The sequence below is a fragment of the Myiozetetes cayanensis genome, unplaced genomic scaffold, assembly GCF_022539395.1.
Source record: "Myiozetetes cayanensis isolate MyiCay16 unplaced genomic scaffold, myiCay2020 scf4, whole genome shotgun sequence".
Lineage (NCBI taxonomy): Eukaryota > Metazoa > Chordata > Aves > Passeriformes > Tyrannidae > Myiozetetes > Myiozetetes cayanensis.
The window spans coordinates 4634113-4740572 of NW_026087631.1; the positions used below are offsets into that span (position 1 = coordinate 4634113).

General features: G+C 39.7%; 2 protein-coding genes across 2 annotated transcripts; both read right to left on the minus strand.

The window, feature by feature from the left end:
- Positions 1-1168: 1168 nt before the first annotated feature.
- Positions 1169-16537, minus strand: ISOC1 (isochorismatase domain containing 1). Its single transcript, XM_050329431.1, has 5 exons — positions 16214-16537; positions 6546-6665; positions 6171-6374; positions 5682-5798; positions 1169-2688 (listed from the first exon to the last, which is right to left on the minus strand). The coding sequence occupies exons 1-5, from the start codon at positions 16511-16513 to the stop codon at positions 2542-2544; spliced, it is 888 nt and encodes a 295-aa protein (XP_050185388.1). The 5' UTR covers positions 16514-16537; the 3' UTR covers positions 1169-2541.
- Positions 16538-35287: 18750 nt separating this feature from the next.
- On the minus strand, positions 35288-68291 carry SLC27A6 (solute carrier family 27 member 6). Its single transcript, XM_050329428.1, has 10 exons — positions 67778-68291; positions 60043-60249; positions 58357-58515; positions 57228-57352; positions 47008-47202; positions 41992-42082; positions 40140-40338; positions 39473-39570; positions 38358-38488; positions 35288-36285 (listed from the first exon to the last, which is right to left on the minus strand). Exons 1-10 carry the CDS (start codon positions 68289-68291, stop codon positions 36109-36111), a joined length of 1896 nt encoding a protein of 631 aa, XP_050185385.1. The 3' UTR covers positions 35288-36108.
- Positions 68292-106460: the final 38169 nt, after the last annotated feature.

Consider the following 106460-nt stretch of genomic DNA (forward strand, 5'->3'; position numbering starts at 1 on the left):
TACTTCATTGATTTATTTTCTATTCTTGCTGGGCAAAACAGTACTTACACTACACAACACAACAGCCTGCAGACCTCTTCTCAAACAACTCAGTTCTGCTGTTCTACTGCACGGGAAAACCACTTGCCAGAGAACAAAAATACAGATGAGTGAGAGCATGAAGAAACAAAGGAAATTATCTCCCACGAATAAACTTACTTTACACAGGAGAAGTATGGCAACATTTTTTTTCTATTCTTTTTTAATAAACACTCTTACAATTTCATCTGAGAGTGATCCAGGTGATGCTGATTAATGCATCCACTCAAAGAGCAATTCAATCACTATGTCCCCGAATTCACCTCTAAGAGCTCAGTTTTATAAGATAAAACCAGGTATTTTGGAATTCTTATATTTTAGGCTTAGGGGGAAAAAACCTACAAATTAAGGATATTGAAAAAAATCTAGTGTCCACAGAAGGCTACGCAAATACAAGTTAAAAAAAAAGCAGACCATCCCAGACAATATAATTGTATTTTATAGCTTCTTCTCTAGTGCCATCTTGCATCAAATGATTCCCCATATAGCAAAAAACTTAAAAAAACTGTGTGTAAAGAAAGATGTGACATCTGCCCTTCAAGTTATTTTTTGTATAAAAATGGTAAAATTTTAGAAAGCAATATAATTATTTCTTAAAAATCCATGTATTTGTTATTGAGGAAATTCATAGTCCCAAAAATAAACATGTAAAAAGAAAATGTTCCAGTTTTTCTTTCAATTACTCTCTCTTGGTACTATCAACACATAAAAGCAAGAAAGCAATGAAACCACCATTTCACATGAAATTTACAGTATTTTTGTGCACAGTTGTTGATTTATATAAGTGAACTTTATACTGCTAGACAATTCGATTAATGAAGGTGAAAAGTAGGTCAGCGATGTGGGAGAGTGGTTCTTAACTTGCATCCCTGCCTCCAACTTGAGGCATAATGTTCATTCCTCATACTCTGGAGCACTAAATAACACTGTAACTAGATGCAGAAGACAAGAATCATTCGACTTTATCCACCCTTGATCTTTACACAAAATTCCCATGACATCTATAGAACTTCCACAGCTGTACAAACCAGAGTAAGGTCCACGGCAAACACAGCTTTCAGGATTTGCTCTTCAATAAATATCACAAGTGTAAGAGAGACAGCAAATGTTAACTCTTTATTTGTTTTGAACATATAAAGGTTATATGAAACAATGGAAACAGTTTTTATTTATGAAACAATTCTTTCAGAGCCATCTTGTGGGGAAAATAAGCAATTTAAAACAACACATGTACTCTAATTGGTTTTCTACCAAAAAGATTAATGTTAAGTATGACATCATCTAGTACTCTTTTAAAAAAATAAATGTCTCAGGCAAACTGTAAACTTTATACAACGTTATTTAATCCCCTAGAACATGAAGGAAGTGCGTTTCTGAACAATCACATGTTAAAAGATTGGTTCTAGATAGAAAATATATGTATCATTAAGTTAAAGATGCTATTTTTATGAAGAATGCTTTCAGACCAGATTCTATTCAAACTCCACCCAACTACAGCCCACAAAAAAAGCGCAAAAACCTAGAGAAGCTGAGGTTTCTTTCAGAGCTCACTTGAGTAAATTGGATAGAATTATTCAATCTGACTAAAATGCCGTTAAAAAAAAAAAAAAAAAAGGGCAAAATAAACCGAAACGAAGTAGTAGATTTAGCATTCGAACCTGAAAAGTTTTCGTTGTTAAACATCCCCTTAGCACTGCCAATTTAAAATTTTGGTAGCATTTTCAAGTTCTGAAGGACTTTACACCAGTTGTTTATAAAGAACTCATTACATGACAGTTTTCTGTCTGTATACACTTAAGCAAAGCACAGCCTTGGGCGGTCAATTTCAGTATATTCAAAAGTCATGATGCAGGCTTCAGCTACCTAGGGCAATCAAACATCAACTGCTGCTTGATTTATCTGTCTTGTCTATGAAGCAAAGTGCTTAAATTTTATCCTAGAGAACAAAAGCGTACATGTAGTCCATACATCTTACTCAGTTTTAACTTATGCCCTATTAAAATACTTCATTTACATAGAACATTAAAGCGCATCACATCACATTTATCCAACACATAATTATCTTCTATTAGTACAAAAGTAAAACAGAGTATCACAGAACACTTCTACAAAGCGCACAATCAAGAGGTGTCACAGAATTATGCATTTTTTGGAGCTGTTACAATCAGTGTCTAGTATGGACCAGTAGGCACCTCTGTTATTTTTCTCGGTTTTTTAAATAAATACAGAAATTTGACAACAAAAGGGTCTTATGATACCCAAAACCTCTGACAGCTGTAACTAAACAGAACACACTGGTACTCAGATGTATAACCAGACAATTTTGCTAAGGCAAGCACGAGTATGTCAATTTTTATGTTTACACTTCTACCAAACTTTGAGCGACAGAAGGTGTACATGTGCGCTTACAACTTTGCTTCCTCTTTAAGGAGGACGGTGAGACCCGCTTCCTCCACACTGGCTTCAAACTTTGGAAAGGAGCCCTGACTCAGGGGCACTTGCCTTAATGAGATTTTGGATTTCTTTGAATTTTGGATGTTCTTTATCAGCTACGAGCTGCAGCAATATCGCTTCGCTAGTAGTAACTATAATTCCAGTACGAGCGAGGCGCTGGAAGAGAAAAAAGAGCAGAGAGGGAATAATGTGAAACATTTGCAAAGGTGAATGAGTATACAGACGACATTTTTAAAAACATCTCCTACTAATAAAAGTACTGCCAATTCCATTCCAGCAATTCTTAGTGCTATAATTTATAAAGCTATTGACTGCTTTGAGACTTTCCTGAGGCAAAAGGCTGCCCTGGATTACAAAGAAGGCTTCCTGCTTGGACTGTATTCTTTCCCCATGTCAGATTTAATAGGCAGCAGACCCACATCTCTTAATATTAACAACCCCTTGCATGGTCCAGAGCACAGGTTTCTTCACTCTTACGCAGATATGAAAGGCTTGTAGGAAAAATAAAATAGCTAGCTCCAAGCTAAAACAATTAAGCAAGAAATTGTAACAATTTCTCCCTCAGTCCTTGTTACATACTACTACTTTGGCTTCTGGACTACCTGATGCACTCTCAAAAATAATCTCTGGAGGCAGAAGGAAAATCTCTTCTACAGACATTATAAATCATACTGGCACAACAGCAGCTCTTTTTAACTGATGTTTCATTGCAAGCTCAGTAATTCCACAGTTAGTTCTCTCACGCTACAGAATAAAATGCATAGCTGCACAGAAAGCAAAACTAAGAGAGGTCTGCTAGATCTTTTAAGAATGTAACCGAACAGAGCAGTGTTTCACGTAGACCAAGCTACGGGACTTATTGTAAAGTTTTTGGACTTTCAAGACTGTGGTTGTTGCTTACAGAGCAAAGTTATGTTCAGCAAAGGCTGACTTCTTCCTGCCCATCATCTTCCCAGCAATCATAAAGGTGTTTTGGCACTAAACTCTTCATGGACCCAGCTTTCCTTCCATCATCCTCTACTCAGCTGCACGCTCTGATAAGCATTGGCTTATACTCTATTTCTAGGACTAAACACAATTTATATAGATTTCAGACTAGCAGAAATGAAGAGATGAATGTGCTAAGCTTACTGGATGATTTTCAAGGAAATTACAAGTTTTCTTAGCACACAGTCTTTGAGAAATAGAAAATTATCAAGGATATGTTGCATCCACACTGCAGAAACAAGAAGAACAGATAACAGGAAAGAAATCCAGCAGGAAAAGACTAAGCCTTCTCAATCTGAGACCAAGCAGTGACACAAGACATCTTCATCAGATGGGGAAGAGATTCCGAACAGCCACAACCTTCAACAGTTTGGCTGAATTATTTCACCACTGAAAATTTCAAGATTTTTTGGTTTCTGAGGATTTTTTTTTTTGTCTGCAAATTTTTGCCTGCTGTCGTTTTTAAGCACACAAGAGAAGCGGAGACACCCTGTCATCCAGGCAGACGTGAAATCTTTGGTTCTAAATTAACTCAAATTGCAATTCCTAGTACACTTGCTCAGATATTTGCATGTTTGCCACCAGCACTATCAAAACACATGTCTATGTGACGGGAAAGATGGAGAACTGAAGGAGCAAGGATGGGACTTATTTGAGGTTCCTGGAGAAGCTGGTCATTTTCACTGCAAGGTCACTCTTTATTATCCTTGAAAGGTCATTGTGCAAAGAGAAAGGCTGTGCTTCTGTGAAAAGACAAACTTTACACCCACCTTCCCCGAAAGGTAAGGAGAAGGATCCAAGAAGATTAATAAATCTCACCTCATCTCACCAGGTATGGTGCAAGTTTGCACACGAGACAATGTCAGACTCACTAATTAAAAGAATATGACTAGGAACTGTGATCTGAACGGTGAGACTAAAGCAGGATCACACAGTGCTTTGGGTGGGTTACCAACTTCCCTAAGAAACATATCACCACGGTCAATCAGGCTCAGGGACACGTTCAGTACACGTGTCCCTTTCTCCTGGTCTCCTTCTCCCAAGCATGCCCATCTCTTCCCTGCTCTAGCCCACGCCTCTCAGTGGCGTTTTTGAGAGAGGTTCTGTAACACACAGAGAGGACAATGTTGGCATGCACAGCCATGCACAGCAGAGAAGGAGTTACTGCCATAAAACTGGCTTGCTCAACACTGCAGGGCAGCAAGCGTTCCCTGAATCATATTGTAACGATGACACATAGGGGACCACAGCAAAACATTCTCTTTGTGCTCTCTCTATATTTGTCTCTTACTGCTGCTGCACCCCATTGATTTGGGAAGCCCATGATTTCAGCCCTTCCTGTCCTCTCTGTGTGTCACTATGCTCTACGTGACAGTCGACATTACCCTTCCACTTAACCAAAGTCACGGGTTTCATCAATCATTACATGCTGGGGATTTCTCTTTAGCCTTTAATTCTCTTATTTGTGAGGAACGGAAGAAATTACGTCTCCTCAAAAGCTATGAGAAAAGTGTAACATGCTTTAGTTATTATTAGTTTCAATTTCCAAATAATTGTTGGGACCTGAGGCAAAAAACTGCAGCACTTAATGTATCTATCAGTTTTTGATTTCCCACAGTGTGCCCGTAGGCAAGTTGAGAGTGCACCATCAAAAAATCATTTGCATGAATTCGCTACCACACAGTTGTACATGCTTTTAAATCTTCTTGTTACTTTTATCTCCACTTTCTCAACGTTTAGTTAGGCTAAGCTCCTCGAACCCAGGGGGAGGGGAACCTTTACTATAATCACAAGAGTCCTGAGATTAAGCTTTAATTTGCAATGATGAGGGAAAGCAGAGGGAGGGACAAACATACAAGAAGGAGCTTTGAACAGGATCACTTACTACACGTCACTGCGTTTCAAGGAATTTCAGCTGAATAAATACTGTTTGGAATAACAGAACCAAAAGCTTTGCAGCACTTTTCCTCCTGCTTTACAGGTAACATTCCATAAGAAAATACCGTAAAATGCTGACATTTATACAGAGTCAGAGCACTCACCTCTTCTCAAATCCATATTTGTCCACTGCTTTGTCTTTGGAAATTCCTTGTTATCTTACAATAGGCAGGGAACTTAAAATACAAACCCAAGGTGGAGGAAGCTTTGACTAAGAAACCTACCTCAAGAGCAAACATTCTGTCCATCATACTTCTCGATGAGGTGGCATCAGCTACAATATGAACCTCCAGACCTCTGCCAATTAACTCCAGTGCTGTTTGCTGGATGCAGACATGAGTCTACAGGGCAAAAATTATTATATATGTTATTATACAAAACGTAAGTAACGCAATGCCAAATTAGAGGACATAATTAATTAGAGTTCAAACACATATTTTTCTACCCCTAACGTTACTGGGCAATTCCACGTGCATTTTAAATACCAACTAAGATTGAGACAAGACTGTGTAGTTTACAAGTGTATGTCATTTCATATTTTATTATAAGATAGTATCAAAGACAACAGAAGAATAATTTATTCTGTAGAGGATATCTGAGCTCTAGGTAATATAAATTGAGTTGGGTTTTTTAATTACAGAAAGCAATGCTTAGTATTTTTGTGGGCCAAGAGACATTACCATAAACCAGTACAAGAATGGCAAGGCACATACTTCTACTCCAAACAGGACAACACTGCGGACTCCAGGGATCTCTGCTAATGCTGCTTCAACTTCTGGCAACACCATTGAAAATTTTGTCTTGGGAAGCACAAGTTTAGCTCCTGTTAAATCAATTTCTTGCACAGTGCTGCCAAGACCTTTGGGATACTGTTCAGTTACAATAACTGGAATTCCTAAGAGCCGTGCACCTTGGAGCTGCAAGGGGGCAAGGAGGAAAATATATTAAAAAAAAAATAAAATTATTAAAGAACAATAATAACAAAGATGTTGTTATTACCTGAAACTGGGTAATCGTTAAACTATCTGTGTATAAAAAAAATGGCTTATGGGTGTGATCAAAAACAAGAGAAAAAGAAGCAAACATACCAGTCGTTGGCCCACGCTGATGATATCACCAAAGTATTTGATGGCAGGCCGGAATCTCTCTTGCATATCACAGCAGAAAAAAACGGTGCTTGAGGGTGTCAGGTTGCCCAAAGTAGTAATCTGAAAAAAAAGAAATAAAGGCAACGTTTTCCACGGCAGTGGAGACCCTTTCATAAAAGCAGCAAAATGAGAAAGAGTCCACAATGCCTCTGCCAGGTAATTGATTCACGTTACTTTGAGTGAAAAAACAGGAGAAACGCTTTTCAAGTCTGATTTTTGGTATGTTCCTAAATTGAAACGAGGTGCTGATAATGAACAGTGTGGTACAGTCATCAATACGTAATCGAGATTTTATTAGGTGGGAGACACAAGTCAGTGTACATTTACACGGAAATTTCTCAATGCTGATGGGGCTGGAGGAGCACACTGCCTAAAGTACAGCAAAAAAAAAAAGTACCAACAGTGAAACTGTATTCTTCAAATTCATTTTTGAATCCACAACTCTTGGAGCCGACATAGATACAGGATAAATTAAAGTTTTAAAAAAAAAATCACACTTCTGCTCGCCATCAAACATTGTATGTACACGTATTTTCCACACTTCCACTGCGTAGTCAATTTGATTGTTTAAGACAACTTTTAGCACGAGTCTGATGAAAGTCCAAAGGCTAGAATGAAAGCAAATAAGCTTGTCAACATTACAGAAACTGAACTGAATATATTTTAATGACAAAAATAATCTCCTAGAGTTTCCCTGATACAGGCTGATACCCTGATACCAAGTGGGGTAGAAAGGAGGGGGTAAGAAAAATAAATCAAACCTTTAATTTTCTCACACTTTGAAAGAGTGTTTTGTATTTGTATGAAATTACTTGTTCTACCTGTAGAAGCAAGGGGTACAGCTTCAGGTGGAAACTACAGGGAAAGAAAACAGCTACATACTATCACTTAGTTGTCAGGCAACTCGAGAGAAATTATATCCATTCAGGAGCTTTTCTGCAGACTGATAAGTCAAACTGAATAAACAGCTTCTGGGAAGCAGCCACTAATTGTACACACTTCAATTACTGTAAACTGAGGTTGTGACGTTTTAAACCAAAACAAAATCACAAATCCTGCAAAACAATGCATTTCAGAAGAGTGCAGACGTACTGGGTTTATGTGGCAAGGTTCTGGTAGCGCAGGGAGCCTGCAGGGCTGGCTTTTGTGAGAAGATGCCAGGAACAGCTGTGTGTCAGACAATGCCTATGCCAGCTGAATCCAAGATGGATCTGCTGCGTCAGTGATGCTGGTGACACCTCTGTGGTAACAGATTTAAGAAAGGGTAAGAAAACCACTGTGCAACAGGTGCCAGAGCAGAGATTCCCCTGCAGCCCGTGGTGCAGCCCATGGTGAGACATCTCCTACGGGAGGGACCCCACGCTGGAAAAGGTGAAGAGTGTGAAAAGGAAGAGTGTCAGAAGGTGAAGGTTTATGAACTGACCACAACTTGGCTTTCCCCATCCCCCTGTGCTGCTTGAAGGGAGGAGGTAGAGAAGCTGGAAGCAAAGTAAACCTGTGAAGAAGGAAGGGAGGGGGCAAAAGTGCTTTTACATTTGTTCTTGCTTCATATTATTCTACTCTGTTATTGATTGGCAAAATATTAATTTCCCCAAGTCACGTCTGTTTTGTACATGATGGTAACTGGTGAGCGATCCCTCCCCATCTTCATGCACAAGCTTTTTGTTGTATTTTCTCCCCTCTGTCCTGTTGAGGAGGGGGAGTGGTGGAGCAGCTTCTTGGGTACCAGGTGGTCAGCCAAGGTCTACTTGATGCAAGGGAACTGGAAATCCATAAATACTAGCTCCAAAACTTCCACCGATTCACCACACCTCCTGAGTGAAACGCTTTTTATCTCAATTCCCAAGATTCCTGAAAACCTACAATAAATAAATCTACTCAACCATATGGAGTGTCCTGTTCAAACTGCTGGAAAAATTACTTGTGTGTTAATAATCACAAATGCTGAATTCCCACACCTCTGAGATTCAGTACACCACTACTGCCGAAACAGCAAACATTCACAACCACGGTTCCTCCAATCCTTGTGGGCCAAACAACAACACTACTAATACAAGCAGTTACAGAGGCAAACAGACACAAAGCAGATGTTATAATACCCACTGATGCCACAGGAAGAGAGCATCACAACAGGCATCAGGAGGTTTTCAGCACTCAGTAAAGCAGCAGCTGATTTGATCAAGGGGTTAGGGAAGGTAACTTCTAGATACCTCCCCCAGAAGACACTTCTGCAAGTCTACAGCATGTAATAAATGAGGCCTGGGACCAAGAGGGATTTGACATACAATTAGATACTAATAACTGCCTTGTTCTTGAACACCACCCATCTATGTGCAGAAACTAGTTGATAGGAAGCAGTGGGAGCACCCATGGTCATTCACTCCAACTTTGGCACTTACTACCACAACAGAAGTCAATTATGACATTTAACTGTCCTACCGTTGAGCAATTAAAATAGAATAATTGGAATAGATAATATTTATAAATGTGGCTCCTACTCAGAAAATGTGTCATTTTGTCTTGGCATTTACATGACAAGCAAAGACTACAATTTCCTTCCACAAATCATTCCATCACTTTAAAAGCTGCACCAGGGGAGGTTTAGGTTGGACATCAGGAAGAATTTCTTCACAGAAAGGGTGATTACCTATTGGAATGGGCTGCCTAGGGAGGTGGTGGAGTCACCATCCTTGAGGTGTTTTAGACTGAATGTGGCATACAGCGCTATGGATTATAGAGTAAAATACGTGGAGTTAATTTACTCCCTTGATATACACCTTCCTGTGCTAATGCAGCAGATGGTTCTACCATCCTCAGCAGAGGAATAAACATGAATAGATTAGGAAGGTCTTCAAAAAGCTGCATGGTCTGCCTTTACAGAAGGATCAAACAAATGCAAATATTCTTCACAGACAGATACTTGGTCTGACCTATCAGCAATAGAGCTACTATAAAACCCAACCCACAGCTCTGTTACCTTCACCTTTCAGTGTCTTCTCACCCTCACCTCCTTTGCTGCCATGTAAGAGTGTCATTTCCAGTTAAGTCCATGGTGAATTGGACATGCAAGAGCATTACTATCCTCCTTCACACGGATAACTATGCACGAAACCTATTACCAAACCTCAGGATTCAGACCAGGTCTCCCTTTAGTCCTTCCCCTTCCTTTCCTTATTCTAAAACATACCTAATTCATTTAATATTTCCTCTTACAACTCAAATAATTTTCATGCTCCTCGCTGGGGTAGTTTTCAAACGGCAGTCTACAGTGAGGCACTCATGCCTACTATCACAACAGTGTTCCTCTGACCATATTAGTTTCCTGAACTAGCAGAGCCTCAAAGAGAGTCATTATACAGTCCTTGAAGGCCCTGTTTATGTTGTACTTTCCAATACACTATTTACTCTTTTCATAATTCATAATTCAACTTACACTGTTGAGATGCACTTTAAACTTAAAATCATCCCTTGAACTCTCCCTCATCTTTTGTTTGTGTAGCTGACTATTTCTATACTTATTGCTTCCATTTTGAATTGCATCTTATTTTACCTTGTTCCACAGAATCACAGAATATGCCGAGTTGGAATGGACCTTCAAGAGTCATCAAGTCCAACTCCAGGCCCTGCACAGGACCATCCCCAAGAGTCACACCATGTGCCTGAGAGTATTGTCCAAACACTTTTTGAACTCTGTCAGGCTTGGTGCTGTGTCCACTCCCTGGGCAGCCTGTTCAGTGCCCAACCACCCTCGGGGTGAAGAACCCTTTTCTAATATTCAACCTAAACCTCTCATGGCAAAGTTCAGGCCATTCCCTGGGGTCCCATCACTGTTCATCCCAGAGCAGAGATCAGTGCCTGCCCCTCCTCTGCCCCTCACAAGGAAGTTGTAACTGCAGTGAGGTCTCCCCTCAGTCTCCTCTTCTCCAGCTGAACAGACCAAGTGCCCTCAGAGGCTCCTCATATTGCTCTGCCCTTCAAGGCCCTCCAACTTGCCCTGAAAAGCCTGAATTCTGCTCTTTCAGATGCTTGCCATTCCTCCGTCCTCCCTGTGGAGCCTTCTACAAAAACAGTATTTGTCCAAAATTTTGTCAAGGACAATGGAATAATCACAAACAGTGGATTTGGAACCAATCTTATAGAGCCAAATTCACTATTATTCTGATTTGAGAGTGAAATGCAGAAAACTGACTGCCTATCCAGCCAGAGAGCATCTTCATTATAGACTTCCACTGAATCAATAATCCCATATGTTTATGTCAAACATCATCGGGAGCTGCAGCAAAAGCATTGTATCTGCTTTTCTTTACTGTCATGTTGGTTTAATATGATTTCATCTATGCCTTCAGACTAATACCAGCAGCACTCTAAAATAAAGTTGTGTCAACTATATATTTGCTAAATAAATACTTTTACAAAATCTAACATAAATACTTCTTATATTCATTTTCATATTTATTTCTGATTAACTTGCAGTATGACTCACGGCAGAACACGAAGAAAACTGGAAAAAATACATGGTGAGATCAAAAAGTCGACACTTGCTGTTGTCACCTGGAAGAGCAGATACGGGAAGGACAGAGTGCAGCAGAAAGCAGTTTGAAATTAATTTTCATAAACAGTAGCTAACACAGCCTGTAAATAAATTAATGTATTTGCTATGTATAAAGGAAAGGTTCCATTTACTGGTTCTTCAATGTGCCACATAAATCCTGCTAGTCACTTGCTTTCAAAGCCATCCTCCCCGCCTATGGCAGCACTGCATCAGGGACATGGCTCACCCCCTCTTCACAATTCCCCTGAGAGTCAAAACCACTACCACCCACACCACACCAGTGCCACACCCTGCCAGCGAGCCAGGGAGAGAGCAAACCTGCCCATGAATATCAAACCCTGAGCTGGCACGCCAACACCTGTTTGATTTCTCTCAGTGGAGAGGCAGGCTGGGCAAGGATGGTGAGGCACTGAAACCACACAGTACTTGTCTGAATCCACCCTGAATATAACATTTACTCAACCACAGTTACCTTGAAAAACTTGAACTCAAAACAAAAAAAAAAGTAACAACAACAACAAAAAATCAACCAAAGAAAAAAAGCCAAGCCCACATCAGAACCCAACTCACCTGAAGTTCCCCCAACAGTATATAAGCATTTCCATTTGTTGCACTTCACCTCTCAGTCACCAGGACTTTCTGTCCTCCAGCTGGAGGTTATCCACAGCACAAGAATAGGTACATCAAATGGACATGTAACCTGATGCAGCTCTTTTACCCAACTAGAGAAGTCATCTCTAGGACCTTGTCCAGACCAGGATTTAAAGGTATGCTGTTACGTGTTACATACAGCTCTAAATCCTACTCTAGAAAAGGCCTAGGTGGGAAAGGAGAGGCGTTTTTTCACATCTATTTCATCTCTGCTGGTTATTATTAATCAGGCAAAACTTGATGGTGATGAAGAACTATAATTTCAGCTTTACAAAAATATCCACGTATACTGGCTCCTTATCTCTACTTTCCCTGTTCAAACTCCAGCAAGTCATTACACATAAAAAATGAAATTTCCTCACAGTATTCGTAACGAACAAGAAATTGGAAGCAAAGAAATAATCCTATCAGACATCACTAGTCACCTCATAAATCTCATGCAAAGGTTACCCACTTAAAGGGCAGAGCAGAAGATGTTGCAGCCTTGGTATTTCAAGGATGGGATAAAACAGACAACAACAAAAAGAAGCTATCATCTATTCTTCTGTATTTCTAAGAGGAAAATTTGTAAGATTCAGTTGTACTTTCCTGCCTATCTTTCAAAGGGGAAAAAAAAAAGAATAAATTCAGTTTAATGTATTTAAAGAGAAAAATAGGTTACAAGTGTTTCAATTTAGGAACATAAATATTTATTTTATGCGAAGCCAACATGCATCGTTTTATATGCAATTCGGCATTTAAAGAAGGACAGATTTAGTTGGATATGCATGTGATGCTCCCATAACTAAGGCAGTACAAAACTCTTCAACAAAATCCAAAATTACTGAAATGTGTGCTGCAGACCAAGATACAAAAGGAGTCTGGATTTGAGAAAAAAATATCCTCTTTCAGTATTTTCAGTCCTTTTTTCCCCTTCTTTAAGGTTCCACATGCTGTTTTTTTAAAAAATTATTTATTTAGAATTTACTAATGTATCAGAATCTATAACTGTACCCTAAAAAAACCATAAACAACTCCCCTGCAATTTATGCGTTGGCTTTTCCTCATCTTCAGAAAATGTACTTAGGTTCCTGAGTTAATGTTAGTTCTACTTCCAAAGCAACTGAACACAGGAATATTAGATATGTGCAACAGGAGTGAAAATCTGTGTATGAATAGTTCTATTTTATTTACATTATCATGCAGCAACAGTTGAGTATCATTCCATAAGCAGCTTTTCACAAGAAAGACGTGCCTGAGACATCAACGTGTCTCAAAAAAGAAGAAGTGCTTTATGCAACGATGTCAATAATTTTACCCTTTCAGCTTTAATTTCTTAAGGTTTAACAGTCTGTAAACAGAGAGCACAAGTACTGCTGCGGAGAAGTCACCTTGAAATTATGACAGTGACTGTGAAATAGCCTCTCTTGGGTATATATTTAAATGCTGCCCAAACTCCTCTACTGCACAGCTGTAATATGCATATAGCTGTGTTTTCTTTGGATATTTCCAAAGTGTTTTTCCTTACTGCTTCTCTCGTCCAAAGGCAGCTACAACATGACAGCAAAACACAGTAATTTCTGTGGCACTCTTTTACTGCATTTAGAGTTAGAAGAGATTAAAGCAGTCCTGTGTCGTCGTGTCCCCCTCCCCCCAAACTATATATATTATTCCCTTAAAACTTTTCAAACGCACAAAATCCATGAAAAGCAGATGTCTCCCTTCAGCTTGTCTCTCAAGTTTTGAGAGGCCAGAGGAAACGTCCCTCCTGGGTGCAAGGCTGTGGCTGGGGAGTTTCAAGAGCAGCAGCCAGGCCGAACATCACAGTGCACTGCACCCCATCAGGCTGCCAAATACAGGGGGCCACTACAAGTTCAAGTGGCTGTTTTGAGTCAGAGCAGCCAAACCAAACAAAATTACATAGATGAGGACAATACCAAGGCATAAAACTACCAGAAAGCAAGCATCCCTGCACAGATCAAGCCTTGAATTGAATTGCGTGGAGTGGCTTTCCAAGGGCAGCATATGGCAATTTCTCCATGAGATTACTACCCCTCTCAGCTGCAGGGACAGGAAATTGAAACAGCCCAGTCAAACATCACTTGATGCTGACATTTCTCGAGCTACCGTAACAAAAGGAATCCTTCTATGACAGGCCTGCACAGGAATCAAAACAGCTTTCCAGAGCTCATGGGTGCTACCTGCCCTAGGGGTTAATATGCCATCCCCAGCTAAGTGCATACGTGTACCTCATAAAACACACATATAAAAGTACTGAAATTATTGTGTAAGGATACAGATCCTAGTATCTGTGCTCCTAACTTTAAACCAAATATGTCTTTCCAAATATACAAGTTTAATCACATCCGTGAAAAAAAGTTGTCCCTCTTGAAAGATGCATCCAAAACAGTGATTCAGCTGTCTACGCCACACACCGAGCTGACAAACCAATGTTGTGTATAACTGCAGATCAAGTATCAGGGAGGGAGGGAGGGAGGTAAAAAGGGCAAGTAACAGTGGCAATGCATGAATGAACATATAGAAAGCAAGTATAATATTTTACCAACTGGTAAATCCTAAAGGTCTTAAAAAGCACAGCTGTGTCTGTATCATACCAAATGCTCCCCAAACAGGAGATCTCTGAGCACCTGCCTGTGGCTTAAGGCAAGCTGACTGATATCATTGTGATGTCTTCAGCTCATTCACAGCTGCTGAAGCACATCAAGAAGTAATACAAAAATATCATCTTTTCACATCAACAGTTGCTGTTGTCACAGAACTACAACAGTAGTGGTGTAAGTAGGCAATCAATGCATAAAATACCGGTTCATCCTGAATTCCTGCAGTCAGCTAAAGCTGCGCAGCACATCTGCACCCTGGGAGTGACATATCCTTCCCTGTCTCAAGACTGACCTTTTGCACCAAGACCTATGTCCTTTTTCGAATGCTTGGGCTGCATTTACAGTTTCAGTGCAGAAGGCATCTGCAAGAGTGTCTTTGCAGAGTACTGATGAGAAACAAAATTCTGACCTGCAACCCTACCGCATGCCCAGATTACAAAAATTCTGTTTTCAAAATCCTTGTTTGAATTAGCAGCCATACCAACTCCTTTTGCAAGTTGGAGAGACTGTCCCTTTCCAGATTCCCTGGTTGGGTCCCCATAAATTCTGCTCACAACACAGAAAAAAAGTTTTAAACCGAATATGATGAGTGTATAAGATGAGAGTGGCCCTTCCCGGTCAGGGCCACTCCCGGGCAGGTGGGGCTCGTTAGCCCTTAAAGGCAACCCACCTACGTCCTAAGGACCTCACTGCCACCGTCCAAGCTCGCTTGGCCCCGGCAGATGAACCTTAGGATTAAAGGGTGGGCTCAGTTCTGCGCACACTGTGTCTCACCTAAAAAATCCAATGCGCAGGCTGGAAGGTGTAAAGACCTTCCCCGGATCTTCGCTCGCGAAGACTGGCCATTATTATTATTATTATAAGATGAGAATTAATAATAAATGACAAAATAAGTTATTAAACTAGTTTGGTCTTCTTAACCACTCTTTCCACACATAAAGCTAAGAAAAGAACAAGAAACTCCAAAGACAGCCTTACTGTATGGCATAAACAAACAGGCCACCTCGAGAGTTTATGGGTTCAAGACACTACAGTTAAGCAAGGTTTGCAAACAGCATGAATTAGACCACTTCTAAAAACATATGGAGAAGACAAGCAATGTGTCGGGTTTCATTATACCACTTTTTCAACTACTTAGAAATATTGGCTCGACAAACTAAAACGTCTTAATTATCAATTTAAAAAGTATGCTCTGAAGAAAACCAGTAATGATGTGGGATTTATTGTTGTGGGGATTGTTTTTTGGGGTTTTTTTTTAAGCTTAATTCTTAGATACTGGGGAAAAGAAGAAGCAATGTGCTTCGAGTTGAACTATTACAGCACAACCTGCACCAACCTCCGGCGGGCATGAAGGGACCCGCACACGAAATACCTGAACTGCATCTGTCCGGTTTGTGGTCACAAAACTAGCGAGCTACAAACCTGCAAATCGGAAAGAGCCTTCTGAGGCAAACGGGGATACAGAAGTCCTGGCTATGTGCACGAAGCCAAGACACGGAGCTCTGGCAGAGCCCGTTTTACCGGCACCCTCCGAGCTTCCACCCAGCAGCACTCCCTCCGGCTGAGGCCGCCTGTTTTAATGGAGCACACCGATTGCTTCAGCCACCCGAGCGTTCTCCCATTCGCGGTGCCAAGTTGAGTTCTGGCTCGCTGAAGGCAGAGCCCGATCACCAAACGCGTGTGGCGCAGAGCGCACCTGCCCCTCCCGGCCCCAGGGAGAGAAACAAAAGTTTCCTCGGAGAAACCTGTTAACGCGGGGGTCTCTGCCGCGGCCCCCGCCGGCTCCGGGCTGCCCCGGCACTCACCTGGATCTGCAGCGGGACCAGGCGCACCTTGCAGCGCTCGTTGACCAGGAAGCCCTTCGGCAGGTCGATGTACTGGCTCCACTCCTCGGCGAAGAGCTGCACCACGAACTTGCGGTGCATGTCTATCTGGTCCCCGTACAGGCTGAGGAACTTCTGGATCAGCAGCTCGTAGCCGGCGCCGTAGGGCACGCTGGAGGGCCGCGCGAACACGGAGAAGCAGAAGAGGACGGGCACGGAGCCGCCGCCCGCCGGGGCGCAGCCCCCGCCGCCCGGAGCAGCGCCCGGCTCGGCCGCCGCCATCTTCAGGGACCGCCGCGCCGAGCCCCGCCAGCTCGCTGCGGTCCGCGCCGCTCCTCCTCCCGCCGCCTCCTCCTCCCCTCGGCCGGCCGGGCGGTGCCGGCGGCCCCCAATCCCAGCCGCGGCTGCTCCTGCTCCTCCTCCCCGCCATGGGGCCCGGCCCTACCCCGCAACAGCCCCACGGGGTGGAGGGCGCTGCCGGGGCGCCTCCGCCGGGCGGGCGCAGCCTCTCCCGCCGCCGCGCTTCCTGGGAGGGACGGTGCCTGCCCTGCTCGGGCGGCGAGAGGAGCGGTCCCACACGGAGAGGGGCAGGGACTGCGCCCGCTGGGGCGGCCCCGTCCCGGAGGGTTCCTCGCCGGGCAGAGCCGCTCCGGGACGCGGCGGGTCGGGATCCCTGAGGGGAGCGGCTGGGGCGGGCGCGGCCGCCTTGCCTGGAACCGGGCGGGGGAACCTGTTGGTAGAACCTGAAACGTGCCCGGCTCCTTCGGAGCGTGATGCGGTCCCGGTCTGGATGGGGGACAGCTGTTCGCCCTCCCGGTACCGAAACCGCCTGCTGAGTTTTCGCAGGAGGATTCCTTGGGAAATGTCAGGCTCTGGACAGCGGGAGGTGCCCGAGCCGCCGCAGCTCCGAGCCTGCAACTCCATCCACTGGTGAGGAGAAGTGAGCAGGATACAACACATCCCCCAGTTTTGTCCTTCCCAGCTTCTACCAATCTTTTTTTTTTTTCCTCCAAGAGAACTGGCAGCTGGACTTACAGACCATATTTTGGGGGAGAAGATCTAAGTAGTGTGCTGCACACATAAAAAGAAAATCTCTGTTAAAACCAGGCGGATGTTTTCATGCTCTATGCCAATGCAGTGGCACCACCATCAAGGTTAATGCATGTCTGCCTAGCTAAATACCAACCAGCTGAAGCACAAAGATAATAAGAGGGATGGAGCACCTCTGCTATGAGGAGAGACTAAGAGAATTGGGACTGTTCAGTCTGGAAAAGAGAAGGCTTCAGCATGATCCAACTGCAGCCTTTCAGTACCTGAATGGGGCCTACAAGAAAGATGTAAGAGAGACTTTTTTAGTATCGTGTAGTGAGAGGACAAGGGGGAGTGGCTTTAAACTGGAAGAGATTGGGTTTATATTAGATTTCAGGAAGAAAATCTTTATGGGGAGAGTGCTGAGGCAGCGGAACAGGTTGCCTCTGGAAAGGGTGGATGCTCCATCATTGGAAGTGTTTAAGGCCCAAGTTGAATGGAGCTGCGAGCTACCTGGTCCAGTGAGAGGTATCCCCGTCCAAAGCAGGGGGGTTGGAGCTAGATGATCATTGAGGTCCTTCCAACCCACGCCATTCTGTGATTCTCTGAACGTTGTTCTCAGGGTTTACTGATGTCAGAAGTGTGGAGCTGTCATGTTAACCCTTATTACTTACTTGGTTAGAGCATAGTGCTCATCATGCCAAGGCTGTGGGTTTGAACCCTGTAGGGGGGCCCCTCACTTATGAGCTGAACTTGATGATCCTTGTGGGTCCCTTCCAGCTCTGAACATTCTGTGATACTACATAAATGTCAATATTATGTTTTCACTAGTTTGTCGGTTTTGTTTTTTTTCCCCCAGAAAATACACTGCTGGTATGATTTGATTTAAAAATTGCAAGCATAAGTAGTCTTTTACAATTACTTATTTACTCACCCATATGTTCACTAGGCATTCACTGAAGCAGCACGAAGTGATTATTTCATACACTATCCAAGAAGCAAATGTGCAATGGTGCCTGCACATTACAGGAAAAACATGCAAGTTATATTGTGCCTGGGCAGAAATTACACATAATAAGGTTTTAAAAGGATTCGGTCACAAGTCTAAAATGCACGTGGATTCTGCCTTCTCTTACTGAGAGGGAATTCAATGTAGTCATACAGAGTTTCCACCTTTCTGAAGGAGGCAGAGTCAAACTGATTGCATTCACTCTAATGGAACACATCTTTGTGATTCAAGAGTCAAAACGCGGGAGATCCTGTCTATCTGGGTTCAGTTTAAACACTTAATCCCCTTCTGCGTGTGACAATATTGAGCTGGGGAAAAAAGAAATTTTCACCTCTAAAAATAAATACTTAAGAGTATTTGGTGATTTATATACAACTTTATTCTACCTGCCAGCTGTAAAAATACCCAGTAGCCAGGGTTCAGGGCTTATTTTAATTATTTGTCCATGCTTACTGTTCTGCTGATTTAATTTATTATTACAGACAGTCATTAATACTGCTACAGTAGAGGCATACAGAGTGAGAAATTTTATGGCCTGGTCATTAGCTGACTTGAATCTGTTTAGTTTTCCAAAAGAAATGGTGACAAGTAGAATACCCAGTGAATTCTATTTATTTTCTGTGACTTAACCTGGTTTCCATTTCTTAATTTGTACTTTATTTTAATTGAGTGCAGTTCTAAAATTCAATATACTTTGAAAACATAGCATGGATAGTGGTTTTGTTGATTAATGGTACCTTTTAAACAGGCTTCCTTTTTCCATTATAGCAGGAGAGATATATCTGTATTAACAAAATAGGCCACAGCGAGTTCTTACCATTCTACACTGCTGTCTACAGTGCATACATTTGAATACAAATTACCCAGTTATTATGCAGAATACATAACATATTTTAGTAAGTTGGCCAGATTCAGGTTTACTTAAAAAAACAGAAAAAGTTTTTGCGAGCAGGATGAGGCTTATGCAATGGCAAGGGATTGGTAAGGAGGTATTTACATTCATCCAAAATCTGGGGGAGGAGGGACTCTTCTACTTCTTCCGGCCATTACTGCCCCTGTTGCCCCTCAGGTCAAGGAACAAGCAGGGAGATGGATCCAGGCACGCAGAGCAGGGGCCTGTCCTCCCTCCCTCCCTGTACAAGGTCTCACAGGCAGAGGAACACAGTTGCCAGATCCCTGCACACACATGAAGGCAGAGGCCAATAACTGCTTTTTTACCACACAACTCATCTCTCCTTACCAAGTGACACCTAACCTTAGCCTGTATCTTTTGCCTTAACTCTGCCACCTTGAGTCTTTCCACATTTCAGTTTCTCTTCACCTGCAACTTCACAGTCTTTTCACAGGTAGGTTGTTTTTTTCTTCTGAAACCACTTAAGTCTCTGAGTAGCTGCCTGTTCATGGATAGTACTGTCCCATAGAGGAGGATGCTTCTGATGCAAGCAGATCTCAGTCTGTGAATTTATCCACCCCCTGTTCTGGTCATCTTCAGTTTTCTAGGTATCACCCTGAGACACAGACTTGGGAAGGGACACTTTCCAAGGATCACCGTCTGGATGTAATTGGATTCACCGGACTTTCATATGTCTCTTAAATCATACAGCTCATGTAGCAGTTGCAGTGGCTGACCAGGTTGCCTTTAATTAAGTTGCAGAGATATTGCACTATCACAAATATAAGAGTCTAACCCACCTACAAAATCCAGCATAGCACTTTTTGCTTCACGGAAAGAAAAGGGAGTATGGTGCACTGCACAGGGGAAATTTCTGATGATCCCTGTTACATTGACCTAAAACATTTTAACTCAGTGTGAATAACACAAGTGAGTAAGGGCATTTGTAACACATTTGTTTGGCATTTCACATTGTGAGTAATGTGTCTTTTACACAATGAGGAAAAATATTGCTTCTACTAGAAATTCAGTGTTAACTGATCTCCAACCATGTGTTTTTTTTAAGAAACTGCCAATCTCACACTTACAAGCTTAAGCATATGCTGAAGTTATGGAAAAGGGGATATAATCACAGCAGATATACGCCTCTTGGATGGTGAATGCAGGAAAATACTATAAAGAAATTGATGGAAAACTACTCAAGTATCGGAGATTTTAAGTGAAGGCCAAATTTCTTTAGCCCAGGTCTCAAGCATTTATGTATACACTGAAGTCTTGCTGCTAACAAGTCCATTGGCATTCTGCTCAGACACAAGGCCCTGCCAGCCACAACGGGACCTTCCATTCCTGCAGCAGAACTGAACAAGGTCATCTGAAATCAGCCTCTGGAAATCATTTGTTTGTTTGGTTTTGGCTGTAAAGGAGCACTTCCATCAAGAGCTGGGATCGATAAGGTGAGAGGGAGGGAAGCTTATGCAATTCCAACTGTAAGGATAGAGTCATTGTGAGTTTTCAGAGAAAAAGTTGAAATTCAGAATGTTAAAGTGTAAACTTCTTGTAAGAAAAAAACAGTTCAGTATTCTAACTTTCAGATAAGGATTTATCAGTTTATCAGTTCAAAGTTTCAGAAGGGTTTTTCTGCCTGATTTATTTTACTTGTTTATTTCAGTCTGTCTTAAAGCCTTTTTTATGGTCATCTTTGTAGAATGAAACACAATGTCAAACTTAATGTACTAAAATTATACACTCCCTAAAGTACTCTGTTGAAAATTTCAGTAATATCAGGTAGAGAGAAAGCTCTAGAGAAAATATTTACTCCTCTGGTGATGCCTTCTCAGTAAGCAAAATATGAATAGTGAGGCATGTCCTGCAGTAAAGAGATTTGTGTTTTGAAAGTCCAAAGTGGGCAGGTAGCTTTAAAATTAGAGAGAGCTGACAGATTTCCTGAAGTTGAAAATCTTCTTTGGCATCACCACTGCCTGAAATTTACACATCTCCAGTAAGAAGGAAGTCAAGGAAAAGGGAACAGCCATACTACTATGCTTCATAAACCCATATGCATAAAATATAAAACTGCCTTTCTGTGCAGATTCGTTGACTTTCTATTGTGTCTGTGTAACCCATTCCCCTGTGATATTTCAGAATTATTTTCGTCTCATGTCCAAACTACTGCTTTTATTCCCTATGAGGTGCATGTTGCAGATTTCAGTAGCATTGCCACAGAAACCTTTGTTAAAGCTTGCACCTTGTCCTGCAAACCTGCATTAAGCTTACCTTGTCGTAGAGGTGTACCCACATTATCAAGCAGTTCAGCTTAGTTTTGTAGTCCCAGCATTGCAGTTTTACCTGAACTCTCTGTTGACTTTAATATATCTACCTAGGTCTGCGCTGTATTTTAAAACTACCCTTGACTCTGGGCTTCCAGCCAGATTTACTTGCTGTCTGTGCTGCATACCTGAGGTGTTTGGTTTGCTTCTAATATCACCTGCCGTGTCGCACCTTTATATACAGTGGTACCTTGAAATAAAAAGCACATCACTGGGACAGATCTATGTCCATCCTCTGATTTTGGAGCTTGATAGGTGTTTTAAAGCTGCCCTGTTAATGATTCAATACCATGTCATTCAGGCTGTATTTTAACACCCTAAATTCCTTTCACATATAATAGCATTTACAACAGGATAATAAAATATGACAACAGAATCATAGAGTCATAGAATCGCTTAGGCTGAATAAACCTCTAGGATCATTGAGTCCAACTTTAATATTATTGTCATGAGGCAGAGCTAAAACATAGACAAGACCCTGCTTTTATGTTACTAGTATTAAAAATGTGAAAATTCATGTTCTTGTGGGAAAAAATAGCACTGTCAAGGCACTCTGCTAAATTTAAGCTCAATTTGCTAAGGCAAATATTATTAAAATAATGATGCCACAATGAGGAGCCTAATTTTCAAACTCAGCTGTTTTTTCCTATAGAAATGTAAAGGATTGAATTTGGAAACAGTTACACTTTTATGAGGCAGTTCAAGCTTTCTTGGGCAAGCCAGCCCAACTTTATATTGATAAAATATCTAGAGATAAAACACAAAGTGTAAAAAAGAAAAAAAAAAAAAAGAAAGAGCTTATTCAGTGAATAGTCATATGATTGTTTTCACAGTGATATGTGACAATAAAATGTCTTAGATCTATTTCCAGATAGATCTAAGATTAAATGTGTTGTGGTAATTTAGGTAAAACACATTCTTAATGATTATGTTTTACCTTTGTCTGAATCCCAAAGTACAACCGACAAATTGTCAACAGTTAGCAATTATTTCTTCAAGATCAAGTGTTGCCACCTTATGTTTTCAGGGCACAGAATTACTTGAAATTACACCAGCTGTTGGTCCAGAATTTTAATTAAATATCCTTTTGTTGACAGGTTGATAACCAAAAACGTTTCTACATTTTTAGTGGAAATGTATAAATATTCTTTGCCAGTCAGGCAGGATCTCACAAAATAGGAGATGGCTTTTTCATCCCTGGCCTCAAGCTGGCTTATGATTGTAGTGATGTTAAAATCCATTTTGTTGACTGAAAGTTGACAAAGCTGAAAACTTAGAGCATTTCTTTTGTGGTATAATTGATCTGCATCTCTTGCAGTCACTCTTCCATCATCTTTATATGCATTAGGTTTTGTGAGTTATTTGAAGTTTCTGCTTAATTTTTGCTTTGAATCAATAATGTTTGGTCACATGGGACACCAGTTTCCATAGTGAAGAGTGGTTTGAGTGTTGTCTGTACTGTGCCTGTTGCTTGCGCCACAATTTATTTTTATGTCTTTGATGACTTGCACATTTTTAGATCTAATAAGCATTAGTCACGAGCCACTCTTGAAAGAATTGTCTGTGCAAGTCCATCTTTGTATTATGTTGTTTCTCTCCAGTTCAGCATAGTGCTTCTAGTCCTGTAATCCTGTTATATGTTCAGAAGTCACTTAATTTGCTTTTTTTTTTTTTTTAATTTTGTATATAAGGCAGAAATGTTGCATTTGGGGTATTTGTAGAGTTTCCACAATCTCAACAAACATTTTGCATTCATACTTGGAAGAATTTGTATACTACCTAGCAGGCAGTATCTTTTCATCTAGTCACATCTTTGTAGTTATGTTTTCTTGTTTGTTTCCAGTTTTTCTAGTTGATTGGCCAAAGATTTATCAGGCTAGGTTCCCCAGGTAATCAGGTTTTTCACACTTTGAGCAGTTTTTCTCAGGCAAACAAGGTGTTTATTCACAAGTGAGTGGCTGCCAGGTCAGAATCCTTCCCAGCTTCGTTTCTGTCTCCACTGTTTTCATCGTGCTTTGGCATTCTGTTTCTGTCCCCAGCTGCCATGGCTTTTGCTTTAGTGAAGAACAGCTGTAAAAATTTATACGTATGTGACCATATTACTAATATCTAAGAGTACACAGTACACATCTGATGTAGTTTTATATATATACAGCCAATAATTGTAGCTATGGTAGGATGGGCAAGATTTTCTGAGCAGTTGCTTATATGGAGTGTGCGAGCCTTGATCGTGTGGAACTTCACCCGTGACTGGCAGGGGTGATAAAGTATCACCCAGGAGAAACGTCTTCCTTGGCAGGAGGAAGGAATGCAGAGGGAGAGAGAAAGCAGGTCACATTTAGGGGTGGAAGAGAAGAGTTGTGGTGACGTGGCTCTTTCTTTGCAGAATGACCAGAATCTCTCCATCAGTACACTGTGGCAGCCTTTTCCACACTGGAAGATGTACATTGGGCTCAAGGACATTTGGTAGAATGAGACTCTTCTTCCTCAAACAGGAGTAGTTCAATTTATTGAGTTCTACTGTCTTTGGAAGTGATGTGCACGGAATCACAAATGCTGTTCATTTTCTCAGACTATCACTGTTTTATTATATTAACACCTACTTTGCTTCTAATTCTAAACTGTATGACTTTTTTGTAATAACTGAAGCAATAGTTTACATATACTGATAAAAAAAGGAAAGCACTCGATGCATTTTAATAGTCAGAACAATGAAACTATTCTTCAGCTATCAAAGATGAGTTGAAATTATCCCTGTTGTCCCACTCTGAGAATAGAACCAAGCTTGCAATAACTGTCCTTTTCCCCTCTGGTTTTGCAAACTTCTAAGACAGCTCCTTGAGGACATAAATTAAGCCAAATGGCATTTAAACTAAAAGAAACCTCAAGGAACAGTAACTAATGGTGTATTTCCTACTACACCTGTCTTTATGGGCTGCAAAACCTTCTGAGCTGTTTTGGGATTCCAGAAATAACTGAATGTGTGTAAAGGGTTTGCAGTGTAAAAGCGGGCTATTCCACCAGGAAAATCCTGCTCAGGCACTGGGGATGGAAGCAAGCTGGTCCAAAGTGACCATCAGGGACACAGTGCTGCAGCAGACCAGAAAAGCAGAGCAGTTCAGGAACAGCCCAATCTCTAACAATGAGGCAGATCCAAGGTCAAGCCAAGAAAGCCAGGACAGCAGGTCAGGGTTAGATTCAAAGAATTGTAGAATGGCTTATGTTGGAAGGGCCCTTAAATATCGTTTAACTCCAGCCGCCCTGCCCTGGACATGGACACCTTTCCCTAGACCAGGTTGCTCCAAGCCCCATCCAAGCTGACCTTGAACACTGCCAAGGATGGGGCATCCACAGCTTCTCTGGCAACCTGCTCCAGTGCCTCACCACCCTCACAGTAAAGAATTTGTTCTTTATCTAATGCTATCTGATATCTGAGCTAATCCTACTCTTTCAGTTTAAAGCCATCACCCCTTGTCTTCTCACTACATGTCCTTGTAAAAAGTCCTTCTCCAGACTTCTTGTAGGCCCCCTTAAGATACTGGAAGGCCACAATTAGGTCACCCTGAGGCTCTCTCTGCTCCAGGCTGAACAATCACAATTCTCTCAGCCTTTTCTCATAGGAATGGTCCTCCATCCCTGTAATCATCTTTGGTAGCCCTCCTCTGGACTTGCTCCAACAGGTCAGTGTCCTTCCTATGCTGAGGCCCCCCGAGCTGGATGCAGTGTTCAAGGTGGGGTCTCACCAGAGAAGAGCAGGAGGACAGAATCAGTCCCCTCACCCTGGGAGAGTGGCCTCACCCTGGCCACCTTTATTTTCTGGTTAACATGCCTGTAGAAGCCCTTCCTGTTATTCTTTCCATCCTTTGTGTGGTTTAGTTCGAGCTTTGCCTTCGTCTTCCTCACCTTCCCTGCCTTCCTCACCCCATCCTACACAACCAAACTTCATGCCTATACTCTTTCCAGATTATCTGTCCTTATTTCTACTGCGTGTGCATTTACTTCTTTCCTTTAGTTTGACCACCACTTCCTGACTCAGCCGTGCCGTTCTCTTGCCTTCCTTGCCCGATTTCTTGCTTAGGATAATCAAGGTGTCTGTCAGGGCTCAGTGACACCTGCAGCATCACTCAAAGGCCCGAGGTTAGAAGCAGAAGTAGCACCCTGGCAAAGGCAGGAAGGGAGGGCCCTGCAAGGCAGCTTGCCTCTCCTCCCCTGCAGTTGGGTTCCAGACCCCTGTGGATGAAGCTTGAAGAGCCTGTTGGTGCACACAGAGTTTTGACAGGAGGTCCGTGACTGTGTAGCATGAGGCACGAAGCCTGGTTACATCACCAGGTGAACAAATTAGCCTTTAAAAATATGAATAGATTACTGTCATGGTTTCACCCCAGCTGGCAGCCAAGCCCCACACAGACGCTCAGTCTCTGCCACACCAGCAGGGTCAGGGGGACAATCGGAAGGGCAAAAGCCAGAAAACTCAGGGCTTGAGATAAAGACAGTTTAACAGGGAACGAAAAAGTTGCACACAAGCAAAGCAAACCAGGGAATTAATTCACTGCTTTCCATGGGCAGGCAGGTGTTCAGCCATCTCCAGGAGAGCGGGGACCCATTACATGTGATGGTGACTCGGGAAGACAAACACCATCACTCCAGCGTCCCTCCCTTCCTCCTTCTTCCCCTCAGTTTATATACTGAGCATATACTGAACATAAACTGATATGGTCTGGAATATCCCTTTGGCTGGTTTGGGTCACCTGTCCTGGCTGTGTCTCCTCCCAGCCTCCTACATACCCCCAAATCTCTCCCCAGCGTGGCAGTGTGAAAAGCAGAAAAGGCCTTGGCCCTGTGTAAGCCCTGCTCAGCAATAACAAAAACATCTCTGTATTATCATATCAACCCTGCATTCAGCACAAACCCAAAATGCATCCCCATACTCGACACTGTGAAGACAATTCTACCCCACCCAAATCCAGCACAATTACTTAGAGCTAAACTCCATAGTGTTAATTTAAATACAATCAAATCCTTACCCTCTCTGCTGCCTTCTCAGAGGGAATAGCTACCCAAATAAACAAGGTGCTTCTATCACATTTTGCCCTCACGTTTTCTCTTGACATGCTTTCCTCTTTTGTCAGGCTTTCACCTAGGTTAGAAAGTGTAGTTCCACTCTTATGAGGTATATCAGCCAGCTGTAAGACAGAGGAAAATGTTAGAGATTTTTAAGGAGAAAAGAAACATCTTCCACCTGCTCTTTTACTGTCGGCATTAATCTCCATTTTATCTATTTTTAAATCAGTCACCCCACTCCTCAGTGTCCCAGTTCTAAATATTTTATTTTGAGGATGTAATTTACTAACTCAAGAGCTCTTTCAAAAGCTTTTGAGCTTGATTACTGTCATTTGCAACATCTGCCTGACAAACTTATGCATTAGCAGAATGTGGTTTTCATGTCTCAGGAGATCCATAGGTTTATTTCCAGGAATCCTTAATCCATGAGTGATTTTGCATTAATAAAATAATTATCCTTTGCCTTGGATAGGTAAAAAGGAAACTTTTTTTTTCCTTTCATTTTTTTAATGGATTAATGGAACATAGAAGAGCAGGTCCAGAGCATAGCTAGCTATTTTTACCCTGCTTCTACTGTCAGGATCTTGAAGAGATCAGAATGAATAGCCTTATCTTCTCTCCAGGTCTGCCACCACCTGCACAATTAATAGATTATATTCATACCAGCAAAGCTGAGTACCAGTTGACCTGTTTTACAAACAGATACAAAAATGTATCTGAGACCTTTAGTAGTTACAAAACTGTTTCTGGAGTTTGACTTAATTGCTACAGCATGCAAGTAAAAGCAATGGATGACAAAAAGTGAAGGGAAAAAGAAGTGCTTTTTCTTTTCCTTAAAGATCTTAGTCTTTGGGGGGATTTCTACCATTAGGAATAGGGTTTCTATTACTGTATTCCATGATGGACTGCAAAATAAGTATTTGCTGAAAGTTAGGGATGAAAAAGATCATGAATTTGGACAGGATCTTATTAACAAAGAACAATGCAATGGAAAATGCAGGGATAATATTTTTTCCTCTGTGTGTTTCAGTGGGTTCAAGTGAATGGCATTCTCAGTGTCACGAAGAGTTTCAATAGCTGAAATCCTTTCCATTTTTCTGGGCAACCTTTGGGGGTTACTTCCAATGGCTACATGCTTTATTTGGGGCTTAGAAAAGGAAAGGGAAAGCAGAACTCCTCCAGGGCCAAATACAAGATTATCTCTTTGAGCTGTATTTTTTGCTAGGTGCAATGCCCTATCCTCTGCAAGTATTTGCAGTAAGAACCTCTGTGATGACCAGCAGCTGCCAGATGTGTGAACTAGCAGTTGTAGCACAAATGCTAGTCATTCAAAAAACTTGTAGTAGGATTTTAAAAAGCTGCAGTTTTGGAAACAACATAAATTTTTCAAACAACTTCTTCTGAGTGACTCCAATCTTAATGTCACAGCAAATACCTTATTCTCTTGCATCTGTGTAGAGTTATTTTTATAGCAGAAAGTCAACAAAGTGAGTGATACATTTTTGTTTTAATATTTTATTGAGTGCATCAGTGCTTTTATTAAGTGCAACAATGCTGTCTAGTGTATTGCTTGAGTTGATTTCACTGTGCAGTTCTAGGGTCCTGCTGTCTCCTGTACTGAGAATGTGTAACAACTTTATTTTTTAAACAGAAGCAGGATGGTGATGACAGAAACCGAGATACTGTGATTTATGGGATGCAGAAAGAATGATTTCCATTTAAATACTGAATAGGCTTAAATATACGGGTTCTGAACGTAGATGTGGGAATTACCTACAGTGCAGCTAACATGAGGGTAATTGCCATCCACTACCTGGCTGTGTAAATAAAAAGCTGTTGGTAGTTCCCTGACTGTCCTGAATTTTTTTTTTCTCTAGAAACAGGCTTTAAAAAGGCCTTTCCTGACACCGGTGTTCATATAACAAAGCAAGGAAGAGATTATCTTAACCAGGTCACATGTTGTTTAAGAAGAACTTTTTCGGAACATCACATAGAGAAGTTCAAGAAAAATACAGACTGTAGGATCAAAATTTTAGTTAGGGGGTGTTTAATGTTATGAGCTAGCTGAACAAAGTGAGTGACCTCAGAAATATTTGAAGAAAAGCGTTTTTGTATGCCACATTTCTCTAAGGAAATTTAGTTTTAATATAGCAAAAGAGGAAGCCAAAAGGTCTTTAAAAATAATCCGTGCATCTAGGGAATACTTACTACCTCCAGCTAGTTTAAAATATGCCTGAAAAATGGCACAGGCACTCCTTGTTGTACAGAGATATGCCAAAAACAGACTAAGACAATGATGTGTCATACTTAATATTGTTTTGATCTGCGAGTTTCCCAAAAAAACCAGTTTCTTAATGGCAGATTACAGGCATTTGGGTAGATGTAAGCTTCTTTTCGCAAAAATTGGATTTTTGTGGCCAGCAAAGTGGAAATGGAGTTACACTTTCTCTAGTCCAAAAGAGGTTTTCCTCATCTTATGACAGAATATGGCTTTGTTTCTGCAGTTATGTATAACTGATTACAGAGCTTTCACATGTCATCAATAAGTAATTTCCTCTCTTTAATTTATGGTTCTGATGAAATGCTTGGATAGAAACTGAGCTGAATGCATATGGCTACTTTTTCATGGCAGTCCGTAGAATTGTAACCATTTGCAAAAAAAAAAAATGGTTTTATGTAATTCTGGGTGAAAGCTCAAATATCTCTGTGCTCCCAGCAAATGAGAATTAGATGCCTACATGCTGGCAGGAGATGGATCTAAGACGTAATCCTCTTCTCACTGCTCCCTACTAGTCAGTTTAGGCAGTTCTTGCTCTTTGAGCTGGCTTTTGTGGCTCTTACTCTAAGGCATGTAACTCTTCCCCCTCACATTTTTTAAGACTCAGTCATCCAGCATGCTGTCTGTGAATTTCACTAAGCATTTGAGCTCTTGAGCCAGGCACTGAAACAGTGCCTGCAGCAACTGCGTTTCCTTCAGCTACTCAGCTGCAAAATGAGCAACATTGCTCCTGGAGCATGATGGCTTCAAATGAACCAGGAACTTGGATCTCTCCTGTGAGTTGGAAGGGACCTTAAAGACCATCTACTTCCAACCCCCTTTCCATTGGCACGTGCACCTTCCGCTATCCCAGATTGCTCAGAGCCCCAACCTGGCCTTGAACACTTCCAGGGATGGGGCAACCTGTTCCAGTGCCTCACCACTCTCAGAGTAAAGCATTTCTTCCCAATACCTGATTTAAATTTACCCTCCTCCAGTTTAAAGCCATTGTCCCTTGCCCTATCACCCCATGCCCTTGTAAACAGTCCCTCTCCAAATTTCTTGTAGCCCCATTCAGGTTGGCTTGTAGCCCCATTCAGCTGGAAGGCTTCTATAGGATCTGCACAGAGCCTTTTCTTCTCCAAACTGATATATATATATGTCTGAAGATATATATATATATGTGTGTGTGTGTGTGCTTAAAACAATAAAAAATGTGGAAAAGGTAGAAGCCATACCCTTGGAGTTTTAATCCAGACTTTTCCAAAATGACAGTCTCTTAGTCTCTTAGGCATTTACCACCAATTCGTGATTTCTTGGCAGCTTTATTTTTAAAAATTTAGGGAAAGCATCAAAACATTGCACCAAAAAAGTGCAACTGATGGAGGTATTTAAAAGGTGTCTTTTTCAGTCACACACACGATATTCATTTAATTAGAACCACAATGGAATTGTACTCTAAAAGTGTTGAATTTCACTGTCATTTTAGTGAAGTGGAAGACAAACTATGGCTCCTGCATGCTGCTTTTTAGAAGCTGACAAATAAATACCTTTTTTTTTGACATCTGTATGAATGACATCATAAGCTTCTCTGCACCCACTAGAGATGATAGCTGGTCATGGTTATTTCCTTGATAAAAACAGTGAAATGTCAGAAGACAGTTTTGAAGTTCACGTCAGTTTTGCTGTTTATGACTTTTTTTCTGCTGAGAAGTCTTATCGTTCAAATGTAACTAGAGCAAGATCTGAGAGCAGCATCCTATTCCTGCATACCTTTAGGACAGGGAGCTGTTAGAATGAGTTAATGCTCAGGCGTTGCTCCCCAGAGATCTACCTTCAAGTTCATGCTTTTCAATACCAATAAAAACGAATCCTCATACGTGGGGAATACAGCCCAGTCCACCCAGTGGAGATAATTATTAGTGTATAATAGAAGATACATGTGTTAATATGTGGTTAGAAAAGTACTGTGAGCTGCCTAGTAAAAATTAGTTATTTAAAAAAAAAAAAGAGGTTTGGAAATACCTAGGTACTAGGCAAGTATTTAATGATCTCATAGTCACCTACATTTTAGTAAATTCTGTTGGCATTTAATTTTTTTTTTTTTTTTATTACTGTAGCTATGTCTTGCATTTGCAGAAAAAAAATTAAGTAATTTGCCAGATTTTCAAAGGCAGCTACCTGGTAAAGCCTGCTTGCTAAACTTCTGTGCTTTCACTGACACCATGAACTTAACAAGTCCAGTGTTGTTTTAACCCCCGCTGAGCAAATTTTCACATATCAAGTATAAAACTTAAGTCAGTACTAATAATTGTTTCACCTGAGTTCCAGTGTGACAGGACTAGTTTCAGTATTAGCCAATTCCTAACTTAATATTACGAATTTTAAAAGAAATAGGGATGAAAGTATATTTTGTTATTAGCAATGAGAAAAGAATGAACTGGAAAGGCAGGACAAATAAAAAATTGAATGGAAATTGTGGTGATCACTACAACATGTTTCTTCTTGAATCACAGGTAACATTTGTCATTAATCACAAAGCTGTCATTTAGTTTCTCTGTCACCCATCATCCCCTACAGTCACCTGTTGCCACCTATTTTGGCCTCATATTGTTAACAATGATGCACAAATACCCTACAAAAACGGATGAGAAATTAATTCTATCAGACAAGTAACTGTATCCTGAAATGAGTTGTCTGGTTGTGGATCAAATCAGCTCTTTTAGATGGTATTTGAAAATCAAATATGTGCCCTTCCATACAATAAGCAATGTAAAAGACTGACAGTTCTGTTCATCTGTACTCAGTAGGTTGAACTGAATGAGCAAGACTTTTCATATTAGAAGTCTCATCAAGCCATTCACTTCTTTCTTGCACAATGTGCTTCGAATAATTAAATACTCATTACTCAATTTGCTATAATGTGGGGTTTAGGTTTGGGGTTTGTGGGTTTTTTTGGTTTTTTTTTAAATTTGTTTGGTTGGCTGGTTGGTTGGTTAATTTTTAAGTGAACTGAGCTATTTAGCTGACCTCTAAATCCAAAACTAACACAAAAAGCATCGTGCCAAACTTGGCAGGTCCCATACTAGTAACACCATACGTGCATACTTGTGAGAAACATTATTTTTGTCAGCACAGCAGTATCAGTGTCTGTTACCTGAAGGAGGCACAGTAATGAGTGGTTTTGTGCCAGTCTTAAGTGCCCTTTTTATTTATAAATAAGAATTAATCCTGTGTATGGTCCAGCTGACATAATGCGTAACCTCACGGTGCCAGAACATGCTCCAAATGGAAACAGTTCAGTGTATCTCCTTCTGCAAGGCAGCAACAAAGAGGGATTTGTTGTATTGCAAAAGCAGTTCCTGAGCTGTGCTTATTGCAGTCTTTAGAGAAACTCAATTAAGTCTGTTTTGGTAAAAGATTCTCAGACTTGGGGATTTGTTAGTGACACAGTAATTTAATTTCACTCTGATAATGATCTAATTTGCTTAGAACTAGCATTGCATGATCATATAATCTCTTTGTCTAATTAAGGGTAAATGTGTAAGGTATTATGCCCTGAATATCAGGACACAGGCAGATGATCTTCTGATGTTACCCATATGGCCAAACTAATGGCCAGATCATGCTGTCCGTTAGGGACAGTACTGCTAATAATACAGATCACACTAAAATTACTCCTAAAATTACTACTGTTCACACACAACTTGATTTGGCTGTCTGCTGAATCTTTGAATTTAATATTTGTGGCAGCAAATACTAAACAGAAGGACATTATTTGCTTGAGATTAGTCTTAAGGAATAAGTTTCATAAATACTGGTACATGTCTTATTATTCCTGCTGTAAAGATGCACATCAAATTACTTGTTGAACTGTTTTGGCTGGGGACAGGCTACTGGAAAATAAACCATCACTTTTTTATCTTTTTTTGTCTTTCCTCCCATAACCCTCTAGTATTTTTAGATTTTAAAAATGTAGGCAAAACTGCTCCTCCTCCCTTTAACTCTTTTTTCTCAAAAAAAAAAAAAAAAAAAAAGGAAAAAAAATGTGTAAAAAGCAATAGTAAAAGATGTTTTCTGCATGTCATCTGCAGGGAATTTGTAAGTCAATTGAAATACATTCTTTACAGTGGATGTTACAGGTATGGGAATTCTCTTGAAAAACCATATCTATCTGACTTGGGTGAGGAGAACAAAATGCAGGCTGTGATCTGCTTAGGAACTTCGTGGGGGGTTTTGGGTGATCCTGAAAAAGATTTATGAAAACTAATCCAGACCATAACTGTACTAACTGTATCAGATTCAGTGGGACAAGAGAGTGGACATGTGTTCACCCTCTCGGCATTTTACCTTCCTCCAGTCTCTCTTTTTTTTTTTTAAATATTTATTTCATCATTGACCCTCCTCAGATGCAGAGGAAAACTTCAAGATATATAGACTAAATAGCAAAAATAATTGCCTTATTTTAATCTTTCTTCTTTTTTTTTTTTAATACAGGAGTTTGGCAGTGCAGCTCTCCATCCACACCCCACCCACCCCTCATCTACTTCTTTACCCGTACTGCATGAAATTAAATTTCCCAGGTAACTACTGGGGCATAATTTTGCAGCCACACTAAGGCTCTCAGACCTCAGCCGTCCAGATGTTGATCTGGGTGTGAGGGTAGGAAACAAACAGGTTAGTCTAAATATTTTCTCTTTCTGAAAGGAAGACCCTTTGCGGTGTTTGACATGAACGTCGTTATTTTTCAGCCTAACTACACTGCTGGTTCAACACTTTACATATCCATGGGAAATAAGACAATTTTGCCTGCAACATGCTTCAGTGCATCTGCTGGCACTTAACCTGCTGGCTGAAAGAAATAAAACTACTGGATTGAACATAATACACAGTTTTCCCCTTAGGAAATACAGAGCCTATGGTTCCGCAGATTTTCCCTTTATTATTTTCTTGACATCGTAAGTGTCCATTTAATGTGGGTGGGACAAAAATCATTTTACTAGCCTTTGATAACAGGTTGCCCAGGCTGTCTTGGCTACACTAAGGAAAAGAGGGGAGCAGCTGGAATTCTGTATTTCACTAGTGGTCCCAGCTGGGAGACAAACCTGTAGGCTGCCCAAGAGAGCTAAGCTAGCAGAGTCCCATTGCTACTGAAAATGTACCCCAGAGCTCAGAAACACCAACTGACCCAGGACTGGACAGAGCATGAAACTTAGCACACATAAGCTGGTCTTTCTTTGCTGTTTCTCACAGAAACAATCTTAGATACTTTACAAAACAAGTGACCAAATAGTGATATTCATGAACAGGCTTTTGTTTCCTTTTTAATTTTCCTTTCCTTTATGGAAGAGTGTTTTCTTCTTTTTCTTTCTTTTTTTTTTTTTTCCATGTTTTTTTCCTCCTCCCACTTCTGTTGCAGTTAAGTGGCAGAACCTTTTCAGTGGTCACATATAATACCAAATATTGCAGAGGAAAATTAATTTTAGAAGTGCTAAACATGACAAAAACGCTAAGCATTTGATTTAATTACATTCTTTTATATTCTATTACAAGATTAAATGTGCCACTGTGAATCTCAAGGTACCATTTTTGGGGGGCAAATATTTAAAAAAACATAACAATTATTTTCCATAGAAAGGATGTAAAGTTTACTGTTGCAATAAAAATATCCTGAATTATATTCAGCACACGCTTATGTAAGATACAGAAAAGATTTGATTTCAACAATCAACCCTTTGCTAAAGATTGCAGCCTAACTTGCAAAGTTGGGTTTAACTTAAATTTGCAGCTCTTGACTAGGAAAGTGCATCTGCAGAACAGAGCAACAGTACTTCCATCTGTTTGAACAAGCACACCCCACCCCAGCTTTCTGCCTTAGCCACTTGGACACTGCCCAAAGAAACAGAAAAAGTTCATATAAGGGCTGTAAGGTCTCACTGCTTTGTAAGTTGACAAATTGTAAACTGGCAGTCCCATGAAGAACATGGTATTCAAAAATGTAAGCAAGCTTATCTGTTATTTTTTACTGCAACCTTGGTTTGGGTTTTTAAGGAGAATCGATGAAAGTGATAATCAGAGATTCAAGAGTTAACACAGGTTCTAGTGTCTTGTTAGGTGTAAAAATTAGGAAGACACAAGAAAATATAGTTATTTTTAAAATGCGTTACATCCTGCTCTTCTATGAGAACCTGATTTCACACACTCTTATGGCAGAAGACAGACAGTATGATGCCAAATGTTGAAGAGAGTCACCCTTTCAGTATTCTCTGATATTCCTTCTGGCTGATTCCACGATCCATTAGAAGATGACACCAAGCGTGCAGTGTATCAAGAGAGGCTAGAAAACAGACTTTATGCAATCAGACTTAAATCAAACTGAGACCGTAGGGCATTTGGTTTAAATAATCTTATGTTTTATTTTAAAACTTATAAAAAGCAATTATTAGGACATACAATTTAGAATTTTAAATTTTCTGCTGTATTTTATACTTATAAAATAATGATCTATAGCAGTCCTTAATAAGAGTAAGCTATTTCTTAGTCAGTATGCATGACAAAGTGCTGCAATAATTCTTTTTATGCTATATAAACAATTTTCCCCATTAAGTATGCAGATTTTCTCTGCCTGTTGTTCATCTGCTGATAAACATTTTACAAAAGTTTGCTATGCCTTCAGAATTTGACAGTCCGAACAGCTGGTTTAACAAATGAAAGATCGTGGATCATGACCAAAACAAAAAAAAATCTCAGCAGTGATGTTAGTATTTCTTCTGCTTCAGTTTCTTTCATCTTATGTTCCATCAGAAAAGTCCTATGCAGAAGAGTTGTTTTCTCGTTCCAGCCACTGTCAAATCTTTACTTCTTGAAATAGATATTCAAAAGTATATATAAAATGTAAACTGCATAAAAAAAGATGTTACTCGCATATTTTCTCTCTTTAGACACAATGTGTGACACAATATCTTTATATACTGAGTATTTTTTTACCATGTTTCATACCACATATCATTCATGTTTATGTAGTACTAAGAAAAAGTATCAGAAATTTATATTCCAAAGTTCAGATAGAATAGATTTCAGTCATGTTTTACACGTTATTTACTTAAAAATTTTTCTCAAAAGGTAAAAAGTGATTAATAAAAATAATGATAAAGTGAGTAAAGATATAAGACATATCTGAATGTAAATATCAAATATATAAAACATTATTCTGGATTACTACATATAAATACTGGTAATTTTATTGTTTTCTCATATAATAACTCACATAGGCTGACCCTTAAGAGCCTATTATTCGGTTAATTAAAGCTTCATTTTCCCTGATAAGATCATCTCATGTACTTCTTTGGTTAACAAGACATATGCTTTCTTAGAATTATCTAAAAAATAAAGAGGATCAGTAATTGTAGATGGATTAAAACCTTCATCCACAAGGCGAAATTTCTGCTGTTTGAATGTTCCAGTCATTTCCATTTTTTCCTGTAGAAGTGAGAAAGATACATCATTCAGAAGGGAAGCTTCTCCTCTTTTGCTCACATTCACATGTGCTTTTCAAAATCTTACTTGGTATAAGGTCAGTACTGTTTATTCTCATCGCGCTGGAAATCTAGAACTTGTGTTCTGCTACAGACCAGCACCAGGAGGTGTGGTGGACAAGAGCTAGAGCTCATTTCTTTCTGCGTCCCTGTGCAGTGTCTCATTAGTGTCACATGTGGTACAGCCCCAGCTTGCCCGAGACAATCGATCTCCTTCACTGTGCTCGTTATAAAATGTGTTAAACTGCACAGCTTAAGGAACGTGTGAGTAAAAACCATCACTATCAAAAGATCTTTAATGATAAAACTCAGGAAATTCCCTATATCATTAATTGTCACCTTAAAAGAGGGGTTGAAAGAGTCACATACTAAATTAGCCTCACTTATATTCAGCAAGTCCAAAGGAAGACAGACAGTGTACCTTGGAAAATAGTAGTGGGAGGCATCTCTAGTGGGACTCTCCTCTATTCTTCCTACCTCTACTCAGTCCAATTTTATGACCTTTCTCCTTTCTCCATCCTCTTCTCTTCTGTCTTTATATTTATATATATTTATATAATGTATACATAAAAATACATGAAAGCAATCACTGAAAATGAAAAATTAAGTGTGGCGTCCAACGAAATTGTCAAAGAGCCACTGCATCTGCTCCAGGTGTACCTCCAGACTGTATGTACCTGCTCTGATTGGTCTAAGAAACATTCTGACATCCTCTACAGCATGATTATGTGTCAGATCAAGCTTTGTACATTTTTAATTTCATCCCTTGAAGTTCCACCCACTACCTTTTTTCTTGGTTAATAACAGCTTTACCAACAGCAATTCATCTGTAACGTAGGCATTTAAATTTTAGTTGAAATTCCAGATACTTGATATCAATGCTACATCCAAGATTCAGATTCCTTCTGTCTAGCATAAAGGGTTTTTTTGTAAATCTCTACAGGAGTAAATCTAGACTAGGTTATCATAATTTCATAAACTGACTGCTGCAACATTCTCAAGTCTAATTTTGCTTGTCCATATCAGAACACTGCTGCAAAAGATGTCTGCCTGGACTTATAAGATAGATAAAATACACATATTTCGATTTCAAGATCTTTCACAGTCTTCTCCTTTTCCCTCTTTATTCTGAATCAGTATTCCATCTCTGGTTGGCCTAGGGAACCAACTTCCATAACTTATCTTCTCTCTTTAAATGATGATTATTTTTTTCATCTGCTCCTCAGACTTAGGAGACCCCTTCATAAGCATCTTCAAAAATGTTTCTCTGTTCATCTTTATCATGATGTTTTCAAAACACTAACCAGAACTGAAGATGCTCATCAGACATCAATTATCATGATTATAAGTATTGCATGTTTTCTGTGCTCTCCATTTTTTTCCTAGCCCTATGAAATCCACTGTATTATAATTCAAATTTTTAACTCTTTGGGGGAGGGACTGTATTTTTCCCCAAACTTGACAGTTACTAGAGGGAAGTAGTACACAAGTAAGGATGACTGATGATTACCATGGTGGCAACAGTAATGTACATTTTTAATTCACCTCTTCAATTTACCTACTATCTTTTAACATTTGTCATTAGATTACACAGAAAATAGCATTTGTTTTATTGTGCATGATCGATGTATCCTGCTTTAGCTGTACTTCTTCATTCTCTCATCCGTATTGAATAAAATGGATTTTAGATTATTTTCTCCTGATGCAATTGTTCACATTTTTTAATCTGAATCTCTTTGTTTTACAATGCTCATGATCCTAATCTCCCTAAATCCTTTTGTATGATCTCTGTCCTTCCTCGTTTGTACCATTTCTCCTGTTTAAACATAATCTGCAAAATTATTGACTTTTTGTGTAATCCCTTTCCCAGAACCCCATTAATGAAGACAGAGAATAGGAATGGGTCTAAAACTGGGTCAAGTGATACATGAACAAGCATTTTCTGTTATTCACTCAGCCATCTCTGTGTTTAGATGATGTGGATGTTTGTATGCACAGTGCAATAATGCAGCTTACCTGGACTCTTAAGAAAAGGGGACAAGCATAACTCGGTAGATAAGTCACTACTTGCTTGTACATTTGCTCCAAGTCTAATGATCTATTCTGCTTTAAAATAAGAGATGCCATTCCTGCTTTTCCTTCGTGGTCTGGGGAAAAAGAAGTGAGATGAGAATTTTGAAACATGAATGAAGTTTGACATTTTAGGGATGAACCTTACAAAAAATACTGTAGTGCATTAACAAAATGATAGTCCCGTTATCATCTTCTGAGTTTCAATAAAGATGCAAGATTGCATTCATATTTTATGTAGTATTACACATATTTGGAGATCATTCAGATGATCAATTAAGCAATAATGCTGTCAATAAGTGTGGTGGATAAGAGTAAATGGAGTCCCATTCTTGATATCAATCAATAAAGGGGCATAAACATCAACACCATTTCTCTCAGAAACAAGAGTGATGAGCCTCTTTCCTGGATTAGCCAGTTATGTCTTTGCTTCAGTTTCAGTCTCTCTTTCTCTTGCCAGTATCTTTTCCCAAAACTGTGGATCTGCAGATTGTTAACAGAGAGAGAGAGAGATCAAAAGTTCTTACTTGTTTGTCTGGAAAGAGAGAGCCCTTTGTATCTTTGGGAAAGAAAAAGTGGGTAAAATATAAAAGCTATGAACTTCAGCAGTCAAAAATAACTGCACACTTTAACCATTAGCTGGTAGTAACAGCAGAGATGTTCTGCCTTATCTTTGTTTTGGTTTGGATTTTTGATAATACTACAAATTATTATTATTATTATTATTACTTATTCTTACCTTATTGACATTTTATTTGGACACAGGGGATGTCTGGATTTTCCATAGATGTGAATTTAATAAATCTGAAATCTAGGTTATGTAGCTATCACAAATTCATGCAAGATTAACTTTTCAAAAATACAAGTAACTACATGCAAATAAAAATGCATGGCTCATTCACAATCTGGTGGTATTTCATTATATGTATTTACATTTTAACTAGGTATTAAACAGATGAGTCAATCAGAAGTGATTCATAGTTTTAAAATATGAAGTAAAAATAATTATGAGCGTTAACAACTAACCTAGGGGAAGAAACACATACAACTAAAGCTTTTACCTGGCACAGACACACCATACACATTTGCTTCTTGTATGAAGTCCAGCATTACAATGACATCAGAAACTTCTGTAGTTGCAACGTTCTCCCCTTTCCACCTAAAATGTGAAAAAAATGATCCCATGAAAACATATGGACACCTCCTCTTTAAAAAGCACTAATTTTAGTAGAAGCTCCATTCATTTCAGACTAACACCACCTTAGATTTTTCACACTTGTCTCATGGAGATATTGATCTGACCACCAGATCATGTTGCACTTCAAATGTTACTGGGTATTAGAATCCCTATACCAGACATCCAAAGCTTAAAGCAATTGTTTCCAAAATTTTTACATGTATTTAAATGTATCATCTCTAGTATTTGATAAATTTTTTTTCCACATCAGTATCCAAATTGCTTGGTCACAGCAAAATCCTCACTAGTTACATGCTTAAGGAAAGGAGTGTCCAAAGAGCTGGAACTCCTACAAAACATTCTGAAAATGAGCTATCCAACTACAGAGGAATATTTGTGACAAAATTAAGCCCCTATCATCCACTTCAGGATCATTATAAACTGCATCACAACATAACAAAACTGAACACTTCTGGTCAAAACCAAATATAACAGTATTATTCTATTCTGCATATTCTTAATGAAATGTGAAAATAAAACAATAATTATACCTGAAGGTATCTCCAATCCTGTCCCAAAAATATAGAAAATTGTCATGATCTTGAACCATTAGATCTCCAGTATTAAAATAAAGATCTCCCTTCTTAAATACATCACAGAGTAATTTCTTTTCTGTGTGTCTCTTATTGCCAGCGTAACCAAAGAAGGGGTTCTTCGCATTGACTTTGGAAATGAGAAGACCAGCCTCACCTATACAGAGAAGTTAAAAGAATATAAACCTAAGGTATCACTGGACATTTTCTGTATCTTACATGAATATTACTTACAATATTGTCCACTGAAATTCTGAGTCATTTTTACTTCTTCCTATTGACTCATCAGTTTTCTCCCAGAACTGTCACCTATCAATTGTAAGCTCTCTAGTAGGTTTATTGTCCTCCCAAAGTTACAATTAACAATTCAAGTTAATATTATGTCCCACTCCCCACATCTTACTGAGTTTCCAGTGATGAGTCTCAGCTTCATTGGCTTCCTACTGAAAAACTAGTGTTAATAAAAAGTGGGTGCTTAACCCAGGCATTAAATCCCTATTTAGTGTCCTTTCAGAAGTTCTCAGAACACTTCTTGAGAATATTCATTGAAGTGATATAGCATCATCATTTGACTTTTTGGAGTAAAATATGAAAGTTTAAATACAATTTTTTTTCCCTCAAAAAATAAGGAGAGATGGGGAAAGGAATATCCTGTTAGGTGTGTAGCGTATCAAGGAGTTAGTTTGCTGAAAGTGGAATAATGTAACCTTTTGGGAGCAAGTTGTGAAGAGTAAAGCTTGAGGGTTACATTACTTTGCATCAGAGACAAGAATTATAAACATGAAAATATTAAAAAATGCTTCCAAAAATATGCATAACTTCCTCCTCATAAAATACCTGTGCCTTTTTTTTCCCATAAATTAGTAGTGTTTAAAGTGGAAGTATTAAGTTCACTGGCAGTCTCACAGCAGACATGGTGCTCTGAAGATACAGGGCATGGGTAAGACAAAGACTATAGACAGAGATAATACTTTTTATTATTCTGAGTGGTATAGCTGGAAAAAAAATAGACCAGGTATCTAATTCGAGCATCTGCTCCCTTCACAGACCAGTCTGACATCCCTAGAGATAAATTCTTATAAAATTTCCTGTTTCAGGGACTTATTTTCTTTGAAGTGCCCACTTCTGTTTAACAGCTGTTAGAGAATCTCTTAACTCCTCTGAAAAATCTGCTTCGGCTCCCTGTTAAAACTGTCTGCCTGACCTTTAATATGACTTCTTGCTTCAGTTTCAGCTGCTACCTTCCTGGAGTTCAAGAGATGCTTCAGTATCTAACAAACACTTTGAAAAACGGTATAATCATGACATACCAGATAATTGATAAGCATTTTGAAGACATTTATAATCAAATAATTTTGTTGATATTTTGGTTGTCGGTTTGTTTAATTATTAAGCTGAATCACATCACTTAGTCAGAAACACTTAATCTCTCATCAAAAAGCTTTTGCTGTAATCCACCAGTGTTTCCTGTAGATCTCTTAGGCAACCATCTCCCTATGCTAAACTCCTTTAAAGAACACAGATGTCACTATCTATGTGTTCAAAGATAATATCATATCATCACTTTTGAGCATCACTCTTCTGTGAATGCATCCAAAGACCTCCTGGGTTCTTCTGGTATCAGCACTGGTATGTTTAATGAAGTTTTGTCTTAGATCAAAAATCATGTTGCTTTTTTTTTTCAGAGCAAACAGTAATAGCTGTTGTTGGCATATTTCATTAACACAACAGAAAGGCTCCTTAAAAAATTATCTGGAGTATTTACATTAAAATCAATAGGTCATAATATCCTATTAATATAAATACTTACCTTTCTTAACTTTTTCACACCAACCATGCTCATTTCTAATTGGTTCATCTTTTTGGAAATCATACTTGATTAAATCAAATGGGAAAAAAAGCTAAAAAATGGGAAAAAGTCATCAGTTATTTGTCTACACAGTGACATCTGGTGGCAGCAAATATAAGCTAGGAAACCTCTACTCCAGTCTTCCTCTTTTAAAAGGTGAACTCGGATTCATTTAAAACTAAAAATACTCTGTATGTAAACTTATGCCATTTCCTGGAGGTAAGCAAAATCAAAACATTTTTATAAGTCTGAATAAATAGCAACTTGAATCAAACATCAATCCCACAATTTCAATCTGGACAAAATTCTTTCTCTTGAGTCTTTTTAATGTGTTTTCCTTCTACCCTAAGCCTGGATCTAAAAGGTATTTTTAACAGTTGATCAAAGGAAAAAGGTCATAGCTTGCAAAGTAAAGTAATGATTCAAGAATGGGAAACAATTTCAATGAGGTGAATGGTAATTTTTTTTAATTAACCTCAGACTATAGGCATTTACCAAAGTCAAGAATCTGAGAGCCAGAAAGTTTGCCTCAATTAGAAAATATACAGAGGAACAGAATAATTTTTTTCTTATGATATTTTCTTATGGATGCCTACATTTAAATGCTGCTCTTTTTTGCTTTCTTTTTTTTTTTACATTGATATTTATTACTTTAATACATTTCATATGACAGGCCAAACTCAATGAATAGTATAAACAATAAAAATGAAATTGTATAAAATTATATGGTTTTGTGTTTTATTAGAATAGCTTAAAATAATGCATCATACAGAATAGTATGTTGACAAGATACAGCAATTGACCTCTGAAGGAATAAAGAACTATTTTAAGTTGTTATAAACACTTACAAACTGTAATTTAGTGTCTAAGGTCATCTAAAACCTGTTGAGACTTTTACTATATGTGACTGTGCTATGTTGATGTATACACCTTTTAGTGCCTGCATCTAGGCCTATTCCAGTTTTCAAAATAATAGTCATGCAAATACATAATTGAAAGAAAATACCATGTATTGTATTAGATATGCATAATGAGATCATGCAGACTCTGTGCAAACAACTGTGTCTCTGCAAAGGTCTTTTCCAAGCTAAATCATTCTATGATTCTAAACAGCTTGCTTTTCATATTAAATATTAGAAAATGAAAGCTCCACTGCAAAGTATTTAGTCTGGGCACAGACTTATATTTGGTTCACCTCATTATTTAAAATTTAATAGGGAAGAGGACCTGAGCTGTTGAAGCATTACCATGCTATTTTCACAGAGTACTGCATGCAATATTCATCGTTTTAATCTACATTTTACTCCCTGAAGCACCACATAGATGTAGCAAACAAAAAGCATAATTTAGCTAGCTGAAATTTAAAATGAGTTAATCTGTAACATTATTATCTATTACTATGCAGCTTGGATGTTATCTAATAACAGCTTTCTCCCCCTCCTTTTTTTTTTTTATTGACTGAAAATATGTGAGTTTAAATAATTTAAATTTAAATTTTGAAAATAGTTTTGAAATTCCTAAAGCTTCATTTTCCAGTGAAAGCTCACAAAACCATTATCAGAAAACAAAGATCACAAGCTATTGCTTTTTTATTACTTGTTTTAGAGATTAAATATTGTTGAGTTCTCTGGAAGAATATCTGTTTATAAAACAAGCATTACATGTACTATATTTAGTTTCAAGCATCTTTGAAAACTGACATTTAAGAAATTCTGGAGCATAGTATCATTATATCTTAGAGATGTTTCTTAAAATATACTTGTAATGCCTTCTGTATGCTGTAGAAGAGTATATTTATAGGTCCTCCACACAGTTTTTGTTAGCTAAAGTAAACAAAAGCAAGGAAAAAACCCTTTTAAGTTATGATTGATATTAACTGAATCGCCACATATAATACGTATTGTAATACACTTGTAGTATTTTAGCACACAACTAGTCAAAAGAGCAGAAAAAACATTAATTTTCATTCACCTCCAGTGCTTCAATTTGCATCTGCCAGTATTCTTGCTGTGAATCCAGTTTTCCAGGTACTTTGTTTAAAGCTAACTTTGTTTGCATTTCAACTTAACAGTGAACATTTAAACTGAAAAGCATCTCTTCTGCCACTTCTATAACTGCATGAAAAAATTGCATAATGCTAATTCTGCATTGCTGTGTGAAAGACATTTTATAAGTTGAAGTTATTTAGGATTTTTTATAACATTTAAATGTTTCTCAGCTCAAAGGTGATTTTGATCTATAGAGTTTTGACTAAGAGATTAAGATTGCTGTGATAGTTTGAATATGCTTAAGTTAATGAAAAATTACATTTACAAATGAAGTTTGTGCTACTTTTTTTTTTTTTCCACATGCTGATATTCAGGTGTACTTGGCACGGGTTATTTTTAGCTCCTCATGTAAGCTTCCTTGGATCTCGTTAATCCCACGCTCCCTTATTGTCTGCCATCACTCAGAATTTATTTCAGTATAAGACAGAGATTTATATATATATTTGATGGACATGACTGAAGCTCTTAAGAGATTTTTCCCATATCACATTTATAAAATTACACACATAATGTATGTCATATACAACAAAATTGATTAATATTAAATAAATATGTCAGATGTAAAGATTAAGCAGTAAGGTATTATATTACTATCTTCTTTGCAAAACATTTTAAGTTTTACCAGATAAAAAGCTATTCAGAGGCTCCTACTTTTCTCTTCACTGATTCTATAAAAACATTTTTATTGCAAGATTCATTCATATACCACAGGGAGGCTTTCAAGCACATGAACCAGTCCCTCTTATATAAAGAACAAAGAGTGAAAACAAACAAGTGTAAACAAGAGCACTACTTCTAGTTAACATCTTAAATATAGTGACTTCTTGGATGTCTGGCAACTGCTATAACATTCATCTGTTTCTTCCTATTAACTGTGTCTCTCAATTCTTTTATGAAAATAAAAGTGTTCTGTAGAACCTTAATTTTATCACCTTAATTATTGGAAAGAAATAGAACAGCTACGCTTCAGAATGCATTGTTTAATAATCTGCTACACATGAAGTGTATTTAAAAAAAAAAAAAACCAAATCCCTCAAATAAGTAAAAACTAACTTATCTATAGCATTAAAATACATATTTAGTTTGTGTCACATGAAAAACCAACATACTACTCGATTAAAGATACAGATAATTAAATAAATATATAGGTAGTTTCAAGTCTAATCCTTTATCTGCTGCAACCTTTACATGGTATTTCCAAAAGGTTAATGACTCACGACAAAACTCTGCCAAAAGTTCTGCAGTACCCCAAGCAAGTTTACTCAGGTATGGAACGTAAAAAACTTCATAAGGTTGTAAGGCATGTGGTTTAGAAAACTCTGAAACGAAAATTATCGTCAACTCTAAGGTTCCTGGTTCACCTACTACTCCCTGATTTCCAGATTCCTGGTTTTCTGTAGTGGATCTGAACCCCTCTAGAGACATCCATCAGCATCAGATGGCCACCATGCATGCTGCAGAGCATCAGACATGTGGGACAGAGAATCAGTGGAGTCATCTGCTTAAATTCCTGAGCTCCCAGCAGTTTCTGAAAAATACACTGACTCCTGTGATGTTTTCTGACTCTTTCCATGTTCCTCACTGTAGTCTGAGTTCCCAGACCAGAAGTGAAGAATTCCTCTGGCCCCAACTTGTAAAGCAGGTGATTGTCATGTGGTGATGCTGTAGGGAAGCTGTGGACCCTGGAACATCTCCTGCCTGGGAACCTATCTGTGTGCCCTGAGATACCTCTGATGTATTTACAAACAATGGTTTTACAACATTCCCTAAAAGCAATGTTGTCAGGACATTTTGATATCAGTTCTCCTCAGAATATGTATATACAGTCTGCAGGACTTGCATATATGGATAGGTATCTCAGTCAATTTAAAATTCTAGGCAATGCATGTAGTACTGTTCATTTCAAGAAGAGTAAAAACTGGCATAAACAACAACAAAACCCTAAATATGTAGTCTCCTTGCAAAAGGCTTTGCTAAATAATCTTTCATATTATCAGCTAAAACTTGGGACCCGTGTTACTTAAGGACTTCTCAAACCATTTGAAAGATTGTACTAATAGGACCAAAAAGAAAAAGTCCATCTGTGAACTTCATGCTGAAATAATTTCTGCATTTATTCAGAAGGATGAAGGAAAAGTTAACATGTGTAATAGAAATAATACGCAATCCTTCTCTCCAAGACATATGACTGCTATTTTCAAGGCTAATGAAATACAGAAGGGCTTTTTTTCTAATTTTAGTAACCTAGAACACACCAAACACATATAGCACATAGTAAATGAAGGGGCACAGCATTTTAAAATGTATAATCTTGGCAACTATTCTCTGTCACAATTACTCAATAATGTATGTATTGTGTTATCTTTGACATTTCTGTATAATGATACAGAATAGATGTAGTTCGAGTTACTTGTTTTTAATGGCACCTAGGTATAAAATATCTGTTTAATTTATATCTATATGCTACTGTATTTTAATTACTATTATTCAAATTATGACAAATATTTACATAGCAATATGCAATATAATTATTCTATCTGAAAACATCTTTCAATATAATCTGTAGAACAAGTCAGAATAGGACATTTGTATGCTTATTTTACATGTGATGACTTCTTAGGCACTAAAACAAATTCAGCTTTCTCTTTTGTCCTGTAAAGTAGTAGAGATTTCAAATTACACTTGGAACCTACTCAGAACTGTCAGAAGAAAGCCAAGGCCTTTTGGACCCTTTTGAACTCTAAGAAAAAAGTGTTACTCCTAAAAATACAACTGGAGTAGGGGTCCAGATTTTACAGTCAACTAAACTTGCAATAACTGTCTTTAAAAATTTACCTTGGACTTATGACTGTAATCCCCATGGCCCAGCATCAGAGACACAATTTTTCAGTGCTACCATTAACTAAGTAAAATGTAAATAAAGAGTCACCTTATAAAAGAAATTGGTGCGCCCAACAGATCCAATTTTTCCGGTGTGGTTCATGAAACAAATGTTTCCTTCAGTAGCACCGTAAAACTCACAGATCTTAACAGCACCAAATCTGTCTAAAAATTCCCTCCATACGTCATTTCTTACTCCATTTCCAACTGCTAGTCTCACTTTGTGATTTTTTTCTCCTTCCTTCTGTAAAAAGAAAAAAAAAGAAAAAGAAAGAACATTAAAATGTAGTATACTTATAACTGCATCTAATTGTTGCATGTATTGTGGGGAAAATGTACGTTCTTTAAAATACATCAATTATAAAGAACAAAAAGAAAACAACAACCAAGAAGTTAAATAAAGCAGGCGTAGCTACAGCGTAGCAAACTGCAATAAAAACCCTATTACCTCGTTGAGCAAACAAATTATTTCCTGAATAATGGCTACAATGATTTATATAAATGCTTCCATATTTTCAAAATTGTATTGTCTCAGTCTACTGCTACCCAGGGGAACTAAAAAACTGGGAAGAACAGAGGAAGGCAGGAATTATTTCTGTCATGGGATTAAAGTCAGAAAAGATGAATAGTTACTTTCTTCTGTCTTCAGACTGATTATGAGAAACAATCAGATTTCACACACTTGTAATATCTGTTCCTTCCCACACATTGTGTATGAGTCATCTTCTGTATTTTTTTCAGTATTAAGACTTTCAAGATTTTGTTCAATGTTACTGGGAATACATTAGTTCTTAGTGATCTTGAGACTTTTTTTCAGTTCCCATGTTTATCACAACAAACATAATATATCCAATTCAGCTAGATGCTCTAATTTCATTAATACATTCCCAAACATTCAGCTTGCATGGACCGCCTTTAAAATATTTATATATTAAATATAAAAGATTTACACTGAAGTAACAGAAGGCAAAAGATCTAAAGTGTTGCTTCGGTTAGTTTAGGGATTTTTATTTACACCTATTTTAAAATAAGTCTCCCTTTGTAATCATTGCAAGTGGCAATACAGAGTGCTCTAGAAGTGAGATGGCACAAAATAAATATAGGTATTTATATAAAATAAAATATAGTTTGTTACCACACAGCTTTAGAACTGCATAGCATTCTAGTATTTCATCACTGTCTGTATATGGCTCTATCTAGGTACACTTATATGTGTATGCAAACACCTCTCTGTATACAAATCCACACATATGTTCACATTTTTTATACATATGTTTGTATAGATATATAAATATAGATATGTACATGTTCACACATATATATATCACAGAAAAGAGTATTTTCTATTCTTCTATTTCAAGTTCCCCCTCCCAATCTAATCCAGTATGAATTAGTTATGTCTCTGTAGTAAAAATCCACTTTAGCATCTTTAATCTCACGTAGAAACACAGCTAATTGTTTCTGTGAAGAGATCTGGTCAGCTGAGTGAAACAGGAATCTTTTAAATATTTTGGCTGTTAAAAGCAGTAAAGCTTCTACTGAGTATATAGACAATCCTCAGAGGATCATGTCTTGGACAAATCAAATTTTTCATGAGAATGTGAATTCTGACTTCTGTAACAAAAACTACAAGCACAAAGACTGACAGCAAAAATCACAAAGACCAACTAAGCTTTTTTCTTTCCTCTTCAAAACCAGTAACTCATAGAAAGAGAGACAATTTTTTTATTGAACTTCAGAATCTTCCTTCTGCAAATTAAGTCATCTTCCTGGAATTCAGCAAAGAATGCACCTTTTTCACTAGGTAGAGATAGCTGTTGGCACATTAAAATCTGAGACATTATCCTGCAATTTTACCTCAAAACTACATCACTCACCAGCCTCCCTCGATCATTAACCATTCTGTTTTTACAATAACTCATTTCTTTCCTTTTCCCTTCTCCTATCTTATTTTAGACGTGAAAGTAATTTCTAAACACAGAAGCACAGAGCTCACTGACTTCCTGCTAAATCGTTATTACCAAGTGCTGCACTACATAGCAAAATGAATCTGACATGGACGTAGCCTGGAACAAAGTGGTTTGTTTGTTTGGGTTTTTTTTATCTTCAGATACAACATCACAATGCAACAGTGTAGCTTTTCATATTCTTGAAATAATGTCTGTTGTATTACACATTCAAGGTCGTTATACTGTCATTGAAAAACAAAACTATTCTTATTTTTTAAGAGAAAGTGTTTCAGAGTTACCTTTAACTTAATGAGGAAAGCTTTTAACTCTTTTTTTTTTTTTTCCCCTAGAAAATTGTCCACCATTTTTAGGATATTTCTGTCAGCTCAACTGAAAATGTTTCAATTTTCCTTACGGTTTCAGTGCTAAACTGAAACGAACATGTCTGTAGCTTAACAGCAGTTATCCCTTGCTGATCCCACTACATTATTCAAATGTACTGCATCTGCTAAGATATAAAAAATAGCTCGAGATACTTCCAAGGAAATTCTTTGTTCTACAATGAAAAGACAAATACTGTGCTTATACATACACACAGTAGTTAAGTGAGACTTTCACCGTGCTAGGAACATTCAAAGCCTCCAGAGACGAAGTTAATAAAAAGGTGATTTTGCTTCTGTTATTTATACTTTTAGAAAAATAAAAGACAGCTGTTTTCTGAAAAACAAATTAGGGTGAACTAAAAATTTGTTTTTCTCCCCAAAAGAACAAATGCCTCATTATTTATAAGTGCAGTAATTTCAATTCTTCACATTACTTGGTCTGGTTTATATTAATACAGTACAAAGTTTTTTCTCTAATGGAAAACATGCAGAGTAGACCTGGCAGGACTGCATCCTGCTTTGCTCGCAATGTTAACACACCTATCAACAACATCAACAGTACAGTGTATGATGACCACCTCACTTCAGAAAGGGATGCTCATTCCTTTTGCAAAAATACAAAGAAGGTGTATGATGTCACTGAGAACCTGATCACAGAAGGCAAGTTTTCCTAAAAGGGAGGGCGGTAATTCCCTTTTCCTCAACTACAGTAAGTTTTCTGTTAGACTGCATTGCTGCAAACGCCCTATTTGTGACTTGGTCAGCTTCTCACAGTTGTACCTACCTGCTGATCTAAGACCCCCTGAAGAGTACTGCAGGGCTTTCTGGAGAAGACATTAAAACTGTCATTCATTTAGCAGTCTTTCAACTGTAAGAATGGAAATTATATGTAATTTAACCTCCTAGCAGGTTTAATAAGTATGAAGAATATTATTACAATGAGGGAAACTTCAGGCAGTGAGTTTTACTCACATTCGTTTTACATGTAAGTAAATCAGTACCGCTATGTTTTACCTATTTTTATCTAAAATTTTTCACAACTAATATGTGACAATAATTCATGTTAGCTTTACATATAACTAACTTTCAGTGGAAAGTGAGCTGCAGTAAATAAAACAGCATTAGCCATTTTAACATCTGTCATCTCTTTTTAACATCAAACACCTTCACATGTATTATTGTACAGATTACTGTCAGACAGGGTGGGCATGTTGGTATCCATGGGCACTGTGGCTGAATAGCTATGCAGTAAATAAAATGCTACAAGTAAGATAAGGGAAGGAAAAGGGATGATAATTCCAACAAACTGTAGATAATTCCAACAAACCCTTCCAACATGGTTGTGTGATGCACGTTTAGGCTGTCCTAATGGAAAAAGAAATAAAATAACTATGCAGGAACTTATGCTTTAAACTGACTAGACCAAATAGGTTTGAATTTCTGCCACGTTCAGATGGCATTTCATCACCTAGTTCTTTGAACTATGTGCCGAACATCTGCATACATCATAAATCATTTCTGGCACACCATACCTCCGTTTTGCGTGCTTGTTTCTTTTGTACATTAATTAATTGACAAGTCGGGATCTGCCTTATCACATTAAATACCACATACTTGGGATTTTTCATCTGCCAGTCTTTCCTCCTTAAGTGTTCTTCGTAAACTATTTGGACTATCTATGTGATTAAGTTGTTGACAAATGCCTTTTAGAGTGCTATCAACTGGTGCAGGAAGGATTCATGACTGCAGCTGTATAAAAAAGTGCTTAGCAGCTGCTTTAAAATAATACAGGAAGACAGGTTCATTGTCCTGTTTTTGCCAAAGGGAAAGCCAAATGGAGAGAAGCAAAGACAATTCAAGAAAAGGAGGCATGAAATGTCTGCACCATGGCCTTGATGAAACTAAAAGCAATCTTGGGGCCTGAGAAATACTAAAGTCTGTAATGATAAAATATGATAAGACAGATGACACAGGATTTGCATTCATGTATTTACAAAAAATGGATGTAACAACATGTTCACTATGGATGATGGACTTGATCTCAGAGGTCCTTTCCAATCCATCTGATTCTGTGATTCTATTGATACATCAGCCCAGAAAAAGGTGCACTAGGTAATTTATTAGATATCCTACTGTTACAGGTGTAATAAATTCTTCAAGATGCATATCTATCCTCACTTTTCAGAAATGCCTAATTATAAACTGCAACCAGATTTCTTGAGCAAAACATATACCCAAATGTAAAAACACAAATAAAGGAAAACTGGAAGTGTAGAGAAGAGATGCACCATAAGAAAGGAACAGGAATTGTAGGAAAAGGACACATCCTTCTAGTTCTGAAACTTGTTGCTTGCTACTTAGCACAGCTCACTCTCACCACATTTTTATTAATAAATCTCCCGATAATCCAATGGGATTAGACTCTACAAGAAGCTTTCTTCCTTGAGCTCTTCTCATAGAAAGGTTTTATTTAGCTGTACCTCCATCTCCTCAGAAAATATCTACCAACAACAAAAAAAGTCACCTTTGTCTGTGTTCCACCCATTAATACGAAGTAGATTTTTGTACTTTTGCTTACTGCCCCTGGAGCACACTAGTCAAAACAAATTACACAAAACTTCTCAAAGGTCAATTCAGAGAACTAAAGCATGCACAGATTATTTCTTTTGCGTCATATTGCACACAGTATTCTGTGAGCAATACGAAACTTCCCTTTGTGAAAGCATGATTGTCATCTCCAGGCTTCATTACCAGGACATTTTCTGCATGACTCCACTAGTTTAACCCAAAAGATGAGTATCTAGGAAGAACTGGAAGCTGGAAGTAAGGAAATTGGTCAAAGTTTTGTGACCAGTGAGTCTTAAAGACTCAGAAAAGTCTTGAGCCACCATGCTACAACCAGTAGTTGACATTGCAACTAGCCTTCAGGGGTGTTGTGGATAGGAAAAACTAATGCTTCCTAAGGCCAAAGAAACTCTACAGACATTACAGAAGACTTTTTCACAAGAAACATCTGAAAACCTTTACCGTTATTAGCAAGGAGAATGAGAAAACAGCCGCAGGATCATCATGTGGATGGAGTCCAAGAGAAGTATGCCAGTACATTTAAGTATCACCAGGGAGTAGTCAAACTAGACAGGTTTATAATCTCTTCCTAAAGCCACTTTTAAAAAACAATGCTGCTGTTGTAATTAAGGGAGCTGAAAGCACAGACAAAGTTTGTTGTTTTTATAAGATCAATTGATCAGCTGATATAGCCTGGAAGGAAGTAAATACAAGTTTCTAAACCTCAGGTCCATTTCCAAGCTTCAATTTTGGATGCGCTGAATGTGCTCTTAATTTAAAAGTTCTGTTCTCTCTAACAGTGTGTACAATTCTCATTTGAGGCACTGTTAATACTGTAATAACTTGGATTAAGAATGATGTCTGCTTATGATATATGCAAGTGGTTGCTAATTTTTTTTAAGGGTCAGGTTATTAGATGAATAAATAAATTGCAAAATTCCCCCCAGTAAATAAAATTGCAATGACATGTAGAGATTGTTAATGGAAGATAACAGATGTGGTTGTCTGTAAATGTGTAACATTACTGGTTTGGGGTACTCAATAGAATGTTTATGCTGAAAACCTGCAAGAGGCTTGACAAATTTCCACTCTACATTTTAAGGATATCAGAAAGAACAATTTCCAGTATTGAACATAAATTGAGCTAAACTTTAATGGGGAGTAAAATGTGATTTCAAGTCAAACCTCCATGGTAGAGAAGTGCCTGCTAACTACTTTTTCCTTGTCTGTGTGACTATCAAATATTCTCTCTTCAAAGAAGTCTGTTTCTAAGTGAGAGACAGTGTATCCAACATATATAAACCCCATTCTTATGCTCCCTTCCCACAACACTTGAGTCAAGTGCAGGGAAACAAATGTTCATTCTGTTTCCTTATCCTGGCAGCGCTGCGTTCCTTGTAGTGTAATTCCTTTGGAGTTACTATTGTTCTAACACAGAAGAGTTCCAGCAAAATAAATCCTTAAGCGTCTTTTCTAAAGTCACTTCAGAGAGCTTAATCCCATCCAAAGAACCCTTGGCCAAACTGCATCTACTGGAAAGACCGGCTTGCTTCAGCTTATCAAAACTTAGTCCGAAAGCTGATATACACGGTCTTACACACTCGAGGTTACCCCGAGGGAATAGAAAATGTTACTGATGACAAAGGATAATGCTGGCTCAGTTCCAAGTGGACGTAAAGCAGGAAAGATGCTGAAATTCTGAGCAATGATATAATTATTTGTGAAACAGACTTCGTATACAAGGAGAAGCACACTCCGGTTTTAAATAGAGAGTTTACATAGTTCATGCAATGTCTCATAAATCTTACAAATACAATCATACTGTATGAGAACTTATGAAAGAAGAAGACAGGTCATAATGATCAAGAAAACTGATTTCTACCCTCTTCCTGTAACACATTTCTGGATCCAGGTCTTCTTTACAAAAAAGAAGGAAAGGGATGCTGAATTACCATTTCTATCTTTTCAAAAGCTTCAGGATGTAATGCATTATTTAAATAGATCATTACATAAAATTTGAAATATATCTGCAAAGTGCCTTTAGAAGATTTTGTTTACACTTTAAATGTTAGATTTTAAATTAGTTGCGAGCCTCTAAGGAAAATATATCCACAGATCAGTAGAGAAGTATTTCCAAGGTTTTTGCTGAGAGAGGATCTAGGGAGCTCTGCTATGCCATACTTCTGTAATCTTTAAAATCATTTTTAATAGAGACTTTGAGCAATGTCATCCAGCAAGACCAAGTTATTCATTTTCTGAATATTCTTTTTCACTGGAGTAGTCACGCTAGTATCTTAGAGCAGGACACATTTTGTAGCTACTTATGGCTATTAGCCATCAGTGCTGGTTCTTGTACTTTCACTGTAATCAAAATGCTGCAGAAGAACAGTTTGGAAGAGGACAAGCATGAGGATTAATCACTTAGGAGCCCAGCAAAATCTAGAAAGGCCACATAATGCAATGTCTTTGTACTTGTACTTAAGGAAGAAAGACAACTTCCTTTTCTAACAAATGTTCTTTCCAGACATCAGATTACTAAACCAAACTGCATGCAGAACAGCTTCAGAAAAATTCTCCTGCAAGAGTGTTCAAGAGCTGTTGCAGATGTGAGTGGGAGGCAGAATGATCAAACAAGACAAAACCAATAACAAAGCTCAGCCTGGAGTCTATATGCTACTACACGGACTTGCCCAAAGTTTAATTCAAAATTTATGAAATAAGAATCCACAGTCTGAACTCCAACTGTAAGAAATATACTATTTTTTTCAAGTTTAGCGTTAAAAAAGACAAATTAAGAACATAGGGTAATTGCTACGGGTTTAATCTATGTTGATTAGAAGGGTTTTATAGTGCTCTGATCATGAGAACACTGCCCACATATTATTTTCACAGAACTTTAGAACTTGTCATATCTTTCTCATGCTGGTAGCCTATACAGTACTTCTACGTTAATGAGACTTAAAGAGTGAATCCGATCTAGCAAATTATTTTACCCACTTGCAAACTAAGAACGGGTTGCATAACGTATTTTAAAACCTTTTACTTATTTGTGTGAATATGTTTCTCTTCCAGTTTTAACATGACAAATACTTACTATTTTTCTTCAAGTACCTAGCTGTCAAACTGATCAATTTTATAATTTTAATTTTTCTTGAGAAGGTTTAGCAAGCTAGCAAAACAAAAAAAAACCACACCAAAACCCTCTAGTGTCACAGAAGAGTTTAGACATGCCAGCTCCTAGAAAGTACGCACATAAAATAACAAATAGAATTGTTATATAGTTAATAGATAGTTAATGACTGTATAACCACCATATGTAGTATATCAATAGTTATTGATGGTATAAACAACTTTATTGGAAAAACTTAAAACTGCTTTAACTTCATGATGGTTTGGTAAGGATTTAAAATGAGAGAGTTTGTTTCAGAAATGAAATATATTAATCTATCATTCTTGCTTTAAGATACTGAACGGGATGATAAATAGGGGTGGGAAAAAAAGCCATGCCTCTCATATGTCTTGATTTTCCTTATGGCATTCAACTTGATTGTTTGTTATACTGTAATTTTTCATTTGTTTTGCTATAAACTTAAAAACAAAACAAAAATTTAAAATTAAATAATTAAATAATAATAACAATAATAATAATAAAACGTCACCACGGAAAAAAACCCAAACCAAAACATAACAAAACCAAACCAAAACAGAAAAACAGAGAGAAAAGTATTACTGTCCTGTTTTTCCATGGCAGTCAGTGCTGGTCACTGGGACATTAGCCACGCTCTCTTTAATTCAAGAACTTCCACTTTACTGAGGCGTGCGTGGACAGTGCAGTAGGGTCTATGAGCCACCCCTACATTGCTTAAACATTCTTCTGAAAAATTTCCAGAGGGGAAAGAAATCCAATGACCTTTTCCATTCTTTGGTCAGCAGCTTGAAATATTAATGCAAATTATTATTCTACTGGAAAACAAGACTGATTTGCATTCTCTTATTTTAGAATACTGCTTAAGGAGGATGTTATTCTGGAAAACCATAAAATAAGGACTTGAATTAGAAAATAATTTTTAGATTAAGTAATTTGAATTACTGGCACCTTTTCCCAAGAGATGAGTCACTTTAATAAAATTCATTGAAAAGGAAATAAACCACTGATTATTTTTTTGAAACAACAGAATGAAATTAGGGTAGAGGCAAAGGGAGGCTGTTAAATGAGATAATAGCTGTATTGCACCTAACTTCTATACATTTTCACAAATTGCTTTATGTTCTTCTAAATATTTGCTTAAATGAAGACAGGACATGGTTCTTTTTGCTTAATGTTGTACAGGCACTTGGAGGGTATAATTTATTTTTATTAAATATTCAAAATAAAACCTGCTTATAATAATAATTGAGTAAAGTAATTTATTAAAATGTTTAACTAGGTAGAATAATGTAGGAGGTAACATTTAGGATACATTACTAAAAAACAACAGGACAACCTACAGCTCATAAACGTTTTTTGCATACTCATTTTTACACATTTAGGATAGAAAGTCAGTTGGATTTGCTATGCAACAAGTTATATTCATTCCACCTATACTATTCTATATATCTTGAGTTAATTCCAACAAATTTTAGGCATTTAGTTTAGCCTGAACATCTTGGGCTCTCTCTGTCATCAACCAGTAGGTACAGAAATATACCAGAAAACAGCCAGATCAAAAGTTAATTCAGTTAATCTGAATCAGTTAGTATGGTATCATGTCAGCAAACCCTCACACCATCAACTGCCAAAGGAAAAGAAGTATTTCAGAGAGGAATGTCACTGTAACAAAAATGGAATTGTTGTCTAGAATAGCTTTCTCACTGGAACAAAAGGCAAACATTTTTGTATTGGAACCAAAAGCTGATAACCTAGAGCAAGCCCCTTCCAAATTTTAAAATATGGTTTAGGTGGTCTCAAAGAATGCACATTCCAAAAGGCTCTCCACAGTGCCAACACATGAACTACAAAATGTGAGACCTCTCATACACCCAGGTGCCAAGAAACAAAGTTTTGAAAATTCAGAAACGACACTGAAGAGTAATCCTGGATTTCTGAACTCACCTTGTGAAACTCTGTAAAATAATATTGTTTCACCAAATGATACTGAATCAGTTTTTAATCTCAAAATCTTTCCTTTTGTAAATGCTTCCAGTACATCCTCATGATTCAAGCCATTATTTTTATTAAGCACTGACAGATCCCCAAGTTTTTGAAGAACATCACATAAATAGGGAGGGACATTTCCAATAAAGTTTTGTTCCCCTTTTACCATACCCATGTGAAGAACAGTAGATGTACATATCACTTACAGACAAATAGCCATCACTTTGATTCCACTTACCACTGGCTGATTGCAAAGGTAACGGCAGAGTTCTCCAATGTACTGGATGACAGTCACATTGTACTTTTTGCAGTCACTCCAAAACTGACTGGCTGAGAACTTCTTCTTTAACACACAGGTTGCACCTTTATGGAAACAGCAGGAAAGGAAATTAAGCAATTTCTCCATGTGGCAGCTATGTTCACTGCTTCTACAAAACAGAACATTGGGGGAACCAAGAACAGCCTTGTTTAGAGAACCAGGTGGTATTTAAGCTGTTTTACTTGAAACCTGGTAGACAAAAAGGAAACCAACCTCCTGGCTAAGACAATAAAGCAAAAGATAAGAGTTTGAAAACAAGAAGACAGCTTCTCACTGATGGTATTGTAAAATTATTCAAAGGACTTTAACTGAAAATACCCAGGAAATTCAGCCTGATTAACAAATCATTTGGGTATCACTGAAACCTCATTTTTGAAGAAAGTATTCATCAATGTAGATTCAAACAGAATTAATCCATATTACAATAGTCTTTCCCTTGCTCTGACTTGCCCTTGATGCATAAGAAAACAAGAAGTATTTGCCATGAAGTTCCAAAGAAATCTCTTCCAAAGAGAGTCATCAAAGACAGACACCTACATTTTCTCAGTACAGCATGTATTTTATTGTCTATGTTAAAACAGTACACAAACTAAATGGAAAAAAAAAGTTATATTTCATCTAATGATATACAAAAAAGCTGAATGTTTACTCAAAATGTATTTGTCAGGGTTTTAAGTTCACAAAAAGACATTTCAGTTCTATTCCACTGTACAGTGTTTAGTCTGTACAGATACCAATGCACTGTACGCACTGTCAAAATATTGCAAATGTTCTTAACTTCATTTTTACCAAAGTATAAAAGAAAGTAAAAGCATTTATGACACAAATTACTCTAATTCTTCTCAATGAAGAGAGCTTCTTGTAGACATCCTTTGTTATTACAACACTCTCCCTCTCCCCCAAAATACAGCTATTCTGAAGAAAAGACTACTCATTTAATTTCAGCAAAGCATCAGTTTTCCTAGTGGCAATGAACCTAACTGGTTTTATACACTTTTCTATTAATTAATTCTATTTTAACAACACAATTAAATGAAACAAGCTGTACCCAGTTCAATGCATCCACCGATGCCGAGAAGAGATGCTGCACTGTGATAAAGAGGAAGAGTAATATAAATTATGTCTTCTGCAGTAGCACCAAAAGCCCACAGTCCAGCAGCTCCTTTAAGAACCTGCATGTGACTGATGACTGCAGCCTTTGGAAGACCTGTAATAAAAACACAAAACAATGCACAAAGTTAGTCTTAAAGAGAACTCAGTTGTTTTTTTCCCCTGTGTCAAAGTCTCTAAAATCATAAAAGAATCAATTCTTTCTTCTGTAACCAAATTTTCAGCCATCTGTTTAGATGGCCATAAATAGACAACTGCCTGTTTAATACAGTGTTGCTTGCATGTTTGTTCTCTACACATAAAGATAAACCAGTTTGTAACCCCATCTGTTTGCTATTTAGTCAGATGTCAAGTCAGTTCAAATAGGTGGGAACATAAACTCCATGATTTGTGTGCTATCAAATTATATAGAGCCAACAAAGCAGGAAAATCATTTCCTCTACGTATGGGCTTCCTTCAACATGAAGAGGCATCACACCAGATCTCGTTCAGGCAAGAGTCATTGTGATTGTAAGGTTAAGTTGGAAAGATATGGATCTCCATGAAGTAGTGGGTGCTTCTCTAAGAATCATGCATCCACGTCTTCCTATTTGTTTTAGAAATCTATGAAGACTATGTAGCAGAGGTATTGTTTAGTTACATGGTACATAATAGAAATTCAATGTAAATTAATGTGATGTATACAAAGATTCAAAAATATATTAAATCCTACATAACTGAAATTTGAAACTTCACACAGATATTCTGAATGCAGTTATAAGAACAAAAACATCCTACCTGGATAAATCTGTATTATTTTTTAGCTAATTTTAACTCCTTACTTTTGACCAGCAAGCTCAACCATATTTATATTAGTGGCATTACAAACATAACCTTACCTCTTGAGAATATTTATAACTTCTTAATTTTTTTTTTATTCTAGACTGATGTACCTATTTACTAATTTTTTCCTGAGAACCTGAAGCAAATAAACTGAATTATTATTTGTATGAAGGAACCAAGTTATAAACCAGGTATTCATTTAAAATCTTCCTGTTACTAAAACTGTTGTGTTCAGCTGAACAGGAAAGTCTATCTGCTCAACTTAACAACATCCTCTACTTTTCATGTCAGTGATCAGGTTTTTTTAAATCTTTTCTTCTTAGCTGCTGGAGCACTGGTAACAAATTCAGACATCTGTTCCTAAACTAAAAGGCTATAACTTAATCCTATTTTCTGTCTCTATCGTGAATTGCATAAGACATGACTTAATGAATGAGAAACAAATGCCTATTTGCTTGTTTCAAGATTGTTTTTTAAAGTTCTAGGTAGAACATTAGGTATTTTAGCTAGGCAGGGGAATGTGATCACAAAAATAATATTTCTTATGATTGTATACCGACAAAAAAAAGGCAATGCTTTATAAACACCTTAACTGTGAAGTAATAAGAGTAAAAAAAAAAAAAGAGAAACCCATAAACCACTGAATAGAAAGAGTTACTGACAAGAAACATGCTTGTTTTTTATAATAAAGCTTCTAGATGAGAAATATGGCATTCTGCTATTAAAAGATTACAGTCTGAGGAAGATCAAGTTTCTAGATGAAAGCTGAAGGAAAACATAGACCTTTTCAGCAGACATGTACCTGTTGTTCCAGAAGTAAATATATATAAAACAGCTGACTTGAGGTTGTTGGCAGAGCATCGATTAACTGGAACGGGGTCTTCAGATGCAGCTTCTATCTTGTCTAAAAGGGTGTGAACACTTGGAAAAGTGGACTCTTTGGTCATTATCCAAACACTAATGTCTTTTTGAAGGTTAGGAAGAATTTCTTCCAGTGTCCCAAGCAAATCTTAAAAATTAACATGAAATAATGTTACTTACATTATGTCTTCACAAAACCAGGAAAAAGAAAATATTTTTCCTCTTAGAGTTTGCAATAAAATAATTACAAACTAGAAAGAAAACACACTGAAAACAGGGTGTAATGTGCTATAAATACTGCTGACCTCACACAGTCTATTTGTCAACTAGCCCTGGAGGCAAAATTGCGAGCCTTGATTACTAACTCCTGCTTCCCACGTGGTATTAGATAACCCTTAGCCATTGCTAAGATCAGAATGAAGTGTGGTGGAGCTTCAACTTCAAATAAACCATGAAGAAATCCATTAAAGATGCAAGGCAAATATATTCAAACTGGTAATTACAGTGCAGGTTTCCTTGGATGCCATCAACAGCAATCTCCCATTAAGTATTTTTTTTCAAAAGAGCAGAATTGACTACTTTAAAAACAAACACACACACACAAACTAATTTACAAATTAGTTTACAAACATAATTTACTATATCATGCTTGAATTTCACAGAATAGAAATATGATACAGGCCCATGGTTTATTCAGACAGTGCTAAAGAGCCATGTGGCTATTTATGTAGTGCTTTGAGGGTTCTAAAAACCTTAATGAATTTGACTTTGGGCACATTAGGCAATTTTATTTTCTTAGAATCACATGTTAATTTATTGAATTACTTCTATTGGTCTTTATCTATGCATAAATACATACTTATTTTTATAAAATAAAACCAGCAATCTAACTAAGATTTATTTTGTTGGCTTATGAGGAAAGAAACGAGAGAGATTCCCAGATTAAATAAAAAGAGAAAATGTACAGAAAGACCAATCCTTGATACATCTGGTATTTATATTTTGAAGCATTTTTATAATGTCACTTTCTCAGAAAGCTGCACAGTCCTTAAAGTACTAATCTAGGAAACAGGGTAAGAGTAGGAGTAATACTGCTCTCAATAGAACTCATTTATACTTAACTGCATTGATACATCTCAGTCTACGTAATTAATCTTGGAAATATTCCTGTGAGATATGGATATGGATATTGTATATGGATACCAAATAATGGATAAATAAATCAATACCAAATATGGATAAATATGGATACCAAAAATGGAATGCATCTATTTTACACCAAAATAACTGATGATTTTTAATCTTTCAGAAAACTGCTTTCCTAATGACAGACTGCTGTATATATTTTAATTAATAACATAATAATCTGCATTACTTTTACAGAGGTATAGCCTACTATCATTAACTAAACATCTAACAAACCTAAAACCTACAGAATACAAGATTCTATGAACATTGAACAAATAGATCTGATAGAGTGCAACATAAAAATTTTTGTGTTCTAACTTCTTTGTACTGCAGAATGCTTTCAAGAAGGAATAACACAAATAATTTTAAAAGTCTAAAAGATAGATGATCTCCTGTTTGAATCATTGGAGTACGGTCCCCTTCCATTAGACAAGACAGTGAAATAAAACATGAATGAAAAATAACGCTAAGGACAATATTATTAACTGGAAGGAACTAGCAGAAGAAACATTGGTGTTAGAAGTGGCGTGACATGAAATCAAAAACTTTTCTAATGTTTTAGTACTAAGAAGTGCTAGATAACATGTGCACCAAGTTCTTTGTGCATTTGAGTAACATGAAGTGCAAGTCTGTCAAAAAGAAGAGAACTTATTCTTTGTCTTTTTTACTTCTTTTCTTGGAGGAGGAAGAAAGATGGTAACTATTAATTTTAACCCTACAGGTACCATCATTTAAGATTCAAGAATGACATGAGGACACAGCTCTCATTTAGTAGACTGAAACATATTTACCCAAAATAGTTAAGATCAATCTTCAAATTAAACATGCATACTGCTTATTGTTTCGCTAAATGTTCACTCTTAGAACCTAAGTTTTGGGGTTGGTTTTTTTTTTTACTACTATTGAACTATTAAATTATTACACAGCAGAATTTTTCTCTTCTGTGCTTATGAATCTAGTACATGGAACAATATGTGAACAGCTTGTAACTGAATGTTGTCTTGAAAAGAATGTCTTGGTAGATAGCAGAAAACAGAAGAAACAATAAATTATCTCCTGAATAAAAAAGGCAATTTAAAACAGCTATATTTGAAGTGCCAGAAGGTGAAAGTTACTTCTGGAACACAGAGGAAATGGGGTGTTTGAAGATAACTCTCAGCTGTGTTAACATATTTCCAAATAATAATTCTAATGATAGTCAACAAACATTTTGTTCCATGCGTGTTTTGTTCCACAAAAAAACTTCTGGGCCAGACATTGAGAAGTGTCTTTGCATCTAGCCTTTGCATATCATCCTGTTCACTTGTCAGGAAGAAAAACTATAACTTGATTATTTCTAGAGGTACCTGGTACCTTATCATATCATATTCACTTTATCATATTCAAAAGTAATTACAGTAAAGCAATTCAGCTATTTAAATTTGTGGTTTCTCTCCAGTACTTGTTTACTTTTTATACTATAAAAGTATATTCAGATTTTGGGTTACTTGAATTGGAAGAAATGACTGTTTATATGAAGTCTGTAAAGTTCTCTGCTGTGTTGTTTACATAGTTTGTATACAAATATTCGCCTTTTGCTAATCATTTGGCTCCTCTGGGACAAAAATATCTGGAATTGATCAAGATGGATATGCTTCTCCACTTTTTTTGCTTTTCTTTTCCTCTTGCTTTTAAAACATTTCATTATTCAACAGAAGTTTGTGAAACTGTTACATTATACTCACACGAATACATAACTCAGTTACATCTTTTGAGAAAGCAAGGAAAATACGTTTTCAACTGGCAACCTAGGCTTCAAGTTGCACAAAGGTTTTTTTATGTTTTTTTCCTAGCAAAGAAACAATGCAGGCTGTTGGCAAGGACACAGTCCCACACTGATGAAAGGAATACATCAGATTATGAGATCAACTTGTACTGAGAAAGTTACTCAGAAAGAAAACTGTATGAAATGGTTCTTACAGAGCTTTGATGTGTGCCCTGGCTGATATGCTCAGGAAGCTATGGCAGGTCCAAACTCTTCCCCACACTGTCTGGCCTTGGAAAATAATTTTTACTTGAACCTGATCCCCCCAGTGATTTGTTACACTCGGCACAGCTTCTCACAAAGTCGTAATACCAGGGAAGTCAGCAGTGGCTCAGGATCAGTGTTGGCATCTTGAAACGTCACTGAAGGCAGTAAAGACAATAAAACACCTTGTGAATCACAGTTTGCCCATTTTTCCACTCAAAGACCATCTGGGACAAGATACAAGCTAAGCTAGAACAAGTAATCAGAGAGATATGGTGTCTAACACAGGAGGTAAGCATGTCTCCCACAGGTCTTCTATAGTTCCCTTGTCCTAAATGTTTAGGTCCTAATAGCTTCTTATTCCACATAGATAAGAAAAGGTGGCTTTGATGAAATCCATTCTTTTTTCTCACTCAGTGACTAACATGAGAGGTGATACTTCTACTTGTATGTAACACTACATGACCTTAACTTACAAACACCAAAATCAAACAGCAGATTACAAATAGCAAAATCACAGGACAGCTGTGGACAGAAGGCACCTCTGGAGGTTGTCTTGGTCCAGTCCCCCCGCTCAAGCACACCCACATAGAGCAGGATGCCCACACATGTCCACGTGTGTGTACACTCCCTAAACAGCCTTTGTTAGCAGGACTGATATAAATCAGTCTCGTGGAGTTTAGAATGCAATCCTTTAACAGCTGAGTCCTTGCAAAGGAAGCCATGGTGGCAGTGTGGGGTTGTCCTTCTCTGAGCTGAACTCTTCTGAGTAGGAATACACTAGAAAAGTGTTAGTAAATAAATTCCACTTGGGCATTTCTGGTGGGTCACTAGGTTGTAAGTGTTGTTTCATAGTACTAGTTACACTGCAGTAGAGAAAATTATACAAAACATACAATGTAATTCTTTCTTCCAGCAAGACTTCAATCAATAGAAATAGTCCCCAGAGAGGACACAGAGCCTTAAGAAGTTGTCTTAATTTTAGGTAGTACCTTACTCCTCTGTTTGAGCAGCAGCTTTTAACAAATTAAGGGTGGCATGATCTGGTAACAACCGTACTAAGGACGAATACCTTTTGAACAGGTCAGATGGCTGTTACAGTAAGGTAATGCTGGCTGGCTGGTAAAGAGAGGAGTATCCAGCTTCTCTCTTTCTCTTTTACAAGTTCCTCATTTATTTACAACTTAGTTAACTACTATTTTGTTAAAAATGCTTTTTTGAAGTCCAACTTTTGAATCTCTTTCAAGAAACATTCCCCAGAATGGGAGTGGTGGTAGAGATTGTTTCTGGGAATGGAGTGTGACAATGTTTACTAATAAATTAAAGCAAGAGCTAAATGCTCTAGGAACACAGCAGGCAAACGAGAGTAGTTAAAGAAAAAAACTCTCTCTGACACAAAAGCAAACGGAAATACTGGAAAGGAGCAGAAAGACTAAATATTGGCAAATCACAGAATCTGTATTTGCTTTTTAGCCAGAGGCTGGATGAGAAGGAAAAAAAAAGTTTACTAGATAGTTCTAAATGAATTAAAAGAACATTGCTGTCATAAAAAAAAAAAATCAGCCTTTTAGAGATAGCCATATGATATAAGAAACAACAAGGCAGAGAAATTTTGAAGTTTTTATAATATATCTGAATGCTTAAGAATAAAGCATTCAGTTGCAGAGTTCATAGAATACATTAAATCAAAATCAAACCCACAAATACTACTGGAACACCTAAAGTTAGAAACAGCAATCAAGATGTCAGAAGATTATCAGACCAGAAGAAAGTCTGATTCCAAGTGCTGAAGCAAAGACAAGAGGATACTATTCGGATGGGGTTACCAAACTGCAATGTCTGAAAAATATGCAGGCACACAGCAAAAGTGAAGAGCTCAAATTTGGTTAAAGAGAATGAGCTTGCAAGGGGCAGCATGAAAAACGGTCCAAGGCAATGGAAGAAAATGCAACCATAAATAGTATACAGCCTATTTGTATAGAGGTATCACATTCGTAAAAACATAAAAGCATTTTTGAAAATTAGAAGAGATACTAAAAAAAAGTAGCTGCAAGATGCAATCATCTCACTCAAAGGGAGGCTACATCGCCATTCTGAGCAGGGAAGATTTAGCAGTGAACAATTATCTCTGGGAACTGTTTCAGGCAGTAGGCAAAGGTGGAAGGTTCCCTTCAGCACAAATGGAACCTGAATATTAAGTGGATTTGAATGCGCCATTACAGACAAGAATTTCTAGAGCAAATTTGATCCTGCTGAGCAGTTAGCAGACAAATTGTTAAGAGGATGATTTCTGCTTTGCTGCAGTCTGTCTATACGTAAGATCAAAGGTCATCTAAAATATTGAAAACATAGTTTTGTAACTATAACAAGAAATAGAATTGATATGTCAGGCCTACATTTGTCTGTGGAGAGTGAAAACCCTACATATTTTTTAAAATTAGAACTTCACTATCCAGAAACACTGCCATTACATACTAATATCTGATTAAAAAAACAATCTTAGTTGCCAAAATTGATGCCTGACTATGGCAATGACAGATATTAGACCACAGGTTGATTGGTTTTAGTGTAAATATTTTGTGCAAGCTATTCCTGTGAAAATGGTGCCACAGGGGCAAAACGCACACAAAAGTCATGCCTTTTGATCAGGAAGAATCCCTTGAAACACACACTAATGCTGGACACGTGAATAGACCTCTGAGAATTATGTAACTGATTGTGTAACCTCAATGCTGCTCTGCCATTTCTAAGAACATTGGGGGAAAATTTTTATCTGTAATAGTTAGGTACAATATGTTTCTTTCAAGAGTGATGTGAGTTCGTCCTCACAGTGCCTGGACAGTGTATAAACCTTCAGTTGCTACACCTGGGCTCCTCTGGAGAGGCTTCCATATGATGTGGACAATAACCAAGGACTCAACAACTTTAACTTCTTTCACAGATATGAATAAAAAAGTCTCGGAGCTCTGAAGAAGAATGCTGTGACGGCTCATGGGATGACAAACTTAGGGCAGAGACTAAAACCCTTTAATAAAGTAAGAAGACCAACATGTAAAATGCCAGCTGAGAGACTAATTTGTTGGTGTCTCTGCATTATTATCTGTCTGCATACAGATCTTCTTTTTGTGAGCAATGGAAGACTCCCAGATTAATCCAGTTCAACAGAGTTGCTCTTACTGTCTGCTGCTGGTAGCAAATAAAGAGCAAAGAAACACGGATCCTGATCCTGCTTTGCAAACGGTGTTTTGATTCACCAGTTAAGCTCTCATTTATTTAGAAACTTCTCTTAGATACAAGCTTTGATCCAAAATTTCTCCTTCACTACAGTCAAATGAGCAAGAAGTTCCCAAATATTAATTCCAGTCCTCAATCCACACACTCAAAAACACATATTCATGAGAGGTGGCTAAACAAGTTTGACTTTTTAAAATTAAGTAAGATGGCAAATAAAAACCTTTCATTTCAGAAGCCTTGTTATCATGTGTTGGGATTATATCTGAATTGGGTTTTGTTTCATCAGCTTGTTTTAATTGCCAAGCATCTTAAACCAGCCTACCATGTAGATTCAGAATAACAAGATTTATAATTAAAAAATATGCAAGGGAAAAATCTTAAAGAAATTTTTGAAAGCACGTATTTGCAGCAGCAGAGAACAGATGAAAGTGAATTCCACCACTTAGCTGTCATGGATGCAAAGTCCCATGACCCATGTAACAGGAGTAAGGGAAGAAGTTGAAAAACAGAGTAAGGCAAAGTAGACTTGAAACAGTAATTTTGGAGAGGCAGGACAGTAGTAATACAAAATATTTTGAAACATTTTCCTCCAACAAAATTTCAAGGCTCTGTGTGATCTTTCAGCATTGCAGGCTCACTTGCACTCGATCATAAATGCTGTGGCAAGTTTATGTTTTGGATCTAAGTTTATACTTCTCTATAACTGAAGCCAAATTTGAGCATACAATGCCCAGTATGCCTACACTGAGATTTGAAATTCCTCTAAAGCATTTAACAAAAATGTAATACTCTGAAAACTTACACAACACACACTGCTATCCCTATTCAAACACAGCAATTTCTTCTACAATCCAACACCAAGCTAGTTATTATGAATCAACCTTCTATGTGCTCTGCTCTCAAAACTTGAGTTCCTGGAAAACCATCTTAGCTCTGCACACAGTTGAACAGCAGAGTTTGTATAGTCTGAGCTTAGACCTTCTAGTTTTGCAGTGGTTTTGATCAGTAGAAAAATGGGGAGATGGTATAAGAGAATAAAGTACAGGACTTAACTAGGATTAAATTTGACTATTTGACTCTGCCTGAGAGGCTGAAGCTTTATAATCTCTTGAAGCTCCTTCCAGCCCTGGGTTTCTTTTACTCTGTGAACATCTGAAAATCAGGTTTTCAATAAAGGAGCTGGAGGGACAGATATGTAGATGTGGCATTAAAAGCTTTGGATGTAGGAATGAGTCATATACCCTACCTGCTCCCACAACCAGTATCTTGGGCTCACAGCTACTGACACAGTGCAGGAGAGATTTGAGGCGGACATTGAAGTTGAGGAATGCCACCACACAGCCCAGCTTGGCCAGTCCGAACCACACGTGGATGAAGTCCGGCTCGTTGCCCATCAGCAAGGCCACCGTGTCTCCCTTCTTCAGAGCCTCGTGCTGCAGGAAGACCTGTGCTATCCTGTTACTCCTCCGGTCCACATCCCGGTAGGAGTGAACCGTCCCTTCGTAGATGAGGAACGGCTTGTGGGGCTGCTTCTCCGCCAGCTTCACAAACTTGTCCAGGACGGTGACAACCCTCCCTTGCAGCCGGTACATCTCCACCCTCAGCCCATAGGTCACCACCTTGAGCAGGTATCGCAGGTCGGCCCAGAAGTAGGGGAAGAGGAGTTTCTGGAGGAAGTGCAAGGAGAGGATCCCGACGGCAGCCCCCGGCACCCAGGAGGGCGGCACTGGGAGCGGGTAAAGGTCGTCCCAGCCACGCATCTCCCCGCAGCCGGGCCGCCGGGCTCACGGCCGGCCGGGGCGCGCAGGGGAAGGCCGGCACGGGCGGGCTGAGGCTCTTCCCGCCCTTCTCCTCCCTCACGGCGGGCAACACCCGCTCAGGGCAGGGGGAGCCGAGTTCCGACGGCGACCGCCCGCCCTCCCTCAGCGCCGGCAGAGCGGGGCGCGGCACGGCCACCGCCCGGAGCCGCCCGCCCGCCTCAGCCCGCCGGCACCTGGGCACGGCCAGGGGGAGCGGCGCGGGCAGGCGGGGCGGGAGCTCCTGCGCTGCCCGGGCGCTGCCGCGGCCGGAGCCCTTCTCCCCCCTCCGCCCCGGCACTCACGGACAGCGCCGAGGAGCTGCTGCTGCCGCTGCTGCTGCTGCCGCTGCTGCCGGCGGGGCGGCGGCCGCTCCCTGAGCCGGTTGCATAAGGCGCGATCTCCCCCTCACCCCGCCCGGCGGCCGCAGCCCGGGGGTGGCTCCCGGGCGAGGCGGCGGCGGGAGCGCAGGAAGCCTCGCCCCGGGACGAGGCGGGCGGCGGCGGAGCGGGTGTGTGGGGGCCGCGGCCCAGGGAGGGCGGTGGGAGGCGTCGGGAAGGAGGGGGGCAGGTGCGTCCCGTTCGGCCCCGGGACGCGGTGCACACAGAGCTCCTCCGCCTGACGAGGAGCCCACCGGGGCACGGAGGGTTGGGCCGAGGCCGCGGGTCCGCGGACTGTGCGGGTTGATTTCTGTGTGCTGAAGGGATGCCGCTGGCAAGAGGCAGGCACACCTGGGCACGGTGCTGGTCCTGCTGCTGAGGCCCGTGAGCCCCTGTCAGCGCCCTGCCACGCCTCGCCCCTTGGTGAGACACGTAATGAATGAGGTGCTGAAGTGTTTTATTGCAGCCTGGAGTCTGGAGTTAACGTGGACCCCGACAAACTGAGGTTGTGAGGTTACGTTTTCTGCCCTTGTGTTGATCACAAGCAATTTGAGTTCATGACTCCAGTGCCTCATGAAAAAAAAAATAATAAAATCAGAAGATACTTAGTTTAAAACTGTAGCCCATGGTAAATGGGCTTGTTTAGGGTTTTTTATTTTTTACTGGATATATGGAGTGCACTTTTGGATAGTTAAGAATTTTCTAAAATTACAAGACTGTAAGTACTGGTAGTTTACAGCATGGACTCTGTGGTCTGCTTTTTGCCAGGATCTCGCTGGAATAGTCTAGCCTCTTGTTACGTTTCACATCCCATCCAATGGCATGTCTCGCATACTGAGATAGCACTCCAGGGTGTTACTGAAATATCTGCAAGGATGTACTACTTATTAATCCAATTGACAGTTGATATTCAAATCTTTTTGGTCCACAAGATAGCATGTCTTAACTGTGAGGTCTGAAAGCTGACAGTGTAGCCTTTGTTTCCGCTGTCTTCTTCAGACACCAAGCCAGCCCTCTGTGTCATTTGTGCCCTTTGTCAGTGAGGGATGTCTTCCTTCTTTGGACAAAGAAGACATTCATAATACCAGGGGATACTTCTTCCAGACTCATCTTGAATTTTGAATTTTGTGAATTTTGTGGAGAGAATCCCATTCTGTCAGGCAGGAAATGCTAACCTTCTTCTTGAGATTGTTTAGCACAAGGGTTTGCGGAACCCTGAACAGAACAGTAAAGCCTGAACAGTTAAAGCAACTCCTCAGTCAGTTCTTTCTGGAATCCTCCTTTACTACATCCAGACAGTGTCTCACAATTTCTGCTCTTCAGGTCTTCCAGACACTGCTTGTGCTTTCACCATCAGAATGGAACAGCCCTGACAGACCTTTGCTTCTTCCAGACAGCTATCTGATATTCTGTTCATCCAGTCTCCATCTAGCCTACTGCCCTTGTGTCCAGTTCTGCTAAACCCCCAGCCATTTGCCTTTGCTACCAGTCTATAGCTTCTTTTTCCTCTCCTTCTCCCTTTTCTTCTCCTTAGCTCAGTTGATTAGAGCATTGTGTTAATAACACCAGAGTCTCAGGGGCAATCCTCACTGGTACTCAATGATCCTTGTGGGTACCTTCCAACTCAGAATATTCTGTGAGTCTGTGATATGCTCTCCTGCCCTCCCCTTCATCTTTTTCTCTCCAGCTCTGTCAGTCACTCTTTCAGCCCATAAACCATCCTATACTATTTAGCTTTTCTTTCTAGGGCAGAGAGAGTTTGCATATGGCAATTTAAAAATTTAAATTATAGAAATAATGTGTCAGAGTATTCATACATTAAGCAAATATCCTAAATTTGTCCAGAGTCCTCCTTACAAAACATATGCCATTTTGTTTTGTATAAATTTAGTGGGTTTCTTAGCTAACAGATCACTTCAGCAAAAAACTCATGTCACCTTTTTCCCATCTTCCAAAGTCTTCTTCATCCTCATCTTCTAAGGGTCTCCTTAGACTCTTCTAGAGCCATGTGACAAAAGCAAGAAAACTGGTGTCGCTGAGATATGAATGGAACATTGATAGGTGAGGAAGCAACAGCTGCAAATGAGCTGGAAGGATGATCTGTACTGATCACGAAGAATGCGCAAAACGAACTAATGAAGATAGTGCAGAATGCACGCACTTTCCAGGCAATAGGATTGAGGAATGTTTTGTTTCTGGCAAGCCCAGGAGGCTCACACTCTGACACAGCAGAAATGACTAATAATGGGACAAATCTGCCCTCTCACCAGAGGGGGATGACAACAATGTTGCAGCATGTCATATGTGCCATTGCTCTCCCGTTACTCAATAGGCGACAGGAAAACAAGGACCTAATAAAAATTTCAAGAGATGTGATTCAGATGCTGCAAAAGGATTCCTCAAATTTCCATGTTATTACAAAGAGACTTTTCCCTCCACATCTGTTCCAGATGTTCCAGACTTCTGTTCCAGAAACTCAAAAACCTATAAATCATTTTAAATCACAGTGCACGTTGCCTTTCTCAATGTTTGAAAAAAATTACTGCGAAGGATAATAGCAGAAATCAAAGAATCTTCGATTTCTTAGGCTTCTTGGCATCTCTTTCCTGCAGGTGGATAGTTGGCAGTTTATTGCTAAGAGAAAGACTTGATTCAGCTAGAGCTTTTGAAGACAGATTTCCACCACAAAAAGAGGAAAAGCTCAGTTTATTCAGGTTTTTCTTTCTGCCATTGAGACTCAAGAACACTGCCTGCCCATGGGAAGTAGTGAATTAATTCCTTGTTTTGCTTTGCATGGCTTTTGCTTTTCCTATTAAACCCTCTTTATCTCACCTTATGAGTTTTCCAGCTTTTACCCTTCTGATTCTCTCCCCAGTCGCATTAGTGGGGGAGTGAGTGAGCGGCTGTGTGGTACTTGATTGCTGGCTGGGATTAAACCATTACAATAAGGAATACTAGAAATTCAGTTCTGGCCATTTGACTCAAGCCAAAGCTCAGCTTCGTGCTCATTCCTTCATGTCACTGGAAAAAAACTCCGTAACTTTTTACTTAGAACCCTGAGAATCACATGACCTGTTTTTCCTGTGACTCCATGTGCACTAAGAATTGAATGAGAGGATCGGGAAAACAGTGGGTGAGGCATCAACAAGCACATGGAGAAGTGGCAGGCAACAGCTTCTCACACTGCTTTTCATTTCTGGGAATTGCCACTCGGACATCTCTCCTTTAGTCAGACTGAAGTCGTCATGAGTGTCAGCTCCAAGTGCAGACACAATCAGTTTACCTCAAAACCCCATGCCTTTGGCTAATTTTTGCCACTAACCACTAATTTTTGTTAAGTTTTTAGTCTAAGCTAACTCATTTGGCTTTGCCCCAAAGAAGCGGAGGAGAGCAGACACTTAAAGAGTTGAGTTGCATTCCCACCGGGCTCTAGTACTGTTATTTTCTGCTTTAGCTCTAAGACAGAGGCCTGATTAGATCAAAAATGTACAGACACAGCTTTGTTATATGAATGCTGACTGGACAACCACTGAAAACAAATTCCAGGGAATTAAATAGTGCAAAACTAGATTACGAGTGGATTTCGTGGCTCTTTACAGGCAATACTGTTGGGTTGACAGTTTTTATTGATACTGTAGTGTTGCTTACTTGAAAAGGGCAGTGGAGGCACCTGTATATGTTCTGTCATACAGAGGTAGTGAATATTTACAGGAGGACAAAAGTATTTATTTTTTCCTCTGGTGAGAGTCACTTCTTCCAGAGAGACATTCTGTGAGAATACAGAGTTCTAGCTTGCTTTTCGTAGGGGAAGGTAGCTTAATGGGCCAGTGTGTTAAATTTTAAAAAATTAAATAAGTAACTTGAGTGCTGCATGAACCTGTGCTTAACACAAACAACCCTGCTGCAGTTATTTGGTTGACTAGAGTTTGGTGTTGTTAACTGCTACATAAATGTCCATAAATAATGAATAAAGGGAAAGGCTGTGACTATCAGGGAAGATGTATCCTTGTATGCTGATTTGAAAGAAGATAGAGGCTGAAAGATACTTTTATTTGCAAAGATTGCTTTGAAGAAGGCAGAAGGACAGCATAAGGGAAGGCAGATGAGTCCTGTTAAAGGCTCTGGGTGTATGGATGAGAGTGAAAGGAAAAGCAATAGGTGATTGAAAGAGCACAAAAGGAAGAGAAGTACAGAATGGCCTACGCGTTAGAGAGATGTATTTTAAATGTACTGTGCTGTGAGCTGAAAAATCAGGCAGAATTGCATTTACTGAGGTGACTAATGACTAGCATGTCACCACAGACACGTCACGAGAACAGCGAGAAAGAATTTTGTGCTTTAGATGTTATCTGTGCTGCTAATACCCAAGAACTAAAATGATGATCAAGATTCTAATATAAAGACTCTGGTATTCTGAAATACTTAGTTTCCAAGGGAAATTTGTCTCTGTTCCTCTTAACTCTGCGCAGAAATTATACCAATCCTCTCTACTCAAATATCCAAGTTTCTTTTAAAAGGTAACATTAATTTACTTCTTGTATCCTTCTGAAAGGAGGCAGGAAATTTCTCTAAGGTATGAGTTGTTTTTTCAGTAATTTTCTGATTTCTTATAAAAATGGGTAAGATGAGGCAAAAAATTTCAATAGGCAGTGAAAAGAGTCACAGGATTCAGGTGAAGCCATTGCAAAATTGCATTTAAACCCTGCCTCTGTCAGAATTCTTTTGGGATATTGGATTAATCTCATAGACCGTCCTCAAACGGGGTGATTTTAGTCAAGCTATGTGCCTAATCTTAAAGGCCCTCTTAGACTCTTGATTTGGTGGTTACACAAACAACTCTAGATTAAGACATTGGGATCTGCAGTTTGTGTACTGTGCTAAGTGGAATGGTGAAAAATCGAACCCTTAAAAATTATCAGACACATTTGGCTAATTTTTCTGAGTCAAATTCATCTCACAGGTATCTGGAGTTTCAGTTTTTAATCCACTGGAAATATATGCACATTTATTCATATATTTTAAAGTAAACACCATAGAATTTGAAGGGCTTACAAAGAAATTAATAATTTTTTTTTCTTGTTAACTAGTTAATATCATTAGTGAAGACACAATTACTCTATGCACGGGTCGTTAGGTGTAACACAAACTACTCAGCTGTTGTTTAGTGAATATGAATTGCCATATGCATGGAATAAGGCAATAGTTGTCTGGGAAAAAAAATGTATGTTATGATGAGATTAAAATTACTAACATAGCGCATACTTGCAAATGGTAAATCCATATTGTGAAGAAACCTTGATTAAAGCTATTCCAAAGGTCACATCTTAAAAACCTCTAGAAAATTCTTGTATTTTAAATTTAGTGATATTTGTTTTTAAGTAAATAAAACCCCAGAAGTATAGCAAGAAATGTACCTGTTCATCAGCTGCTTGCTAAATGTCGTGAGATGGAATCTCTTTTTCTTTTGACATTATGTGGAACTGATAAACTCATACGTCAGGGAAACCACTGAGCCCTGAATTATTTAGTACTCTGTAATTATTCTGCTCAATTTCCCTTCAACAGAAAACATTTCAATGCTTGAGAGTGTGCTATGACCCAATAACGAAATATAAAGGAGTTTAATTTTCTACTGTTGGAACTCAGATGTAAGAATTTTTTTAATGTGGTTAGATAAAACTAAAATATATCCCTGTAACAACATCTCAGTATAGTAGGAAAATACACACCAATTACAGAAATGCTTCTGTAATGTAAAAAAGTTAAAGTTTTGATGTTATCATTTTGATACCTTATGCCTTTTAATATCCAGATAACACAGTATGGTGCTGAATGTATATTTTTATTAAATCTGAACCTGACTAAAAAGCCTGAGGGAATTTGCCTGTGCTATTGCAGTGGCATAAACATCAACAAAGTGAACTACTTGAATTTTTTGATGGGAGAGGAAAGTTGTTTTAAGTAAAGTATTTTAAATGTATGGAGTTTTTAGGTTTTGATTTGGGGTTTTGCTTTTAGTTTTGTTTTTTTCCCTCAGGGAAATAATAGCATAAGCTCTGAAGTGTCAGCTATTTTCCAGTTTTTTATTGAAGTAGTTTTAAAGTAGTGAATTTTCATCTGGAATAGAAGTTTTGAATTTTACAACAGAAAGAGGTGAAACAAGAATTCCTAGAAGAAAAAAATGTCTATGACTTAAAAATAGAGAGCTGGCTTTTCAGACTGCCAGAATGCTGTAACATGGAAAAGGAAGAAAACAGCATCATATTCTGAATGTTATCTTGCAGATTGTCCCCCACTATTGAATTCTGCCTTTTTCATATTTTAAAAAATAGAAACTTATAATCTAGACTATCTATGTAAAAATAAAAATACCTTGAAAATGCATTTTTCATCTCTTCACATCTCACTCTTCAATTCCATTCCCATTAAAGTAAAATAGTAATTTCTGAGTAACTGTGTCTATTGATTTCCACAGGTTAGCTGTGAAACTTATGTCTAGCAAAGTCTAAAATCCTAAATCTGGAAACAGAGAAGTAATAAGCAAACCAGGATTTGACATCTGAGTAGTCAGTAAGCAAGTCATAATGCTGAAAAAGCTGCACAAATCTAACTCTTGACTAATAAGGTCCCATGGGGATCTGGGAAATGAACGATATAGTGATACTAGAGATACTGCAGGAACCCAAGGAGGCAAAGTCTAAAGTTGTCATGGCATGAGCTGGAAGTTTTTTATCATCAGAAAGCACTTGGTATTCAAATCTATAGGAAATGAAAATTAACTTTTATAATATTTTGGGATGCTTCTTTATTCTGCAGTTCTGTGAGGATGTTAATTTTAAATACTTACATTATATGAAGTGTCTTGTCTCAAGTCATTCATTCCAGCATGGCAACACTACAGACTTGGGTCAGCCTTTCAAAGGTGTAGAGAAATATATCATCTCTGGTAGATGGAATTTTATTAACAGAAGGCTTTACTATTAATGTAATAGATCATTGAAAAAAACCCCCTACAATTTATTGTTTCTTTCCGTTAGCTTTGAATAAGCTCTAGGAGTAAATACACAGTTTTGACTGAATTCATGAAACTGTGTTCATACTGGTAGCCATATGCCCTATATGCTGATGCCAGTGCATTAGTAGTACAATAAAATTTAACCGTAAGCCTCCAGAAGAGCATACTGAAATATTCAGATTTTCACGCTCCTATAACAGCTTTGTTGACTCTTGATGGAGTAAGCTCGCAACAGTGAGTCTTGATGCTGAAAAGACAGAGTTGTGGTTCAGTCTTACTGTCATCCAGAAGTGATCTCAATTAAGAACCAACCTACTAGTTTATTCATTTGAGATGGAAGAATTTCACATTTTAGTCTTAGAGACTCAAATCAATGTTTTTGATTTTGCTCATTGCACAGCTCCTGCCTTGCTTAATCAAGTACAGGACATGGCACTGACCTCTCAGAGGGGTGCATACTTTACTTGGCTCTTGAGGATAGGTAATCATTTGCAGAGAAGAACCAAAATCACCTCTGAAATAAGAGTCAGATGAAGATTTGAATCTGAATATAAATTCTTTATAGAGGATATTCTGGTGCAGTCTCAGGTAAACAAGAACGCTAAAGCGTATGGTAACCCCAGGCAACCCCTTCTCAATAGAGAAGGAAATAGACTTCTTAGTCTAAAGTCCCTTCATTTTCACATCCTTTAAGGTATTTTGTTGACCCCTAGTTTAACTTGACTTGCTTTATGGGTGCTTTGGAAGTACCTAAACTTTTTTTGAAAGTTCTATGCCTTAATTTTTGGCTATTCTTGCAATTGTTGCTTTGAATTACCACTGCAGAGCATAGCATTCAAATTAGGTTTTTAAGAGATGTCACATAATAAAAGCATAATTTTATATAATCTTATCTTGACTTGGAATAGGATAACATCGGAGTCTACCAGAAATCTTCCAGTGATTGTCGGGGAAATTCGCTGGCATTTTGGCCTGTGTTAAAGCAGCATGGAGCAGATGAGGCATGAAGATCTTGAGCAAAACTTCAGCAATGTGTAAATGTAACAAACTGGCTCATATCTGAGCTAGATGACTACCATTTCCATCATTTGCTCCTGCTTTGTGGTTATGTGCTGGGGAGACATATTTTAGCTTAAGATTTTTAAAAAGCATCTTTTCAGATCAGAGTGTTTTGAATAACTACCAGTTGGAAGTGTTTAGTGTTTTTATTATCCTGCTGAATTTCTAGGTGAAAGGGCTGCCATAATCATCCTTCAAAGGATTAGAACAGGGTGTTTGCCTTCTGTGCCTTCGGGCATGCATAAGATAGTTTTCAACTTGCCTGTTTTCCAAGCTTTCATGTTTTCATCACAGAATTAAACAGTATGCCAGAGAACATCTGACCCTTATTTGTGCTTTAATTCTGTGCTTTGATTGCATTAGCAATTTTATTTGATGACTGTGATGATAGTATTATTGGTATTAGCTGATATAACAGATCATTCCTGTCACCTCTGCTTGTTTGTGCTTGTACTCCCATTTCTGATACGGTCTATGTTTAAAAAAATTCTTCTATATGTCTTCTGTATAGAACAACACTTTCTGAAATACTTTGTCATCTGGTGTAACTGAGCTATATTGTAAAATACCTACTTCTTTAAATTCAGAAGCAAAAATTTTTGTTCATTTTCTTAGCTCTCTCCTCAACTGCTGCTTTTTTGTTGTATGAAAATGAAGAGAGAAAATTACTCTCTTGAAAGCCCAAGAAGCAACTTACACCAGGCTAGGCAGAAAAGAATCTTAGGTGATTAAGAGTTACAGGTACAGTACATGTTTGGACATTAGTGAATCCTGAAACCACAGTCATTTCGTGGTGCAAGAGACTCATTCCTCAAGCATCTTCTGTCTGGATCCTGGTGAGTGTGATTGTAAACCAAATTGGTTTTGTACTAAGTCTCCTGGATTGAGTCGATGTGTTTTTGTACAGATAATAAGAGTTTCTGGCACATATGAGTTTGCTTGCTTGAAGCAGTGTTTGACATGCTCTTTTTCCTCCCTGTTTTATCTGGTATTGCCCTCCTCTGTTTCACAAAGCAGCCTACTTCAAGAGGTGACAGAGGGAAAACTCCCACTTCACATTCCTGTGGCTCCATTTCTCATAGTGTGTCACCGAGCAGCAACAGCAGAACTACTCAACAAGCTGGGGACAAAACAGGTGCTGAGGATGCTCCCAACACAGGCAGTAGTACCTTCTCTGAACAGAGGGCAGTCCTGCTGCACCTGAACACACCAAAGTCTGGGATACTACAGTATAGGGGCTGCAGCAGTCCCAGACAAGGCATAGTTTGGAGCCTTTGGGTGGAGGGGAGGAGATCCCAAGTGACTGTTGGCCAGGGCCACCAGAGTGAACTTATGTCACTGCATGGTACTTGACTCTCACAGATTCTCCAAGAAGCTATGGCACCCTGTGACTCCAGCTGGAGCCTCATGTCTTTAGCAATTTTCTGAAAACTGCTCCTGAAAAAAAAAACTCTTTTATGTTCAATCAGGTAACTCATCATATGAACTGCAGAATGAGATCTGTCATATTCCATCACCTTGGCTGGTAAACCTCATGAAGTTAAGACAGAACAAATGTGGAAAAAAGTTGACAAGGAACAAATAAAGTGACTCAGTTGGATATTGTAGTATCATGGACTTTACATTTATTTTATATAGTCACTACTACATGTGAGGAAAGTATCTTTTATATGTGTCATTATATGGTGTTTGTAAGCTGTAAGCCATGAACATTTCAGACAAATTGGCCATTTTCTTAGTTTCTAAGTGCCTGGGGTGTGTCTGTGTTATTAAGTGGTCATCTTAAAAATGAGGAGGTAAGTATGTAGGTATCTTCAAATATTAGCCTGGTAATAAAAGAAGAGAGAAAGTAGGAACCACAAGGCAAGTATAGACAACTTAAAAACGGCATTATGTGAGTAAACAGCTATGCTTTTGCTTCTGGGAGGGATTCTTCTGCCAAAAACTTCATCTGGATAGAGTTTAATTACTTTTCATATCTATATGAATGATCTTGTTGCAAAATGTCGCTTTCATGCCAGGGTGTTGCAAAAACAATTTCAAGGGCATGTCTGTGTGCAGGGGCCATTATTTTTTTAAAGGACTTGCTGAAATCTAGGTTAGTAACCTGTGTTGTACTCCAGTCCATCAATCACCTAATAATTTATCTGTTGGCTATTTGCAGCTTCACAGTCCTGCCTAAAGGGTGCTAACACAGCCCTGTAGCAGGAGCGTATGTGGTCAGTGAAGTACTGACACATGCCAAGGTAATCACAGTTGTCTTTTCTCGGCTAGCACACTGTCTGCTCAGGTGTCAACCGTGTCCACAGCATTGAAAATGGCTTTAACAGGAGGTAGTCAGCCCCACTTTCCTCTGAAAGCAAAGGGAATTCTGGAAGCTTTCACAAGCTCAGCTGACCGTGGAACGGTGTACAAATATGACCAGCCAATATGTTCTGACTGCAGTAACTTGCCATTAGTGCATCTTCTTACATTTCCATCTCTCTGTAAACCATGACAACTGAAAACTAGCAGCATGGGGAAGTGAGTTGCTTTTGCAGTTGCTGCAGAATGCCAAGGCAGGGAAGTTTTTGCCTGATTAGCTTGTGTAATAAGAGAATTGCCTACCTGGAGCAAGAGAAAACCACAAACTGAAGAAAAGTTTCACGTCTGTGAGAGCAGCGACTGCAGGAGTCTGCCTACACAGCACTGGCTCGGCCATGGGCAGTAAGTGCTTTCTCTCATGCACTCTCTTCACTAAGTAGTTCAATGAAGACCTCTGACCCCATTAAAACAGCAGGAGTTGGGGCCTTTTGCCTTCCCCCCCAGATTTCTTCTGACAATGGGAGAAGGATAAACATAGGGCAAGGATTGAGAGGCCAATGACATGCTGCTGCTTGTGTTTCCTGATCTCCGTCCCTCAGCACTACATTGCTTTCCAAAGGTTGGGTATGTCCTCTTTGCACTGTGAGAAGTCAAGGAAATGCAGTGTTGGTAAGGAGAGAACCCAGTTATGTCATGAGACCTGCTAATTATTCTGACTTTCATACTGATTGATTGTTTTGCTGAAGCTAAAGTTCAGAAGTCTTTGCTATGCCTATATACTTCAGAAATGTTTGTTTGTATCACTTTTTCTGAAGGGCTTTAGAGCCTTGTTATTTGTCTTGGGCTCTTACTTTGGAAAGTGAAAAAGGTTGTCTCTGGAAGTTGCTAAAAAATCTTTTTGTAAAGGAGTGTTGAGTGTACTCACAATTTGGTTACTCCATTCTTCTTTATTTTATAACAAAATTATTTAGTCTGCATGCTTTGCAAACACTATATTCAGAAACTAATGATTAATGAACTATTTTGAGAAAGGCTTCTGTAGTAAATTTAGTAAAAATTCAAGAAGCATCTCCTTGAAGTTTCAAAAGAGATCAGAAAAATTATGGGTGAGGTATTGCTAAATATAATCTAGGAAGAGGATCAACCTTTTAATAGAATTCTCTACTAAGGATTCCACAATCAAGAGTTCTGTTACTTTTAAACTGTTTTTCAACTCAGAGCATAAACAATTTTTAAAAATTATTGTTGATCAAAATGCTGCTGCATGACTCCAAAAGCTCATTTACTGTCTCTAACATTTAGAAGGAGTATATTCCACATATCATCATCCCTTTCAAGGCTTTCACAAATCCCACTGTAAGGCTATGCATGTATCTCTCTCTCTCTGAAAGCCCTTAATATCTTTGGCCTGTTGTTGCTCTTCTTTCTGAAAAATGTCTCAGGCATTCAAGGCACACTGAAGAATGATCAGGATTTTTTGTAAAAGGGAAGTAGTACTTGTGTTAAATTATCCAACTCAGTTAATTTTTACTGTGTCCTTGTCTTAGGTATTATACACCCATATTATATATTATCTATATAACAATTATATATCTATAATTTCTGGCTCAAGGTGGCAGGACTCCTAGTCTGTTGATATTGAAATTTTTTTTCATTATTATTTTCTTATTTTCATGATCTTCTTTTCGAGGTAAGTAGATCTGTCCTATAGCCTTGGCTCTCTTTTTCTTTATGCCCTGAAGTAGAAGTACAAGTACAGAGATTTTTGGATAAGGATCCTCTATGCTCTAATTCACATAAAATGCATACGTGTTGTTCATATTTATGTGGCAGCGTGGATGTCCACTTAACAGGAAGTAAAAAGTATGCATAAAAATAAGCTTCCATGCAAAGTACCAGTATCTGTTACTAAATGGGCCCATAACTTCATATGGCAATTGTTACTAAGATAATGGTCAAGACAAAAATCAAAACAAACATCATTATTTTGGAAGAACTTCTAAACTTGATGACAGAGTTCCTTTAAGAAAATCACTGTTTTGGGGAAACTTTTTAATTCCAATGTGAAGGATAAATGAATATGACAATATACCTGTGTAGTAAAAAAAGTAATAGAGGCCGCTTTGTTACCAAAATTCTGGTATTTAAAACGCTATGAATTACTTTATAAACACTTTGCTTCACTTATTAGTCCACATTCAAAGGACTCTATTTTAAAAGCTACTGTATAGTAGTTATTTACAATACAGCATGCCAACACTGTTTAATTTAAATATATTCCTTCAAGGCTTTTGATAGAAATCTTTAGTGAGCTGCATTGAATTTGATAAAAGTCAAGCAAATGCTCAAAGCAAAACCAGAAAACTCAAGCAAAAACAACAAAAAAGTTGTTAAACACTAAAGCAAGCATTATCCAATAGTAATCACACTGTAATATTTAAAATACTGCCAAGGTTTTCTATTATTGAGAGAGGCGTTAAGTCCACCTATTAAAAAACATGGAACAGTTTAAAACTCACGTTTATTCTTCCCTTTGACCTTATGGGTTTCAGAATTTTGATTTATCTGTAGGACCTCTGAAGATAATATAAATATGATTCTTGAAGTTTTAGTAAAGTAAGGCAGTATTGAACACTTTACTTTGAAAATTTTTCAGTATGTCCATTTGGGATTAACCTATATTTGCTGCAATTAAAGAAGGATGATCCCTCATCTTAGAACTTTTATTTCTTTGTTTGTATCTTTGTTTGTAGTATTTCAGTATGTTTAGGTATCAACAGGTCAGAATACTTGGACTGAAATTTGCCCACCCCTATTCCTCTTTGCTATATGTGAAGGACATTAACATATTTCCTGGCAACTCTGAGTTTCTTTTGTTTTTTTCCCTTTGATTTAACTGCTGAAGTTTAATCATGATGCATATGGCAAAATGTGACTTATTAGTTTCAAAACATAAGGTTGTGGTTTTTTAGTAAGATGCAGAGGAATCTTTTAGGTTTTTCTTCCAAATATAAATATATTTTTCTGCTTCTAAAATACAAGTTTTCTTTTAAGCTTTTGAAATCATCTGTATTTGTTTTGCTTTTGTCTTTAACTAGTGTATTTTGTATAATGCACCAACAGTTACAGAATCCTCTCATTTGATTTCTGTAACTGTTCTTTTAATTAAAACTCCTATCTGTAGAAAACTTTGGGAGACATCAAAGTTGTGTGACGTGTCTAAAAATTTAATCTAGTCCTAGCAAAGAACCCAGACAAACAAGTGTTTTTAGGCCTAAGGGAGCACTGGCAGCACCAGATAAAATTAGCAGTGCCACATAAAACCACCGGGACACTTTAAAATCAGCATGTAGAGTGGGAATTAGAATGCCAGGCAACCCTTCAGTTGCCCCTGAACCCTTATGACGTTAGCCTGCTTTCTGACAGTTTGTTTCCCTGCTTGGAGCTCCTGCACTGCCTAAAATCTCCAAAATCTTCTCAGGTTTACGGATGTTCAAGGTGTTTCAGGTTCCTGTGCTGCTTAGCTGTCAAGACTCCAGATATTTGTGGCTGGATATTAAGGAACTTCTACTTTAATTTCTTCCAGAAGAGTAAGTGGGAGGGCTGGTTTTTCTTTTCATGCCCCCCCCTCCCTTATGTAATATTCTTTCTTTGAGTTGATCTCCCAGAGAATATTTTGAATATTTAACTTGATTTTTTCAACTCAAAAAAAAAAAAAAAAAAAAAGAGTAGATTTATTCATAGGTAGGGATGATTCATGTGCAAGTTAAATCATGTGCTGGAAAAGCAGAATGATGAACTCGTGGTGCTGCACATCAGCCCAAACACAAGGATTCTCTGGAGGCTGCAGGGCTGTTCTGTGCATGACACCAGCTTGGGCAGGAACCAGGTGGTGGTAGGACGTGTAGCTGCTGAGTGGAACAGACTGCAGAACTGATCAACACCGAGGTGTTATATTTGAAAAAGTGACCAGTGGCAATAACAAGCAGCCACTTAACCCAAGGCAGCATCGAGACAAAATAGACTGAAAGTATGTATATACACTTCTGTGTAAATACAGCTGTAGCACATATGTTCAGATATTAGCAAACTTGCTTTTGCATGTCATTCCAGAGGTTATTTCTCTGTGCTTCTGGCATGGCAAAAGCATGTAAGTATCACCCTCTTTCTTCAGGTCTTAAAAAAAGAGGCAGCATTATCAACAAGTGAAAGTCCTGGTATCCTTGCAGCTTTAAGGCTTCCAGGGTTTGAATAAAGAACTCATTGCTCTCTTTGTTTGTGGTTGAAATCATCAACATGTTAAGGATTTTTTGGTCTTTTACAGGGCTTTTTTCCTATTGCCAGAAATATTCTGGTCCGCATATGAACTATTCAGTCCCTCAGTTTCTTGCAGGGTCATCTTATTTGATAGATCATTGCTGTTTCACACCCATCTCTGACATGGGTCAATAAATTACACATTTAAAAGCTTTTCAGTACTAAAAATTCTTGTCGTAATACTTTAAATAAATTTTTATAATGGTAAGTTGACTCTGGTTTAAACACAACAACTATTGTAATTTTTTTAAGGCTGTTGTCCAATCCCTGATGGTATTCCTTCATGAAAGTTTGTTTCCTAGGTAATACATTTTTCAAAATTGAATGCATGTCTTCCTCCAAAACAAAAGCAAAATCATCTATACAGGAATTTGAAATAACAAATGCAGAGATGCTATTGATACTGTTTTGCTGATACGAGAAAGAAACAATGCAAAAGACCAGACAAGATGTCGAAGTCTGATATCGTAATGGAAAGTACCTAAGGAGAAACAAAAAAACATGAAAGAAAGATCAACACTGAGACATGGCTGAAGGCTTTGAACTGTGAAGCAGATGAAAATGTATGGAAAAATACCTGACTCTGCCATCTGTTTCTGTTCTTACCACAATAACCTTACATGTCTTGAATGTTGGCAGGTCACCTAGACCTTACTGTTGCATACAGAAGGGGTAATTTTAGTCCTGCTTTTGAACAAAAATACAAAGCATAGGGCGGGGCCAAAAGAAGTCATCTAGGACATCTTCACTGTATAAGCCAATGAATAAAGTACACTGATATTTATTTCACCAACTCATACATTTATGAGAACAAATGCACAGCCAATCCCTGTGCCCATGTGAAAATACGTGATCTCCTGTGAATGCTACACAGAATGCATCACAACTGGATGACTGCCTTTTTGAATTAAAGTATAATGTTCTGAAATAAGTCCATAGCAGGCTTTTGGAAATACACCGGCCAGAAGCTTAGGGCACATCTGAAAATAATTCTTTTTTAAAAAAAAACTTCCTACACAATATGCTTTACAGCCTCCTCAGCAGCCTAAGAGTCTCTATCAGTGTGTGGAAGGGTTTCACAATACCCAGCTGCCTTGTTCCCTTTGGGCACCTTGAGAGCAGTGTTTGGTTCAGTGTTCAGGCACTGCAAGCTCTTCACCTAGAGATACTTCTATGCTGCAGCAGCCTCTGCTACTCATGAAAACGTGCTCTTCCTCTGGCTCTGCAGAGTAAGAGGGGAGAGTGCAGGGAAGACCCATGTAAAAATGAAGTTTTCTCTGAGGGCTTTTACTTCACCATTGTCTGCATGTCAAATTTAGGTGCAATCAAAGCACACAGGTTGGGAAGCTTTATCACCAGCAGGAAGAGATGGGTGCTTTCAGAGGCAGCTTCTGTGCTTAATGACATGGTTGGCACGTGCTGTTGCTGCCAGAGGACATCAAAATTACCTTTTAGGACTTTTGGTTGTATCTTCATGGAGGAATGCAGACACAGTTGATTTCCTCTCTCTGTTCTCCAAGCTGTTCTGGAAGCTCTTAGTCTTGCCAAAAGAACCAAATCAAAAAGGAAAACCAAAGGAAAAAAGCTTTTCTGCAGGTCAAGTTGTCTTGGCCAGTGTGCTTTGTACCCAGGGTGGCCTCAAAGGGTTTGTGTTTGGATCTTTCTTTACGTGCTCTGCTGGAAACTATGAACAGACTTGGTTTGCCTGTGCCTATTTTGTAAGACATCTTCTGATCTGATCACTCTAACCAAAGCCTTCTCTCTACAGAGTTGCTTATTAATTATTTTCCTTTTTGTGTAGGTACAATCAATTCCTTCTTGCATTTAATTCATTACGTGTTTTCCATGTCATTGCTTCCCTACTTTATCAAGACTATTTTGCATTCCATTTGTGCTGGTAGCTAAAAAAGGTACTCGTACCCTCATAAAAGTACTTAGTAGCTCCATCACTGATGGAGAGAAATTTATTAGTATATCTTTTGTTCCTTAAACCAGAAAATAAATTACAATTTTTAACTGAACTGTAAATAAAATAGATGTAATTTCTTTTCAAGGGCATTTAGAAAACAATAAAGATAAACACTTTTAGGTGAAGTGAGGCGGGATATAATTTGTTGTCTGTAAACATGTGCAAACGAATGAGCTACTGACTTTTAATTGTGCAGCCAGGGGTAGAATTGTTGTCTTGTGCTCTTCTTTATTTTAACTTTTTCTGAAGATTGAATGTTGGGAAAGAATTGCATACTGAGAGGAAAAAAGTGCAGAAGAATGGAGGCAGCAACTGCAAACAGTGTTCTCAAATATATCTCCATAGTAAGAATAAAGTCAGATACATGACCAGACTTTTCTCTGGGCTTCTGGGGCCTCTCTAATACTATGCTTATTATTAGCAAATAATTATGCCCTGGCTGCATTAGGTCAAGGGCAGTTCTCCTTCCCCTTTCCTCAGCACTGTGGATGCCACATCTGTAGTGCTGTGTCCAGTTGTGGGCACATGGAGAGAGTTGTGCGTGCTGCAGAGGGTTCAGGCCAACATGAAGATCTTTGTGGGACTGGAGTGTCTCTCCTTCAAGGAAAAGCTGAGTGACCTGGGACTCTTTCGTCTGGAGAAGAAAAGGTTCAAGGGGAATCTCATCACCATGTACAAATACCTGAAGGCAGTGTGTGAAGAAGGTGGAGCTAGATTACTATCAGGACAGGAGGCCAAGCTCAACCATTCTGTGATTAAAACTCAAGCTACTGCTGTTTCATAGACTTCTGGGCATGGAAGCACTAGAGAAAGAAATCAAGTATCAGTAATGTTCAGAAATGCTACCATCTTGTGGTGACTGAAATGACTGAATATACTGATAGCACTCTGAAAGTCCCTATCCACACAGCATGTGTAGCATCTACAGGCCTTCTGAAAAAAAGCTTTCAAAGTACTTTTGTGATCCCTTAGTACTATTGTAGTAATTTCTTTGGGTAGATTAGGTTAGTTTGATTTAATTACTTTCAATTACTTTGCAGCAAATTGTTAGAAAAGCATCTGGATTATGCTCTTAGGCGTGTGGTTTAGACAGTCCTGCAAGGAGCAGGGAGCTGGACTCAGTGGTCCTTATGGGTCTCTTCCAAATTGATATATTCTGTTCTATTGTTCTATTCTGTAATAAATGATCTATGCCTTAGTGTCACATAATTATTTTTTTAAATAAAACTAAAGGCTGTTTTGAAGGGTTCTGTGACCCTCAGAAAGACCCTCAAAGCAGAATAAAAATGATTCTTTGCTGTGGAGAGCCCACAACTGATGTGCACCTTGTAAGGTTATGCGATAACATGAATGTAGTGACTTGATAGCAGGTCATGTCTTTTATAGTGCTTGGTAATGTTGCCTAAATGGCTGTGGGGAAAAAAAGACTCCAAGCCAAATTAGGTAGGAGATTAGATAAGGATACAAAAGTTTTAATGAGCCCTCAGGCTTTCTGGAATACCCCAGCCCACACTCCCAAAATACAGATGGCCACAGTTTTTATAATGATTTTCACCCAATCCAGTCCAGCCACTACCCAGGTTCTGCCCCCGCCACGCCTCTTGGAATTGGGTCTGGGGGCATTTTGGGACCCCCTCTTCTTCATCTTCATCTTCCTCAGAGCACTTAATGTCCTTGGAGGCCTTCCAGAATTCTAGGCCTGAAGGTTGTTGGGTCTACGGCTGTATCTTGTTCCGTAGGGTTAGGGTGTTCTACAATTCTACCTTGAAAAAGAGACTAAACAGCTATGGAATTTAGGGAATTGATATGGGAATGGGTAACAGGGGTTTGAGCTGGTGTGTTAAGGGTAAAGGGATAATATGCTGCTACTCTAAAATCTACATTTACTACGTAACTACTTCTAAGGTCTACAAAAATAAAAAAATTAAAACATCAAAACTCCAAGGTATCAGTAAGGACTGTGTTTTATACTTCCACTAGCACGCCTCAGTGTCATACAGCATCTAACCTTTCCAAGTATCACTTCCCCTTCCACTAAGTTTTGCCTTTATCTGTTTACATAATGGCTTTCAGTTGCCAGAGAGGTTTTCTTTATGTCATTAGAAATGTAACATCAAAAATATATTTTACAAAAATGTATCCAGTTTTAGGTTCTTGATGACAGTGTATAGAAAATCAAGCCAGAATCTTCTAATATTACATTGTAAACATGACTTACACTTAATACAAATTATTGCGCTGGCAATTTGTTTCCCTTGCTGTAATTTGAAGCACTGTTTATTGGGTTTCAGGTGCCTCTCTGTAAGACATTTCTTTGATACATGATGTGAGTAATTCCAGTTCTATTTAATGCTTTAGATCAGTTCTATTGTGTAATTTTTTTTCTCTTTGGGATATATCAATAGTAAATAAGCCACTGACTTTTAATTGTGCAGCCAGGAATAGAATTTTTGTCTTGTGCTCTTCTTTATTTTAATTTTTCATGAAAATTGAATGTTGGGAAGGAATTGAAGGTAGGAAGTTAAAGGGTAAAGGAGAAAGGAGGAAAAACCAGACAGCCTACTATTCTGCAGTATGCCAACACAATAAAAATAAAGCCAGATAGAGGACCAGACTTTTCTCTGAGCTTCTGAGAGCTCTCTAGGTGTTGCAAATTTATTTGTGTGTATTGTTACCAGAGGTTATGCTGCAGTAGTCCTCATAAAGTTTAATGCTATACATGTTTAGGAGGTGCATGTGTTTGTATTTCTATAAAACTTTATTCAATAAGAAAAATACAAATATATTCTTTACAGTAGCCAGTTCAGAGCTGTCTCAATACCATGTCAAGAACTGAAAATAGTTGATGATTTCAAAAGAAGGTGTCAGCTTATAAAATGAGCTCTAGGTGAGCCCTGTTGTTTCACAGGAGACCACCACAGAAGTAGCTGGAGAAACCAATATATTCAAGAGTCACAAGTAACTGATCCCTTCCTTTCCTGACACAAATGCCCAGAAGCTGAGAGCTTTCACCAGGCCATGAGAAGTTCATTGCCTCAGTCAAAGGAAATTTTTAGTTGACCTACAGTCACATGTTGGATTCAGACCAGTGGAATTCCTTGCACCCTCCACAAACCCACACTATGTTCAATATTCTTCCTAGTCCATGAACAGCCAGTTCTGAAGCGTAAGAACTTGGGATGCTCTTTTTCGTGGAGCTCTGTTTATCTCAGTCTAAGCTCAGAAACCTTGTATCCTGTGGGAGGTGTCAAGGTGCCCTAGGTGAATGCAGTGTTCTGAACCTCACTGAAGACATTAAAACCAAGAATGTTAAATGCTACCGTGTGTTATTTGTTACAGCAATTGCTGTACAGCAGTTTTTCAAGTGCCAGCTCACGAGCAAGTTGGTCTGCACACAGTAGTCAGTGTTTGGGAGCAGAAGGGATATAATATCTAAAATGTGGCTTACATTAAAGGAAAAGTTTGAAACACAATATTCTCTGGCATTATTATTATTTTTACAGTGTTTTCAATGTAGCAAACGTTTTCTTTTTGTTCTCATGCTGAAACAGGCCACAGTTTAGCTCTTACATGTTTTTCTCTCTTGATCTGTAACATGCCTGATTTTCTCTTCACAATGCTTTCCACAACTCCCAGATCATCTCGTTTTTGGCTTCTGAGATGAGAGTGCTATTAGGTTTGCCAGTTCATCCTCTCTTTTGGCAGCACTTGTGATACAAAGTGCACTTAAACCAAGTCATTTCATTCAGACACTGAATAGCTGCCAGATGGTGATAATGTTCTATCATTACCAAGCAAGATTATTGCAAACTGAATTGCTAGCATGATTTTTTTCTTGGCAACTGTCAAAAAAACTTGCAATAATATGATTAAAAGTTAATAAAAAGGTATCAATTATTGTAAGTGTGTATTATGAATACAGGTTGCTGAGATTTTTATTCCTACATTATTTCTTTGTGTTATTTTAATAAAGTCATGCTTTTCTACATGGAAATACAAGCTTAGGAGGGGAGGGGAAGGGGAAAGCCAAAACAACCCCAAAAACTCCTTGACATAACAGAGCAGAAATAATGCAAAGCTGAAATTGCTCCATGCGTACTCTCAGAAACCTCTTCCTAATGTCTTTCTGGAAACAAGAAATTGAGTTAGCCAAAATCTAGTGAAGAAAACTACTATCTCAGAGCCTCAGAGAATGCTAGTGCTTTGTGTCCTCGTCCCTGGGCCTCTGCATTTCTTCTGGAATAAAAGAATGGCTTTCAGTGTGTCTGGTTTTCACAAACCCAATTAACCATGGCTGCAAGTCATGTTAGAAAGAGCCTGCTTATGGGCTGCTGGAAACCTTTCAACATTGGTTTCATCTTGTACCCAATTTTACATGAGAATTTAATATTTTTGTTTGTCACTTTTGATTAGGATTAATTTTTTCTCAATAGAAATCTTTTTTTCCCCTTTCATTTTTAATTTTTAAAACTCAAAGTTTTTAATTTCAGCTTTCATCCTATTATCCTCCCCGACGATGTTTTTTAAAGTAAAAACACGTTTTTATAATTTTGATTTTTTTTATTAAATCGTGTTTCTCTTCTTTAATAAGAATTTACACGTGTAAATATTAATTAATACGTACTTATAGCCTACGTAACCCCCTTGAACCAATACTGAATCTCCACAGGGAATTTTACCTCCCACCCTTTGGCTCCTCCCCGCTCCAAGGATCCAGGTGAAACCGAGACCGGCGCTGCCACTATTCTTTGTTTACTATAAGAATACTAAATAAATGCTAGTAACCAAACCGCAGCCAATTATTTTAGTGCAATTCCTGTCTGTGCTGGCAGGCCGGGACTACATTTCTGAAAGTATATTAGAAATAAATCACAACAGGCTCCATTCTAATGAAGGAGAGCATGGCAAACATGAATTAATCAGGTGTGAAGGACCAACAAACACTGCTCTGAAGCCTCCGTGAGCTAGCTTCTTCCTCCGTTTCTCTTAAAACTAAATGAATTGCTCTCGCTTAGAGAAATACGAGGGAATTTACACTGAAAAGCAGCTTAAAAAGGAGTCAGGAGGAGGGGAAGAAAACAGCTCTGTGGTCTGCACGGACAAGAGTGAGCAGAACCCCCTCAACCTGCTGCGTGCCTTTAAAGGATTTCGATGGCGAGGGTGGTCCTGTAGCACCGGGGAGAGGGATCGGGGCGGCGGGCACGGTGGGTCGGCTCTTTGTCCGTGCGCTGTTCTGGGGAGCCCTGCCTGTCCTCTCCCAGGGGCAGAGATGCTGGTCACCCGGCCTGGGCGGGATTCGCACCCCCGGCTCGGTTCGAGCTCCGGGAGCAGCGGGCAGCTGGTTTCTCCTGCCGGGAAACTCCAGAGGGCAGCATTGGATTTGCCGGAGCATCCCGGGAACCGTGCCCGCTGCTCTCCCTGCGGAGGGGCTTGTGCGGCGGGGCGGGCACAATTTTTTTTTGTGATTTTTATTGATCCTTTCAAGGTTTTCAGGTTTTGGCCCTGTCTCCCGTGGCAGGGTACGTAGGAGAGACGAAAGGGAATTTATGGACTCAACTTGTTGTTGTACAGGTCTATATCGTGCAAATTACTATATTTCTTGCAAATATTAACTTTGTTTGCTATGTTTGTCTACATATTTTATTTACCACGTGTGTTCACATATAAACATAAACTACATTTATTTATGTAGCACTTTGCTATGTGAGAATGGGAGGGTGTTTGTGATGAGCCAGTCGTAAGATGACATGCCATTTGAATCTTTGCACAGGATGGATTTTTATCTTTTTGTTCATGTTGTGACAGGGTTTTAACCTCTGTTTTGAAAAGATTCTCATTTAAATCAAAAAGTGTGTTGGGCAAGACACTCCCAAAAGTAATGTTTAGGATCATGACCACAATCTAGTCTAAGGCTAAGAAATAATCCTGTGAGGCTTCACGACAAGGTTGGACTGTAATCAGAACCTACACTTACAGATCCACTGCAACAGCTACATCCTTGTTCACATCTTACTTGCTTGGACAATACAAAAGGAAGTAAAATGTAAAACTTTAAAGAAAAAACCAAAAATTAAAAAGAGGAACAAATCTCAGGGAATCACTTTATATGAAAAAGATGTGCATATATTTACACAGATCCAGTAAAAATACTCAAACTATAGAAGCCTTTGATTTTCCTTTTGCATTAAATGAGCTTGCACAGCTGTCAATTGATACCACTAAATTCTCCATCTTTGAAATACATGGTTATACCCTGACTAGGGTTCCTTTCTTGTTACTCCATTAGGTGGAACATCTAGCCAGCTGAACTGCCCAAGGCAGATGCCACTGGACTGCCAGGAAACAAGTCATTGGAAATGAGACAGAAATAAAGAGCAGAGATGCCATATCAGCTTTTGGAATACGTGCTGCACCTGGGGCTTGTTCAAAATTTTTTTAAGGGCAGTGAAAAGCCTTGTCAATGATGACTTCTACTGCCAAGTACATCATTTGCAGAGGGAAGTTCCTAAAACACAACTACTTTGAATGAGACACATTTCTGTTTTTGAAAATTTCTTTATCAGCTGAAGTCAAAATCACACATTGTAGGGCACTGGTTCCCTGGCCCTTTGGTTGAGCTCTTAGAGGACCAAAGATCTGAATCCATCCTCAACAAAAGCCACATCAACTAACCAGGCTATTCCTGCAGTCACCAGATTGCTCTTCATGACCTGAAAAAAAACCCCAAACCAACCAGCGCCAGCAGTAAGCACCACACCGGTTGACATAGACTTCTTCCACATCAAGTCTAGAAGAGGGCTACAAAAATGGTCTGAGGAATGGAATATCTCTCCTAAAGAGGAAAGCCTGGAGAAACCTGGAGAAGAGAAGGCTTAGGGAAGACCTTAGAGCAGCCTTCCAGTACCTAAACAGGACCTACAACAAAGTGGAGAGGGAATTTTTACATGGGCACGTAGAGACAAGACATGGGGAAAAGGCTTCACGCTGACAGAGGGCAGGGTTAGATTAGATGTATGAGGTATCTATGAGTCCTGAAGCTCTAAAAGAATCCTAGAATATCCTGAGTTGGGAAGGACCCACCATGATCATCAAGATCTGGCTCTGCATAGCACAACACCAAGAATGACATCGTGTGCCTGAGAGCATTGTCCAAACACTCATGAACTCTGTCAGGCTTGGTGCTGTGACCACTGCCCTGGGGAGCCCGTTCCAGTAGAAAAACCTCTTTCTAATATCCAACCTAGACCTGCCTGACATAACTTCAGGCCATTCCCACAGATCCTATTACTGGTCACCAGAGGGAAGGAACTGGTGCCTGTCCCTCCGCTTCCCCTTTGAGGGGAAGCCTCTTCTCCAGGCTGAACAAACCAAGTGCTCTCAGCTGCTCCTTGCATTTCTTCCCCTCTAGACCCTTCACCATCTTTGTTGCCCTCCTTTGGACACCCTCTGATAGCTTCATATCTTTCTTACATTGTGGTGCCCCAAACTGCACACAATATTGCAGGTGAGGCCACCCCAGGGCAGAGCAGAGTGGGACAATCCCCTACCTTGACCAGCTGGTGATGCTGTGCCTGATGCCCCCCAGGACAGGGTTGTCTGCCAGGGCACTGCCAGCTCAGATTCAACTTGCCATTGACCAGGACCCCCAGGGCCCTTTCCATGGCACTGCTTTCATTTCCCCAGTCTGCACAAATAGCCAGAGTTGTCCCATCCCAGGTGAAGAATCTGGCACTTCCCCTTGTTGAACTTCCTATGGCTGGTGATTTCCCAGTCCTCTAATCTGTCTTGGTCTCTCTGCAGGCCCTCCCTGCCTTTGAGGGAGTCAGCAGCTCCTCTCACTTCTGTGTCATCGCAAACCTGTGTGTGTGCAGAGGTGCACAGTGCCCCTGTGCCGGACAGCAGCGCTCACTGCGAGCCCCAGGAGAGCTGCCATGGAGTTCTTCCCGAACCCTGTGCACTATCATCCCTCATTGTCCCTTGCTAGCAAGATGGGCCAGGTTAGCACAGTGTTCAGAGCTGGGAAAGGTGGGCAGCAGGGACTGGGATGCAACCGGGCTTCCTGGCCTTCTGTGCCTTCCTGTGTCTTTCGTCCATTTCCAACAGCTTTTTCCTCCTTCTGCAAATGGCTTTCCCTGTCACCCTTCCAGGCCTGTTTCCCCTTTCGGTTTCTTTTGTTTTCCTTGCCCTGGGCAGAGCCTGCAAACCTTTCCACCCCACAATTCTATTAGACAGGTAAAGTCAAGACCCACCGGAGTCACTTCTGATTTTAACTCGAGCAATCTCAGTTTCAGCTTTCACCCTCTGAAAGACTGACAGCTTCTTCCAGCCTGCTGCACTCTCGGGGGTGGCTGGAGACAAAGTTGCACATAAGAAAACAGTATTTTGTTGTTGGATTGTCAGATGCTGGCACAGGTTGTCCAGGGAGTTTCCATACTCGGTAATATTCCAAAGCCCAGGTGAGCCTGCTCGAGCAGAGGAATCGGGCCATGGGACCTCCATGGATCCCTGCCAGCCTCGGCTCTTCTGTGGGATTCTGTGCTTTGCTCTGGACTCCTCAGGTCCAGAACATCACGATGTTATAAGCTACTGCTACATTTACTGTTTGTAAAACTGACTCTTTTCCGGGGAAGGGTTTTCAGAACACACTAAATACATTCCACGTGACTGAAAAAGACTCTCAGTTAGTAGCTCTGTCACATGGATGTACCTGGGTAATTTGACACTGTGTGCACGAGTACACAAAGAGCTTTGGGCCTTATTTTCATAAGACTGTACCAATTCAGAAGTGATACACTACTTTAGCCTTGCAGCTCCAACTTGACACAGACAGCTAGGTGAGCTTTTAGCTAAGATTGTAGTTTACCTCCATCAAAGGTGCAGTATATTCCCATTCTGTCTGGAAAAGGGTATGCCAAGAGTTTTGGATTTATTGTGTTCTGTTGAAAATGTGGTTTGCAGATTGTTGTTGATATGGATGCACCAGTTTGAATTAGGTCTTTCCCAGTCAAATTTCCCCAGTTTTCTACTTCTTACTCACACACTGTAGGATCTGCAGTCCTTCAGGCTCTCATCTCCCAGTAATGCTGTCCACATTCAACAGCAGTGTCTCCTACCATAAGAAATACCTTCAATTGCTGTAACTAAGTCTACCTTACAATGCTTGTTTCCTTACAGGCACCCTTTTATTTTAAGCTGAAGGCTTAGAAATGCAAAAATCAGAACTGTAAGAAACAAGCATTTCTGTACAAGAAAAGAGAATACAAATATAAAATATATTCAGATGAGACAGGTTTTACTTATGCTCTTGGGAACAAGACTCATTTAATATCAGTTGTCATTTAACAGCAGTGAACGCCAATCACTAAGAGCTCTGTAATAAAAAGCTTCAGAAGCAGACTTGAAGGTGCTGCAGGATGAAATTCTGGTGTTACATGCACAAAACTACCTTTGGGCAGGACAGCATCAAGTACACAGCCTTGAACAATCACAAGTTTTCCCTCAAATCCTTGCCTAATCTGCCCTTCCACAGCCTTAGACCTCTAACAGAACTAAAAGAGTTCAACTTACCCCACGCTGTGTATGATCCCTCAGCAAAATTACCTCTGCTGCCCCTCACTGAGGATCTTGTGTTAACAGATGTCTTTGACTCTGGGGACTTCATCACTCCTAAGAATCATGAACCAATCAAGACTAGGACACACGATTTCTAATAAGTCTTGCAGGTCAGCCACAACAATTAGATAGGTATTAACATGCTGATGATATTCACTGCCAAAATGCCTTATTTTCACTGGCATTTAAATAACATCAGCTGTGTTACAGGTAGGTTCTTCAGACATGTATGGCTTGCATAATCAATATCTGAAATCCCAGGAGAAAGTATAACTTAATGAAAAATGAAAGCAATAAAACTGTGATAATTTAATTTCAAACCAAGATCACCCAAGATGATAAAAACCCCAAGAGTATCAAACCTAAACACGATTTATATTAAAAAAATTAGTGAGACTTCCAGAGTTATCGCATCACAATGCTCATTTAAAAAAACAAACAACAACAAAACAATAAAAACCCCACCAGAAGGATACTGAAGGGTGGGGATTTTATCTGATGTTAACTCTGTCAGGGACTACAGAAAAAGTGCTGAGAAGTACATGGCAACTCCTTGATTCACTATAAGAGTCTAATCCCAATCAAGAAAGGCTTCCATTTCCTAATGATACTTTTCAAAAGCATTCTCAGGGTGCAACAGCAAAGTAAATGGAGACACATTTCATTCTGGAAGAATATTCTAGTGAGTAATCAGTTGCATAAAAAATAATTTTAACCCAGTGAGGTTTTCAGTGTTTTATCTCAGTTAGGCTCACAAAAATAATTTCTAGCATTTCATGCATTAAACAAACTGAAGGCTATTTGCAAATCACAGTAAACATATTATTCACTGCAATATCGCTCAGTAGCCAGGGAAATACTTCTGGTTACTGTTATAAAGGCAATCAGTAGCAAAGAATTTTAACTTCTCAGAAATAATTTTGCAGTTTACTGTTTCATTTCATTGACAAAAAAAGAAGTACAAAATAAGTCTCTGAAATACACATGCGAAAAGTGATTTTCAAATTTTCGTTCTCTGTAGTTTATCATACATTAGTCTTAAAAGAATTTACCACACACAAAATAAAGTTTTATTTCCAAATTTTTCTTCCAGCTACACTTTGGCAAGGCTAATTGCTACTTAAATGTCCACTAATACAGTGAAGTTTGGACTGTTTCCTTTCCAATTCATTCAATAATGATTTCAAGTTTTCTGGAACTGTTCTCAAAACCTGTTTCAGAATGTGTTATAAAATGTCCCTTCTGTCTAATACCTTCATTAAAATAAATCACATGGGAATCACAAGCTGAGTGATACTAAACTGTCGTACATAAGTATGCTAAAATTTCTAGTCCATCTTCCCAACTAAATTTGTTTATTTCAGTTAAAGGAATCCACAAGAAATCTCTGATGGAAAAGTTGTCTACTTTAGCATGACCATTTATGAATTTACCAGTAGTGATCAGAAGACAGTTGAGCTACTAAATTGCTTGCAAGAGTTCCACAACGGGGGTGAGAGTGTGCTGTACACATGGATTACAGCAGGTACTTTTGATTTTCATTAAGGGGGAGGAAGCTGGAGTTTATTTACCAAGGAAAAAGGTAACAAGTGATAGCATTAAAAAAAAAAAAAAATCAGAGCCAAGAATTTAAACCTAATTTCAGTAGCAAACCTCACTCTTTACAGATTCCACCCTGCTTCAAGTGCATCAGACATAATCCACTCAACTCTTCCAGTTGAAAAGTGCTGAATTTTTTCTGTTACAGAACCACAGGATCATTAAGGTTGGAAAAAGCCTCTAAGATCAAGTCCAACCTTTGACTGATGACCAGCTCGTAAACTAGACCATGGCACTAAGTGTCACATCCAGTCACTTCTGCAACACTCCAGGGATGGTGACTCCACCAGCTCCCTGAGCAGCCCATTCCAATGTTCAAAAACCCCTTCCATGAATAAATTCCTCCTGAATTTTTAACAACCTTTTACTACTTAGGTTACATTTGATTGCTAAAGCACAAGAGAGACATTTCATCCTTTCAGAACATCCACTGTGAATGTCGACACTATGTCCTGTAAAAGTTCTCTCTCCACTAGTCCTCAGCCATGATAGTTCCTGTATCTTCCAACCCCTTCCTCAGCAGTTTTCAACAACCCTGTAATGACAGGTTTATTGGTACTCTTGTCCCCTTGGCCAAGCACATCTCTGCCCCTCAGTGACTTCCCGGAGGGGGCAAATGTCAAATAAGGGAAGGAGGAAATTACAGCAGCCACAGGAAAAACAAACTTAAAAAACGCTGCTGAGACGTAAATCCTCTCAGTGCTGGATTACACCGATGAGGGGACAGAGGGGTCCCCACGGGGTGAGGGGATCTGCGCCTTTACCCCCGCACCGCCAGCTGCGGGACTGTGGTCCCCAAAATCGGATTCGTCAGCCGGCGACTTCCCAAGCCCAGCCCCTCTGGTACAACTGGCTGGTAAATTTCCATGCGGGTTGGGTAAGCCCGGCTGAACTTCTCCACATGCCAGGGGAAGGGTCTGCACCTGGCCAGGGTTCTTTTTCACCTCTAGGCGTGAATTTCCATATTATGATGAACACAGTCCAGCTACAGGACACACGGGCCGTGAGGGTTTTGCCATGTTAGCAGTGCGTGCACGGACACTCATCAACACCTGATTTACTGCATCATCAACACCTTGATTTACTGCATCCTTAAAGCTCGTCAGTTCCCGGGTGTCCCGGACTAGGGAATGGCAGCCGCTCCTTGTTCCACTCATTAGGTCTTCCCTTTTGCTGATCAAGCTTCAAAGTGTACAGAGATCTCACATCAAAGCACATCCTTATTTAGGATAAACTTGACATAGTCCATAGTCCAACAGGAGGGCAGGACCGCCCGGACCAGACCGGCCGGGGAGGGCAGGCTCCAGCTTCGGCTCTGGCTCCTGGTCCTCTCTAATCCGATTTCTTAAAACAAAACAAAACAAAACAAAACAACAAAACAAAAACAAATAAACAAACAACAACCCCCCCCCAAAAAAAAAACAAAACCAAAAAACACCAAAACCAACCAACAGACAAAAAACAGAAAAGAAAAAAAAAAGTTTTTCCAACACTGCAGTGTGGAAAGGAAATCGTAATTTCCTTTCACAATGACGGTGCTTTACAGAGATACAACCACAAAGGCAGCCTTGTGGTTTTACAGCAGCCTCGAGCACGGTGCTGATATTAAAATGCAACACCCCCAAGACTTTGCCATCTCTGAGATGCTGCCCCGCTGTGAATTTTGTTCTTCTACTGACTCCTTTTGGCTGAAGTAAGTTTCAAAAGGACCCAGCTCACTAGAACTGGGCCTTTAATTTAACTAGTAACTAGTGTGAATGTCATTCTCTGCCCCACCCCTGCACGCCCTGGCTCTGGCCCTGAGAGAGAGAGGAATTCTTCAGAAGACAGGATATATTGATATAGGCAGGATATACCCATGCACACCACTCAAATAAAGCAGAGTCAAGGGAAGACATGAGAGCTGCTGGAAAGAAACATTATATGAAAACAAAGTATATTGCTCAGGAGCCATCCATCCACGAAGATGAAGGCTGGGTTCTTCAAATCATATCGTTCTGCCAGTTTCTGAGGTTGCTCCTCTCGTGCCAAAGTGCCTATTGGAATAAGCTTTGGCCATGTCAAAAAGCAGTGTATAAGTACATTTTCTCAGCCACTGCCTGTGAAGGCTTGGCCCAGAGCCACAAAGTCCAGAAGTCACTTCCCATTTTAAAACCAGATTTTGAGAAGCCCTGCAGCCAGCCAGGAACAGAAAGAAGACAGACAGAGTGAGAAGCAAAAAGAAACAGGGCAGGAGCAGAAGCAGCAGCAAGGGAAAGAGCAGAGAAAGGGAGTTTTTCACATGGCATAAAAGCAAGACCACCTGGAAAAGGGTCTGTTGCTGCCTATTTTTCCCAGTGGAGAGTGAGGGAGCAGGAGGTATGAGGAGAGGAGGAAATATGATCTCTCAGCTCCAGGGAGAGATGTGCTGGCATAGTCCAGTGGAAAGTCAGTGTGGAAGAAAAGGAGCATAATTGAAAAGGTTTTCAAGGCTGTCTGCACTTTGCTGGGTTGTGCAGTCAGCTGCAGTCCTCCAGCTGCTAAAGCTTAAGGAATACTCTTTCTCCAGCTTGCCACCTGGACCTCCTCTTTCCATGTAAGAGGTTCCCACAGCAAATTGCAGGCAAAGGCTTTTGTCCCCATGGCAGACTGCTGCCCATGCCAGGGGCACCACTGCTGCCATGCCTGCCTTCATGCAGCAAGTGAGTGCTGGTGGATGGTGGGGTGCAGCACAGAGGACGAAAGGCTCCCTAAATCTGCTTCATAGCAAGAATTAGCTGCTGCCCTCTTAGTGGGCTCAACACCTTCTAGTCCTGCTTCTGTGCTGCAGACTGGTTTGCCCTCCTCTCCCAAAGCAGGCCTATGGTCTGCACACACTGTTGTTGACCCCAAAAGGTGAGGTTAAATGAAGTCTCTGCCTTCTGGTAGGAAAGTGGCCTGGGCTCCAGGCAGTGGCATCAAATGCCCAGGTGATGGCACCGTGTCTTTGTCATTCTGCCTGTCTAGAGGAGAGCAGGGGGTTACCTGCCTGAGATCAGTGCCAAGGATGGAATGCTGCAGCACCAAATGTGATCCATGACCTGTCATTTCTATCTGCCAGTTAACACTGGTTAAGGTTTGCTGAGCAGGGTGCTGGGGAAGCTCCTGTGCCCACAGAGACCACAGCCTGGGTGCAATGGAGCTAGAGGCTGTGGCATGGACAGCAATCTTGGCTCTTCTCTTGGGAGCTGTGGATGGCCTGAAAGCCTGAGGAGCAGCTGGTGACAGCCCCTCATCTTCCTCCCTGTAGCTCTGCTATACTCCATCATCATCAACACATTTCTGTAAAGGAAGAGGTGAACCCAGTCCTGTTCCCCTTCCCCACAGTGCCTGCCTGCTCTCTGGGGCAGATCTTGCAGTGAATTCTGTCTGCACAGCAAAAAGATTTGCAGGAGGAAAAAAAAAAACCACAGCATGGCTGGGGTTGGTGAGCCGTAACTCTCCTTAAGCACATGCAGCTGGTGAGCGTGAAAACAGGTCTTCTAACCCTGACCTACACTTACTGGAAATGAAACTCAAAGGTAGCAGATCACCTTTGCCCCCAGCACTAATTTTCTGCTACCTCCTGGAGAGCAATAACCTCTGGTGCATCACCAGTCTGATAAGCTAACCCGAGAAGGCAAGGACAGGACCTGGGGGAGGTCAGGCACCGGCAGTGCCAGTGCCTTCTGCACCATCTCCTGACTCTGGGCTGGGCCAGTAGGGAGGGGAGCTTCTTATCTGTTTGTGCTTCTGGCAGCACCCATAGGCTGGCTGTGTCCCGTGCAGAAATCATGCCAGGCGTGTGGGCCACAGGCTGTGGTGGGAGAAAAACGCTGGCAGAAGTCAGTCCCACCTGGGAGGAGGAGGGAGGTGGGGGGCACAGGGTGTGGACATCTGCCAGAAGGTCACCAAGCTGGCAAGAGTCCTTCAGGCAAGAGAGCAGCAAACCTCATAGCAATCCTGGCACAGGGGGGGAGTCCACCCTCGGCAGAGGGGGCACCGAGAGAACAGGTCACAGGAGGAGCGACTGGAAGCCACACCACCCAGCTGCAGCGTCTTCTCATCTTAGAATAGGGCTGTCCAGAGCTGGAGCTGGCCCAAGAGGTGCCTTTGAAGACTGGAGACTTCGTTGCAATGGGATTACCACTGTGGTGAAAGATTTCACGCCACAAGCTCTCAGGAGATGAACTGCCCTTTCCTGGCTTGTCAGAAACCTAGAATAGATCTAAAACGGAGCAGTTTGCTCTCACAGGAGAAACAAGAGGAGAAAAAAAAATAAAAAAACGTTGCTGTTTCCTTTCAGAGAGCTGCATTCAGTTTTCAGTTTGGACAGCGAGAGAGAGCACCATTGCTGGGGAGCTTCCAAACCCAGGCAGCGCTGTGCATCCATGTGTGCTGTGGGAAGCAGTACACTGCCACACTGCTGTGCATTGCCCTGAGCTGCTGGTGAGATCTGGCAGCCCCTGCCACCTCCATTTTCCAGGAGCTCACTCAAACAGCCGAGCATGGCCGGTTCGGTTTCCTGATCTTTATGGGTAGGGGAAGACTCGTAGTGCCCCACAGGAGTAAACATGGCTCAGCACGCCCAGCTGAACTGGGTGGAATTATTTACAGAGGATTCTGCAGAGCCTCTGTAGCGCTGCTGGACGGCCACGTCGCCTCTCCCGGCTGAGGTCCACGAGGGGAGCTGTGGGCAGCCCAAAAGCTTCACAGCTGGCATTTGTAACCATGCCCTCCTGGCTGTGCTTGGGGGAAGGGTATGACAAAGAAAATTTTCTCATCAGCACAGGCCTGAGCACAATGTTCTGCAGAGAAATTGCTCCCACTGACAGCCCCTGGTGAAAATCGCTTACTGGCTTCTTTGTAATGTTGCCTAATAGAACACACAATGAGTTTCAATGAATATGCATTTCCTGTGATGCTATTTTGGTGTCAAAATTACTCTATCAGCAGCCCATTTAAAATGGGGTTATGATGAAGCACTGATCTTATTAGCTAATTGTGCTTGCTAGTCTGTGGTTCTGTATCTCACAGCCACATTACAATGGTTAGCTGATGGGCTCTGCAGCCAGGATACTTTTAATTCCCCTGGGATTTCATTATCGTGACTGCAAAGGAAGGAACAGAATAGCAGATGAAGCTGTTGCTGTTTAGGCTCATGATGCTGCCTATGCCTTGCACCGAGTTGTGCCCTTAGGCTGAGCGAGTCGGCAGGACTCATCTGGAGGAGAGTGAAAACAAAAATTTTCTATTTGCCTAGGTTTTTGTAATAAGAAAAAATTAACCCTTTGGCTCAGGAGCAGCTGCTCTTTCTTTTCCCCAAAGAGTGGGCTACTTCAGTGTGAAGAGCTTCTTATTTTTGACAGTTTTTCTCTAGGCAGTCTGCACAAGCTCACCTTGGGTATATCTGCACCTCTGTGACTTACTCAGTACCCCTTGCCTGATATGATACCCCTATCACAGCAAGATGCTCTGTGTCCTGGCCTGCAGCACTGCATCATTTCTTACCAGACCTTCTGAACATTTTTTTCGTACCAGAACAGGCAGCAAGAACAGCTTTGCCCCCGTGCAAAAGTAAGACACCCAAGGGAGGAGGTCTCTCTAAAAGCTCCTTCTGCTGCAATTCCAGTGATGCTCAGACTGCAGGGGCTCATTTGTCTTCATATGACTTTCCCAAACACCTCCATGCAAATGCCTAATTCTAGCCAAAACCAATAAGCCAATAAGCGTGGCTTGGGTCTTGGGATCTCCTCTGAGCTTTCCAGCAGCCCACTTTTGAAGAGCTTCTCTGAATTCTGGCATCTCACTATTGCTTATTGCCTTTTCCACATTGGCTTTTCCATTGCCTTTTCCCTACAAAGACTGCCTTTGCCTCCTGATCCCTCCAGAAGAGTTAGCTGGAAAACACGTGCAGGACCTCAGTGGCGATGGGTACAGCTACAGGGTGCAAATCCAAGGTGCTCCAGAGCAGCCTGGACACTGAAAAAGGCTTTGCCATTGCTGGGACTTAACCCTGATTGACGTCCTGCCTCTGGCTTGGCACGTCATCAGTCCAGTCCCTCCTTCCTCCCACTTCCTTCACTGTGTCATGGCTGCGGCTCCTCTGGAGGCAAACCACAGTTTGTGGCCACATATCAAATGTTCAAGTCACTTGCAAGGAGTTGCTTTGCCCCCACGGCTCAAAAACTCAATGTGTGCTTTTTACTTGCCTTGTTATGTGCTATTCTTAAAGCAAGTTCAGGTGGTGGTTACACACAGGTGGGGGGCCCTGGCCCATGAACGTAATTATGTGAATTATTGTGTATAGTTCTCCTACCTCCTTCATTCAAGATTTGATTCCTTATTATTTCTTTAAGAGGCTTAATAGCTTTTCAAGCTGTGCATCTTCTGGGAAATTCAGACCTGCAAACTCTTGTGCTGTTCTTTTTTTGTGGGGGGAGCAAATTATATTTTGGCAAAGCTCTCAAGATTCATCACAAACAGCATGAACCTCACACACTCTTTCGGCAGGCTGGTCTCCTGCTGCAAGGCAATACAGACCCTTCTGAATTTTCTGGTCTTTGTGCTGTGTCATGATGAACACATCCAACACCAGAGCTTTCAAAAGCAAGCTGTGATGCTCCTTGCCTGGAGACAGTGGAATTCTGTGCCCGTAAGGAGGAGGCACTCCTCCGCCTTCCTCCTACCAGGCCTTACAGAACAGGCAGCAAACTCATGCTTTGAAATCCCTTTACTTCCCCCAGCAATGTTCTAACATTAGGTACTAAAGCCAGGTTTTGTGGTTGTCATTTGTGGTAGTGCAATTTGGAGAGGTTTGAAAGAGACCCAGCAGCGCCTTTCAAACACGCGAATTCCTCCTTGCAGGCGCTCGTAGTGGTGTTCCCAGCCCGGGATTTGAGAGACCTTGCTTCAGTCTGGTTCTTTCACAGAGTGCTTTGTGCACAGTTTGCTTCCAGTGATCAGAGGCTTAAAAACCAAAATAACATTCCCCCAAGACACTCTCCTGAGACCTCCCTACTTCCTGTGACCACTCTGTGCTACTCTGTCCTTCTGTTGATGGAAAGCAAGGGCAGTGAATCCCAACACAGAAGATCACGGGATACTGAATTGCACCCAGTGCCAGGAAAGCTTTCACTGAAACCAGAAATGTCATAAACAAGTCAGAAGATGACTTGTGGTGAAAGGATGACTTCACAAATTTAACGAGCTGCCAAGACACACTAAAGGGCTGGAGCGGGTTTGCTAGCGGAGGATTGAGCTTCCAGGTATTTTAACTGTAGGAGGAGGAGTGAGTCTGAGGTGTTCACGTCTGCATCATTTCCCTTGCTTTCCACTCAATTCACTGCCTCTTGCAGCTGCAGAGAGGCATATTTAGATCCCAGCTTCACACACTGCCTTACCTGCTCCTGTCTTGTTCGTCCGTCCTCCTGCAGAATCTGAGAAACGACCGACTTTACGTGTCCTTGGCCTCCGTGGCATCCCCATCTCTGAGGGAAGGGAGGCCCAGAGACAGCACATGGTGAGCCCCAGGTGGACCAGCAGTGTGTTGGCCCCAGGCAGGTGTCCACACCTCCCTCTCTTACCTGGAGGGCCCTGGAGCAAAGATGGGGGGACATGGCAGGCCCTGCAATCGGGAGAAGTGGCTTCATCTGGCCTTGCCAATGCCTACTGGATGTTTTTCTGCCTAAGGTTTGTATGCAGGACTTCGTATTTAAAACTAGAATACAATTAAGAGCTATCAGAAAAGCAATTAAAACCAGGAGATATCACTATTTCCAGGACTGTGGCAGACTCTGGTTTGGTTTTTTTGTTCGTGGGTTTGCTTGGTTTTTGTCAGGGCACAGGGTTTGGGCCTGTGACTTCTTCTTCAGAGGACTGCAGTGTAAAATACCTGCTCACCCATTTATTTGCCTTGCATTTGATTACTGTCATCTGGGATAGTGAGATAAAACAATTCAGTAGCTTCTGTCATAGGCTTTATTTCTAGATCTGACTGCTCTAAAAAATCAGAAAATGCTGGATTTTCTTCCATTTTGTTTCTAGTGTACCTAAGGTAGAAAAGAACTAACCATTAGAGGGAGATTATGGCAGTAGGTGTCAGAAAAAGCTTTTTCAGGTGTTCTGTGTACGGGAGCGCAAGCTCCATCCATTTCACACATTCATAATTTAAATAGTAATTAGAAATTCTAAATAATCTCTCCCTGGGCACTAGCTAATCTTCACTAAACATCTAAATACCAGTGACTAAAACTGGGTCAGCTCCTCAGCGGCCTGCAGTGGAGGGAAGGAGCCATGCCAGACTCCTGCAGAGCAGGATCTGGCCTCACTGGCTCGGAGAAGGAGCCGGTTTGCTGCACACTAAATGCTGCAAACAGAGGGCCCCATCCTCTACACGAGGCAGGAGAGCTCCTTCAGTGGCCAAGGAGCTGTGCTGTGTTGCAAGCAAGGAGATTGGTCCTCCATCTGCAGCGGGAGAGCAGGGCTGCTCAGGGATCCGAGGAGCAATTGCCGGTGCCAGGGAGCGAGTCCCGAGGCTGGTGTTCAGAGGTACACACACACTGCATGCAGAGTGTCTTGGCAGGGGGAACTGCTGTGTGGCCAAAGGACAAATCCTGCTTTTGCAGCTCCAGACCTCTCTCCAGGCCCCTGCTCTCCCACTCACAGGGGCAGCTCGAGCAGGGTTTTCTCGCTCAGTCCACCACGGTACCCTGAGGTTTTCCTTTAAAGTCTCATGTCCCATTCTGTTCTCCCTACACGTGCTTCACTCACTAGCCCTCTGCAGCCCACCTGTAGCCCTCTCCCACCCCTTTTTTTTTCCCCTGGAAGTAATGAAACTCTTGTTTCCAAGCTGAGGGAATCAGCACTGATCTCTGCAGGCAGCGCTCCAGTCCCCCACTGCTAGAGAAGGTGAGGAAAGCTTCTGTTCTGCAGCTCTGACACATGCAAAATACAGTGGAAACCAGACAGGGTTTTTATAATCTGTATGCTACGAGATGCTTCCTGCCCCTAACACCTCTGCTGCTAAGAAGGATATCTCTGGAGTCTCTTCTCCATGCAGCTAAACCCACCCAGCCAAGCAGATTGACCATCGGTAACCCGTGAAATAGACACTCCAAGCCAAGGGGACATACCTTCAGGGGAACTGCAGAGCACTGGCATGCAGCACAACACTTTGGGTCCCCAAAGCATGGGACCTGCACACCCTGTGTGCAGAAGTCCTGTCTGATGGGCCTGCCTGGTCCTTTTCATCCTGAGCGGCCGCAACAGCATCAGCCTCTGGTTCAGGAGTGGCAGTGGTTTCCAGACAACAGTAAACCACCTCATGGAAATGCAGTGCTGAAGTGGTTGGCAGTGAAGAGTACCAGAAGCAAGAAAACATGGTTCAGCTCGGCTTATTAGTGTATTAAAAAAAAAAAAAAAACCTGACAGCAAAGAAAGCAGAAATTTGCTGTGCCCATGGGATGGGGAGGAGAACACAAGAAATCTTTGTGACTGCAGGTGCCTCTGCTGGTAAGATCACACAGGCACCATTATTGCTTCTACTCACCACCCATCTTTAGCTATCCAAGCTTGTTAGAAGGGCTGTGCAGAGTGTGGAGCATGCACAGGACCTTGCAGAACAAGGAAGTTGTCCCACAGCTGCAGCCTCCCCCTTTCCACAGTGAAAACTTCTCAACTGCTTCTGTATGTGACTGACCCCCAGCACACCCTGCAGGCTAAGGAACCTGATGATGGGTGAAAACGCTGGCCTAGAGGGGCAGTTTCGAACGTGCTGGAGAGAAGCTGAGGAGCAGACGATAAGTGAGAAGACAGACAGTTAAAAAAACCCCACCTCTGCTCTACAAAACCCCACTGGCACACCCATCTCAGGAAAACAT

Bases quoted from the DNA above. Each gene is read 5' to 3' on its own strand.
- SLC27A6 (XM_050329428.1), bottom strand. From the start codon at position 68,291: ATGCGTGGCTGGGACGACCTTTACCCGCTCCCAGTGCCGCCCTCCTGG. The intron at 58,516-60,042 runs GTACATGTCTGC...TTTTTATTACAG, and splicing joins ATTTACTTCTGGAACAACAG to GTCTTCCAAAGGCTGCAGTC. The intron at 40,339-41,991 runs GTAAGTATTTAT...TTCTCTGTATAG, and splicing joins GTGTGAAAAAGTTAAGAAAG to GTGAGGCTGGTCTTCTCATT.
- ISOC1 (XM_050329431.1), bottom strand. From the start codon at position 16,513: ATGGCGGCGGCCGAGCCGGGCGCTGCTCCGGGCGGCGGGGGCTGCGCC. The intron at 6,666-16,213 runs GTGAGTGCCGGG...CTTTTTTTTCAG, and splicing joins TGGTCCCGCTGCAGATCCAG to ATTACTACTTTGGGCAACCT. The intron at 2,689-5,681 runs GTAGGTTTCTTA...TTTCTCTTCCAG, and splicing joins ACAGAATGTTTGCTCTTGAG to CGCCTCGCTCGTACTGGAAT.